Below are 121,896 nucleotides of genomic sequence, written 5' to 3'. Positions count from 1 at the left end.
AACATTTCAATGACTAATATTGAATTTAGTGTTATATGTGGGGTTAAAAACCCCAAAAATATAAATGCATTAGAAAATTTCATAGTGGAATTAAACATACCTAGTAATTATGACTTGGCTGATTTTTGTAGCTAAAATATGGTTCGTTGCGCAAGCCTGATTTTAAATGCTCATAGGCCATAGTTTGGAGACTTCTGCTATAAAGCACAGACATGACTCTCCATTAGAGTGTTCTGCCTCAACATCATATTATTTTAAATAAATTAATTTTAAACAAGTGACAAAAGTAACACTATGATGAGAATATTTTGAACATTAAATGTCTATTTTAAATGTCATTTTACAAACCATATCAAACATGTATTTTTATGAAAATGTCTGTAATCAGCAACAAAATCAATAATACAAAACTCTGTAGATTCAAATAAAAAATGCACATCATTCAGTTCAATATTGCTAAGACAACTGGCATGAGATTGCATCTCAAAACTAGGATAAATACAAAATTCTTATTAGTCAAAATTTCATTTTCAGTAAAGCAGACACTATTCTGTGTCATTTATCTAAAATATTTGACTAAAATATTTTATTTTTATGCTTACTAGAGCCTATTTTATAAAATAGTTAAAATGTGTTGAGATTACTTAAATACTATTTTACTTTATTCTTAGTACATCAGGGTTTTATTTACTTATTTACTTTTGTAGTGCACACCTGAAATGTTTCTGAGCATAGAATGTGTCAGTTCACTAGTTTAAAATTGAACAAGAAAATGATTTTCTGAACCAAATGAAATCTTTTCACAGTAATTTTCTTATGAATCATACAACAAATATGCAATGAACAATCTAAAAGCTTTGAACAACTCATGTTCTTTTTGAGAATACTTTTTTTTTTTGTAAATTCTAATCTGGGATGCATTGTACTGCATTATCTTTACTGTAGTTTTATTTAAAAAGCAGACCAGAGAGAAAATTTCACTTAAAAAAAAAAAAAAAACTAAACATGCAGCAAAAGTATTATGTGTTATATTATTTTGCAGAAAAAATAACAAATTTTTAGTTGCACAAGCTAAAGGGTTATTTTTAAGAAAGCAAAATTGAGTAGTTTGCCATATAATACAAATTATTCTTTAAAAAATAAATAACTAGCAATATACAGGAGGTTTCATATTGAATGGGACAGAAAGAATGGCATAGTACATGATCTGCAATCGATTTTTTTAGCCGAAACAAATTGATTCCGAAGCAATAATTACACAAGCTTTATATAGCAACAATGAAAAATACCCCGGTTATGAAACTTGCACCATGGAGCTTTTACTCAAAATGGCAGGAAGTAGAAAAGCAAGAGAGTAGACTGTGTTTTGGAATAAGCCAAAACATCAATGTTTATTGTCGTTCAAAGACATTTCAGCTCCAAAATTTGGTAAAAAATCACTGCATAGTCACAGTATAAAATGGTGGGTGGAGAAGTTTCAGGTGTATAGTTTATTTGATAGGTGCAAGCAAATTTTTATAACAAAGCATCATATTCATTTTGGTCTCTACGTTATACTGCAAGAAACTTCAATTTGAATACAAAATAAAAATCTATGTACACAGAATTGAGATTTTAGGCAGAGTTTGAGGTTTTTTTCTCTCTTTAGTGTAAAAAAAATATTAAATATGAAACCTAAGATGTAACAAGTTCAATATGCTAATTATGTTTCAGAAATTGAACTAATTGATTGATTTTGTTTTTATGGCACAAGAATTCCTTTGGAGTCTGGTACATTCAGTTTTTGGTTAATCTCATCAGGTTATTTAATTTCATGTAATTTTGAAATTTTTCAGGGTTGAAGGGGGCAAAGGGAAATTTTATCGAAATTTCCCTTTGCAAATTTTATCGAAAAACAACAAAAACTATGCTTATTTATGCGGAAAACATTAATTTTTCAAAGCGGGGGGGGGGGGGGGGGGGGGCGCTAAATGTCAAGTCTGACTCTAATTCTCGTAACATAATTTTGATGTTCTTTCAAACGTTAAAAATAATATAAAAAAAAGCTCAAGTTTTTTCTCTAAAATCTCTTATTTTAAAATTAAACAATGCATATTTGTTGTATGATTTATGAATTAAATACTTACAAAAAATAATAATAATACTAAAATAAATAAATAAAATAAACCTGTTGCATTTAAAACAAATTCCTAAAACCTACTAGTAGATTACTGTTTAATTTTATTATCTTTATGACTAATTTAATATTATTTCAATGTGATAACTTTAATTCCCAAAAAAATACACATAGTTAATTTCCAACAGGGAAAGAAGATTAATAATTTAATTCTGGAAAAATTCAAATGGTAAGCAACTGTAAAATGGTAAGCAAACTTAATAGGACAATTTGAAATTAACAGCAGTAAAAACATAGTTATGTGTAACTCAAAACATGAACTTAAAATTGATTACCATATTTTCTTAAATAATTTCTAAATCAGCTTTGCAAAGGTTTTTTAAATTTTTTTACAAATTTCTTGTTTTTTGGGAAGGAGGGAGAACAAGAAAAAATACGAAAATTGAAGCATACGATAACAATTTTAAAACAAAACAGCTCAAGGAATTATTTGATTATAAGCATATGGGGACAGTAAATTTAGGTGTGCATATGGGGAGAGTAAATTTGGATGTGAAAACAGAACTTGAAAAAAATACGAATGCTAAGGTGGAAAAAAGGTTAATATTTAATTCATGAAAGGTTAACTTATAAAAATTTTTTTGGTAAGAATTTTGAATCTCTCTGAGTGCATTAATCAAAATGAAGAATGTTTATTTAAAAGTGAGGAGTAGCAATAGTGTGGTACTGATCAATTTCAGAAATTGTAAAAAAAAAAAATGTTTAAGAAAATCATGTTAAGAAACATTTAACAATAAACATATTACAGAACATTAATCAAGAACTAAGATTGCAAACTTAAATCGACATAACTGTCAGTAGAAAGTGTTTTTCAATCGGTACTTTTGACTAATGACTTGTACCTACTGGCTTTTTTTATTTAGAGATTTTTACCTAACACATGTACACAACAAAAATGATTTGTAAAGGAAACTTAGAAAATTAAATTTGAATTGAAAAAAAAAAAAAAAGATTTTAAATTTCAAACTCAAAAATCCTAAATTTAAAAAACAATTAAATGAATAAAAATTTTAAGCTTCATAAATGCTAACTAAACACTGTTCAAGCAAACAGGAGAAGCATAGCATAGCACATTATCAGGATTTTATCTCAATTTAAAAAATTTAATTTGGATAATTGCAAGTTAAATTACAATTTTCACGTTTTTGTTAATTAAAAAAAAAGTACAGTTCTAAGAAAATTGATTGTAATTCACATAAAAGCAACCATGGAAATAAGAAAACTATTGGCAAGTCTTAAACTCTTAAAATTAAGTAAGGAAATATGGCAATCTTCACTAGCCCACTCACATCATTAAAAAGCAAACAGAATCATGCACAAAGATTCTGGTTGTCTTAGAAGCTCTCTGAGTTTACAAAACACATGACATATTAAAAGCTACACACAACAAGCAACACACACAGAGATGACACCTCACGTAGCAGCTGGTTTTTTCGTGCTTGGACCCGCGACGACTTCTTCGTGCTCGGGTTGGGAAGGTGGCGCTGTGGCCCAGGAGAGGCCTGCTTTTTGACCGGCGTCCATTATGCTCTCCAAAGTCTCGTCCCGGTTCAGTATTGCGCCGAAAATGTATGTCTGCAAGACATAATTACAGGATTAAAATATACTACTCATAGCATGGCACAGTGCATATTGCATATCTGCCAGTCTCACCAGGAAACCATAATAATGTAATAATGAAAAAAATCTAAATGTGTAACAATCAAAAGAGCACAGCAAAACAGCTTTTGGATGGATAAATTACTTGCCCTCGTCTCCCTGGTACTAAAATATAAAGTCTCCGAGTCAAAATTTTAATACACATCATTTAATTTAGAGACTTTCATTGAGAAATGGAAGACATATTTCATACGCTTTGCAGATGGATGTATGGCTACAAACAGACAGTGAAGTTGCATGGTACTCAATTACTCATTACGTCTATACAGTGAAACCTGTGTAAGTTGCCCACTTGCGGTGCAGTACTTTGGTGGTCAACTTAGACAGGTGGTCAACTTATAAAGGGTGGTACGGATTTTTTTTTTTTTTTTTTGTAATTTTTTGCATCATGTATTGATTTTTTGACTAATTCAAACTTATTCTTTCTATTCAACTTACGTTCATTTTTTAACATTACTTTGAAACAATAATTAAAAATTCAAATTTTTTTTTCTCCCTTGTTTTTTACAAGATTAGACACTGTAGTTTTAGAAATTCCATACGTGGTCAGCTAATTTTCTCTTGCTTCCCCCCTTTTCAATTAATTTTAATGTTTCATACTTTTTATCAATCTCAAGTTCAACTAACTTTCTTTTTGAAACCAGTTTATGTAAAACTCATTACACAAAGAGCACCAAGCTGAACTCTCTTAGTTCATCACGGCAGTTGAAAATGAAAATGTTCTATTTCTTAATCCCTTGCACCAGAAATAAATAACTTTACTCTTAAGTACAATTCCAGTGTTGCCACAAAATATTGCAACTGGAAGAAAAGCCTTTGTACTACTGACATCTGTCATCATTGAACAGAGTACAAAAGGCTATCTCAAATAGAACAACAAAAGAAAAACATCTTTACTATGTCATGCCTGAATACGCTTGACCTGGAAATGCGGAGCAAGATAAATTTTTGCAGAGCTGCAAAGTCTAGCTATTTTTGCGGAGCAACTCCGCAAGATGCGGAGCAGATGGCAACTGTGCATCAAAGCATTAAAATTTTTCATGGAAAGCTATAAAAAAAAAAAAAATAATAAAATAAAATAATTTTCTTAGTTAAGTTTTAACAAATAAACCAAGTGGTCAACTTACAAAGGGTTTTTTACAATACTCCAAACTAAATTTGGTGTACATTATTGGTCAGGATAGACAGGTGGTCAAGATAGAGAGGTGGTCAAGTTACAGAGGTTTTCCTTCATTATATGAGATAGGACTAATTTCGTTCCCGATAAAAGCGGTCAACATAGGCAGGTGGTCAACTTACAAGGGTGGTCAACTTTACAGGTTTTACTGTATAAGTTTGGTAACCTTTCTTAAAAGTTTGGCAGACTTTAAAGCCTTATATCTCAATAATGGGTAGACAAAGGCATTTATGCGCCAAAAAGCATTTCACTATGCTCTTGATCTATTTATTTATTTTTCACAATTCATGTAGTTCAGAATTGTTAAGATTTGAGTTCAAGAGTTGGAAATTTTCACAAAATTAAGATCAATGCCCTTCAGAAACAAAAAGCATTTAGCAATTTCTACTGCAGTTCATTGCTCTAAATAATAAAATTACATTGAAATACAGTCGAACTGGCTTATAACGAGAAAGAAGGGAACGCAATATTTGCCCGTAATACCCAAGTGCTCGTAAAAAACAGGTTTGTGAAAAAAATCGCAAATAAGGAATTTTTCTAAGAAAGGATAAGGTCAACCAGAAGAAAGTGGAAATTCTATGAATCAGAAAAATATTGCCCGTTTTAAGCGGGGCTTACTCATTAAAGGTGAGTTTTGCTCTTATAGGCTTTACATTGTACCAACTGAATATTTCCAATTTCCTCCTTAAATCCGGGTTCTTGCTAAATTAGGGCTTGTTATAAGTGAGTTCGACTGTAGTTAAAAAATGATTCCCATTAACTTTTTCCATTCCCCAGTTTTAATTTTAATGATCAATTGCAGTGAAAACATCATCATCAAAGAGCACTTTGGTAGCGATTGATGATCGGAATAAATAAAAGTATTGAAATAAAACAGTAACAAAAATTCACAAGATATAAATAGCAAAAAATAGACTAAATTTCATATTCTAATTTACTTTATATTTCTGTAGCAATCTTAATATCTTGTGCATTATTAGAAAGCGAATTAAGTATAGGTCCAGCTGCTCCTCAGATTTTCATGACATTTTGATAGTTGTTCTGATAGCCCCCTTTTCGAATGGTTCAAAAGATATTTGATGGACATTTTTTTTAAATCCTACTTTTTACCAGCAAAAACTATGTTTGATATGAGTAGTAAATAACATAATTATTTTGAAATACTTTCAATGAATAAATAATTGGTAAACGAGTAAAAAATGAAATGTACATAAATTACAATCCGCCAACAATTATGCATACAAGAAAAGATCTGCATTGCTATGTTTATTATATTTATGAAAGTAAAGACATTAAAAAATATATTCTCAAAAAGTTCATCCATGCATAATTGCAGTATTAAGGGTATATTCACCTTTTCAGGAGAAATCATAGTTACTTCAATAGCCATTCCACCACCAGGTATCCATGGATATGGTTTGGCCTAAATACAGCAACAAATAAATTAATTAAAGTTGATGTTTTCAAGTATGTTATTTATACTCAGAAATGACGAACAACAAAAAATACCTTTTCTACTCTATTTATGTTTCTCAATGCTAATACTAAGTTTTTAGGTGTGACCGATTTGGACCTTTCAAAGCACAAGAAACTGAAAGAAAAAAAGAAAACAGTAATTCTACAATAAGCAAATTTTTAAGATCATTGAAGTTAATGGAAGAGAAATTTTGAAAAAACATTTTTAAATATCTTCTTTATGTTATAACTTTAAATGCTTGCTATCAAATGCACTTGTTATAAGCTAAAATGTTAAAGTGTGAATTAAGATGAGTTGGAGACACGTAAAAATGTTTTTAAAAATTATTTGTATTTTTTCATGCAAAAAAAAAAAAAAATAAATAAATAAATAAAATAAAATAAAATAAAATAAAATAAAATAAAATAAAGGGTTGGAAATAACAAGTAAGTTAAAAATGCTCTGAACTATTTTACCGTAAAAATCTTTTTTTGGGGGGGATTTCTTTGGTTGAAAATAACTTAACATATTTTGTTGCATAAATTAGTATCCATTTCAAGTAAATTTTTTAATGGCATTCTTTACTCAAGAAAGGGATTAAAAAAAAAAATGTGCAAGACCTAAATTATTGAAACAAGACAGAAAAAAAATCAGGGCTTGATTCAATCAAACAAAACACTAATACCCTCTTATAGAAAATTATACCTGAGTAAAAGAGAACAAGAAGTTCCGTCTAGAACTATATGAGCCTACTTTCCCGTATACTCATACTAATTTCTAGTACCTTATCAATATTCTCAAAAATAGCTAAAATCGCAAATTGTTTCAAACAAAGCAGCTAATACACTTTTTTCCATTAAAAAAAATTCTATAACAGCTTCCAGAACAAAAAATGATTATTAAAATTAATAAGCTCATTAAAATAAATACATCATATCAAAAAAAAAGTTGATTTTTCCAGTTTCCAAAAATAATTTTTTAATTAAATCAATGCACTTACCAAAATAAATAAAAACAATAAAATGTCAACTTAAAGAAATACTTTTCATTGTCAAAAAAAAATCGTCTGCGCAAATCTTTACGTAGAAACATAAATGACTTCGAGTTTATCCGCCGAAAACTGAATACCTAAATTAAAACTTGAGCGTGAAAATAAAAACAAGTCATGTCAACAATAATTATTTCACAGTTAAAATCATAGCTGCAAAGTCGGAGTCAATCTCATTTTGGGATAAAGAGTCAGAGACAAATGCCCAAGAATCGAAGTCAGTCATTTGTCCTCCGTGTATAAGTTTTTGCCAAAGCTACGAAGTCAGAGTCGAAGTCGGGGAGTCGGAGTCCGATTAATTGTCGGGCACAGGAGTCGGATTCGGAGTCAGGTGCCCCTAAATTCTCGGAGTCAGAGTCTGGAGTTTGGCGTCAAGAGCTATTTCCAACAAAATTTGTTTGAAAAAAATCTGCCTTCAAGTACGGAATCCATATTGACTTTCAGTTTCCCCATTGGCGCTAATGTTAAGGGATTTGAACTGTTCAAAATTGAACGGAAAATTGTTCAGATCAAAAAGATATTTTATATACAAGTTTTTTTCATCAAAAGCTTTTTCCTACAAAGTTTGTTTGAAGCAAATTCGCCTCACAGTTCGGAATTGCCTTGAATTTCCCCGTAGGCGCTAATGTTAAGTTTTTTTGAACTGTTCAAAATTGAACAAAAAATAGTTCAAATCAAAAAGTGAAATATGGGAATGAGGTGTCCTTGCCAAGATCTTTCGAACAAAAAAAAGTTTGTTCGAATCGGACTATTCATTCAAAAGTTATTGGGGGGGGGGGGCAGACAGACAGACCGACCGACAGACATTTTCCCCCATTTCAATACCCTACTTTCCAATTTTTAATTTTTCGATATTTATTAAATTATTTTATTTATTTTTGACTTTTTTTTTGTTTTTCGCGATATTTTTAAGATGCATCAAGCCTTCTTTCATGCTTTTTTCTTCTTGTTCTGACTTTTACTGGAAATGTAGGCTAAGAAGTGTAGCTGATACATGTAAATGAAGAAAATGCAGTATACAAAATTATTATTGCACTCAATGGCCAATGAATTAGAAACCTTTGAGAGAAACTTCTTGCGTTACTCGCACTTTGCAAGGGTCTGGAGGCAGTATCATGATATGGAGCATGTTTTGCTGGCATGGAAGGGGTGCCCTGGTGCTCCTAGAGGGTAAACAAACAGCCATGTGATACTTATATATACTTTACTCTGCACACACCCCACCACTTAGCTGTAAGCCTTAGGTTCCACCGTCCGGGGGATCCATGTAGCGGGCACGGCTGGGTGCGACGGTCGATAGTCGTCTGGGCCACGGACGGTCTTGGTGCTTATTGCGCCGGGGAAGGTCCCCGTGCTGGTCGTCAGCCCAGCTGGGAGTTTACCCCTTAATGTGTGAACCTTGCTCGCCGTGAGATACGGGATATCTCCCCGTACCTTTTTGGCGTGCCATGGCTCCCTATACTTATATATACTGGCAGATCAAGTGCATCATGCAGTGTTGCATTTATATCCTGATGGCGACGGATATCTCATGAACGATAATGTAACCATACACCGTGCCAGTTCAGTAGTGTTGAAAATCGGTTCGTTGAGCATAAGTCAGGTTTCTAACACCTTCTATAGCCACTGCATAGCCCAGATCTTAACCCCATAGAAAATGCGTGGGATATGGTACAAAGGCAAATCTGGATGTAAATGCACTCCAGAAGCTTGTAGACTCGATGGCCAATGAATCAGAGCAGTTATCTGTGCAAAAAGGTGGTTCAGTAAAATATTGTTCAAGGGGTTTCTAATTCATTGGCCAGTGAGTGTATTATTTACTGTAATTTTTACCATAGTGTGGAGAGAAGAGTGGAGTGACATGAGAACCTACATTCAGTGGTCCTATCTTTTAACGCTTGAAGGCCACACCTCATATTAAAATCATTCTCGCGGACCAGAACACACATAGAAAATTGAAGGACAAAAACTTAAATATATTTCCATCAAAATATTACTTTACTATTTTGTCTTAGTTATTTTAACTCTTTTCATTTGCCCCCCTTTTTTAAATTAATTTGTACGATTTTCTTATACTCCACTGTATTTTGCATTGCACATTGCTTGTTGATTCCTAACTTCTGCAACAGAGAACGAAGGGGGAAGTTGGGACAATTTCTCACCACTTAATGCCCTGAATAATTGGGCTAATGTAATCTTGTCTTCAATACTCAATGCTAATTTTTTATGCTTTTTTTAGAGCAAATAAACTAGTTTAATAAATGAACCTTGTTATTCTTTCCCTTTTCATGATATTCCACTTAGTGTGGACCTCTACATTTGGTTATAAACATTTCAAAGGAAAAATTCTGAAATGGTATTACATTTCAAAATTCTTTCATGACCAAGTGCAAGTAATGAATGATTTTTATATTATTATTTTTTTATTCCTTACACTTTAAAGTATACTCGAAAAAGTTTCATGAATGCCAATTTGTAAACAATGAAAACTATTTATTTGCTGCATAAGAGCAGCTTTTAGAATTAAAACAAGCAGCGATAAAATTAAAATTTTTTAAAAACCCCGACTGGATTGCAAATGTAGAATCAGGAGGGAAGATTGAAAATTATTTTAAAAGCCTTATATTGTAAAAAATCAATGTGAAGTATTTTATTTGCTATTAAATAGAAACTGGCAACAGATAAAAATTTTAAATCATTGCGTTTTATTTCCTTGTCGGCCAACAATGAATTCGGTTATCAATCGCGTGAATAAAGGCTTAGTCGTTATTAAAATCTGCTTTAAAAAATGTTATAATTCGAATTCTATGAAACATGGAAAATCCAACATATTCTATCAGACGTGCAAAAAAATTCTCTTTATTTTGGTACTAGATTTTAAAAATTTTAAACATTTTTCACTGCAAAAATCACAAAAAACCTTTTAGAGGTTTTTAATTAATATCTTTGTTAATTAACGTCATCAAAAGACACAACCTAGCTAAGAACACTCGTTATAAAATTTTTTTTTTTAAAATCAGTCCATCTGTTTAGGTGCTAGAGTGCCACAGACAGCTACACACACACACAGACATGTCAAACTTATAATTCCCTTCCTCTGTATTGGGGGTTAATAAACGCAATTTAAAAAAAAACAAACAAACCTGTTTGTTAAGTAGAGACGTCCATTCTTGAACGCAGCAGTAAGAGACTTGTCCTTATTAATCAATGTACATCTACGACCTCCATGCCATGCTAAATATAAGAATAAAACAAAATAAATAACATTGAATGAATAAATGATACAATTTATATAACTTAAGTATGGCTTTTTTTTCTATTCAAAAATTTCAAATTTCTAGACACATAAGTTTTAGGTGTCTTGCTCAATATAGTTTTTTTTTAAACCTTAGTATGATCTTTTAAAATTTTAAAATTACTTTCTATTAAATTATTTAAAAAAAATTTAAAATAATTTTAATTTAATTATTTAAATTTCTTAAATTATTTTAATTTTTTAATTATTCTATTTTTAAAGTGTTTAAATTATTTCAAATTTTAATTTAAAAATTTTAAATCATTTTTCTTAATTATCAGTTTTATGCATGAAAATAAAAAAAATAATAGATAAAAAAAAAGTGTCTTTTTTTTTCTCAGTTTCAAATTAGATTCAGGCAAATTTCATGATGTTCCATTTTGAGAGGAAGAGACTTCAGGAGCTTTAAATGCCCTTTTATTTATTTATTTATTTATTTTTTTTGCTGGTTCAAATAAAGTAACTCAAGAAACATTTACCAGGCAGAGGCGTCTCCATTGGTGGCAAATTGAAAAGTTCACAGAAATTCTGATTTTCGGATGACAGGGAAGTGCAAACGCTGCTGCTTTGATTCACGACAAGCTGAAAAATATCAATGCATTAAAAATTTCAAAACTATATAGGATGTAGTTTTTATTGTTTACATTGATTAAAGTTAACTGTAACACTCATAATTTCAAGCAGTTTGAAGCAGAAATTATTTAAATCAATGCCATATTCATACAAATATTTCAAAAATTTAATTCAAAAAGCATTACATTACTAAAGTAATGTCATTACTAAATGTTTTCAAATTATGAAATGTTACTGGAAAGTGAATAAAAGTAGAATTACTTTGTCCAGCTCAGCTCTGTTGTGTTTCCTTTCGAGTTGAGCATCAGTTGGTAGATTCTTCCATAAACGAGCAGTAGTATCGTGCTTTTGCTGAACTCTTGGAAAGCGATAAAATAAGTAGTCAATGATAAAAAGTTTGACGCCCAGATAAAAACCTAAATAGAAAGCATCATATGGATGAAAACCAGATAACAGACACAAATTTATTTGAATTTCAAATTACATTTAAAAAAAAAACTTTGATGTCACATTGAAGAGATTGGCTACTCTGTAACTACGTTTTTAAAACAGAACAACTTCAGAAGAAAAGAAAATTCTGAAGATACTAATTACAAGTTCTACAAAAAATTTAAACAGAAACATAAAGTCTACAGTTAATTGTAATTTTAATGAAATAAAACTGAATCACTTTACACCATTTTACATGAAATAAAAGCTTAAAAGTTAAACACTTTATTTATTCATTTTTTAAAGTTCTGAATAATTCGCAAAAGAAAGAACATTAATCATTAAAAATGAGACAGAAGAATAAACATAATTTTAGTAAAAGTTGTGGCATGAAAGTAGATTAACTAAATGCTAAAACATTTATAAACTTTAAATTAGTTTATTGTTGTAGTTAGCAACTTTGTAAAAAATTAGAAATACAAAAAGGAGAATAATAAAATAATAATAATATCAAAATCATTTTCCAAAAGAATTGTTGCATAAACACTTATGGATGGGAAACAAGTAAAAATTAATAAAAACGGCAAAAACTGAGAACAGTTTCAAAAAACTAAAAACGCACATTATGTGCTAATTTGCCATAATACAGTATTACAAAAAGGGATTACACAGCAGAAGCTACATTTTTAAAGACAATATATTTTTTAAAAGATTTAAGAATAAAGGCATACTAACCAGCAACAGTAAAAAGCTGATGAGCAGGAAAAATACAGGAAGTAATAAAACCAACAATTAAAAGGAAGTATAAATGACCTGTCACTTCTGGCTGTTGCCACAACATTAAACTAAAATAAATAAATAAATAAGTAAGTAAGTAAATATATGCAAAAACAAAAATCTCGAATTTTATACCAATTAACCTCTCTCAATATAAAGAAGAAATGAGGCAATGAGAAGCAAAGGGATGCAAGTGGATATTTTCAAGTTTCAATTCAGTCCTAGGTAGGCTTTCATTGAAAAATTTTCTAAATCAAGTTGCATAGCAGCGCAGCACCTACCAGGGCTACTAGTACTGTCTCTTGCCCCAAAACAGGAGTGGATCACCTATCATTTGCACTGCTTATCTACAAATTTTTAATTTTGGCACTTTCGTCATTTGCTTCTCACAGCCTCAAATGATATTTGCCCATTTCAAATGCAGGCAAATCTATCGCACCAACATACTTGAAATCTGAAAGAGTGTACCTCAAAGAAGCCATTTTGATGTTTAAATTTGCTTCTTTTTTACTTTCTTCTATATCTAATATATAGAAGAAAGTATTGGATTCGTGCAAATTTTCGAATTTCGAATTTTGACGGATTCGAACGTTTTGAGGTGTGCTGAGTCCACTTCGACCATTTTTGGAAAATGTCTGTCTGTCTGTGTGTGTGTATGTGTGTATGTATGTGTGTCACGTCTGTGTGTGACCAGTTTTTTGTGGCCGCTCTACAACAAAACTACCGCATGAAATCGAACGAAATTTAGTACACATATGTGCCCCTATGTGAACTTGTGCCCATTAGTTTTTGGCGCGAATTCCTCCAAGGGGGGTGGAGCAATGGGACGTTTTTCGAGTTACGCGTGCTTGCTATTCCTCAGGAAGTAACTGGCGGAATCAAACGAAATTTGGTCCATATGTTGGTATTAACAGGAACAGGTGCTGATTCAATTTTGGTGTCAATAACTCAAACGGGGGTTGAGCTATAGAACGTTTTTTGTCGTCAATTGTGACTGCTGTATCTCAAGAAATAATGAACGGAATGAAAGAAAAATTTATCGGCAAGTAGCCCTTAGTGGGTATAAGAACTGATTTTATTTTTGTGTCAACAGCTAAAAAGGGGGTAGCGCAATCACCCGTTCTTTTTTTCCATTTTGAGTGCCCTATCTCAAGAAGTAATGCTACGTTCTGGTTGAAATTTGGAATATATGTGAATCCATATGTAAACAGGCTTTGGTTCAATTTTGACGCCGATCGCTCCAAGAGGTGTTGATTTTTTTTTTTTTTGAATAAAAATAGCTTTATTAATGCAACAATAAGAAAGATAAATCGTAATAGATTGTCGTCTGCGTATTTCTCGTGATTTTAATTGTATGGAAATGATAGGAAATATTATCTCAATGATTTAAAATTTTTAACTGTTGCCATCTTATGTTTGTTAACAAATAAAATATTTGTAATTAATTCAAGCAAGGCTTTTAAAATAACTTTCAATTTTCGCTCTTTGCTTTGCTTTTGCAATAATTCAGACATTGGGATAGTCGTCAAGTTTTTGCATGTGTAATTTTGTTTTTGTTGGGAATATTGCTTCCTCGTCAAGCATGGGGAGGGATCAGAAAAAAAAAAAAAAAGAAAAATATAGAAGAAAGTTTCGTAATGGCCACAACATACTAGTTCAAATTTAATTTTAAGCAAAATTTTCAATTTATTTTTTTTTTAACATACAGTAGAAAAGAAACACTGCAAGTATTCAACACAATTTGAAAATTGTTTGAAGCATCTAATTTGGCTAGTATAATAATAATAATTGTTGACTACAAGAATGTCTAAATAGTTAAACATTTATTTTTATACAACAAAACATCCAAAAAATCTAGTCAAATATATTTTTACAGAAAAATGAAAACAATAAATTTCATGAATAATGTATCTATAACTCACTTTTTAACTTTTTCCAAGCAATTAGCCATGTGACCCAACTGATTCTGAAGAAAATAAAAGTGTTAGAAAGAAATATTAAATAAGTCGTAATAGTTCACAAAATCATTGCTATTAAAGAACAAATGAGTATAAAGATTGCATGAAAGTGTTTCACTGTTATGAAAAAATGAAAACACAGAAATAAATTTCATCTTCTGCAGCTAAGTAACAGTCAAAATGAAGCTGAACCTGTTGAGGTGATATATAAGAACAGGATAGCTACATTTCAAAAAGACCAAACTTGGTGAATACACATGATTGAAATGATGTATCTTTAAAATTCTCATGACCCAAACACTAAACCAGTGTTGATAAGGAGGAAATGGAGCCATATGTTTCGCCAAAAGATGATCAGACACATTCTGTTGTGGGCAGATAAATGACAGTATCTGCAGAAATGACTTTGAGATATTTGAAGAAACATGTTTGGATTATTAAAAAATCTCAACTAAAAAGGTAATAAAAGATACATTTTTTGTAAATAAAAATAGATGTGCTCTCATTTGTTCTTTAACAAATCTATCTACATGTATAAATCACAACATACTTGGACTTTTCTAGCAACATGAAGAACCAATTGGAATTTATCAGAAACACCCATATCTCCTTCCTAGAAGAAAAACATTTAAAATTCTCAAAATGCTTATAAAGATATTTCTCACTTTAAAATGAGTCCCTTACATAAAAAAGGGGTCATGTCACATATTTTTTCAATTTTTAACCCCCGACACACAAAGGAAGGGGTTTATAAGTTTGACGCGTCTGTGTTTCTGTGTGTCTGTCTGTGGCATTCTAGTGCCTAAATGGATGGACCGATTTTGAAAAAAAAAATTTTGTTCGAAAGGAGAGTTGATCGAGAATGTTCTTAGCTAGGTTGCGTCTTCAGATGACATTAATTAACGAAGATATTAAAAACCTGTAGAAAGTTTTTCGCAATTTTTGCAATTAAAACATAGTTAAAATTTTTAAAATTTAATACCAAAATAAAGATAATTTTTTTCCGCATCTGATAGAATGTGTTTGAAACTTCCATGTTTCATAAAATTCAAATTATAACTTTTTTTAAAGAAGATTTTAATAACGGTTAAGCCTTTATTCATGTGATTGATAACTAAATTCATTGTTGTCCGACAAGGAAATAAAGAGCAATGATTTAAAATTTTTATCTACTGCCAGTTTCTATTTAATAGCAAATAAAATACTTGCAATTAATTTTTCATAGTAGAAGGCTTTTAAAAGGATTTTTACTTTTCTCTCTTGATTCTACAGTTGCGACTCAGTCAGAGGTTTTTTAAAATTTTTATCATTGCTTGTTTATGTACTAATGCACTGATACAATAGGCTATGTGTCTTTATGGTAAAATGAAGCAAGACATCTCTCAATTTTTAGAAATCCAATGTTGAAAAGAGTATAGTTCATGAATAATCAAACCACTTTATCCCTCAAAGGGCATTCTTTCTGACCTTGTAATAGTTATAGTGCATCTGTGAGGGCTGAAAATAATTGCTCTCCACTCGCCACTTGGAAACTAAATGCCTTACTCTCGTGACTAAATAAAATACTCAATCAGCCCATTTTTTAAAACCCCAGCAGGCCACAGTTGATCATTACTCTTTTATTTATTTTATCACACTTAGTAATGTAAAATTGTTCCTACTCCAATCTCCTACATTACCCCTAAAGAACTGAAAAGCATGAATTCACATGTGTGTAGGAGTTTGCACTTGGAGATGGGGGGGGGGGGATGCAAAGCTGTCGAAAAAGTACTGTATATGTAAAAAATGCTGCTTAGAAGATACACACTTCATTACAAAAATTGGAATTATGCTGTTTAAAAATCTTTTTTTTTTAAATTTTTTTTTTAATAAGAGATGACCTCTTTTGTATTTAACAATTCAAAGAAAATATGGACCAAAGTTTAAATTCAATAAATGAAACACAGTAAAAGGAAATAAAAAATGCATAACAAAAACATATAAGGCATAACATAAATGACAATATGGATTGTAAACATTAGCACTTACTAAGGAATATGCTTTAGATTTAAATTGATTTATTATGGTTTTACACATACTTTTAAGTGATGTATAACATTGTCTAAATCAATATTTTTGTATATCACAACCCCATAACAAGGGGTTATAAAGCAAGAACCCGTGAGCGCCAGACCTATGTCATAGTACAAAGGCCCAAAATTTTTCTGCATAAGCACATCACAGCAGGGAAGAAAGGTTTGCTATTATTTAGCTTAAATAATAGCAAACCTTTCTTGCCTGCTGCAATGTCCTTAGGCAAAAAAATTTTGGGCCCTTATACTAGGACGTAGGTCTGGCACAAAACATAAGTAATCATTTAGTTAATGTTATTAATTAAAAGTAATTTAATTATTTTATCAACCACACAAAAGGTAAAAGGGCATATTCTTGCATCAGAAAGACTTGTACCAAAATTGGTATTTAGTACATATTTTGCAAAACTTATATGTTTAACCTATGTAACGTACCACACTGAAAAATAGTTTTATAAATATTAAAACAGTTGAGATGATGAATGGGATCTTAAAGAGAAAGTATGATTTGTCAATAACAACATGTGTATGATATGTAAGTGAGACACAGTCAACTAAGAAAAAAAAGGATAATGAAAAGCAACAGATTTCTATTTAGAACATGAATATATTTACAGTTCAGCACAAAGGTTCATTACTTGAATGCACAGTTTTTTTTTTTTTTTTTTTTGTCTTATTTGTCTATTTTTTGTTTTTATATTCAAATAAGATTTAAAAAAGTTTGTTATGTAAAGGAAACAAAAAGTTTTCCAAAAAAAAAAAGAAAGAAAGAAAAGCGTGTGTTCAGAAATATAAATCATGAAACAAGAGAGAAAAAGGCTTGTTTTGTAAAAGAATATACAGCAAAAACCCATTACAATGAACTTCAAGAGATCGCAATTATCGCTCATTGTAGCAAGAGCTTCATTGCAATGGAATTTAAACTATGTACTATGTACTGGCAATTAAAATAGTGCTGAAAATTAATTTCATTGCATTGAAATTTGCTGAAATGAGATTTTGCTGCATTCACAAAAAAGTATGCATTTTAAAATTGAGATCAAGAACTGAGGAAAGTTGAAAATGAGTGGTTTTTTTTCCTTACTTCATGCTCTTGCTTTCTGGATACATGAGGTGAAGAGAACCAGCCTCTAAAAATGTGAAAAAAGCAACATCTTTCATATATAAATCTAGCAGCATTCTCGCAATATTTATTCCTCATACAACAGTATCTTAGTATAAAGTTGACTAGAGGTGGGCAATGTCGTTCTTTTTAATGATCAGTTCATCAGAGGATTGTTCATTCTTTTGATTTCTTCATTTAACTCGTTCATTTGAACAATTTCGTTCATTTTAAAAAGTTGCAGGTGATCTCTCTGCACGACTTACTCATGTACATTCGAAATGCTTTATTATATCAGTAATACTCTTTGAAGAAAAAAAAATATCATCTAAAAGTACGAAGATATGCCTATATGAAAAATGAATCCAAAAAAAATTATCAAGGTTTAGATGACGATTATAGTTTATTTTGTAAGACATTTCTCAGCTGCCGAATCGTAAGATGTGTATAACATTCCAAAAATCGCGGGTTTCTTTTCAGCATGTCGAAAAATCAAGTTATTAAATTTTTCCTGCTACAGCACTGTATATATAATTATATAGTATAACCAAAAGAACATGTATAACGAAAAAAGTAACAACAAATATATCGGTAGCTCAACCAGAGCACCAGATAATTAAAAAAAAAACACTCACCTAAAAATACTAGGGAGCTTCAAAATTATTCCACAGTACCCATGAGAACAGAAAAAAAAAAGAAAAAAAAACAGCAACACTTTTTTAAATGAGGGAAAAATAGACAGTAATAATCAGTAAAAAAATAAAGCCAAGTCAATATAGATGGTAATTGATAGAGATGTTATTGAAGGCAAAAGGTTTGGCAGAAAAGTGATAAAAGGTATTTTTAGAAATAATTTTGGCGACAGAAAACATGAGAAGAATTTTAGCTGGTGCGTGGGACAGGAACTGGAATGTCCAAAATATTTTGTTAGTAGCCCGAACAAGCTACACAAAACAATACTAATGGATACGCTGAAAAATTGCAAATGAACTGCCACAATTAATAGTCCAGTCAATAGATACATTTTACGTTGCAAAAAATGGGGTCAAAGATTTTATTTTTTAAATTTGTACATATTGGTGCCGACATGGAAAAACCAAGTTATCCAACACGAAAGACCCCGGGAGAACTTTTTGGGGGCCGAAAAACCATAAAAATTTATGACTTTTTTTGTTTTTTCCAAAATATATCCGAAATGGTTCAACTTAGAAAAAAGTTTTAAATGTAAAGTTTAAAGAACATAAAATTTCCTACAACTTTTGTATTTACAACTTTTTTGTAGCACAAATAACAAGCTTGCTATAGCTCTTTGAAAATAGGCAGTTTTCCTCCACTCCGAAAAAAAAAAAGCTTTCACACTGAAAGCAAGGCGTCATAATTATTAGAACTTCAATAGAAAATTTAGTTTCAGAGAGTTTATCGACAGTTAGAGTAGTTTAAGTTTCTTGCTCACCTCCCCCCCCCCCCCCGCTGGACACAGTAGCAATTCTGGCTGACAGATTAGTTCCCACTAGACTCCAAAAACAAACGATGTATTATGAAACTGAAATACATACATACGCATTCATTTAAAGCACACACGACGATGCAATAATAATTTTTAAAAAAACCTTCCCCAATGCTCACGAACTAACCTTTCTGATCTGACAGAGGTAGTCTTCATCAGACTCCAATAATAGATGATATATTGTTGTTTGTAACTGAATTATACAATATATACATTCATTTGAGGGATATAATTCGTACATTCTAGTCTAATTATTGCAAACAAAGATGCGATTTTTAAATATTAATGTGAAGGAATGAATATTAGGCAGCTAATAAGCAAACAATCAACAACGTCATGCATCCTATGCTCTGATACAATAATAATAATAAACCCTCCCCCACCGCTCACGAACTAATATTTCTAGTCTGACAGAGGTAGTCTTCAGTCAGACTCCAATAACATATGATTTATATTGCAGTTTGTAATTGAATTACAAAATATTCTCATTCATTTAAAGCACATAATTCGTACCATCTATTCTATTACAAGCGAAAATGCAATATTCGAATATAAATGTGAATGAATAAATATTAGGGTGATAATAAGCAAACAATAGACATAAAAATGAATAAATAAAGGTACAATAGTAATACGAAATGAACACTTTGAAAAAATTCTGCAGAAACTGACTTTTTGAGGCATGAAAAACCCAAAAGAATTACCTTACAAAATGAAAATCCAACTGTAGAAGATTAATACATACATCTAAATTACAGAGAGATTCATTCGACCTTAAAGCAAATAGAGAAATAACAACAAAAAACGCTGTTTATCTTCTTCGAAGCCGTTTTGAAGGTCCAGGTTCTCCCAGTTCAGAATCTGTAGGGGGTAGAAAGAAGCTGTGGTCCATTAATTGTTCATCTCCTTGTTGCGGTAATTGCAAAAGCTCCTGGAACAAATTATCTTCTTCAGCAGTCTCATCCAAAGATGAAATTTCTGCAACATTTTCACAATTTGTGCCACTGCAGTGTTTGAACGTGCTGAAGCATTTTAAACCTGCCTTGTGACAAGAACAGGCTCCAGTAAAATTTTTCTTGCAGGTACAAGGTACAATCTTCAAAAGATTCTGAGTAACTGAATCTCTTTTCGTGTCAACATGCATTAGACCTTGCGTCCTGCGTTCCCAACCCCATTTCTCTGGATCAATTATGTTGGCCAACCAACTTTGAATTTGGTGGTAGAACCGATATGAGTGATAACGTCCAGCATGCCCCCCCCCCTCCCCGCACGTTGGTGGTAGCCCTGCAAGCTTTATCTTAGCCTTGTATACTAGTTTTATAAAAAGATTAAATTGCAAAGTATCCAAAGATAGGTTCAAATACTTTACGTCACCTGTGTATAATATTTGCAAATTGTTTTCTCCAGCTGCAGCTAAGGAAGGCATCATGGATGACAGATTGGGTCCATAAATACTTCAATAGCTTCCTTAATTTCAGGAGGTATTTTTTTTTTTTTTTTGACTATTTTGTACAACTTAATTTTGCCTTGGCCAAAGATTGCCGAAGTCTTATCACACCCACTAGACGCATGGATAAAAAGAATATTGCTGGGGTCAAACTTAAAAGATTTAGTGGGGAAAAAAACAAATCACAAGCATTCCCTCTTCCAGGTTTTAAAAAGAACAAGTTGCTGAAAGGCTGTCCTAAAGCTGTCATCAGTCCTCTCGCTCACTATAACAACCTTTTCAATTTCTTTTGCCTTTGAAAGAGCAGTGAGTGAGTGAGCCGCCATCATCTTGAGTCTGCCCGACTTCAATGCCACACTCTTCGAAATATGTCTTAAGAAGAAGAATAAGACAATCCTTTTTGTTATAATTTGCCAGAAATCTTTCTGAAGGAATTTAGTTAACATGTTAGGTTTAACCATTACTTCAAGGGAAGAGATTGATTACTCATTGATATAGCATTTATGACAGGCAGTGTGAATTGTCACTTCTTTTAAGAACTTCAAAAAACGCTGATGTTCTTCATTTTGCCGTTTTGCGCTGCATCTTTGAAGATTTTCTGCTTCCTTCTCCTTTACAATCTTTATTTCGCATTCATGCAAACTGATTTCGCAAATAATAATGATAATAATAATAAAAAAAAAAAACACCTTGGTCAGGCGTAATCATTTGTAGGAAAAAAATTGTAATTCAGAACACACAAATTGATAAAACATACTCTCGCTCAAACCCTGAAGTGAACAACATGAGTAGCTATTGAGTCGATTCATCTCATTTGGAGAAAAAAAAGGGGGGGGATGGAATGGGGGTGTTTTGTTTAAATTAAAGGGAACAGAGGCATTTACCCTCAACTGTGAAAGACAAATGATTTCCAAGGTCAGACTGCCGGCGTTTCTCCTTTTTCCTCCGTTATCCGATGCGCTTTCACGCACTTCGCTGAAGGGGTTCAGAAAAAGTGTGACTTTCAAGAAGCTGTAACTCGCTTGCTTTTCATGCTACAAAAATGTTGTAATGACAAAAGTTGAAGGAAATTTAATCCTCTTTAACATTTGCATTGGAAGTTTTTTTGTAATTTTAACCATTTTTGAGATATTTTGAAAATACTACAAAAAGTCACAAATTTTTGGGGGTTTTCAGCCCCCAAAAGTTCTCCCGAGGTCTTTCATGTTGGATAACTTGGTTTTTTCATATTGGCACTAGTATACACAAATTTAAAAAATAAAATCTTTGACCCCATTTTTTGTAAGGCAAGCCCGCTTTTTTCTACCTATTAACTGGACTATAAAGAAAAATAATGGATTAAACAGAATGTAAAAAGGTTTGAATGAATATAGGGTAAAATCAAGTATCCCGACTGGGGGGTACTTGATTCCCACTTTAGTTTTAATTTTTTTTCTCTGCTGCAAATTATCAGTTTCTTTAAAAAAAGTGCATGAACAAAGGTAATATTTTGCTCTATCTGACAGTATTTTTTCAGTTGAAATTAACCAGATAATTTTGGTAAAATAATTTTTTGCAATAATTTTACTAAGGGTTCATGTATCCCCACATCAAGGGATACATTATCCCTTCATGGGGGGTACTTGAACCCACTGAAAAATACATAGACTTTTCATTTGATCAGCAATTTGTTTATGGGCTTGACTTTTCTGCATAACGTTTCTAAAAAATAACACTATTTCTAAATTTCTTTATTAGATTATAATAATGGGAACACAAAATAACATTGTTTTCAATTCCACTAGGACATTTGAAAAAAAAAATGTACACAACTTTAATAAACCTGTGATGATTATGATCAGTTACTTATTCTTGAATACAGTTGTGAACAATGTATTTTGTAAATAAAACTAACATTTTTTAAAAGTAACCTAATGAAGCTAAAATTACAACAAATAATAATAATAATAATAATAATAATAAAAGATGACAAGCACAAAAATCAATTTATTTGCTTCTTGTCTTGCAATAATAAAATTAAGGGTTTTATCAATTGAATTAACTTTTTTTTAAAAAAAAGGAAGAAAAATGTAAGTATCAGTATATTTATGAAAAAGAAAAGAAAGCCTAGTATATGTTTTCAAGACCTGAAAAGTTGTTTGTTGTAGATCTTAAAGTTCCGCTCAACCTAACTGGATGTGTGCAACTTAAGACATTCATTCTCATTTACTACACTTTTGTCAATTCTTCAGGAAAAATAGATTGATTAAGCATAAACCTTTTTGCTTTATAAAACCTATTTCAAACTCTAGAACTTCGACTTTGCGTTCTACTTAAAATACACCGCCAGCTCAGTTATTCCATCCGAGGACAACAGTTTGCATTCTATTCCTTAATGGGCCTACATAATGGGTAACTCACTTTTTTGTTGTAAATCTAACTATAGCAAAATCATCTTTTTCTTTCAAACAAGGATTTGACATCTCTGTACCTCAGAGCCAGAGGAACGTAAGTCACATTATGATAATCTTACAGTAGAGAGGAAACACTTTTTCTGAGGCATGCAAAGGATGGGATGCACGCTCTTTTAACCGTGGTAAAAAATTGAAAAGGATTGTTTTTTAAAGAATTGCGTTCACATGGCTTGATGTGGAATAGGCTTCTGCATACATTGCACAAATAAACTGAAAATCACAATCTTTGGGCTAAAGATTTTTCATATTTCTTAGGAATATGAAAAATCCTCCTATAATTGAAGATGAAACCTAATGAATTAGAAACTTTTTTAATGAAAATTGACAAAAAAACAATAGTATTAGCTTCAAGCTTCAAGTTAAAAATGCTCCTCCATTGCTGAAATGGCATCAGTAACTAGAGAACTGAGACACTTGAGAGGCTTTTCAACAACCTACAATTTGAATGAAACTTTCCATTGAAGTAAAAAAAAAAAAAGATTAGAAATGCATTGAATGTTGCGAATTATTTGAGACTAAAACTATCTAGTTTCAACCCAAACATCAACTCCCTCGTAGATGAAAAACAATGCCAAAAATCCCATTCAGCTTTAACTTTAATGACTTGTTATGAGTTTCCTTAGAGCTATGCCAGCTAAGGTAATGCAATGTAGTTATTTTCTTCCTTAAAAATTACTATGAAAATTGTTCTAGTGCATTATATTTATATTTGTGGTGCAACATAAGAGGAAAAGTGGATTAACTTCTCCAGAACTCTTGTTTTTAACTCACCTACAGTCCTAATATGGGGTATATTATTTACACTTCAGGACAGTTATGAACAGGTGCCCTCCTCCCTTCCCCCCAAAAGTTAATTTTGGCTGTATAGTAGCTAGTGGGCCTCAATTGTGTTTTCTACAAAAATGGTGGTAGTAATAAAAAAGGTTGGGAACTGCTGCTCTAAACAAAGGGATCAAGTATCCCTATTATACGATTTTTACAAACATACTTGTTCTATTATTAACAATAAGTGGCAATTTACTAAAAATATGTCTCAATTATTAAAGACTGTCTATACTTTAACATTACACTTCAGTATTTTTTTAAAGTTCTATATAACGGATGATGTAAACTTGAGAATGCTTTTCTTTAAAAAAAAAAAAAAAGCTTTCCTTGACACATTCAGACAATCATTTCTTGAGCTAAAACAAAATGGCTGAAAAAAACAAAGTGTTGCCAGTTTTTATGTACAAGTATAACTTAAGATAATTGTCAGGTTTCAAATCTCTACTTAAAGATTTTGGCACATTTTCGGATGTGGGATCATGTATTAACTGGGATCAAGTATCCCCAGTCTCCCCTATTGTACTGCGCTGAGAAAAAAAAATTGAGATTCATTGAGAGTTTAAAATTTGAATATGAATGTAATTTCTTTTTAAATGCGATTTTACCACAAGTGCATCAATACAATGTTTCAAACTGCTCACAATTCAAAAGAACGGTCGCTCATTTTTTAAGAGAACGAACGGATCTGTTCATATTAAGGATTCGTTCTTTTTGACCGTTCGTTCATGAATGACGCATCCCTAAAGTTTACCAACTTTTATAAGTAGAAACAATTGGTTAAATAATTATAGCTGAATATAAAACAGTTCTTATAACAAATATGTTTGAAATAAAAGTAAAAAAACTTAATTATTTCTTTACTTACCTTACATAATTTAGAGTTAACTGACAGACAGCAAGAAAAAGAGTCAAAGGGAGAAGCCAGCCATGATATACTGTGTACATATAAACCTAAAAAAATAACAAACATTAATTCATAAAATTGTAACTTTCTAAAAAGAAGTCAAAACAAGTATATTAGAATCCAAAGAAGGAAGGAAAAAGAAGAGACTGTTGCTTTCAGAAAATATAGAATTTTAACCAAGCACACAAACTGAAAAAGTGTGGCCAAAATAAACTACTGAAAATAAATATATTCAAAACGGGATAAGTTTTTTAAAAATAAATTATGTGTGATGCATAACACAGTTAATTTTTGTTTAGCTTTAAGCAAATCATTTATCAAACATAAGTTATTATTCTTTTAATACTATTGCTACCTATGGCAAAAATCTTGCAGAAACAAGTGACAAATACCCTTTATAAGTCTCAAACTGTACATGCTAAGCCAAAACGCATTTTAGAAGAAAACACTATGCATTAGTAAAACTATTGCATTTTAGTCCTTCTTTTAGCCCACAATATATTGCCATCAAAATGTATATGCTTAAAATAACAAACATTAATTCATAAAATTGTAATTTCCTAAAAAGAAGTCAAAACAAATATATTAGAATCCAAAGAAGGAAGGAAAAAGAAGAGGCTGTTGCTTTCAGAAAATATAGAATTTTAGATGTGAAACGGATTAAAATGAAAGGATAAGAAATTAAGCATAGCATATGCTTAAATTCCCCCCCCCCCCCCCAAAAAAAAAATCAATACACATTAGACAAAAAACAAAGCATTTTCAGTGTATTTTTTTTTTCCGGAATGCTCTAAACAGTTTTTAGGGTATGTGTTTAGGAATAGTACTACATTTTAATTGAAAAAATGCTTGCAAGTAACTTTGTAAGCAATTGCTGAGGTGAAAGTCAAATAAAAATTTTGGTTTTCAGAAATTGCAACATTTTTTTTTTTACTACCAAAATAATATTCAAATATTTCTTACACAAAAAGCCAGCATGGTTGTTCCAGGTGAATTCCATCTAAGTAATGATATAATGCCATCCACAAGATTAGAAACAGGTTTTGTAGCATTACCTGAAAGTTAAAAATCAGCAAATAAATTCTAATCCATAAATAATTGAGGTATACTGACACAGAAAAACTAACGCAGAAAATTAATACTTACTAAACCTAACCAAATTGTCTTTAAGCCTAAAATAAAAATAAAACATTTTAAAATTCTTAATTCATAATGTATACAATTCATTGTGTAAGCAACCAGATTAAAAAGCTCAACTTTATAAAAATATTTTTAAAAAGAACATCATAGTTAAGTTTTAATCCTAAACTAACTGATGTTAATCTGACAAATAAAATCTTGGGTAAATCACGGGAAATAATAGAAATCCAAAAAAAAAAAAAAAAAAAAGAAAGAAAAGAAAAGAAGAAAAAATGTGTTGATAAGGCAGTGGTAAACAAAATTTTAATGCTTCTATATCTTCGCCTCAGAGCAACAGTAAGGTATCTTAATGTAATTTCTGGGATTAGATATCTTACTGTTGCTCTGAGGCGACCATATATGCAATTTATTTCTTTGTTGGTAGTGAAATTTCTGAGCCTCTAGCGCTTCCATAGTAATCTTATTTCATACAACTACAAAATACTCTTAATTTTGAAGAGAAGATTTTAAAGTATGCAATTCAATTTGCTTTTTGATTTATACTCTGTGCAAGATTATAATACATAGCAAACTTAATTTGATACTGCAGTTCTGAATCTCTACCCACAAAGTAAAAACAAAATATAAAAACTATAGTCAATTGAAATAATCTCTATTGAATCAATAAGAACTATGAGAAAGATGTTACCAAGCTTAATATTTGATATCAGGTTCAATGATTGTAAGACTAAGGGAAAGCCTCCACTTTTAGAAATATCCAGAGCTCAGTTGACGAGAGTTTTTTCTAACTATCAGTAAATGCAACTGAGACATAAACCAGGATGTCTCACAGCAAAATATAGGCTTTTCACTCTTCACCCAAAAGCTATCTATCTAAAAATCTCTGGCTGTCTTTTTCTTGGGTTAGTGGATCAGGATTGTGAGATTTTGTCTTTGCTGTCCTTCTCTTATGGCAGCATTGAAGCTTAATTTTTAAAAATACAAAGTAGGGGAAAGGTGTTAATAAATTGAATATAATTTTCATACATTTGGCAACTTTTAAATTCATTTAAATTTTTCCATTGATTTACTTTGCTATCATGTAACTTCTTCTTGTATCACTTTCTCAAGATTTGCAGTTAAATAATTTCTCTTTCAGGCACACAATTGTAATCAGGTACCTTCAAATAATTTTTATTAAATCCAATTAAAATTCTGTAAGGCAGCTCAGTGTTTCAATGTTCTATCAAGTTAAATAATCTTTTATGGATGATAAACTAAGAAATCGATGAAGTTTACTCTCTACTAATGCATAATAATGGATGCAGTAAGCTGCCAATTATCTGTGAAATTGACTTGTGTGGCTATTGTTGATAACCAATTTGGTAATCCACAAGGCCATGAAAATAGGAAACAAACCAACACAAATATCCACAAGGCCATGAAAAAAGGAAACAAACCAACACAAATATGTATTTGAACAACTTATGCACACAATAGATAACAAACATACTAATTGAACAATTTAAAAATTGTACATTGTTTACAAGTTTTTGGATTTCTTAAGAAAATCAGTCAATAGTGTCTACGTTTTTGCATGAAAACATTTTTATTTGGGATTTAAGGGTTCTTAAAAACTATTTTATTATAAAGTGATGTATGCTCTTCTTCCTCAAAATGCAGAATATGGCTTTTAAAGTGATCTTGGTAGTGGTTTATCTCTGTACTTTACTATCTTTGCTTGCATATGTCTTTAAATTCTTACTTAATACTTTGCTGCTCATATGCTCATATGAAGGGTTCACATTAGAGGAAAAAATGTGGGTGAGAAAATCTCATGCTCTGTTGAAATTAGAGTGAAATTTTTAAAAACTGAGAGAGATATTTTTAAAGGTTTAGTATTATCAGTTTAACCAGGCGACAAAATCGTGAGAAAGTCCTGCATCAGAATATGTTTTGAGTGAGATTTCTTTTAAAAGTCCACAATTCTCGTTGTTCCACGCTCTATAGGGAACAATGGTCCTTTCTTACACTCGTAGCCTGGATCATTAAAGTCAGAATTAATTTACTCACTGATATTATAGTTTGTAACATTTTCTTCACCAGTAACATGTTTTTGAATTTGACAAATCATGAATGGAATCTTTCTCTCCCCCCCCCCTTTTTTTTCTCAGAATCATCACAGAAATGAGTTCTATCTGAAGGATGGAAGTTGGGAAAAAGGGAGATATTTAGATTCATAAATAATCAGCAAAGCAGATAACCCGCTCATGGAGAATCAGGAGCTTACTGTATAGACCAGAGGTCGGCAACTGGCAGACAGCGGTTCAGATTCGGACCGTGGAAAGTCAAAAACTGGATGGTTAAAAATGTTTTGAAAGTATAAATTACACAACTAAAGTAGTAAAAAATATTTTTATGTATCTTTAGGTACCATTTACATCCTTTTTTCTTGTATTTTGGAAGCAATTGCGTGACTGATTTAAGTTTTAATGCTTAGTGTAGAATCTGAGGATTTTTTCTGAACCTCAATAAAATTAGTTACCAACCCCTGGTATAGACCAAGGGTTCCCAAACTTTTCTGACTTGCGGCACCCTTTGACAAATTGGGACTTTCTCACTGCACCTAAGTATTTTTATATTACATGTATACAAATTGATACTGTTTAATAACTATACTTTAACAATTGATTTGAATTTCATTAGCTACTTCAAGTGGTATATTTATTTCATTGAATATTTCGGAAGTAAGAGCAAAATCAAAGAGTGTCAGACTGCTCAGTCACATAGTCAGTACAGTGAAAGGCTCCTAAGGGCTAGGTTGTTTCTTGGTAAGGCAGACTTGTTTAATCTGTATGGCACATTTATAATTATGTCCCAGCAATGTGGATCCTACTCTAAGCTATTGGTCCCACTGTGATTAAAAAAAACACTATATGTTTAGCCTGCTTAGGCAAACAAAAGGGCAAAGGAGGGCTAAGATCTTTCAATTTCTACAGTATTCAGTATTAATATTAGTTTTCACGGTTGAGCTTTTTGAAGATAGAGAGTTTAAATGCAGTAAAAACATTTTCGAACATGGACTCATTTAATACTACAAGAAAACTACTTTTGCAGCAAGATATATTGCATGACAAAGAAGAATAAGCATTGTTTAAAAAGCATAACTTATATGAAAATTATGTACACAAAACTATTTTTATAGCATAAAACAGCAAAAAAAATGGAGAGAGAGCGAGAGAGAAAGATAGGGTACAAAAAAAAAAAAAAAAAAGAAGCAATATCATTTGATCAATCAAGGGAAACTGATCTGGAGAGTCATCACCAAATTAATTCCGAGTGATTCTTAGTAGAAACTTACTTTCGAACAGTCAGAGCGTCACCTTCAGGATCATCCTCTCCACTGTCATCATCATCGACCACCGTTTCCGTAAAATCGTCAGCAAGCTCGGAAAAGTAGGAGTTGATCCATGCTCGTATTCTGCCATACCAGGTGGAAGGTTTTTCAACCGCAGGGAACGGCACTGATTCCATGAGCACTGGTGTTGTTTCTATATGTACTAGAATTCATAAATAGCACATTAATTGAAAACAATAATTAAAAGAAAAGTGAAAATGAATGACATTAATAAAAAAGGACATCATAATACTATGAGGGGAAAAGTAAAGAAGATTTACTCGCTTAGGGGAAAAACTAGTTTTCCAGCAGTGGACTGTATTTAACGATTTTTGACTGCCTTGATGAGTAGTTAGTAAAACAAACAAAAAAATTTATTTACAAGTTAGGCATTATATGATACAAGAATGGGATATGCATGTATCCTTACTGCAAATTAAGACTGAGAGCGAGAGCCCTATGGCTGCATTTGTTAACATTCAAAGAGCATCTGCCGAGGGGTGATTTTCCATGCTCCTCTCTGAAAATGGGGGCTTTAGGGTTGCTTGGCGAAGCTATAGTGCCTAGAAAGAGTAGTGTGCCGATCGACGGGGAAAAAGTGAGGTAAGATCTGAGGAAAATACAGATGGCGCTGCGCTCGAGGAGTACGTTATGCTCCTCAATCAGACTCATTTTAAATCAGCGATTGCATGCTGATTTCGCAGTTTAAAAGCCCCGTTTTTTGGATTGAACTTATTTCTGCGCAAAAGACAAATTCTGTAATAAGTGCTATTTGTTACATGGGTGTTCATTTATTTTTTGAAGAATATAAAATTACCTTATACTAATTTATCTTCAATGAAAGTAGTAGAATATAAGGGGCCATTCATTAAATACGTACGGGTCCCGAGGGGGAAGGAGGTTGGAAAAGCCTCTACGTACCTGGGGGGGGGGGGGTCAAACTCATTCTTACGTAATATTTTCCAAGTCGGTATTTCACATTAGAAATTGCGCGGTCAATTTGGCGTTGACCGCGCCATTTGCGTTTAGAAGGTAAGAAACGTGTTAGGATAAGATGTTTTTTTCTTATTTGTTTTACAAAGAATGAATAGTGTAAAATATAATAAAAGAGTCGCATTGTGTACGGCATGTTATATTTCTAATTAATATTACATGAAAACAAAAAAAAAAAAAATGTCGAAAAAACATTTAGTTTAGATTCTACCTTTTCAGTAACTATTTCTTTACGCAAAAGGTTTAATTTAATAATGTGAATTTAATAACGATTACAGTGATGTAACGACTCCAAGATTTGTTATTTTATCATTTTGAAAAACGAAATGGAATCTTACGTAAAGGGGGGGGGGGTAAAAAAACTTACGTACCCTTACATGGAGGGGGGGATCAAAAATTGCCAAAATCACTCCCACGTAATTAATGAATGGCCCCTAAGTATTCAATAACTGCGCGTCTCTTATTTCTCTACTAATAATAAAGCTGAAATCTCTCTGTCTGGATTTCATTTAATCAGGAAACAACATAACAGTGTGTTACAATTAAAAAATCTAAATAAGTAGCAATCAAAAGAACATTGTGATACATGTTTTAGGACGCAAAAAATATTTTCCCGCTGTCGATATATGAGATTTTAAAGCCTATGGGAATTTTAAGAAAAGCGAGTCTCGTTGTTCCAAATTTAGCGAGTTTTGATGGGGACAGACATCTTTCTCACGCTCTGTAGATATGGATGTCCTGCCACATGCAGACGAGGAAATCGTCTGTGAGAAATTGGTACCTTCAATCCCTCGCCAAGTGTTTAAATTTGCCACTTTTCTTAAAATTTCGGGAGACTTAAATACCTTTTATCTCGATAACAAGGGACGCGATAACAATAATAATTATCAATTTCGTACAGGATTTTAAAAGGCTGAAATTCAAAAAAAAAAATTTTTTTTTTTTAATATAAATTACGTGCTTGTTGATTCCGTTTGTCCGAAAGTCTCATGGTCGGTCGCTAACAGTTACCAGGCGTAGCGTTGCTGGAGATTTCCAACCTATTCTCCAGACCTATAAACTGTAGATGTGGTGCTACCATATACCGTGCCCAAGTCAGGCTCTTTCTCATTTAGGGGCCTCATTGACTCGGGAGGACTTTCTGCTTTAAACTCATGCTGGCTACATAAATGGGGCTTGAGTCTCCCAAGTGGCATTAAAAACAACAACAAACTACGCCCTTAGTCATCTCGACTGATAATACATTTGCCTTAAAATATAAGTATCAAATTTTCAGTCAATTGTGTAAAATTTTGTTTTGAAAACATCCTAGTCTTTGTGTCTACTTCAATAATGATCTTTTTGTCGTCAATATTATTTTCCACATAATTTTCATTACATACAAAAACTACAATATTTGGAGATTTTTTTAATTTTATACAAACCCAATATTCTTAGGCAAATTAATATGAACAATTTCATTTATAATAGATTAATACGTGGTTATTTCAGTTTAATCTGCGGAAAGATCAAGTTTAATTTTTTTCGAACAGGGAACATTTTTCTTAACCCCAGTGGCACAAAGTTTTGTAGCTGTCTGCGACAAGCTTTTAGAACTTCATAATCTGTCTGCAAAATTTCGGGAGTGGTTTCAATAAAAAAAAACCAGTCTTTTTAAATAATTATTTTTGAAATAAGGCAGGACCCCCCCCCCCCCCCCCAAAGACGATGGTTCACTTCCCCAAATTCTTTGAAGCACTCCCCTCCCAAGAAAGAGACCCCCCCCCCAAACTGAGACTAAAATCTTTCTCAAATTACCTCCTGAAAGTTTCAATGGTGCAATCTAATGACCCCTCACCCCTCTGTCCTTGGTGGGCACCTGACATTTGCAAACATGTGTTGGCTATTGAACAGGGCTTTGTCCAGGATTTTTCACAGGGTCCATTTTATTTGTGAAAAATCAATTCATTTTTTGAAAGTATAAAAATGGCTCATAAAAGAATTTTTTAAAAATTGTTTTAGAATTGCATTTTAGAAGCCTATGATAAACAGTTCATTAATATCTATAGACACAGTTGCAGGAAAACTAAAATTAAACCATCTATTCAGCAGTTAAGTTTTTGACTCAAACAAAAACAGAATTTCGTTTTAAAATGGTGTTTTAATGGATTTTTCATTTATTTGCCTCCATATGAAGCAAAGTTAGGTTGAAAAAAAAGAGTAAAATTTCAATTCTCATATCGGATGCAATCAGATTGCATTTATCAAAATGGAAGCAATAAAAGTATAAAAAAGGTAAATAAAAAAGTTTATTAAAATAAAATAATTTTAGAATTACCATTTAACAGGGGTGCATATTGAATTTCATTAATATCACTGACATATTCACCGAAAATTCGGAGTCTTGAAAAAAAAAAAAAAAGGATGCGTAAAGGTTTAACACCAGACACTAAATGGCGATAATTTTAAAGCTGGTAACCGTATTTGAAGTGATCGCATTTTCAATGCGATGATAATTTTCTTTCTTTTTTTTAAAGTCATTAGCGGGAAGAAAAAGTTCTTACACTGCGTTTTTAGAGAACTTTATAACTGCTAACGATATGATAAAAACAAACAAGCAAAATTATTCACTACGTTAGTTAAGTATCGCTTGCATCATAGAAATATGCCGACTTGATTTTTTTGTACACAGAAATATGCGTTATTTTGATTTTAGATTTACTTTTTCAGTAAACAATTTGAAAAAGATCGTTTTGTTTTGGTTTATAAGTGCCGCAGGCAGGCAAACAAGAATAATCAGGTGCGGACAGCTTTATTTTTATTTTATTTATTTATTTATTTATTTATTTTTTTTTTGCGGACAATTTTTTTTTTTTTATTTTAGCGCGGACAGAACTGTCCGCGATAGGGTTCCATTGTCCGCGACATCGTCGCCGTGTCGCGGCGTTTCTGCCACTGGGTTCTTAACTGCATGATTCCTGGTGGACCTTTTCTTTGGTAATTTTTTAGTAAAGTATGTTGGCAGATTTGGGAAAATTGTCGGCCTCATCTTTCAAAAAAGTTTTCCCCCAAGGAATCAAAACTTCCTCACCATTTATAATATGCTTAAAATGCGTTTCAATAAAATGTTTTTCGAAATGCAAAGCACAAATTGAGATATAATTGTCAAAAATTTTATCTAACCTGGGAATTAACGAATTCCACTTTAGTTTTTCTTCATCTGTTGGAGCTTTAAAAAGCGTAACTTTTTCCTTTCATGTTTTGTACCCACTTTTGCATCCTAGTATGAAACAAGATGAAGCTTTATTTCTTCCAATGTTCAACTTTGATGCCTCCATTAAAAGCCTTAAACGCTGTTTCATGAAATATTCACGAAAAAAAGGTAAAAAAGAGAAACGCGGAACTAAATTGTAACAAAATCCCGCGTCTACTAATGTAAACACCGCGAAATTGAACATGCACCTCGACTGCACTGCCATCTAGCGGTTTTCATACAATTTGTCTTCAAGAATCGCAGGGGAAAAAGCGCCGGTCGGCACACTACTCTTTCTAGGCACTATAGCGAAGCCAAGACCCCATGTACTGCTCTAAATTGCTCGGGGGCGCGCTCAGAGGCATTAACATTTACTTTTAAAGAAATAAGTTCTTTCATTTTGAAAAACAAATTTTTTAAATGTAACGTCCATTTGAAGAATTCTTGGGTAAACAATCTAGAATTAAAATACAAAATGATCTCTTACTTTCTTTCTCTTCTTCTAACTCTTTGCCAACATCCAGACCATCCTCCTTTTCACTAATCGATGACATACCAGAAGTTTCACCTATATCGGTGAGTTTCACTTTTTCTGCGTTGTGCTTGTCTTTACGAACAAATCGACGCAACCTATGACAAATTAAAAAGTCTTACAAATGTCCAAAATTATTTCATTACTCCTAAAATGAACATATGGATCAAAAAATTATTTACAAACCTTGGAGATTTACTACTGAGCGAACTGCTTTCTTTTTCATGAAGCTTGTCGGCAAGCATACGGGCGCGCTCCTTCTCCTTATCGAGCTGCTTCAACAGTTGATCAATCATGGTTTGACTTTTTAGTTCTTTGATTTCGTTCACTGAAAGTTGGTGCAAAGAAAATGTATTTTCTCTCATCTAACACTTTTTAATGAGAAAGGAAAGCAACATCCACATTTATTACCATGTCACACCTTAAAACTGAAATTTAAAAGGTACATATATGTCTAACACTATGGATGCAACAAATAATCGGCCAATGCTGAATACTGTAGAAAAAATAAACTTGTTTTTACCCATGAAAAATATCACATCTTAAAATGTACACTTTTACTTTTCACTCCAGAGTCCCCTATTTGTGGTTTAACCAGTTGGATGGGACCCTGAAGACAGCTCTGATTTTTTGATCCAGACCAGAAACTGAGCAATCCCTGGTTCAGCACTCTCAGAGATATCGTTTCACATGAAAGACTTTGACCACAAGCATATTTAGCATCCTACAGCCACCATTAATGAAGACAGCAGATCTTTGACTGGCTAGGATCGAACCCGGGACCCTCTGGTCACAAGTCCGATGACTTACCAGTCAGGCCACCACGGCTCTCTCTTAAAAGGGGGCTACGGTCCCCTGCTTGCATGACCCAGGCTGTCTGAAGGAGGGAGAGGGAGCGGGATGATCGCCCCAGGGGTCAACTTATGAGAGGGCCGCCATAAAGGGAGGAGCTTTTGCTGCCAAAAATTTAGCTTTTTATATTATTCCTTCTTTGAATTGGTTTTAAAACACTACCACAAAATAAACATTAATTCTTGATTTATTTCTTGTCTTTTATTACATGATGCCTATAGATTTCAGATTACATGTTCAACTTTATAATAATTAATCTAGAAAATTTTTGATAATTTTCTATTATACCCCCACCACATTTGTTAGCATCATTTCAGCAGCTTTGAAAGAACACTTACGAATTGAAATCTACTGTGGCGGGAAACTTTTGCTCCCATGCCATTGTCTCTCAAGATGGCCCTGTGCAGGGTTTCCAACAGTTTAGCTTGTGCCTAAGGAAAAAAAAGATTTAAATTCTGAAACAGAGACCTTACTTTTAACTTTTAGAGGGCAAAATTAGGGACGCAGTTTCATTGCCACTTTGTTAATTATCTAACACTTGGTCAATTCCAACCCATTAATCGGCCAATTTTTATTTATTTATTTATTTTTTTTTAATCTTAAAATTACTTTGCTTGGAACAAGTAACAATGCTGAATAAATTTTAGCCAATTAATCAGCAGAAAAATTATTTTTTTAAATTAAATCCATTATTGCTTAGAGCAAGAAAACTATGCAGAATGAACTCATTGCGCCTATCCAATAGCTTTGAACTCTAGCTGTTATGTCCCCATTTGATTCAAAATTTACAAATTATCATGGTAGAGGTGTGAACAACACATTTAAAAAAAAAAAAAAAAAAAAATATATATATATATATATATATATATATATATATATATATATATATATATATATATATATATATATATATATATATATATATATATATATATATATATATATATATTCTAGATTGTGATACAGAAAAGAATCACTCACTACATTTGATTCTTTCAGATGCTGAAAGGTACTTTCTGGCTAGTTTGAGATGGGTTAGAATTTAGAAAACATTTTGATATTTTATCCCACCACTTTAAAACTATATGGGAATGCAATAGTTTTAAATTTAATTATGCTTTATATGATCTTTTTAAAATTGAAAAATATTTGAATTTACAAACCTAGTTGTTGGTTTTCTAACATTATAGCAACTAGTTGCTCTTGTAGTTGTGCCACTTGAGATTCATAACATACACTGCAAGAGTCTTCAGTCTCTTTATCATGATGGGGACACTAAATCAAATGAAACAGAACCTTTAGAGATAGTCATTAAATTATTTAATATAAATCTTAGTTGAGATTTTTAATTTTTTTTTTTTTAATTTAACACAACTAACAATATCATGAATTGGTCTTTAAAAAGGAGATTGTAAAGTAAGAATACAACTTGAGTTCAGTCCACAAAATTTTAAATTTTTTTTTCTTTTTAATTTTAAATGCAAAACAGAAATCAGTTTTAGCAAAATGTTAATAATATTTAGAAATTGAACTTTTTTGTAAAAATTGATAAGTAAACAATTAACAAAAAGAAAAATCAGCAATAAAGAAATTATCAGTCCAGTCGGCATCAAGGCATGCAAAAATCTCATAAGCAAATAATTTAAACCAAACATTTAAGGAGATAATTAGTTCTCTAAATTTTTTGAATGGTAACGGCTGTATGAAAAAAGTTTTTACTGAACATTAAAAACAATCGGACTGGCAAAAGAACTTGAACTTAGTGATCAGTGAAGCATTAAATATGCACTTGGGGTGAATATATTCTATGCAAAAATACAAGGAAAAAATAGGGTAAGTTATCTTTCAATACAATAACATTGTAACCATTTACATGCTTGAAGCTAATTGTGTTATGAAATAAGAGAAAGCAATTTTAAAAAAATGAACTCTTTAGTAATAAACTGCATAAAAAATCTACATGCATTATTGAACAAAAATTTAATATTAGTCCTTAAAAATTCTAAGCATTTCATTACTTCATCTGGAAGTTCTTCCAGGAGACGTTCTTCAGAGGGGAATGTTTGCAGAATTGTGGGTGTTGGCATTATGTCTATCTCAGGTTTTTCAGAACGAAATTTTGATTTAATGGCCTGTCGCAGAGACATCTCCCTGAACACCAAACTCTTTGATTATCCTTGAAGAAAGAACAAAACATGCTGTTGGTAAGAAAGCTTTGAAGCATTTTTTAGTTTTTTGAGTAATAAACTAATTATGTTAGATAAATTCTGCAAAAAGATAAAAAGAAAAAATATTGAAAATTTAAAAAAAAGGTGCTAAATGTTATGCAATTATGTAGTTTTTTATGAGAACAGCCAATGCTGTAGTTAGAGAGAATACCTTTCCCTGCAAGATTTGTTTTTAGCCTACTTTCCCAGTAAAAATCAGAGAAAGATAAAAAAAGCATGAAAGAAGGCTTAATACATCTTAAAAATATCCCAAAAAACAAAAAAAAAAGTCAAAAATAAATAAAATAGTTAGATAAATATTGAAAAATTAAAAATTGGAAAGTAGGGTATTGAGATGGGGAAAAATGTCTGTCGGTCGGTCTGTCCCCCCCTAATAACTTTCGAATGAATAGTCCGATTCGAACAAACTTTTTTTTGTTCGAAAGATCTCGGCGAGGACACCTCATTCCCATATTTCACTTTTTGACTTGAACTATTTTTTGTTCAATTTTGAACAGTTCAAAAAAACTAAACATTAGCGTCTACAGGGGAAATAAAAAAATAAATCTTGAACTTAGAAGCAAAGTGGCTCCAAACAAACTTTGTAGGGAAAAGCTTTTGATGAAAAACATGTATCGAAAATATCTTTTTGATTTGAACAAGACTTCCTTCAATTTTGAACAGTTCAAATCTCTTAACATTAGCGCCTAAGGGGAAACTGAAAGTCAATATAGATTCCGAACTTAAAGGCGGATTTACTTCAAACAAACTTTGTTGGAAATAGCTCTTAACGACCTACACCCGGCTCCGACTCCGAGAATTTAGGGGCACCTGACTCTGACTCTGACTCCTGTGCCAGACAATTAATCGGACTCCGACTCCCCGACTTCGACTTCGTAGCTTTGGCAAACATTTATACACGGAGGACAAATGACAGACTCCGATTCTTGGATATTCGACTACGACTCTTTTATACCAAAATGAGATTGACTCCGAGTCCGACTCCGCTGCTGTGGTTTTAACTGTGAAATAATTGTTGTTGATATGACTTGTTTTTATTTTCACGCTAAAGTTTTAATTTAGGTATTCATTTTGCGGCGAATAAACTCGAAGTCATTTATGTTAAAGATATGTGCAGACGATTTTTTTTTTGACAATGAAAATTATTTCTTTAAGTTGACATTTTATTGTTTTTATTTATTTTGGTAAGTGCATTAATTCGTTTAAAAAATATTTTTGGCAACAGGGGGAAAAGAAACGATTTTTTTAATATGATGTATTTATTTTAATGAACTTTTATTATTTTTTCGTTTTGAAAGCTGTTAAAGATTATTTTTTTTTAATGGAAAGAAGTGTATTAGCTGCTTTGTTTAAAAGGTGCTGCTATTTTATTTGTTCGTTTTTTTAAAAAAAAGTAAGGAATATTTTATTCCTAGAAATCAGCTTAAAATATTTAAAAAAAATATGTATGAAAAAATTTGCGATTTTGGCTATTTTTGAGAATATTGATCAGGTACTAGAAAGCAGTATGGGTATATGGGAAAGTAGGCTCGTCTAGTTCTAGACAGAACTTCTTGTTTAAAAACAAAATAACTCAAATGTGATGTATTTATCCTTTGATATGGAGTGGGCATGTGTGTATTTACACATAGCAGAGGCGAGGCATAATTTAATACGGCACAATACTTTTATTACACATTACTCACATCACGAACACACAATTATATACATCTTGAACAGAACCAGAACTGAAACTCCACGCACAAAGATAACAGTTACGGTTACCGCTAACCGGTTACATATCGATATATGACATCCCTTCCCCTTTACAAATCCAGTCTCTGTGGAGCTTTCCTAGATCTTGTGGATCTGCGCAGAAGAGGCGGATCTGCAGTTGACGACACCGGACTGGCTGCGGTGGTGTTGCCATCCGTCGCTGGTTCAGCCTGGTTGGTATTGGCCGATAAGACGACTGGTTCAGCTGGTGGCTCTGCTGAACTGCCATTTGTTGTAGCATCTGTTGCTGTTGTCGCAGTAGAACAGTGGGCCCTGGAAGCAAGATTTGGAGCCTTGCCGATTCGTTCCCATTCCTGGTTCTCCAGATTCCCACCGTCCCTCATTTGGTCAATGTGGCGCCGCCACAGTTGCCCATTGACGTTGATGGTATAGTGGAGTTGTCCGTCTTTACTGACAACTTTCCCGAACTTCCACCTTTTATCACCGTGACGGTAGTTGCGCACTGCCACGTTGTCCCCTATGCGAAAGACACGATCAGAGAACTGAAAGTTATCCTTCCTAATCCTGTCTTGGTCCCTGGCTTGCAGATCCGGTTTCACCAGGTCGATTTGTGTCCAGATCTCACACTTCGTCAGCAGCATTGCAGGGCTGTGGAGGGTTGTCATGTTCGGAGCCTTCCTATACTGCATCAGGAAGGTGCTGAGCTTCTGCTGGATGGTGCCGGGGTACTCCTTCATGGCGCGAAGAGATTACTTGACGGTAAACACATACCTTTCAGCTTGACCATTGCTGGAAGGCTTGAATGGAGCTGAAGGTCTATGCTTATTCCCGTTTCGGCTCAGGAAGATCTTAAATTCATCGGACTTGAACTGTGGCCCGTTGTCACTAACCATCATCAGTGGAAGTCCAAACCTCGCGAAGCAGTCCCTAAGACACTCGATCATCTTAAATGCTGTTGTATTCTTCATTGGATATGCTTCCAGCCATTTAGAATGTGCATCCACGATGATCAGGTACATATATCCGAACAATGGCCCAGCAAAATCAACATGAAGCCTCTCCCAAGGTTTGCTTGGGTACTCCCAATGGTACCCCCCTTTGGCTTTTTGGGGATCTGTTTTAATTTGCGAGCAGTGGACACAATTCTTTACTGCTTCTTCTATATCCTTGTCTATGTTCTTCCAAAACATGAACGATCTTGCTATCGCTTTCATCTTTACAATCCCTAAGTGCCCTTCGTGTAACTCCTGTAGCACCCGGCTCTGGAATTGTTTTGGAACCATGACTCTAGATCCGTACATGATGCAGCCATCTTGGAGACTGTATTCCGCTTCCTTCCCCTTTAGACCCTCTCCACTTCGAAGTGCCTGCAACAGTGGTCTGCTTTCTTCATCTTCCTCTGTTCCTTTGGCTAATTCCCTGGCAGTGACTGGGAGTGTCTCAATCTGTTGCAGTTGGAAGAGCGTAACATCATCTCGGACTTCCAGTTCTTCTGACTGAGTCGGTAACCTTAAGAGAAAATCGGCATTCCCATGGTCTTTGGTGTTACGGTAGATGATGTCGAATTGGAAGGATTGAAGAGTCAAAACATAGTGAAGAAGTGGTGTTGCTGTCAAAATTGGTAGACCTTTCTTCGATCCAAAAATTGCAACTAATGGCTTGTGATCTGTTATAAGGATGAATCTTCGTCCCTTTAGGTATAGGTAGAATCTCTTAACTGCCCACACTGCAAGGGTTTCCTTATCAATTTGTGAATATTTTTTCTCTGCGTTGTTAAGAGTTCTTGATGCAAAAGCTATAGGTCTTTCTGTTCCATCGGACATTTTGTGGGATAGCACCGCGCCTAATCCTACTGGACTCGCGTCGGTTGCCAATGTTACTGGGAGTGCAGGGTCATAATGCACCAGAATTTGTGGGGAACAAATCACTTTTTTAATGTTATGGAATTGACTGTTCACAGTCCTTCGACCAGATGAACTTTGTTTCTTTTTTCATTAAATTATTCAACGGATTAGCAATTGTGGCCAAATTTGGACAAAATTTCCCATAAAATTGTACTAACCCCAGAAAACTTTGAACTTCTTGCACATTTTTTGGTTTAGGGGCACTCACTATTGCACAGACTTTTTCATCTGTTTTATGCAAACCCTTGGAGTCAATCTTGTGACCCAAAAAATTAATCTCTTCCTCAAAAAATTTACTTTTCCTCAAATTTAGTTTTAATCCATGCTCTTTGCATTTTTGAAAAAAAGTTTGCAGTGCCTCAAAATGTGCATCTTGAGTAGGTCCTATTATACAAACATCGTCCATAAACACTTTAACCCCTGCCATTCCCTGGAACAGATCGTCAACATAGCGCTGCCAAATAGCTGGAGCCGCGTTTATCCCATACATAAGCCTTTTGCATTTGTACAACCCTTTAGTTGTGTTAATTGTTAGGAGCTTTTGACTATTTTCGTGAACCTTTATTTGTAAATAAGAGTGTTTAAAATCTAATTTCGAGAATTCTTTCCCTCCATTTAGACAAGAAAATATCTCCTCCAACCTTGGTAAAGGGTGTTGTTGTACCATTATACTAGGATTAAGGGTTACCGAGTAGTCTGCACACAGACGTATTGATCCATCTGATTTTACGACTGGTACTACTGGCATTGCCCATTCAGATGTTTCCACCTTTTCTATAATTCCCTCCCTTTCTAATCTGTCGATTTCTTGTTCAACACGATCTTTTAAAGCGAACAGAACAGGCCTTGATCGGCAAAATTTCGGTGTAACGTCTGATTTAAGTTCCAATTTTACCTCATAATTGTTTATTTCCCCTAATTTATCATCAAACAATTCTTTAAACTCATTAAGTAGTTTACTCAGATCATATTTCCCATGTGCACGAATTGATTTAATTGAATTCCAATTTATTTTGATTTTGAAAATCCATTCCCTACCTAAAATGGTGTCTAAGTCTTCCCTAACAATGTATAAATTCAATTTCAATTTTTGATTGTTATATTCAACATTTACATTTACTACTCCCATTGGTACAACTTTCCCCCCATTATACATAGTGAAAACCAAGTTAGTCCTTTGCAAAGGTTTCTTAGAAATTTCTCTGAACTTTTTTATATTCATCACAGAAACCGCTCCACCAGTATCTAACTCCATCACTATAGGGCTGCCCTCAACTGTAACCGTCAGCATTATTGGAGGTCTTTTCCCCTCCTCCGAAATAATGCTATGTAATGGAACCGAGTTTTGGTTTCCATTATCGGAATCAAGTTCGACACTAACTTGTCTTTGTTTATTCTCTAGACTTTTGTTTTGCATAGCAAGCTCTCTCTATGTGCCCAACCTTCTGACAGAAATGACACTGACTAGTTATAAATTTACAATTGTTACGATCATGATTCGTTCCGGAGCAACGCGAACACGATTTATTCTTAGCCTTGAATGCATCTTTCTGTTTACTTTTTTGTTTATATTTATTTTTCCCACCTGGCCTCTCAATTTTCCTTTCTCCCATCTGATGGACATTTACTGTTTTATCTAAAAGCTCAGATGCACCTTTGAGAGCTTTTTCCATAGCCAAAGCAATTTTTAGCATTCCTTCTAAATTCGTATCATCTTCCTCGAAAATTCTATTAAGAATAGCTTTATCCCGCAACACACTAACAAACACATTAACATTACATTGAGCATGGCTTCCCCACAGCAACACGGAACTGAAAGGGATCTTAACTCAGCCAGATAGTCACTGACCGTTTCCTCTTCCCGCTGCTTGCGATTTAAGAACACATGTCTACTGGGTATAATTAGTGGTTTCGGATTTAAATGCTCTTTTAAAGTAATTTTCAAGCAATCAAAATCTTTATCAGGAGCTAGCAGGTTCTTGAGCAAATTATACATTTTAGGGGATAAATTTGAAATAAAAGCTAACCCACGTTTGTCTTCAGGAACATTTTGAACCTTTAAATATGCATCAAAGCGTTCAAGAAATGAATCGAAGTTTTCCTGACCTTCTTCAAACTTTTCAAAATGAACAGAAACTTTTGAACCTTCATTTGGTTTTGTTTCAGACGTAACTGCCAATCTGTCCATTAAAAGTTTGTTTTGCTCAATTAAAGCTTAAACCAGAGCCTCCATGATAAAATATTACTAGAAAATTTGATTACAAAACTTTTACCTTGACCTTGGCTGCATCGAGCTTTATCCTAATTCATTAGATTCTGTCGAAACACTTCACGAGAGTTCCGCTGAAGAATCTCATTACTTCACGGGTTCGCAAATCATTTCGTCGCCAGCTGTGATGTATTTATCCTTTGATATGGAGTGGGCATGTGTGTATTTACACATAGCAGAGGCGAGGCATAATTTAATACGGCAAAATACTTTTATTACACATTATTCACATCACGAACACACAATTATATACATCTCGAACAGAACCAGAACTGAAACTCCACACACAAAGATAACAGTTACGGTTACCGCTAACCGGTTACATATCGATATATGACATCAAATGTAATGTAAAATGGTTTTAAACCATCAATTCTTTTTGTGAGTTCACCAAACATTTTTTTTCCAACTATAGCACTGAAGAAAACTACTGGAAAACAAAATTGAACTATATGTCAAAAATTTCACTGCCATAGCAAACTTGCGAAGAAACAAATAAGAAATTTAATTAATTTAAGAGTAAAAATAAAACACCTAAGAACATCATAGCATGTACAATATTTCAATCACCAAAATATAGTAGGTAATAAAAAAAACATCAATAGCCATCTTGTTAAAGCATGAATACATTGAAAGCAACCTTCGATAAGTTTTTACTACTACTTAAAAATAATAACTTAGAGCCATTCTATACAGGCATGTATGTCATGTTTTTGCGTAAACATGCTTCTTCTCCCCTTTCTCACTCTTTTGTTTTTTAAACTTCATCCAAGATTTAACAAAACAATAAAAAAATAGGTATGATATACATACACCAAAGATTAAATATTTTTATTTTAAGATAATTAAGAAATATGTAATTGGGCCATTTCACTGTCACGTGCAAGACAAAAACACGCTTACATAAGTTTCATTAACATTTCGTCATATCTCTTAATATTTTAATGAAACAGGGGTAAGCAATTTTTTCAATCTTTACATTTGATACAAAGATACTCCTGACACAATTTTATTTTTATTAAACAATTTTGTTACTTGAAATAAAATTTATTTACATGCGTCACGTGCGGGACATCTTAAATCAACCTCTGGTAACTTGCTTATGCATAAGCTAATATTTTTGCTCTACTAATATAGCAACGATGAAACAAATTGCAGATTTTGAAAAAATGTATATGCCCATTCTATTGAAAATAGTCATTTTGTCCTGCATGTGACGGTTCCTATATTTCATAAAAAGAAATCATTTTTGAAGAAAGTTTTTGCTTAAGAAGTCACACACATGAGATAGTGATTTCTTAAAAAACAAAATTTATTCATCATCCTTTTAAAATATTATTTTTTATGAAATGTATGAAGCATCAAGTGCGGGACAAAATTACCATTTTCTGAATTAGTACTACCAATTAACTCTTAGTTAGTTTATCTTTTAATACATAAAATCAGCCTTGTTTCAATTTCTTTTAGCTTAATTTTTTTCAGAACTAAGTAATATTGGTTTACTAGTTCATTGCTTCAAAAATACAAATATGATTTTTCTGAAAAGCAATTACAAGAGGTTGAATTTAACATTTCAAGCTGCAAAAGAAAGTTTTACCAAAAAGTACCAGACCTTGAACCTATATTTATAATTTATGTTTTAAAATCTTGAAGTTTAAGAAAGAAGCTTTACAAAATAATGAATTTTGAGGCTTGAAAGAAATAAGCCAGGAAGCTAACTTACAACATTATTTAACCTGCTGTATCATTAAAGATAGAGACGTACCGAGTAGCACTTTGGCCGAGTACTCGGCCTTTTATTACTCGGCCGAGTACCGAGTTACCGAGTACTCGGCCTTTCACTACTCGGCCGAGTTCCAAGTACCAATTATGTTTTAAGAAGAACCACAGACACACATGTGATGAATTTTGAACCTATTGGAATAGTAGTATAAACCTCCTTGTCCATTTAATAGTTTTTAAAACTAAACTCCTGCTGAAATTTAATTACACATTATATATATACAATTTTGTTTGTGTCAAAAATTTTACAAAAAAATAATTTTTTAAATTAAAAATAAATAAATAAAAGGTATAATGAATCAAGTTGGAATTAAAACAAATTACAGTAAAATCCCTCTAATGCAGACACTAACAGGACAAATTTTTTTTCTGCAATACAGAGGTGTCCGCAGGACAGGGGTTTAATAATGTTATTTGCATTGGAACTGGGGAATTGTCCGCATAAGAGGGGTGTCCGTTAGGAGGGGTTTCAGTGTATACCAATCAATTATAGTTCTAATCTGCCAAACATAAATAATTTTTAAAAGCAGATAAAACAAATGTGCAGGAACACTCCAGACACGTGTTTCTGCCCCCCCCCCCCTGTTACAAGGAACGTCTTTTTCAGTGATAACATGTGAACTAAAGAATGTAAAGACATTCAACAAAAAAATACAACTTTTGTCGGATGCCTTTAAATCTACGAGCCCCCATTTTGTGCATTGAAAAAGGAATACCTTGTAATGCCAAAACACGTGTCTTCAGAGTTCCTGCACTGTACTTTTAAGGTTGTTTTATTTTTTAAGCAAAGGTATTTTTACATTTTTTATAACTAATTTTTGTTTGTAGCAAAAATCCATTTTTAATATAAAAATTCCATATTTTCTATACTTACATTTTTTGCGTAATTTTTAATAAATAAGTTTTATTAAGTTTGGGGACATTAAAATAAAGATTTATTTCATTGAAGCATTACAAACTTCATTATTCTCAAAATTTAAATTTGACTTATAAATTTTAATTGTAAATGATTGCAGAATATAATGCTTGCTCTTTTTTTATAAATTTTAGTATCTGTCTTGGACAATATTCAATTTTTTGCAACTACTCGGTATTGGCCGAGTATCTGATCAGAATTTGGCCGAGTACCGAGTACTCGGCAAATTGGCCGAGTAGGCCGAGTACCGAGTAGTTACCGAGTACTCGGTACGTCTCTAATTAAAGACTAAACCAAAGGAAATTAAACATCACTCTTGGTTTAAAAAATTTTTTTTTATACTTTTTCTTCATTTAAATTGCTAACTTCAGTTTTTGTAACACTGCGTAGATTTCATCATACTTTCCTTTAGTAAAAGAATTGAATATTTTTGCAATTTTAACTATTTGAAGTTTCTAAATATGTGACAGTGAGAAAAACAGATAAATCATTTTTACAGGCACAAGCCTAAATGCTGGTCTTTTTTATAACTGGATGGTTCTACTGCATACGAAACATTTGATGATCTGGAAAATGTTGTATGAAAAGTGTTATAATAATGCATGGTTGTATATTCTCAATAACAATGTTGAAAAAATTCCAGTTTTCAGGTGCATTGCCTAAAAATAAATCAGTACATAAATCAAATTATTTTGAATCAAACACTACACACTTAATGTTTAATGTTTTAATTAAATTAATCTATTTCATACAAAAATATCATTAAGGTTTTTTAAAAAAAATAATAAGCTAATGAAAACCTACAACGCATTATAAAGCTGTATAGAAAACAACCCATTTAAAACATGATACATATGCTTTGAATCTTCATAACATAAACATTTAATAACTTACCGTAAACAAAACACGGCACCTTTTTCATGAAAATGATATATTTACGAGATATTTTTTAATCAGTGCAAACTAGCGATAGATAAAAAGTGAAATGAACAATTCATGAACGTTAGTGATGGTTGAAACGAAAGAATGATATTAGAATGAAGCTGAAATTTTCATCTGTCAATGCAAAATTTATAGAACGTAAGCACTAAATTTAAGATAACCTTAACACAATAATTGATTTAATTCTTAGTGAGTAATTGTTTTTTAGAGAAAATTTAGGAGTTTTGAACTCATAGAGCGAATAAGATAGATGTTATATGATGCAACAACATGATCGTAAATTTTCAATGATTAGACACTTTAAAAGGTATGTTAGAAAAGAAAAACTTACCTCAAATCATTAGTAAAAAATTAAACAATGCATATGGGAATTTTTCATGTTGACCGTTCACAACATCTTGACAAAACAGACAGTGTCACTAAAAATTTCATTCATTTTCATCCGGATCGTAAATGTCCAACTTCATTACAAACAAACCAAATATGCTGCCACTTTGAAACAAAAAATATATTCTTCCTATCTTCAGAGGCTCTGCTGATACTTCTAGATTTCCTGCAAAATTTGACTCTTTAAAATTTAAAATAATTGGATTGTAATGAAATGATTGATACGAATGCTCAAAGGATGAAGTACAATCTCATCAAAATCAAGTTTGTTGTAAAAATTTCCCCCCGTCAAGAAAACTTTTAACTCTTCCCTACAAAAAAGAAGGGAGTGTGTGAACGGGGGGGGGGGGGGGGGGAAGGACCAGTGAAGATAGATCCTTTAAATTGTTTTCAATCCTGTTTAACGGGTAGCTTTTTGCTCACCAAGAAACTACCTCACTTTACAAAACTTCCCGCCACGTTCGAAAGAAAAACAACAAAGTAACTCCGGTTTGAGGACGCAAAAAAAAAAAAAAGGTTGCACAGGTTCGAGGAGCGAGGACGCGGAAAAAAAGAAAGAAAGAAAAGGAAAGAAAAATGGAGGCGTAAACGTTCGAGGAGGCAAATAAAGTAACATAAAATAAAATTTCAAAAAAAAAAAAAAAAAAGGATCGAGAGCGAGGAAAAAACCCTAGCCGCAACGAAATGGGATTGAGCGCCACCCTTATGAAAATGGTCTATAGAATTCTATAAAAAAATTCTTTAGAAATACCTATATAGAGTCTTATAGAATTATGGCCCAATTTTCTATAGGCCGTTTTCTATAGAATTCTATAGAGAAAAATTCTATAGGTTTCTATAAAATTAGTTCTATAGAATTCTGTATACTTCTTATAGAATTCTGTAGAGTTATTTTTATTGAATTCTATAGAACTGCCCTATAGAAAATTGGGCCATAATTCTATAAAACTCTATACAGGTATTTCTTATAGAGCCTCTATAGATCTTCTTATAGAGTATACAGATCTTCCTATACAGCCTCTAGATCCTATTAAGAGTCTCATAAAACACAATGACAATGCTTTACATAAACTGCACCTAAAAATATTAGGTGCAGCAATTTATTACAACGATTACACATTATTGTTAGATAAAGACACTTCATAACACTGAACAGTGGTACCATTTGGGAGTGCTAATTAAATATTAAAACCCCTATCACTATAAAAAACAATGTTAACTCGTCCAAACTTTCGGTTATTGTTACTTACATATAAATTTATAACGCAAAAATCACTAGTAAATTAATGTCATTACTCAGTCATGAGCTTTATTTAGTAAAATCAAATGCTACTTCCGATGCATAATGCAGTTCATTCTGGATTTAAAATTCAAGTTTTGTTTTATAACTAATATTTATAAGTTTTTTCATTCCCAATTTGTTTAATATAACAATAAAAATATAAATATAACAAAACAACACAAAAATAATACATACTTTTAACGAATTCGGCAAGGTTCAGCCATTTTCATCGCAAAACGCTTAGAGGATCGCACGTGCAAGATGGACGCTATCGCCGGCGCCGTTCGGGGCAGAAAAGGGAAAACAGACTGGCGCATGCGCAAAGAGATTAAGAGAAATACTGCTGGCAAACTCTCCCGACAAAATACGGAGTTGCATCTTGGAATTTTGATTATTTTATTTACTAAACCTTGACAAGAATTTTTACGAAGTCTCACATTTTTAGAATTAATTTCAATGTTTAGAAGTTTTATTATTACTATTAAATTACTTAAACATTGTAAATAATAAATAATTTTTAATCTTTTATGAGTATATTTTTTTTATTTAATTAAGTTTGATCTTTTTCGTCGAACTATGACAAAATGCAACAGTATTATTATTAAAGACCATACTACAATCCGCCCTTGTAATAAAAAATATGACCTTAGCAAATAATTAATTGTTAAAACAATTATTCTTAAAATTAAATAGATTAATTAGGAATTAAACCATTTCATTTTAGGGATTAAACTTCCTAATTAATTAGGGCTTTTTAGGCTTTCCAAACTAGAAGTATTATATAAACACTAATAAAAACTATAGTTGTAAACAAAATGAACGAATTCTCAACTTTTTACAAAATTCTACAGTATAAGGGAAGTTTTCTGAACAAATTCTATAGAATTTTATAGAATTTAGTATGTATAGAAACCTTATGCTCAAATTCTATAGCAGTTTCTATAGAACTTTATAGAAGAAATTCTCTATTGAAACTTCATTCTCAAGTTCTATATGGATATCTATGGAATTATATAGAAAATAATTTCTATAGGAACTTTCTTTTAGACTTCTATATAATTTTCTATAGAATTCTATTAAGCTCTATCAACCATTTTCGTAAGGGCAGGAACGACGCGAACATTAGGCGCCGAGCAGATTGGGCCCAATGTTCCCGGCACCTAAAGTGTTGGCTCCCCAATGGTTCCCCGGCGTCCAATATGCCCGGCGCCCAATGTTCCTAGACCGAGCCGCAAGGACTCGAGGGTGCAGAAGAAAAACCGGAGTAGCTCAAGGCAACACAGGGCAAGCAAAGGCACACAGGCTCGAGAACGCAAAAAAAAAGTGCAAATATTCGAGGACGAAAATAAAGTAAAAAAGAAAAAATGGGAATTTTTAAAAAAGGTTCGAGGGGGGCGGGGGGGGGGGGGGGACCACGATCGAGGGCGCAGAAGAAAAGCCCGAAGGAGCTCAGGTTTGAGGGCTCAAAATAAATAAATAAATAAATAATAAACAAATAAAACGACAGCGCACAGGTTTAACGGCACAATAAATAAATAAATAAACAATTAAAACAAAGGTGCACAAATTTGACTGCGGGGGGAAAAAAAAACGAAGGTGCACAGAGGGCGTTGAAGACGCACATACGGGAGGACCGGCGCTGCGGGTCAGTCCACCCCTGTGGATATGTCCCCTACTAGCAAAATTTCTTGCATCAACCTTGACAGATCTTGATATTATACTGACGGCGTCAATATTGACGTGTTTCATACTGCATAAAGCTTGCATAAAGATTAAAAAGCAATATTACTATAACAACACGTATGCAACATTGCATTCATCTTAAAATATCAATATTGATATTACCTTAAAATAACAACATTGCATACATGTTGATGCCGTCAAGATGATATTGATTTCATGCTGTCGCCGTCAAGGTAATTAGTACACAATAGAGCAGGTGGACCTTCGTTGATACTTGCGCATGCGCACAGTTCTTTCTACCCAGCGTCCCTCGCATTGCTAGCACATTAATTCAGTCGGTTCAGAGGAGTTGCACGTGGCTTTGCATTTTTTAGGCTTCGTTAAGTTGGTTGCTTAGTTATTAGTGTGGAATAGTATTGTTTTAGGAATAACTTATGAATTACTGATATTTGCATTTGTTTATTAATATAGTACTAAACAAGTCATATCGCAGACGATGTGCGGTCAATGTTAGAAATGGCCGAAAATAACAAAGGACATTGAAGTCCAGAATTTCGTATTATCACTTCAATCTCACAAGTAAGATTAATTTTATTCAATGGTTATTTATGTTATTCTTTGAGATAAATTCATATGTTTTGTCCATGGGATATTTTCAATGCTGACATCCATTTGAAAATGTACTTTATTGTATTTATTATTTTGCTACCTTTACTCTTAAATGTGCTATAAAAACTTCCGCAATTATTTCTAAATAGGCATTTTATGTCTTTATAATACAATTAGAAGCAAGAATTTAAAAAATAAGTCAAGTATTACGCAAAACGAAGAAACTTTCATTTTTTTAAATTAAATTGCGAGTACTACCCCAGCAGCACAGCAGTATCGGCCAATGTCATAACCACGGTGGTTGGTAGATTGGCCAATCTCGGGTAAAGTTGGGTCGGCCAGCGTAAAACGGCTAACTTTTTTACAATATTGGGCAATACTCGTTGCCAGTATTGGCCAATACTGGCAAATCAAAATTGGCTAATGTTGGCCTGTAATTTTCCCCCAGTATTGGCAGATACTCGGAGCGAGTTTTGGCCAATATCGGTTAATGTTGGGTTGGCCAGCGTCGAACGGCTGACTTTTTAACAATATTGGGCAATACTCGATGCCAGCATTGGCCAGTACCGGCAGAAACTAAATTGGCCAATACCGGGTAGCAATCTCTTTTGCAGCATTGGCCGATACTCGAGCCAGTACTGGCCAATGGGGGCCAGGTGACACTGGCCGATTATATGTGTAGCTATTAGCCAGTGTTGGGCAATACTGCTAAAACAGAATTCAGTCTTTAAAAAAAAAAAATCGGCATTCAGACTTCCATCCTTCAGTTTTAGGGTTTTGTTTTACCTCTTTTAATTGAAGGATGGAAATCTGTGTGACGATTTTTTTTTTTTTTTTTTCAAAAAACGGAATTCGTCTTTACTGAGAAGTGGCACCCATAGCTATGAAGCTTTGACACTGCACTGGAGGTATAAAACCCAGAACTGTGCGTTTGTGTTTTATTCCTATTAGCGCACTGGTCAAAAGTCCCTCGACCTTTCTGTCTTAAAACGATATAATTTACGGCTACAATTACTAGAGGAAAATTGACGGTTTTATCATTTATTTTATAATTAGATTACTGACAGTAATATCTTTCATTTTTTATGATTTTTAATGAGCAGCAAATTACTTTTTTTACGCCAAATGGTGATTGTGGGAAATAAAGATTCATTATCCTTAAGAGTAAGGATCAGATTTAAGCATGATAGTTCTTCCCACTGACATCATAAATGTTTTTGTTCGTTCATATAAATGATATAATCAAAATCCTTATTTTTTTCTTAAATTCATATTTTGGAACAATTTATATATTTACAAGTTCACTGGGAAAAAAAATTTTATTCATTTTTTTACATATTATCAGCTAGGTAATATGTAAAAAACATACATATTATTTACAACATAAATATGTTTCATTAAAACATACATATATATATATATATTGTGCTTATATATTATCAGCTTTTTTGTCTTCATTTCGACCATTCAGTGTCCTTTATTTGATACTGTGAGACCGATGATCCCAATCTACAGCTCCAGCAAGTATCTGCCGATTCTGCGGCTGATAGCATTTGTATTCGCAGCATCCCACTTAATTTTTACACTTGCTAAAGAGAGAGAGAAAAAAAAGCAGTCACTTAAAATATAATTACACTTTTTTTTAAACTCTGCAATGTGCAAAGCAAACACATAGTAAGGATTACTACTTATAACCAACATGTAAATTGTAAACTACATACAATGGACTCTCGTTTTTTGCAGGGGTTACGTTCCACAGAAACGCCGTGTAAATGAAGACTTAACAGTAATGTTAAAATAGGTAAGGTTATGTTCCATTGATAAAAAATATGTACTTTTTCCAATACAAATACACAATGGAATGAAAAAAATATGAATTAACTTAGGGAATATGAATAAGAGCTGTTTATGATATTCCTTTGGCAGTCATTTTTCTATGCAGGGCTTTTCCTTTGTGGGGCATGAGCACATCCATGGTCACTTGCATCATTTCCATGATGGGATCTTCCTTTATAAACAAATCAGAAAAATCCACTGTCAAAATATGGCTCAAAATTTAAATGTGGAAGCTTTTGGTCGAGTATCATCAATGTTGGTATTGTTGTTGGTTTTGTTCTTATTTGTCACTTCTAAAAGCTTTTATTCAAGTGAGTTATGAATTGTGTGAGTTTAATAACATTACTTCTGAAAAGAGCTCTAAAAATGTCTCCAATGGCTCAAGCTCCCTTATAAGCATGCCAAAATGCAGTTTTCATTTGTTATCAATTACAGCAATCTTAGAAGTTTGAAATATGAAAATTTTAAAAAACTTTATGCATTTTAATGCTGCATCTGCATAAATCAAAACTCATCCATTTATAATGAAATAACGGTGTCAAATCTTAAACTGTGTGTAATGAAATCCGTGTAAAATGACGATATTGCTAATAAATTGGTAGTTAATCTGACATAAGTAGTGGTGCAACAAGAATGGTTTGAAGGTCAAACTCTCCCCAGAGTTCTTAGCTTCAACATATACTGCTAATTCTATTACTGTAGAAACGGTAGAGTTAGCAATTTGCTACCAATTAGATAAAATTAAACACATCAAGACTATAGACCTCCCCTCCCATTCAGGTAAAAATTCTTGCTGCTCCAGTGGAGATGATTAAAGACTATAAAATTATTTCACTGCTGATTATAACAGTAAATGTATGATTATAACATTTTCCAAATCATGTCTTACTCTTTGATAAGACTCTTTACTTTGGCAAATTTATATTTTCAAAAAATTTCTCCCAGTTTCCTACATTTTTTTTTTCTTTCTTTTCGGCTTGGGGGGGGGGGGGTTCTCAACTTGTACCTTTTCCCCAAACCAATAAATGACACCACAAACAATGGGGATATTTTTTTTACAACAATTATGTGTGATGAAATCATATGATTCCAAAAGTTTTCTTTGATAAATTTAATTTCAGCTACAAAAATGATGCTGTTCACCATCAACTAAAATGTTTGCAGTTCACATGAAGATTGCTCGTGGACCACTGTGGGCTTTTAGTGGTAGCCCCCATTTACCCTTGCAATTATTAGACACTGTAAAATAACTTATATACAAATACATTATCCCTCATATTATTTTAGCAAGTATTTTTAAATTACAAAATGAAAAAATTATGCATAACTTGATTTGCGGATATAAATGATTTTCTTCGAATGGTTGTGTACTTCTGTTGTTGTAAACAGAAAAAGAGAAGACTTATAGGTTCAATATCAAACAAATTTATGTAGTACAATCCTAAGCTAGGTAATTACAGCAGAAAATTTACAAGTGATAGAAATTCAATACAGATTAAATGTATAAGAAAATCACTTTGAAGAAATTTTTATTTTAGATTTAGCTTACCACCATTAAATTTAGATTGAATTAAATAGAAAAAATCTATTTTATCATTAAGTAGTTTATTCTGCATAAATTGTTAATTTTATTACTTTCAAAAATGATCTATCAAACTGCTGTTCAGAGTATGGATTTTTGAGGATCAATAAATACATTTCATAAATTAAGATCAGATTCCATAAAACTTCTCATTTTTGCTCACAATTCTAATTGTTGTATTTTGCAAGCAAAAAGGAAAATAAATTCAAGAGGCTTTAGATGCTAATTCTTCTAATTTTTAAAAATAATTGTATTATTATTTTATAGAAATATTTTTTTATATTCTAAATAATATTTAGAATATAAAGACATACTTCTAGGCTTGAATAAGTTCAAAATACAATGAGTATTAAAGTAAGTCATCTATTTTCTTTGTCATTCAAATAAAGATACTTCACAATCAAAAGTTCTTAATCGTGCTTTTTTGTTGAATTTACTAAGACAATCTGGTACTAGTTTTACTATAAACACTATTTTTCATGAAAACAAAATCTCCTCAAGGCTACTACTGACTTCAGCTATTAAAATAATTGCTTCTAGTAGTCTATGATATAAAAGCCTTCAAAATAGTTGCCAGATGCAGAAATAAATAGATGTGGAAAATAATTTCTGAAAAAGTCATCAGATGTAGAAAATAATTTCGAAATAGAAAACAAATTTAAATGTTCAATAATCGATAAAGAAACATTCTTTTTTAAATATATTGAAAGTTATAATTTGTACACAGTACAAAATTAATTCAGACTGTCAAAGTAATTTTAATGTAAAGTAATTTTAATGTAAAAATATTCAGATGTTAAATTTAAAACTTGTTGTTTTTAATTCATAATTCTTGTGACCATATGCATCAGCCTTACAATTACAAACTCGTTTAAAATTGACAATAACCAGGTACAACAGAAATCTAAATAGAATTTAAGAGAAGAAAAATGTGCCTTTTAATCCTCCTTAGTTTTGTTTTGTTTATCTATCTGTAATAAAATTTGGTTGTAACCAAAGAAACATTTGCAATTTCTTAACTTAATTATATTAAACAGACATATTTTTCATATAATTTAAAATACTGCATATTCTTTCAACCTAAATATGTTTTTCTTTTAAAATTTAACTACATAGCAAACTTAGAAACAATTAAGTCCCCTATCTTACTTTGTTGTCTCCTGTGTTACCAAGATCAAGGTAACACAGGGGACAAAATGGTATTAAAAATTCCCCTTGTATTAATGGAAACAATGCAAAAAGTATGTTTTTTTTTCCTTTAAACTCAACCTGAAAGTTTTAACATGTGTTAAACAATAAAATAATTAAACCTTTCTATAATTTAATAATAACACAGGGGACAAATAAAAAAGACACCTATGTCTAAAGTTCTTTTTTCCTCACCTGGAACTCTTAAAAATAGCACATGCGAAAAAAATGGCTACTTTACATTAATAACTTGTAGAAGTACAGAGCTATTGTTGACAATATTTAAGTAACACATTCTTAATATAATAATTAAAGAAGTAAGGAGGCAGTATCACAGGAGACAAATATCAGGAGACAAAAGATTTTCTTCCATAAAATAAAAATAAACTTGAAATTTTATTTTAAAAACATGTTAGTATAATATGTTAATAATGAGTTGAAAAGAAAAAGAAACATATTTTAAAAAATTAATAACATGAAGAAAAAAAAAAGGTTTAAAAATAAAGTGCTGTTGGGACATGGTTGTTTTATAGGACACAATTTCAATAATCCCATTCAAAAAGTAAAAAATGTACTTAATTTTATTAATGTATCAATGAAAAATATGTCAGACCTATCATTTTTAATGTTTACATTTAACTTTGGAGTAAAATTTGGGAAAAGGTTACAGGGCAGTCCTCAAAAGGTGGGAGCAAGCACAGACCTCGACTTTGAAGCTTCAACACAAAATAACTTTCATTTTAATTGACTCAAAAATGTTTTGAGTTAAATAATAATACTGTTTAGAGGCAAGAATTATGGAAAAATAAAATTATGGAATATTAATGATAAATGGAAATAATTGTTAAATACATTAAAAATTATGGAAAAAATGCTCCTCAAATACCCTTAAAAATATATTTTCTTTGCTAAAAGGCACAATTTTAGACTTTCAAAAGGTTAACTGGGCAAATGTACCATCAAAAAAATTTTTTTTTAATTATTTCCAACCGTTTCAAAACAAAATTAAGGGTATGAATCTCAAACTGAATATTTTTTTGATAATATTTCCTACAAATTAAAAAAAGAAGGAAGTTGGAAGTTTCATGTATGTCTAAAAGTTACAATCTTGACAATGCTATTATTTGAGTACTAAATATATGATTTATATGTTTTAAAGGTATTTTTCGATCCTCAAAATCAATTGTTAATCATTTTAAAGTTTTTTCATATGTTTTTATGCAGTATCTTTGAAGCAAAATCACTTTTCGTGAGATGTCCAAATTGCGTTACGATCTAGACGCCGATAATTCTGTCCATTTATTCAATATTATAATATGCTCTTCTATCTTGTAACCTTACTAACTAAAGGCTATTATAATGTTAATTTCTTTAATCCATTGCTATTTTGCACAATTAATACGTTATGCATTAAACATTACATAAATAACAGAAACTCAAGTTATGATGTAACGAATAGTCAACAAAGGCGGCAAAAATCGCCAAGCAAACCCCGATTGGCGACAACTCACAGAGTACTATATGCAAAGGGCTACCAGAGAGGAATTCAGGTTTTCGCCAACGGCGTCGGTTTTGGCGACTTGATCACCTGCGCTGGCAAAATGGATGTTTTTTTTTCTTTTCGGATTCTACAAAACCATAACAAAATTTTATTATTTTAAGACCAGTATATAAGGTCACTCATGTACTTCATAAATCCTCTATTTTTCATTGCAGAATTTAAAAATAGATAAAATTTTCACTGGAAAAGTTCAAAAACTGAAACTTTCATTATGATGATGTCCAAAATCTGTTACCTACCGGACAACTGTTTGTCCAAAATCTGTTACCTACAGACCTATCATTAAATTTGCTATTTATTAAATTGCATAAATACCTGCTGTCTTTTTATGTTTGTGTATGATGTTCTAGGTATACATGCTATGCAATAAAAGCAAAATTGATTTCAAATTCCAAAATTTTAAAAATGGCTCAAAAGCAACGTTTTTGTTCCCACCTTTTAAGAACTACCCTACAACTTAAAGTCTTGGACATTAAATGTTGCATTAACTTTAGAATGACCCAAATCATGTATCAGGAAAGAAATTATCAATTTAGATGTGTTGTTTCAGCTTAATAATTTTTCTAAACATAGATAAATTTACTATGTTACATGGAAATGCTTTAACATTTCCAAAAACAGATAAATGTTTTCTATTTTAAAAAATTAGAAAGCTGTTTTAATTTATTATTGCCAACCAAGAAGTAAATTTGCAAAAAAATGTCAGCACAGATTCTGCTATAAGTGAAATTGTATCCTAAAACCAAAAAAAAAAAAAAAAAAGGAAAGACTACACATTTTTCTCAATATTGGACAAGAGTATTTTTTAACAATATGTGTACATTTTAGCCATTGCTCTAATTTTATGTTTTCCCAATTGGAAGGTTTTTATCACTGGTCTGAAAGAAAATTTAAAAAATCACGGTACAAAAACCTTTTAGGTATAATTGCCTTCATTATTGAGCAAACTTACCAAATCATAGATCAGTGAAGTGGACTAAAGGGTTGCGGGTTCAAAGCCAGACGGTCGAAGATGCTCTGTTGTGTGGACAAACAGGTATCATTCATCTCTAGAGCCTGAGAGAGGATTCCCTGCTGAAAAGATCAAGAGGTCATACAAGCGGCACAACTTGAACCTAAGGCAGGGAAAATTACATAGATATTAAAAAAGGCAGTAATTAAATAAACCTAAATAATAAACATTACTATTATGTTTCAAGTATGCATTTTATTTTTTACCAAATTACAGTGCATTCTATCCTAGTTCCAAAAATAAATTTGAAAAATATCATATATAGATATACCTATATCAGCGAACCACGGCAACATACAACTGAAACTCTTGTACAACTATTTAAACTTTTATTAAAGTTAAGTTCCTAACCTTGAACTATAATTCTTGAGACAAAATCAAAAATTATGTAATCGAAAAAGTCAATTTTTTTAACAGATGCAAACACATCAAATTACTGAAAGATATTAATGAGAAGTTTACATTAAACTCATATTTGCCATAATATCAAAATACTCTTTATAATTATAAATTATCTTTTTCACATTTAGATATAAAATAGCAAATATTAAAATATTTCAAATTTTGTTTTTGAAAATAAGAAAATATAATAACATACACTATAATACGCTATTATAGGGATTTCGTTAGTTGAAGAGATTTCTTTTTTTCCTCAAATCTATGTAGTTAGTTGAGTATTTTTCTATGCATCAAAATCTTGAAGGCATATATACTTTTTATTTAAAATACTAACAAGCAATTACTACTCCAGCAAGTAGGATGATATAATAAGTAACCTTTTAGATTATGTAATCTTTTGTGGTTATGATAATTTTTACAGATACAATTTTAAGCAATTATTATAGAATTAAGTATCTTTTAACTTCCAGCCATTATATTGCAATTATCTCAAATAACTTGGATAAGCACAAATCACAAATATATCTAATTGCAAATAAATATTTAATATTACATGCAACTTTGAACAATTTCGTATACAACCGCTGGAATCGCAATACAGAGAAAATACACAGCACAACAGAGATAAAGATACTATTTATGCTTACTTTAATAACTCAGTACCTTTACTTTCTTAAACTGATGTCAAGTGCCAACTACTGTTACGTGCACCAGAAAAAAAAAAAAAAAAAAAACAGCGTCAGAGAGCATAAACTTACTACAACCCTCTTTTGCTACGGTACCTATCCATTTCCTGAGTTTGGATTTTCCTGAAAAGTAATATGTTATATGCACTTGAAATATTGAAAATATTTGTGAATTCATGAAATTATTTTCATCAAAACATCACTGTTTAAAAAAAAAAAAAAATGTAAAGAATCAAAGTTTCCATCTTTTTTCCTCGAAGCCTCAAAATGTTCAGAAATTGTACATATCTGATTCAAAACTGAATTGTTAAATATATTAACTGGTTGTTGACATAAATTAAATATTTATATTCCCGCCTCACAAATAAGCGTTATATTTGACAGTAAATGACAATTATTCTAACTATATTCTAACTTATTTTTTCAAGAGCACGGGAAGAATTTTCAAGGGAAAAAAAAAGAATATTTTATATGTTTTTATCTTGCTCGATGCCTGAAAACAGCTAAAATGCTATTTCCCTGTACTATATGAAATCTCTGCAAAATAAGAAAATATAAAACAAAGCAAAATAGCTGTAACATATAGAACTAAACAGTTCGGCGTCTTTTTTTTTTTTTTTGTAAGTGTTAGCGATAACGTTAATATAGCTCGATTCTCAAAACGTGAAAAGGAACGATTTATAATAAAGGATAGCACATGCTTAAAAGTTTTAATTGAAATGCCTCCCCCCCCCACGCTATTGACATCATAAAACAATCACAAACACAGCACAAGCAAATTTGGAAGGTTTTTCGGGTATTCAGAACACTATGTGTATTGAACAAAGAGTGAATGCAAAAAGTATAACACATTTCAAATTCTAATTAAAAAAAATTTGCAATTCTATTCAATATACAAAACGATTTCAAACTTACCCACAGAACAAGTTAATGAAGCTAATAACAACAGCAATGGCGTCCTTCGACGGAGCGGAGCGAGAGAACTCCCGGCTCTGCGCATGCGTCATCAGAGAGCTCTGGATGTACAGCACAATATCGCATGGAATTGGCTAATGTCGGCAAAAGCGAAACTCCATACATTTCTTTATCGGAGGACAATAGATTCCTAAATTATTTCAGAATAATTTTTCTCAATTTTATCCACTCATTAGAAGCAGCAAACATCCAATAGGAAAACTATTTTGTAGGTAATTCTCTAATTCAGAATATCAATACAGCACAGTATCGGATGCGATCGGCTAATGTCGGCAGAAGATAAAAACGCCGTACATTTCAGTATCGTGTAAAATTATTGTAAAATGACTTTTTTTTATCGCACCTACGTATTAAAATTCAAAATGTCTTGCAAAAAGTCTGTTTTAAAAGTAATTTTCTAATTCAGAATGTCAATACAGCATAGTATTGGATGCGATCGGCCAATGTCGACAGAAGTGGAACGCCGTACATTGTATCATGGATTATATAAGTCGATAAATTATTGTAAAATGACTTTTTTTGATTGAACCTACACATTAAAATTCAAAATGCTTTTCAACAAATATGTTTTAAAAGTAATTTTCTAATTCAGACTGTCAATACAGCACAATATCGGATGCGATCGGCTAATGTCGGCAGAAGATAAACGCTGTACATTTCGGTATCGTGTATTATAGATCGATAAATTATTGTAAAATGACTTTTTTTCCATTGTACCTACGTATAAAAATTTATAATGTCTTGCAAAAAATCTGTTTTAAAAGTAATTTTCTAATTCAGAATGCCAATACAGCGCAGCATCGGATGCGATCGGCCAATGTCGGCAGAACCGAACCTCCATACGTTTCGTTTTTGTGGATAATAGATTCCTAAATTATTTCAGTCTAATTTTTCCCAGTATTATCAACACATTACAGAACAAAATATTCACTAAAAAAACTATTTTAAAAGTAATATTTTAAATTCAGAATGCCAATACTGCATAGAATCGGATAAGATCGGCAAATGTTGGATGAAGCGAAAACCGTAGATTACTTTATCGTGGATGATAGGTTCCGAAGTTATTGGAAAATAACTTCTCCCAATTGTACCCACGCATTAAATTTCAAAATGCTTTGCAAGAAAACTGTTTTGAATGCACTTTAATAATTGAGATGGCCAATGTTGCTGAGTATCGGACAGCATTGGACATTAGACAGGAAGCGTAAATTTCCAAATATATTTTTGCAGTGCTAAATTTCGTCAAAATGTCTGTTATTCATGTTATTCTTTTGGGTGGAAATTGCGAAATGTTCTGAAAAGTAACCGTTGATTAAGTTTTTCTGATTTGACCAGTATCAGTTGGCCAAGCCTATACAGTATTGGACTAGATCGGCCAATAGCGAGGTCTGTCAGTTTCTTTAATCAGGAGTTTCAAATACCAAATCTACTGGAAAAAGTCTTAGAACAGTTCTACCTTTATGTTAAACACAAAGTTTCTTTTTAAAAAACGTTTTATAAAGCCTTTTCACTTTTTCAGTATCGGGATGCCAATACTGCCCAGTATTGGCCAAAATCGGGTAAAATCGTCCGACATACGACGACGCACGCCAGGTTTGGCCAATACTCGACCGATATTGGCCAAAATTGTTGTGCTACTGGGGTATTAATATCTTTATATGAATTTCCGATCAGATGTCAGCTTTAAGAAAATATTCTCAGACTGGAAAACTATCTTGAAGAATAACAGAAATAATTAAAGAATAAAATTTAATTCTCGAGTTTGAAGTGAAAATAATACAAATAAATAAATGGATAAAACACCTTGCAAACGTGCTGATTTCATACTGCCATGTCAATGTATCCTGATATTTTCCTGTCATACCAATACGTATGCAATATTACAAAAGCAAGATCATCTTGCCTAGACCTTGATTTCATGCTGTCATGACAACATCTTGATATTATCCTGTCATATCAATACGTATGCAATGTTACAAAAGCAGCCTACCTTGATATTTTCCTGATATTATGCTGCATACATATTGTCAGTCAATATTGTGGCAGCCTGCTGACAGCATAAAGGGAGTAACATAACAACATTGAGGCAGTATTAATGCAAGATGATTTTTCTTGCATTCAGGCACACGGATACAAGATTTGAAAGGAGCAATTACAGTGCTGAGTATTCAATTTTTCCATGTGGGGGCAGCCGAGAGAAAAGGCTCGTCCCCTGTCAGTTTGATCACCCTGCACCCCTAAAACTTGCCAAATTTATACTATCCCCGATTCCGAGCCCCACAATAGACGGGCCACTAGTTTCCGACTAGTCTGAAATATGTCTCTCATCGACCCTGACTGCCGCCCTGATCTATTTTCCCTTCCTTCAAGTTTCTATGTCAAGATTGAATTAAAGGAAAAAAAAAAAAACACACACACACACACACACACACACACACACATAATAGGGTAAATATTCTTTGGGCAATTTATTGCTATGAAGAAGATACCAGAATTACAAATCCTAAAAATGCAGTTTTCGGCTGCCTTTGGCGACTTCAGAGGAAAGACAGAGGGAGGAGAGCTCATGGATCTTGGGTAGGGGGGTCTCTTGGGTAGTGTTCTCAGTAATGTTTTTTTTAGACTTTTTGCTCCAAAAAGTAATGTGGGTGGGAGGGGGGGGGGGTGACGTTAAAGGAAGGGATATGGTTCCTGAATTTTTCTTTTTCTTAAATTGAAGTCCTAAATACTCAATGGGGTCGTTTCCGAAACTTTAAAAGTATTTTTTTTCTAAAAGAGCATGATTAAAAACATTGGGTTTGACCATTTTTTAAATAATTTGACAAAGTTTACTATTTTTGAAAATTATTTAAATTATTGCGCAGGCGCAATTTTATTTTTTACGCTTCTGCGCATGACAGCAGAACAAAAATGATGAACTGCCATTCACTGTTGCCATTAGCGCAGAGCGCAATATTTAATTCATTTCTTTACTCTCATGTACTGGCAATGATACGGTTAATAGCAAGCGTAGAGCGCAATATTTAATTCGTTTCTGAATTATCATAACGTGCGAACGCGGTTAGACAGCAAGCGTAAGCATTCAGCGCGCCAGTGGAATACGCGCCTCAGTTCATCATTTGTGATGTCATAAAGACCACTCATTGTATGAAAAATCGGAAATCTAAAAAAATCAATTTAAAAATAACTGTTGGAAAAACAAAAGTATTTTCTGAGTCCATGTTTTTTTTTTTTTTTTTTTTTTTTGGCTCAGTTTATCAACTTTTTGACTAAAAGTAGTACTTTTGACTGAAAGAAACAATCCCATTGTAAGATATCTAGGATGGTGTTAAAGGATAGGATGGTTCACAAGTCATTTCTAAGAATTAATAGAAAAAAAAAAGCAATCAAGACGTATATACGTAGGTCCCTCAAGGACAGATACAAGGGATGGGCGATGAGGGAGATCGCCCATCCCTTGAGGAACCCTGCACTATCTTTGATGGAGAGGAAGAGTTGAGGAGCTTTCTCTTCGGCATTTTGAAAAATTCGAGTCTTAAAGAAAATGATGTAGATATCTCAGGTTGTGTTATTAGGGGAAGGAATGGGATCAGTGGCTTTCCTCCGATACGTTTTCGAAACTTAAGTTCCAAAAAAGCGCAATTTCTGACGACTTTCGATCATGTTAAGGGAAAGGGGTTTTAAAACCTTCTACGGAATTTTACCCCTTCCCACAGAAAATGAAGGAGTACGTTCGGCGACCTGCTCGGATAAATCTCTATATTTTAGTTGTGAAAGATAAAAATGTTGAGGCAGCCTCACCCGCCACCCTTCTAAAGTACATGCAAATCAGATTCGTATTAACAGGCAAGTTAAAAAATCAACCGTCCCATCCTTGAACAATTTCTGGAACCTTCCTTGGATCACCTACGATAATGTCAGGAAAATTCATGGGACTCGGTATTCTCATCATGAAAGATCATCTAAAATTTCGTTCGTGGGCATCAATTTTCAACAATTTCCAGGGGAGAGTTCAGTCTCCCCCCCCCCTCCTTTAACATTATTAAAAATCATTTGCAATTGCGTTTCTAGAAGCAGAGGCGTAACTTGGCCACGTGAAGTAGGGGGGCAAAAAAATTTTTCAAGGGAAATTTATTTGATTCATATTCTGCCATCCAACAAAAATAATGAAAAAATTTACTTTTCATAAATAAGTGAATAAATTTAAGCAATCATAATAACTTTTAACGCAATGTATGTTATTCAGTTTAAACAGAACAGAGAACTACAGAGAGTAATGCGCACATACATTCGGAGAAGTTCACTCTTTCCCAAAAAATATGCTGACCCTCTTTTGTCTTTATGTTCATAATTTACTCGATCGATGGTGCCAAGCAGTTGTGCTTACGTTTTGTAATCATAAAGTACATATTTCTTTTTCTAAGTTGCGTTGATTTCAATTCGTTAATAATTCCATGGACTAAGTAGAAAGTTCAAGGAATTCAATAAGTACTTTGGAAAAAACTTTTCTTTCTTCCAAAGTTGCTTTCCAGGATCCCAGGAATGAAGAAGTACAGAGTACACACCCTGTTATTAGTGACCTATGCCCTGAATCAAAGTGATATTCTATTTCAATGACGCAAAGAGAAAAAAGTTTTTTTTTTTTTTGGGGGGGGGGGGCCCATCGGAAAAGAAAAGAAAAATTTATATCTGGTAGAAAAGGGGGGTCCGGGGGCACTCCTCCGGAATAACTTCAAAACTAGTAGCTTTAAAACGCAATTTTAGACTTTCTTCTCTGATGTTTGGGAGACAAAAGGTCTCAGTGGAATTTCTAGAAATTGAAGCTTTAAAAACTCGATTACAGGCCATATTTATCGACGTAAGGGTAACGGAGGGAGCTTAAGGACTGTCCCCGATGGATTTTTTTCTTATAGGTCGAAATCAATACCTTCGCCCCCCAGTTTTCGACATTGAAGTTTCGAAAACTCAACTTTAGACAAATGTTGAAGATTTTGCAGGAAGGAGGTTCTTAACTTCTGAAGCTCTTCCTAGTAAAATTTTCAAAATTAAGATGCTCAAAACTAAAGCAATGTTTTATATTCAGGGGCAAGTCCACTTAAATTTCTTGTAAGTGTAGTTTAAAAACCTAATTGCTTATGATATTAGAGAAAGGTGGTATAGGGACCCCTTGCTAGAATTTATTATTCAAGTCCTGAAAACGCGATTGTAAAGCCATAATTTGGTAGTTTTTGGGTCAGTAATTTTTCGAAATTAAAGCTCCAAAAATGCAATTTTAAGTGATTTTTGATGTAGTTCGGTATTTGGGGGCTTTACCCTCGCGAAATTGAAGACTTGAAATCAATAATAAAGAATAGTTTTGAAAAACATTCTACTCAGCATTCTGGAAGGGGCAGGGCTGGACTAATACTCCGTCAGTCCGTGCCCCGGCACGGAGTAAAGGTTTTTGAGGGGCGCAAAATTGCCAAATCAAAATATGAAAAATATTTGCAACTGAGCTGCTGAAAAAAAAAAAACTAATTTCTCCGGAAAAAATACTGGCACCATCTACAAATGAAGAGGGCGCATCGCGATATCCCTTTATCTACTCTATAACCGTAGTCTGCACAAGTTTGAAGTAAAAGGTGTTAGTTCTTTTATACTAATTACAGAGATTTTAAAATTATTTTGTCATAAGTAGGATCAACACCAGCAGGGGCGCCTCGAACTTAAATTTTTAAGAGGAGAGAACTTTTCTGCCGAACGGAGCTCTAAACTTTGCAGAATGATAAATTATGGATATTCACACATGTGCTTACATCTTTAGTAAATAATTACATTTAGGCATTTTATTATTTCAACTAGTGGTACCCGCACGGCTTTGCCTGTAATAGAAAAATTAAAAGGTCTTTTGGTTCGCCAGTATATTTACAAATAATGTATGGTGAATTTTCGCACCCATGTTATGGTTCCACGTTATAATTTAGTATCTCGCCAATTGGCTTGTGTCCATGTTACGGTTCCACGTTATGATAATTTCAAAATTTACTCGTCTATCTTATGATATTTTTGTTCTTAAAATTGGAATAGAAAAAGACCACATCGAATTTTCGAAAAATCGCTTTGAGGTGCACACCTCCATGCTACAAACTAACTTTGTGCCAAATTTCATGAAAATCGGCCGAATGGTCTAGGCGCTTTGCGCGTCACAGAGATCCAGACATCCAGACATCCTCCGGATATCCAGACAGAGAGACTTTCAGCTTTATTATTAGTAAAGATTATGTCTCCAAATTTTCAGAATCATCAGGCAAAATGTCCCGAATTATGAAATTTTTGGAAGATTACAGTGACTTCCCATCGGAAAACAAAATTTCGCGGTTTTTTTTTTTTTGCAAACAGAAGCGAAAATTGAAAAATCCGACGTAAAAAGATTTTTTACAAGGTTTAAAATTTTTTATTATGACGGGGTTGCGAAAATTAAAGCCTCGCGAAAAAAATGCTCTTACAGTATTCAGTGCAATTTGGAAACTCATGGCACGCTTTAGACTAAAAAATGTATAAATTTATAAATAAACAAGATAGCGTCTGGGGTGCTGATGTTTTTCTGTTTCTGTTTTTCTTACTTTCATTTTTTTCTTACCATGAAAATCTCAAAGCTGAATGCTGAAAAATATATATGCCGTTAAAATATGGTTCAAACAGATAAATCAAAGTAGACAGAGATAGAGAGAAGTGAGATTTAAACGATTGATAAGAAAAGTCGCACTAGAAGTTGTTAAATGGTTGAAGGGAAAAAACGAAGGTAAAACAAGAACTCTGCAGGAGATTAATGAGACACGATATTTAAAATGAAACATAGTAGAAAAATGACCATAGTTATCACACAAAAGTCAAAAATAAAATAAAATAATAAATAAATAAAAACACCTCCGTCCAAATCAATAAAATATACTTCTGGGGCTGTAAGCGTTTGAATTCAAACATGTTAAAATGTAAGGTAAGGGTAAAAATTAAAAGTTTTAATATTTCCGGTTTTAGGACTGTATTCTGAAAGAGTTCCCAGGGTTAGGGGAAACCCTAGAACCCTAAAACCTGATCCCTATAACATCATCAAAGATTGTCTAAAGTTGTTTTCGAAACTTTAATTTTGAAAAATTTCCGAGGAAGTCTCCGCAAATCTTACCCCTTACCCTAACGTCATCAAAGATTGCTTACAATTTGCGTAATTATAATTTCAATTTTGAAAAGTTTTCGCGGAAGTTTTTACAACCTTCCCTTTCCACCTTTAAAGGTCGACTTTTGTTTAAACGATTTCAATTTCGAAAAATTCCGAGGGGAGAGGCACTAAATTCTCCTCATCCTAACATCCCGAAGATCGTCTAAAACTGCGATTTTGGAAATTAAAACTTCTGACAATTTACTAATGAAGATTTCTCCAATCCCGTTCCTTCTGTTACAATTACTTACAATTACGTATTTTGGACGAAAAATGTATGGGGGATGATCCCAGATCCCATTCCGTTCCCTTACTTTAACAAGTGTTGCCTGCAGACCGAGTGGTGTAATGGTTAGGCGTTGGCATCTTACGCCTGAAGACAAAGGTTCAAACCTGGCTTTAATCGATGGATTTTCAAGATGAATAAAATAGACAGCTCCCGGGTCGTATGATTTTGCGGCATGTGAAAGATCCTTCGATTACTCGTTTGGCTTGAAGTACTCTCGGGAAAATTAAATTCCCAGCTCAGTTTCGCATTGTAAGAGCCCAGGTACCTCCATCTGATACGGATGCTACATCGGGAGATCGCACTAAGTCTACAAAAGTCAAAGCCTCTAACACAGTCTCATTAGAAATAAATAAAAAAAGACAAAGATTGCTAACAACTGCATTTTTTTTTTTGGAAAATTTTCCTCTCTAGACGCTTTGACAACCTCTTCTTCCCTTCTCTTTTTCAAATTTTTTGTACAGAATTAAAATTTTGAATCGTTTAAAATTTTGTTTTGAGCCTCAAGTTCGAAAAATTCCAAACTAAGGTCCCCTTAACATTTCTTCTCTTCCATCATCAAATCATCAAAGATTGTCTAAAATAGCGTTTTCAGAGCTACTATTCAGAAAACTTTCCAGGGTGTAACCCCTAGACCCCCTATTTAGGCGCAAAATTTACCCATGACGCAATGTTCACATTGCTTTTTTTTTCCTTTTGAGCAATCACGAATTGCTTATTGTTTTCACTTGACCGTTGAACGACGTCCCGTCCCTTGATTTTATTTTTCTATTATAATGCAGGCGTCCACGTGCCTCGGAATCGAATTATTTAGAAACGACCGTCGATTGTACACAATCTTTTTTTCGCGAAAAAAGTATTCAGCACACAACATTCAGCACATAACAACCAGCCCCTGGCATTCATTTGAATTTTAAAGTCTTAAATTCTAATTTTTGTTGCGATAAGAGCCATTAGTAGAATCCAAGGAGTAGAGTCCTATCGCAATTCGTGATTGCAGAAAAACATAATCTGATTTCAAAATCTCAAAATTCAAACTGTTTTATTTATTTATTTGCACATAGAAAAATGATTAGTAATATGCATGTAACACATAAGCATAATTCTACTAATTCTAGATTCCACATAGATAACACAAATCCCCTGATTTGTGAGCTCTTAGCGCTTCGCGCCCCCACGCCACAGTCCCGGATTTCTATTCCCGGGTGGAGCATGGTTGAACTCAGCCGTTCATCCCTTCAGTGGGTCGATAAAATGAGTACCAAGTGCACTCGGGAACCAAACACTGGGGGTTCCGCGTTAGGGCTGACCACCTAACCGGGTCGTATGCCTTGCAACCCAGAGCCCCTGGTCAGGAAAACTGAGTTGGGCACAGTAGGCCTCGGCCCTCATGGACTGTCGTGCCGCAGGGTTTGGCTTTTTTACTCCCACTTAAGCCACAGACGTTAGATCTACTCTCTCTCTCTCTCTCTCTCAGATCGCTGTCTTATGAATGGAGAATTTGAAATCAACAGAATCAAATCTGTCAACCGATTTGAAAATTGTTATTTACAATTTACATTAATTGCCAAGTTACTTTGACACATTTTATGTGTTTGCCAAAAAATGTAAAAAAGATCATGTGTTTTTTTTCATTTGTTGGGGGGGGGGGAGGGGGGGGGCTCTTTATACATGCAGTTCAAAAGGGGCGCAATTTTTCCCTTTTGCACGGAGTGGTTCAAAAGCTAAATCCGGCCCTGGAAGGGGGAAAGGCTGTGAGCCCCCTCTCCCTCCCCCACTGTCCTATTTTGACCCGTCAATTACATGGTTGGCTGTTCATTGACGTGAGCGCCAGTTAAAGGATTGAAAGTAAATTTCGCTTTCAAAAAAACTTTGGAAATGCAGCAACATTTCCGCTCTTTCTCGAAAACACTCATTTTTTGGACATCTAATCCTAGTTTACTACCTAAATTTAGTAAACTAGGATTACATGCCTATATATATTGGCCGGGGGGGGGGGGGGTTAGAGGTTCAACATCACTTTGGGATCAGGTACGCGCACAGGAGCCTCTTCTGAGTTTCAGATTGCGCCGCTATGGTGCAGTTTAAAAACAGATAAACTATAGGTTGAAATTACTAATTGTTGGCTGAAGTCAATGGTACAACTTTTGCATATAAATTATAACAATTGCATTGGTAATACGCGAATTACATTTTATTATTGTTTGAAAATAAGGTATAGATCATTTGAAAAACAATTTAAAAAAATCCTTTGCTTAAAAACTAGGGGGGGGGGGGCAAAATAATAACTCTGCCCATTGCTCAAAAAAGTAAGGGGGCACTTGCCCCCCTATGCTCTCCCTAGTTTACGCCAATGTCTAGAAGTTCAATTTTGAAAATCTAACGGTCACCCCCGTTACGGACACTAACAGTGGCGGATTGGTTCAAGAAATCGGCCCTGGTATAAAGAGATGTTGCGGCCCCATAGCTTCTATAGATACTAATTTTTACAAAAGTGATTGGGAAACGATATCACTTAATAATGAGGAAATTATTCAAAAAATTAAATATTTTCTTTTAAACAAAATTTATTAGATGGGATTTTTTTCTGTGTTTTAATGGTGAACAATTGATACAAGATATGCTAAACCTTTGTTTGTAAAAAAAAAAAGGGTGATTGTGATAACCTGTTTAAGTATTTTTGAGTGCCTGGTACTGTATTGATTATTTCCGTAATGATATCTTCTAACATTACTTCAGTTAGAATAGGGAGCGAGGGGTGTGTGGCGACCCCTTAATTTTTTTAAACACATGTATCAATACAGAGAGAGATAGGGAGTAGTTGATAGTAGTAGTTAGATTGATTTTCTTGCATATGGGAGTTATTAAATATTAGCATTAGAAACTTAATTGTAAGTTTAACATTGAGTCAGATATATAGGGTCCTGGTGTCTTCTCCCCCGGAAATTTTTTCAAATTGTTGTCCTAAAAACGCAATTTTAGATGACTTCTGGTGATATTAGGGAGAGCGAAGGTTCGAGGGTCCTCTTCCGGCAACTTTTTTGGAAGTGAAACTCCGAACTTGCATTTATACATTATCTTCAATTATGTTAGGAAGATGGGGTCCGGGAAAATTTCAAAATATTAGTTCTGAAAACGCAGTTTTAAAAGATTTTGGGTGATGATAGGGAAAGGAGAGATTCGAGCAACATCCACCAAGAATTGTTTTGAAATTGAAATCTTAAAAAGGTAATTGTAAGCTTTTTTTGATAAAAACTAGCACATCGGCAGTTATTCGGAAGTTAAGTTCCAAAAACGAAATTTTTACCGACCTTCGATGATTTTGGGAGAAGGAGTTATGGCGAGGCTCTTCTTCGAATTCTTTCGAAATTTAAGCATTAAAAACGAGATTTCTGACGTGCTTTACTGATGGTGACGAAGGGGAAGGGAGGGGGCGACTTTCTTTGAAATTTTTTCGATGCTGTAGATTCGAAAACCGGGTATGAACGATCTTTTATAGTGTTACTAAGAAGAAAGGATCGCGAGCTTTCACCCGGTAAACAATCGAAACTTCGGAAAGAGAAATTAGAGGGGTAATATTTAATACGGAAATATGAGGTTAGTGGACAGTGGAAGATATAAAGGTCTGGTGTACCAGTGAGTCCATGACACCATGACATGGACTTTTACATGATACAGAATCTGAAAGTGAGAGACGAAGAAGATCGGTAGGGAAAGGACTATGGCCAGTTACAAAAATTGCTTGGTGTGTGGTGTTTAGATTTAAATTTGAGATTTTAATTAAATTTTTGGGAATAGGTCAAAGAAATCTTCTGTTATGATGTTATGGGAAAAGTGGGAATTTGGGGGGGGGGGGGGTTCTCTTTTTTTTTTTTTTTTGAGATTGAAGCCCAAAAAAGGTAATTTTAGACGATCTTCGATGATATTATGGGAAGGAGATGCTTAAGGGGACATCCGAAATTTTTTCGACACTGATTTCTGACGCTCTTTAATGATGGGGTGGGGACGTTTCTAGGTCAATTGTGGCGGAAATACTCTCCTCGAAGTTTTTCGAAGCTGAAATCTCAAATACGCTGTTGTAGGCGATCTTTAATGACGTTAAACTAAGAAATGGGGTTCGGGAGTTTTCCCCAGGAATTCCTTAAAAAGTTAAGTTTCAAAAATGCACTTTAAGCAAGCTTTGGTGACTAAAAAGGAAGATATAAACTTTTGCATCCCTCTCTCCCAACTCCCCTTTTGGCTACGTCCCAATCTTCATTTATTTATTTAATTGATTTTAAAAAAAAAGGAAAACCCTGTAACAGGGTTCTCCTTCAGAACCATTTACATTTAGATTTTCCATAATAAAATTTTCAATTTACAGCCTAGTATTTTTATTTGCTTGAAATGCAAGTTATCTGCGGTCCCAGGTAAAAAAAAGAACTTTTCTTGAACTGATCTGGTGCTTTGGTGACCTTAAATAACCTTAATGATTTTTAGTCTTTTTTTCACTTCCTTTATTTTAAATATCATTCCTTCTTCACCTCTTGATAAAGTTTTGTTTAAATTTTCGATTCATACATGATTTTTACATTCGAACACTTAGAACTACTGGTGTGACTATTAATTTCAATATATTTTCAATCTCTCTCGCTATACTTTAATTTTTCTCCTAGTTAAACGATATTTCTGGGGCCTGTGTATTTTTCTATATACATAATGATATTTTTCATTTTAAAAAAATAGGAAAGGTAAATGGTACAAAAGGTCGGTGTGGCCCCTGAGAATCATATTTTCTTATATAATCATTTTCAACCTGAAGGGTCTTCAACCGTTTGTTTGAACCCTTTGAGGGATATTGAGTGAGAGAAACTGAATATTTTATTTTTCGCAAAAAAAGGTTAGAAACGCACATTTAGGAGGTCTTTACTTAAATAATCTTCATAATACAGAATTTCGGATGCTCCAAATTGTGTTTTAAGATTGCATTGTCTGTTAAAGCTTTATCGAAAAAATTCTTTTTGTCATTTTTATTGCAATTGTTATGAGCTATAATTCATAACAATTGTGAATTGGCATTCATAAGTAAAGTAAATGTGAATTGCAATCCGTCGATGAAATTGAAAAATGGACAAAAGTATTTTAACTTTTAAATACAGCCCTTGTTTTTGTTTTTTATTGCACTACTAAAATTAAATTGGTGGCCCCATTTCTGAAAAACTGGGCTGGTGTAGCACCCCCACGGCCAACTTAGCGACGGTGTTGCATCCTCCATCCGCGGGCTTGAGCCCATGCGTAAAGAGGGATTGAAACTAGAGAATTTACGTAGCGGTATTTACATTTTACTGTTTGTAGACAGAGCAACTGATCGGCCCGAAACATGACCGGTCCACATAGGCGGATTTAGGACTGAGTTCCTGGGGGGGGGGCAGGTTTTTTTTAATTTTTTTAGCAACATTTTTATTGCCCCCCACTCCAATGTTTTTGTCTGTTTCCTGTGATGCATAAGTTCATGCTTTACTTTTTTGTGTGTCGTTTTCACTAATGTGTGTTTTCATGCTGTCCTTTTTGAATTGACCTTAAGAGAGGGAGCTGGTATCAAGAGAGTGACGCAGGGCTCCCTTTTAAGTGGGAAATAGAATATCTGCAATTTTAGGGGGCCGGGGGTTTCTCTCCCGGAGGAAATTTTGTAAAATGGATATAAAATTCTGCATTTTGAAGCCTTATAAAGGTTAATTGGATAGACATAGAAATTGATAATTAGATTATACAGTTGTACAGTATTGTTCAAACTTTGTAAAAAAGAGCCATTTTAAGTTTGAAAGAAAAAATAAACTAGATTTCTCATTACAACAACCTTTTTTTTAATTATAAGTAGTGCAGAAAATGAAAAGGAATAGAGGTAGTGTATCATTTTTTTCCTGCCTAAACAGATTAACAATATGCAGTAGAAGTAATTGGAGCCTACTTTGCTTAGAATTTTCAAAGACTTATCTAATTGCTTTCAAGGACTCTGGAATAAATAAAATTATTTAACGCCCTTCATTTGTACTTTCCAGTCTCTGGTATTTTAGTACTTGATTGTAAATTTTTGCAGTACTGTTCTTACTTTGGGAGAAAAACCTATTTTAACTTTAAAAGAAAAAAGAAACCATAGATTTCTCATGACAACAACTTTTCTTCAGTTGCAAGTGGGGCAGAAAACGAAAAGAAATATAAGTAGTGTGTATTTTTTTTCTGTGCTAAACAAAAATAGACAATATGCTAAGATAAAAGAAGTAAGATAAAAGCAATCAATACAAAAGAATTTCCAAAATACTGCATTCAGGATTGAATGAATAGCAAGATATGAAATATGTGAGTCACAAAACTTTACTTCAAATAATATATTACAAACGTGAGAACCACGATTTTTACATTTTTAATACAGGAAGTGACAAGGAGCTGAATTAGACATATGTTGGCATTCCTCCCCCTCTACCATTTGTTAGAAATTTTAAAATTTAAGGTTTATAGCCACACGTTTCCAAGTATTCAAGCCCTTAAAAAAGAAATTAGTTTTTTCAAGCAATTTCCATTTTTTAAGGAACGAATCATGAATTTTTTTTGGGGGGAGTTAGGGACCCACTTCAAAGCAGGGGCCTTAAGCAACAGCTTGTTTATCTTATAGGCAAATTCGACCCTGTTTGTAATTCACTCTTACCTGTAAATTTTTGCTTGATTTTTTGTAATTTTTACGAAAATTCGTCCGTTTTTACGGTTAAAGGATTTTTACGATTTTACCAATCTTTGTTAGGTTTTTATAGACTTTTATAAAATTTCAGCAAATTTTTCCAAAACTTTTGATGACTCAATTATTTAGATTTCAATAATGACAAGGACTGACTCACTTAGACTTAGATGATTATGACTTGCCTTACTTTTTAAACAGTATTTATAAAGTAAGTAAAATTGTACTCTCCCTCTAAATTAAAAGATTCATTTAATCAGAATACTGAGATAACTGAAATTTATTCAGTTTGCGATAGTATTTATTCTCTCTCTCTCTCTTAAAAAAGAGAGCGAAGGAAAAAAACTTATGTTTTTTAGAATTTCTCAAAAGGACAATTAATATACTAAGAACATAAATATTATGCATATATAAATACTTGAAATGTGGACACAAATCATAACAAGTAGACCGTTCTGTTAGCACGAATGGGGAGGGGGAGTTTTTCCCTTTTGCTTTAGGTTCTAATTTGTTAAAATAATTGTCAATTATTATAAGTGTTGCAGCTTAATGTATAGCTCGTTTAGCCTATATTTTCATTCATATGCTTGGCCAAATGGTTTTCAGTTCAAAATAGTGAATTTTGACACATTTTCAGCACCCTAGTGACAGCTGTACTATTTGTATTTAATGTTCGTTTTTTTTTTTTTTTTTCCTTTTCTTTTTTCCCATCAGAAAAGGACATTTGCTTTTCTCTTCATTTTCATTGAACTATTCAAAAAAGAAAAAGTCATGATTTTTTTTTGTTTTAAGATTTTGGAAGATGTGTTGTTACTACATAAAGTCCTCCCAAAACTGGGGGGAATTGCCCCCTATGCCCCCCTATAAATCCACCCATGCCTTCTGAACTATTCAAAAAAGAAAAGAAAAAAATTTTTATTTTTTGGAAGATGTGTTGTTACTACATAAAGTCCTCCCAAAACTAGGGGGGCATTGCCCCCCTCAGCCCCCCCCCCATAAATCCGCCCATGCCGGTCCACCGGGCAAATACCCGGTTGCCCGCCGGGTGTATCCGCCACTGGACACTAACATTACGAAATATCGTTTAAACTGGCGCTTTAAAAACTACCATCTTGGAAAATTTTCAGGGAAGAGCCCTGAACTCACCTCTTTCCCTATCACAGTCAAAGATAATATGTACTTGTTGTTTTAGAGTTTCGATTTCGAAAAAATGCTGGAGGAGGACCCTCGAACCACTCCTCCACCTAACATTGGTAAAGATCGTCTAATACGGTGCTTCAAAAACTACAATTTCGAAAAAGTCCAAATGAGAGACCTTCTAGCGCCCTATTTCTGAGAGAATATTGCACTTCGATTAGGCTTATATAGCTAATACTTCGATTAAGTATTAAACCAGAAGCTAAAATCTTTCTGTGTTAATGCGTAAAAAAATAAAGGGACGCCAAACTCATTCACCCCCAGAAGGCGTTGAACTTTCTCGGCGATGCATTTTTGGTTAAATTGTCTGTGCCGTTTTGACGGTCCTGTTAAGCCCTGTAAAAGTGCTCCAAGTAAGGCCAAAGGTTTAGGGCCTAATATCTCGCTTATTTATGATTCAATTTTGGCTTCAATATTCGTGTATTCTTCAAATATGATTAATTAAAAATAAGAAAAAAAAATCATTTCATGTGAAAATTTAAGCTTAAATTATGTTTGTCAGTAGTTAAAAAAAACATGCGAATTTATCTACTTAGAAACTAGGATTCCCAATAATGCCATCTCTGAAAAAATGCCAAAATTTACTATCAAAAAATAAAAAACTAAAAAACTTTATATTGTCAACATTAAAAACATATTTAACAACATTTGAGAAACCGACAAAAATACCATATTTACTTTGATTGAAAGAAGAAAGATCTTTCATCACATTTGGAGCCCTGACAAGAAATTATTTTCTGTGTTTTGATCACTTCTGCACACAGTTCGCGCGTACTCAGCATAGGCAGCACAGGATCATATTCTCCATGACCCTATCGGTGTCTTAATAAAGATACTGGAGTCCTAATAATGTCAATAGCGGCCTTATTGGGCTACAGTACCCTATTCTGGAGTTATCAAATTGCACGACAAAGAATGACAGTGCACAGTGACAATTTTCTTTTTTAACTCGTCAACCACATAAATTAGGTTTTTTAGAACAATTAATAACTTTTTTTATATTAATAAAATATAGTGAATTACGAAGAAATAAGACCTGTTATAAAATAAGATAAGCAATTTTGACTCCATTCTTTGGAAAAGACTGTTGCTACACTTTTGACTGCTGATAACGAACTGATTGTTGAAAACGCTTTATCATTAGTTAGGCTTTCTGATGGCGATAAAATCACGATCAAGCAAATTTTTCCAATCCTAAGCAGAAGAATGGGGGGTGGGGAGGGCACACCTAATTGATCCACATAGCACCGACCTTCATAAAAAAAAAAAGTTGCTTCGAATAAAAACTTCAGTTTTTGTGTTGATTTTAATTTGAATATGGTCTCTTATCAAAATCACAACTGAAAATCTTTAAAATCTGTCCGGGAAACTTTAATATCTGTCGATTGATTCCTTTCCTTCTTTCTTTCATTTCTTTTTGAGCAATCTCGAATTGTTTATTATCCTCATTTGACCAAAGTGGATGCTGCTCTAATTTTTCAGATTGCCATGACAACGAGAATCGGGAATAACTCTTAACTCGTTGTTTTAATATTTATTAAGACCACAAATTTTCGTCTCCATGGTCACAAATCGCTTGAGTTCAAAATTATGTTTTTTTCAGGAAAAACATCAACTTAGATGAACTTGAAAAGCAAAACTTAATTTAAATAGAAAGTTTCCAGATTACTAATTATCCATCATTTAAGATCGATAATAAAAATACATATAACATTATACACTGTAAATAATCTTCATTAAAAGTGAGTGGTTATTGACCACAAAATCTTTATCTTTATTACCGCATCCTAATCACCATTTCTTTTTTTTATGGATGTTCCTCATCTTACCTATTCTAGGAAATCACCAGTCATAATACGACAGGTGCCAATTTCTTAGCCGTTTTCAATCCATTCCATTTGTAGAAATAAGAAACTCAACGAGTTGGGTTAAGGCCCCTATATATACGAGCCGACGCATCAGCTTAAAATCAGTCATTTTGGATCGGAGCGCGTGTTTGAGTGGTTGCCCTTTCTGGCAAAGTTATCGCGTTTGGTGATTTGCTCACTGCGATCGATTATTAACGGCACGAGAATTGTTTATTAAATAAAATACTATTTTCGGCAAATTTGGCGAAACCCGAAACTTTGCTGCGGTAACCCTAACAGCGCAGTAATGAAAAATTCGATCCAAAATGGCTAAACTTAAGCTGATGCGTCGACCTGTATAAATAGCGGCTCTAAGTTGGGTCCCGTCGCAACTGGTGGTTGCAAAAAACATAATTCAATGAATTCAAGAAGTCAAAACTCAAATGAATGCTGAACGCTGGATCTTTCTCTCGTTTGTTTTTGTAGTATGCATAATAAGCAGGTTATTTTTTCCGCATGACTGCATTTTTTCCGCATGATTGCAAGCAAAAATTCTGGGCACTTTTGTAGTTACATTTTAAAAGTTAATAATGGTTCATTTCAATGCTATGTTTCATGTTTTACCTATGTTTGTGTCATTATTGCGATAATTACAGTCAACTCTCGATCACTCGAAGTCTCAGGAGACCGGCTAAAACGTTCGAGTTATTGGTAGTTTGCGTTATGGGAAGTTCCCACAACAGTCTCAAGAGTTTGGGACCCGATGAAAACTTCAAGATAAAGGAATATTCGAAATATCGAGATTCGACGGTATTGACTTTTTTCAAATGCAATCAAATTTGGTACTCAAGCCGCTTTTAGCCCACAAAAATTTTAGTATCATAAAAAATATCGTTAAAGTATTTGCAAACACTGCTTCGAGATAAATTTCTCTCGTTTTCTGAGTGAATCACAAATTTTTTTCACAAAATAATTCTCTACTTTCGTAAGAATTTTTTTTTTTTTCCAGAAATTTTTTTTTCAAATGCGGTGATTTCACGTTTAAGCAATCTTCAGACAGTGATAAATCGCTCTTATCTGATACGATAGACTTTCGATAAACTCCCTCGAAAGCAAATCAGGAACGGAGGGACACGGGCCCGGTTGCACAAACAAATCAGACTCTCAGAAGACCCGGAAGAAGTCTCGTTTTTCTCACAGAAAGCTCTTTCTTGCAGAAAGATGTCATTTCTCGAACTTTTGAGCAAAGGAATTCCCCTTAGCCCCCTGCCACCTCCGAAACCCAGGGATGAGTCCGTGCCTCATGCTCCTGTTCGAAATACGCACTTGACATTCGAAGAAGAACAGGTAAGTCAGTTTTACAAGTTCATTAGCTTTGAAGCCATTTCCGGTTTTTGTAATGTAAGGAAGTTCTCTTCGACTTATTTGAGGCTAAACATTTTACTGAATAAGAGAAATGAAAGATATCGCGAATAAGAAAATAAGTTTGAAAATAAATGAATGCATATGTTACTGTTAAAGTTCTACATTTAGCCGGTGAATATCAACATTCACATAGCGAAGACCTAAATATGAAAGACCTAATATAATGTGAAAAAAACTATAATAAATGTGAAAGACCTAATATTTCCGGTGAATAACAAGTGAAAGGATATACCGTCTGTATTTTTGGTTTTTCACGGTAACATATAACTGTACTGTAGTTGGGGGGAAAATATTTGGGGGAACTAACATTTTCATAAAGTAGATCTCATGGTTTGAATAGTTTTCGTTTGGCTAAAAAAGCTCAGTTTAGATTATATATATATATATATATATATATATATATATATATATATATATATATATATATATATATAACCCAAACCCTGTGGCACGACAGCCCGTGGGAGCCAAGGCCTACAGAGCCCAACTCAGTTTTCCTGAGTTGTTCCGGTTAGGTGGTCAGCCTAACGCGGAACTCCCAGTGTCCCAAGTTCGTTTGATAGGGTCTGGTGGGGGAAAGTGGTCAATGGGGTAAAGTGGTCATACGTCAAATACATGGCTATAGCTTTGGAAATAAGAGTTCGAATGAATGTGAAAATTTTATTTTAGAGTAGGGCAGCTAGAAACTACATTTTGAATACAAAATTTTATAACTGGCAAAATTGGTTAAAAAAAAATAAAAAATGTGTGAATATGAAAAATTTTAAAATCTAAACGCCTTTTTACTTTCTTCTATATCTAATATATAGAAGAAAGTATTGGATTCGTGCAAATTTTCAAATTTCGAATTTTGACGGATTCGAACGTTTTGAGGTGTGCTGAGTCCATTTCGACTATTTTTGGAAAATGTCTGTCTGTCTGTGTGTGTGTATGTGTGTCACGTCTGTATGTGACCAGTTTTTTGTGGCCGCTCTACAGCAAAAACTACGGCATTAAATCGAACGAAATTCAGTACACATATGTGCCCCTATGTGAACTTGGGCCCATTGGTTTTGGCGCGAATTCCTCCAAGGGGGGTGGAGCAATGGGACGTTTTTTGAGTTACGCGTGATTGCTATTCCTCAGGAAGTAACTGGCGGAATCAAACAAAATTTGGTCCATATGTTGCCAGTAACAGGAACAGGTGCTGATTCAATTTTGGTGTCAATAACTCAAACGGGGGTTGAGCTATAGAACGTTTTTCGTCGTCAATTGTGACTGCTGTATCTCAAGAAATAATGAACGGAATGAAAGAAAAATTTATCGGCAAGTAGTCCTCAGTGGGTATAAGAGCTGATTTTATTTTGGTGTCAATAGCTAAAAAGGGGGTAGCGCAATCGCCCGTTCTTTTTTTCCATTATGAGTGCCCTATCTCAAGAAGTAATGCTACGTTCTGGTTGAAATTTGGAATATATGTGAATCCATATGTAAACAGGCTTTGGGTCAATTTTGACGCCAATCGCTCCAAGAGGTGTTGATTTTTTTTGAATAAAAATAGCTTTATTAATGCAACAATAAGAAAGATAAATCGTAATAGATTGTCGTCTGCGTATTTCTCGTGATTTTAATTGTATGGAAATGATCGGAAATATTATCTCAATGATTTAAAATTTTTCACTGTTGCCATCTTATGTTTGTTAACAGATAAAATATTTGTAATTAATTCAAGCAAGGCTTTTAAAATAACTTTGAATTTTCGCTCTTTGCTTTGCTTTTGCAATAATTCGGAACTCCAGCGCTCGAATACGCTACCTTGCGGTGATTTATAAAACTGCGTCTGCACCTAAAACATTGCCACGTTGCGCATCACGTGTGTCTGTTGACGTAAACGCGGTCAGTTTGTTCTGAGTAACGCATTCAACATGTCTAAGAACGCCTTCAACAACAGAAATTAATTCGTCCCTTAATAGTATTCTCGAGCTTCTCAAAATAATTTCGAAAGCTTCTAAGCTTCTCAAAAGTATTAAATGGTGGAAGCGTAAACAAGAAAACTCTGGATTAACAAAATTGGATAACGTTATACCAGGTAAAATTTTTTATTGTTTTGTATGAATTTGTAAGAATATGGGGGTTTTTTTAATCTTAAATTAATTAAACTTACCATATTTTACAGCAGCATTTAGTTGGAATGGACAGTATGCAAAATATTTTCTTGAATATATTATCGTAGAACAAAATGAATAACCGAGAAAGAATTTACTTTATTCCTTTTATTCTCAGCTGAAAGGTTTCGCCAAATTTGTTTAGGGTTATTAATTTTTAGTATTGTGCGAGCAAAGTAGCCTTGGCGAGATTTCGCGTTTTTAGTTAAACCATTTTTAATTTTTATCATGAGTGGAATAAAATGGTAGTATGATTACAGAATTCGATAAGTGAAAGGAAATAATGGTCAATCAACTGAAAAGAAAACTACCACCATATATCCGTGAGAATTTTGTTGATGATTTGCATAACATGACACAATTAAATCGTAACTCAGAAATTAGAAAAATCGAAACAGAAAATTTTTAAATGAACCGATTCGGGAATTCGAGAGAAATAACTCAACTACAAATGGAAAAAAAAATAAGCGCTAGCCAAGCAAGGCAAAAAAGTATCATCTTCTTTCGATAACAATTTGTAATGTCACATTGAATTTTCTAGCATTAATTGTTATTCTTGTCAGGCCACAATTATTATTTAGTTTTATCAAGAATTGATAAATATTGAATTCAACATCGTGGAAATAGCTGCTTAGAACTACGAACTACGTAGTTTGCATGAATCTTTGACGTTTAGTAATGCTTCTTGAATTCTCATTTCTTTCTACGTGGGCCAGAATATCCACAAGACTTTGAAAATTAATTTTAAAAGAATAAAGCGAAAAAATCATACGTACGAACAAAAATCACAACACTTTTAGCATTTTCTTCGTTACCATGTGCGTTTGTTGTAGTTTTCAATTCCGCCATTAGACAGTGACTTCAGTGCCCCCTATAGTTCGTTGGAGTTGCGAATTCAGACATTGGGATGGTCGTCAAGTTTTTGCATGTGTAATTTTGTTTTCATTGGGAATATTGCTTCCTCGTCAAGCATGGGGAGGGATCAGAAAAAAAAAAGAAAAATATAGAAGAAAGTTTCGTGATGGCCACAACATACTAGTTTTAACTTCCTCGGGAATTTTTGTTTGCTAGAATTATGAACAGATTGACTGCACGGGAAGCTTTGTACATGTCTCAAGAACTCTTACTCGTTAGCAGTTAGCTGAATCTGCTTCAGATAATTTTTTAGAACAATTTAAGTAAGATGGGCTAAAGTGGTTATAATATTAGGTTTAAACGAATATTGTTCTTCTAATGTCACTTAATCTTTAAGTAAAAGGAAGATATAAATTAAATATTAATTTCGCTTAATATATATTGTTTTTACAGTAAACGGGGTGAAATATACATATACGTATACACACGCATATACTCGTGAAGGCACGTATGTAGACGTATTCAGATAAATCCACCAATAAATACGTATATGGATATTTGTAGGTATTTCTTATCAATACAAATGTACATTCGACAAAACACGCATATATTCACTTATGCTCGTATACATATACGAACACTTTTATACTCAGGTAGACACATATATACGTGCATGTACTCGAGTATACACTTACATACAAGCATATGATATACAAGTACACAGGGAGAGTTTAAACTCTTAGGCAAATTATTAAAAGGTGTTAGAGGGGAGAATAAGAAGTAAGAATCACATAACCTATCGTCACAAACACAATGCTGATGCACTACATGCACGCAAAGCCAGAAACTAATGGCTGCAAAACAGGTCACATCACAAATTTATTACACAAAGACAATTTTATACAACAATTTAGGTCTTAGGAAAGTTTAAGAGCGATTGATGAAATTTGTGGCCTCCAGCTGTTTTTTACATCCGTCGCAATCACAAATCACTTTCTGTTGCTATAACAAGACTTATGGAAAATTTTCATCAGTCGCTGCGTCTTTGTTGCGATGCTTGTATTAGAGCTACTACAGACCGTAACTGTTAAGAACTGCAGTAAATATAGAATGAGCAAAAAAAAAAAAAAAGAAAAAAAAGAAAAAAATAATAATAATAATAACATGGACCCAGAAAACCATAGACTAATAATAAGAGTAGACCGAGCTTTCTCATTCTTGCTGATGAAGAAAATTGGTTCATAGATGTATCATGTGACTAGTGGAAGGGCTTGGCGAAGACTTTGGCAGCATGGTTGCTAGATGGCAGCATTATCTACAGTTTGGCACTCGACATGTATTTTACGACAATGTGTTTTCATTAAAAAAAACTTCCAGGTGCAGAGATTGAACTGTTTTTCTTTTAGTTATGCATTATTTTGACATTAGTAATAGTTTTTGATCAGTTTTCGGTAACTTTTATTTCATTTGGAGCTGTCAGCGTTGGCGTGAACGAAATGGCGTAAACGTTTTGCGTTAACGCAAAAATATACTAATCGGTATCTTAAATTGAAACTGTAGGTAAAAATCTTACCGTTTGCTGATTCTTCTTGGTCGCTTGCATTTTTATTGCTTAGAGAGTTATTGAAATTGACTAAAGAAAATGCACAATACTATCTAAACGAAAAACTCACTATATTAACAAAATATTTACAACTTAGAATAACAAATTTACAAATCGGACTCCATAAAACATCATTCTTCCGTGTTCCATAAATTCTATTTATTTTATTTCGCGCTGGCGTTGATCGTCTGCTACGATTAACGCACGCTGTTGCTAGGATATCCACCAGTCACATGGTTTGGTTTATGAGCAGCAAAAGGGTTGCCATAGCTCGGTCTACTCTTATTATTAGTCTATGCAGAAAACTCTTTCATTTTCCAAACAGTTATTTCTTAATTATTTTTTAAAATGTTCGATTTTGCAAACAAGGCGTGGTCTTGATGATGTGCCAAATGATGCTCTTTGGCGCATTTTGTACCGTTATGATAATCAAGAAGCGAATTAAAATTGCGCTCTACGCTTGCCATCAACCATATCGTTGCCAATACATGTGAATAAAGATGCGAATTAAATATTTTCCTCTGTGAATTGCAACACAGAATGGCATTTCATCATTTGTGATGTCATCGGCAAGAAATGTAAACAATGAAAGAACACCGATTTAAGTATTTTTTTAAAAATATTAAACTTAAAACAAATTATTTAAAAAATGGTGAGATCCTATGTTTTTAAGCATGTTCGTTCAGAAAAAAATGCTTTTAAAATTTTGGAAACGACTCCATTGAAGAAGAATCAAGATAATTTAAATTCAATTAAAGTGTAATTGATATGTTGCTTCAAAAATAAATAAATAGATGAATAAAAACCAAAAATAAAATACAAACTAACATAAAAAATTAACAAGTAAAAAATAAATAAATAAATTTATTTAAAAGAACTTGGAAGTTGCGTCGTTTTACATAAAATTTTCGAACTTTGTTCAGTAAACCTAGCCGAGTCGACTTTCGGAGCTTTTTAGAAAAATATATGGTAAATTAACAGGTTTCTATAAATATTCACTGCCGAAGATTCGTTTTGAAACGCAGTTGTTGTGTCAACAGCGTAACGAAACTTTGGAACGCGGAAAGCGGATTAAAGTAAACATTCGTGTTTCGACAGAGTGGTGATTTTGTGATTAAAAGCGATATGGACTCATGCACTTTCTTGGTTTTCGATTAAAAACGACTTTGACTTTTTAGTGCGATTCACATGACCTATAGTTACTACATTATAAATTTTTTTCTACTTAAAAACTTTTTTGTTAACCTATTCAAACCCGATACATAAAATAATTCATATCACATCTTACTGAAAGGTTATCATCGGAATGCCCCCCCCTCTCTTTAGGAGGTGTTTATTATTGACTTTCCCTAAACTTGGCTTTTAATGTAATCAATGAGACGATTAACTGAATTGATATGTAATCCTCATACAAATAATAGCCGATGATCGAATAACCCGCGTGCTTCAACAATGAAACTCGTGCCATGGTATGATGATTTGATAATGTGTTTTGATATAGGTTTAACATGCAGGGAAAGGCTTTATTGTGACAAGGCTGAACTGGATCCGCTAATATCAGTGTTTCACTGGTAAGACTGTCATTTCAGGGGAATGAAGAAACGAAAAAATGGTCAACAATGAACGCTACCTACTGGAGTTTAGGGTTAATCCACTGGAATTGGGGTTACAGTTTCAACTATCAAAATATCACCAAACAGGCAATGGCTTCGTTCAAATGTAGAAGAGTAGAAGCAATTTTCACCCGTCATACCTTAACGGGCGACTTTCTAGTGTTATAATAAATGTAGATAAAACATTTCAACATGACGCTACTTTTTTCAACTTACATTTGCTTCAGTAAAAATATTTGTAGAAAAAATCGTAAAACTTTTCAAAAGTAAAAAATAATTACTTGTTGTTAAAAAAAAAGTGTTAAAGATTATGAGTGGTGATTTTAACCACCATTGAATCAATGATGCCAAGTTTTCCCATCACGTCTGTATGCTCATATGTGGGTCATTCCATACAAAATGGGCGAAATTCACAAAAAAGTGGTGGCCGCATGGTAACAGATTTTTATGAAATTTAGTATACAGGTTTCTTTTATGCCTACATAAAAATATCTAAAATATTTTGGCTTAAATATTTTTTATTTTAATAGGTACATACGATTGAAAATTGATCTAATTGAACAGCATTCTCATAAATGCTAAATGTTGCATTTTCGAAGGCTTGTATTTTATTAACTACTAGTGGTACCCGCACGGCTTTGCCCGTAGTTGAAAATTAAAAGGTCATTCGGTTCGCCTGTATATTTACAAATAATGAATGACGATTTTCTCGCCAATTGGCTATGTTCATTCGCTCTCCCATTCCACGTCATGATAATTTCGTAATTTCCTCGCCCATCTTATGATAATTTTGCTCCGGAAAATGTTCTTAAAATTGAAATAGAAAAAGAACAAAATTGAATTTTTGAAAAATCGCTTCGAGGTGCACACTCCCATGCTACAAACTAACTTTGTGCCAAATTTCATGAAAATCGGCCGAACGGTCTAGGCGCTATGCGCGTCAAAGAGATCCAGACATCCACACATCCTCCAGACAGAGATACTTTGAGCTTTATTATTAGTAAAGATTTAATCAAAACATAAAAGTTATATATAGTTGTAATCTATGGAGTACGGCAATTCATCTGATATGAGTAAAATTTTCAAGAATATTATAGTTAACTTTTAACCGTGTTTTAAAAACTGAAAATATTTCAGTATTCTCATAATTAAGCATTATGTTTTTTAATCTCTAGCTTTAAAGGATGTATTAGCTTTGCTGAAATTGAGAACCAATAACATGCTAAGTGTCATAAAAGAAATACCTTTCTTTTGAATTTGTATTTTAACTCCTTTTGTCTTCAAAATCAGTTTTGAACTTAGTGACATTTTGTAAAATGGCGATTTTCCCCTTCAGTTAGGCCCAAAAATTTAAATGAGGGAAACTTTCGACAACTTTCAAATTTTGCAGGAATACAGAACAGTATTTGTACTATTTGCTCGAAGAAATTCGAAATTGGGTTTTGATTTCCAAGCTTAAAAAAAAAAAAAAAAATAATCAGAACATTAGCATTTTCTTTGTGTTTTATGTGAATATACGAAAATTCAAAGAACTAGATAAATAACTAAATGATGCAAAAGCAAGTATATCTAACATTCATTTCAATTTTTTGAAAAAATATACTGGCATAATGCGAAATTTATAAAACAACTAGCTGTACCCGACGCGCGTTGCTACGCCAACAAAAAAATATATCATTATACTGATTTTCATGACAATCGGTTGAACGGGGCGGAAGTTGCTACTCTGCAGTGCCACCTGGTGGCGAGTGGCTTCAATGAGTATATTATGCACCTTCTCCGTGGAAAAATACATATATATATATAGCAATTTTCATAATAATCGGTCCAGGTATCAAGTGAAGCCGTGACTATACTCAAATTTTGTACTCACGCAGTTTGCAAGATCAATCAATCGCTAAAAATATCAAATAGAAAAAGTTTTAAATCCCCCCCCCGTAGCATGAAAAGCCATAAAACAATAAAGAAAGAATTTATTTGTTCAAACTCAAGAAAAATGGCAACAGCTAACTTCTTATCAATGAGATCTTTCACGCGAATTAATTTCTGCAGCTGATAATTTTATTCGTATTTATCCAATGGATTGTGACTTAAATTGGAACAAAAAAGGAACTATCGATCGGATTTTTTTCGAACTGATCTATAAACATTCCCAGTACCAAAAATAACAAACGGTGAAAGTTTCAGCCAAATCTGCCGGGTAGTTTTTGAGTTCATGGATGACATACAGACAAACATTCATTTATATATATAGATTAGTGGATAAATTTATATCTTAAGCAATAATAATAACTTCAACAAATGCATCAAAAGATTTTTTTTTTTTTTTTTTTTTTGCCCTTCAAAAGTTTTTTTCGATCTGGCTAAAAATTTGTGGCTCAATTTTTGTAGGAAAATCCAATTGAAAACATTAATAGTACTCTTTCATTAATATATTTCAAGAAGTAACAGGCATCATCTTTAATAGATCGTGTGTACTATAGTAACGGTCCATGTGGGTTCACTAACTTGATAAGAAAATCACTTATCTGAAAAGATACCGATGCATAAAATCAATGTGTAGAAAAACATTACCCAGCCACAAATAGTTGCTATATATACGTACTAGCTGCGTTACCCGGCTTTGCCCGGTCTACTTTGAAAATAAAAATAGTGTCAAGTGACGTATATTCAACAATCAGGCGTAAAAAATAACAAAAAAAAAACATCATGATTTCTCTTCCAAACAATGACGACAGATATTAAAATACTTTTAAGAAATTAAATCCAGAAAGATGATCTAAAATGCGTAACCATGGAAACACAAAATAAAATAAGATTAAGGAATTAAAATGCGAAAGAAAATGGTTTACAATTTGAATGGAATCGCGATTTCTTAAAAAGGCTTGTAACTTTTTTTCCTTTTGAGATAAAAGCTTATTTTTAGTTAGATCTGGAGTAAAAAAGGTAGATTTGTCCAATGGCGTCAAAAAGAAAGCTGTGGGACAGTTCCTTCACTTTTTATCGATTTATTTAATGAAGAAAGTCGTGCCTAAATTTCAGCTAAGCCTAAAAAAATTCGAGCTAAAAACGCAAGTTACTCCCGTCGTAATAAAGTTAGAGCATTGAAACAAACTGCGTAGAACGCGGAAAATTTTACCCTTTCTAACGATATGTAATATTAATATGTGCAAGTAATTTTTTACCCCCATATTTGACAATTTATGTAAAAATTAGAAGTAAATTGGAGTAAAAAAAGAACTATTCATCGAATTTTATTCGAACTGGTCTGCAAACCTTTTCAGGACTTAAAGGAACAAACTGTGAAAATTTCAGCACAATCGGTCGGGTAGTTCTCGAGTTTTGCGAGTTCAAACACACAGACGCTTTTTGGGGACTTCATTTTATACTATGTAGAGAAGAAAAGATGTAACAAACAAATGGAACTATTGATGTTGGATTTAGCCTGATCTCTAAACTCTTTCTCTTCAAACATATGCTCCTTTCACTGATGATTGAGATAAATCTGAGACTAGGAATTTGGGTGTTCAATTGTTAATTGAGCTGAAACGATGATAATCTCATATGTCCAAGACAGCTATGGGTACTTCAATAAATTGTTATTGAGCCTAACTTACAAGATTGATAAATTTTATTCATGAGTTCAAAAAAAAAAAAAAAAAAAAAGTGATTGTAGCAGTCAGAAGGAGAAAATATCTTGCAGTTATAAGTGGATTATTATATGTCGTATGCTTACTTGTTTTGACGGATAATAGTTTGATAGTTTTATATCAATATGCCATAATATGCATTTTTGCCATTGATAGTAGAAAAAAAAGTGATCTGCTTTTCATTGAAAATTAGATTCATTTGTGTGGCAAATGTTGTTTAAATGGCAATTTTTATTCTGGACAGAAAAGCTATAACTAAAATAGACGCGTTTCGCTACCAAAGGAATTCTTTTGTTTCAAAGAACGTCGCAGCAGGACGGCTGAAATAAATATGTGTATTTCGTCAAATATACTTATTCATGGATAAAACAAATTTCCTCAAACTCATAGCAAAATCTCAAATGCTATTGAGAATTTGACGAGATGGTCCTCTTTCGTTATCTTTTAACTCAGTATGTTCTTTTAGTCATGCTGACATAAGTTTTCTAGAAACTTTAGTTATTTTTTCCTATACCACGGAAAGAGAGGAAAATTCAAATTACAGTAGCACAATTATATTTAATTATGCATACTGGACTAGTTTGTACTTCACAATAATTAGGGAAACATTTTAGCAAGTACTTCATAAACATACTTTGAGAAAATGAACTATAAAAGATATGGTTAAGTCTTGCTAAACTTACGATAAATAGCCGTAACTAATGGAATTTTACCTTAGTTCAAGTTATTCCGTATCAAAAATGCGCTGATTCCAATGATTAAAATTTAGCAATATCTAAAAGACACTTTAATATGTTACGTAAAAAAATGAGTAATTTAAGGACATTTCCTCATGTTCAAACAAGCATCTAAAATAGAGAAAAAAATGAAAATTTCGGAAATTTTTGATTTTTTAAAGTACGATTTCATCATCAAGGAATTCAAAAATAATTACTAAATTAGAGCAGACAGTTAGTTATAGATAGTTTTTCAATCTGAATCCTTTTTGCTGTTATTTTTTCATTAAAAGAGCTAGAAGAGTGATTTGAAATGTGAAGTAAATTGGCAAGTTTTCAATCTTTGTTAAAATCTTAGATTAAAAAAAAGCTTCGAATAAATTATACTTTCCTCTTTCCTAAAAGAGATTTGTTTATAGAATGTGGAAATATTTATTTTTTAAGTGTACGTTTATAACTTACGGAGTTATTGAGTCACAAACTGCCATGAGCTCTGAAAATTTAGGCTTAGCGTAAGCATCAACTTCTAATCTCAATAACAAAGCAACAAACAATTTTTAAACTTTCATATTTTGTATTCCCTCATATATATGCATGATTTCCCTATATAAAAATTTTCATTGAAATCTGTGACATGTCAGACACAGCCGATTTGCTCATTTCGCATGGAATGACCCATGTCCGTTCACCCGTATGGTCATTCGATATTTGATTTTAGCATCTAGACCATCATCGAGTCCATTTTGAGGATTTTTAATGTAAGTTTGCGTGTACCTCACACATCGTATAGCTCAAGACTATTTCGAGCAACTTGTTGCGTGTTGGCGGCGCAGATTTTCCAACCCTTTCCAGGTAGCTTTCACTTTGTTTCAAACACGTTTTAAAATCGCTGTTAACGTCGTAAATACCATTTTAAAACGCTTATAAACGATATGGATGCTACATTAGTTATAATTTATTACTTTAACTAGCGGTACCCGCACGGTTTTGCCCGTAGTAGAAAATTTAACGGTCATTTGGTTCGCCTGTATATTTACAAATTATGGATGATGAATTTCTCACCAATTTGCTATGTTCATTTGCTCACCCACGTTTTGGTAATTTGCTCGTCCACGGTATGATAATTTTATCTTCCATGTTGTGATAATTTGCTCTGTAAAATGTTCTTAACATTGGAATAGAAAAAGAACAAAATCGAATTTTTGAAAAATCGCTTCGAAGTGCTCACTCCTATGCTACGAACTAATTTTGTGCAAAATTTCATGAAAATCGGCCGAACGGTGTTGCACGTAACAGACATCCAAACAGAGATCCAGAGAGACAGAGATCCAGAAAGACAGAGATCCAGAAAGACAGAGATCCAGAAAGACAGAGATCCAGAAAGACGGAGATCCAGAGGGACAGAGCTCCAGAAAGACGGAGATCCAGAGGGACGGAGATCCAGAAAGACAGAGGCCCAGACTTTCAACTTTATTATTAGTAATAGCAAAGATTTCATGAAAATCGGCCAAACAGTGTAGGCGCTATGCGCGTAACAGACATCCAGACAAAGATCCAGAAAGACAGAGATCCAGACTTTCAGACATTTAAAGAGTTTTTATAATCGTAAGATTTCGGTCCTGAGATTTCAACGGAACTAATTTCTTAGTTACTCATTACTCTGGACTAATAGGGGATCCAGGTTTTCCGAATAAATGAAAGCACGGATTAAGCAAAATAACCTATAAATTGAGCCAAGGTATATGAACAAATTACTGTGCACAGCAAAAATCGTACTTCAAGAGAGAGTGAAATGTAAAACTGCATAAGAAAAATTAACAAAAACACAAGATACAGCCAACAAAAATACATTATTTCGCTAACTCGACTTTTATTTATACAGTAAGTATATCTAAATTGCTGCCCGGATTAAGCGAAGTCCGGTTTAAATGGGTCCGGATTAATGATAGTTTACTGTATACAGAAGTAACTGAGGAGGAAATTATATATGTGGTACTACTGGGTCCACTTGATGTTCTTTCCTTAAAGCTTTCAAATTTAGATAATTTGTTTAAAATCGTATTTTTACAATTTGTATTCTCATCCAGCAGTTGTTGGGCATATTTTGATCTAGTTAGTAGTTCTGATTGCTTGGCAATTCGAATACGCGTACTTTTACTATTTAGTTTAAACAAAAATTATGAACACGTTTAAAATCTTTTAATATGAAAAATTGACACTATTTTTCCATTTGTTAAAGCTGGCAGTCAAAAATAGCCTCCGCTATTTCCCCAGTCACCTTCACCATGAGTTAGCCTCGGAGTTTGCAAAAGAGTTAAGACATTATGGTCACATCTACATGTACCGCTTTCGACCCGAGTTTGAAATGAGGTAAGTGAAATTTCATTTTGCAAAAATTCCTTTCATGAAACTACTACTCCACACAAACATTGTCACAGCAGTGAGAAACTTTAAAACTAGAATGAAGGAGTTACTCGCTGGTTCTATTCCATCTGAAATATCGTAACTTAATTCATTGATAGAAGGGTTCCTTGTAATAGTGAAACACGTGAAAGCAAGATTTCTTTTTGAAATTTGTTATTTGTTTGTTTTGCAATTTGTTTGTTCGCTCATTGATTGTTGAGGCTTGACCACGAAAAGAGAAGGTTAATAACCTCGAAGCGAAATTTCATTTTGTATCATTTGTAATTGGTAGAATCAGCCAGAAAGCGCCTAGTAGTGAGAGTCGTTCTCGCTGATCATATCTATTTCAAAATAATAACAAACAACCTATTACATAAAAAATTATTAAATATAAACAAAAAACTCGACTGCGTAAAAACCAAAAAAAAAACTAAAAAGGAAAATGTATAACACCAGTAGTTTAGAATGTATTAAGTACTACTGAATAACTACACCGTTGAAATAGTTTTATAACCGTACACAGATAAGTCAATTCATAAATTCAAAAGCAGAATAGAAGGATCAACAGTCGGGGCCCATTCCTTTCTGATTCAAGGAACCCCGTAAAATTTGAATGGGCCCCGACTGTTGATCCTTCTATTCTGCTTTTGAATTTATGAATTGTCTTATCTGTGTACGGTTATAAAACTATTTCAACGGTATAGTTATTCAGTAGTACTTAATACATTCTAAACTACTGGGCTTATACATTTTCCTTTCTAGTTTTTTTGGTTTTTATGCAGTCGGGTTTTTTGTTTATATTTAATAATTTTTTATTTTACACTTTTCAGTTAACTTTCACTGACATAGTTATTATGATTATAAGACGGTACATTTCGCAACCTTGTCATTTCATTGAGAGAGTTTGCTTGTATCGTGAGGTTTATTAAGTAACTTGCAGTGGTCTAAACTACTGATAATTAGTCCCTCTAGGGATAACTCGGCTTAAAGCTACATGTGCTTGACCATCGGCAAAAATGCGCGAACTTAAGTCAACCACAGCACAGCTATATAAATATATAAACAGCCTGTATAACTCATGATGACGTGAAATCAAAAACGTCCCCCCCCCCCGTCAGTCAAATCTTTCTCGCAAAACTAAAAAAGCCTGTCAAGAAAGTACACGTCGTGAAACTCAGTCCCTTGAATCAAAGCAAAAACAATTGCAACATGTTAGAGATGAAAATCGAATTAGTAGACTTTCTTTCTTTTGGTGCTTACTGCACGGGTTTATTTTGATGAGGACTACAATCTGAGTGTCTTGCCTTCGTTACGCATGATATATTTTTTATTACAATACAGAATACATATAAAGAACACATGAAAGAATTTAAATCAGAAAGAGGGGAAAGTACATCCAGAGCGAGGGTGTCTTGACCCATCGCCTCAAGTGGGAGAAGCAATCGCTTAGACCACTCGGCCACTGAGACCCCAATTAGTAGACTTAGTAAACAGAAAAATTCAGGCAGCGAAAACTACCTGCATTTGTCACACGCAGGTAGCGTGCGACGCAGTGTGCAACGCCCAATGTGCGCCGATCCAGAACTGACAAAATGGCAACCGGTTTTTGAAATGGTAGTTTTGATTACTGTCATGTGTTTAGTGACACTCCCGAGGTTAAGACAAATCGATTGATGTAAGAATTACCAAAATTAGCCAAGGCGTTTAGCCTGTAGAACGCCACATAGAAACGGACATACATACATACATAGACTGATAAACACATTACCCTCCTTTGCGTCGCGCAGTCGGGTAAAAAGATGATGTTTTCGCTTCAAGGTCATTCGCCATATCTCCGTGGTCTAGCTTTACCATTCAGAGGTAAACGTTTAAAATCACATTGAAATATATTTTCAAGAACGTGAAAATCCGTACGTAGTGGTTTAAGCACAGATATGAGTGTCGTTCAGAGTTTTAACAATATGTTTGCCAACATGAAAACGTAGTTAAACAGAAACTGAACGAAATGAACAGCTATCTAATTAAAAATGATCTCTACTAAAAAAACTACCACAATAGGTCAAAAAAAAAAAAAAAAAAAAAAAAAAACCCACTAATTTGAATTCCGAAATTTTGAATTCAAATTATGTTTTTCGCAATCACGAGTTGCGACAGGACACTCCTCATTGGAGTTATTGTTTCTAGAAACGGCGCATGTCCCCCCAAGCCTGCCCTTCCTCCTGGGCGTTACGTGTGTACAGTTGTGTGTGCGCAAGCGTGTGTATGTGCAGCCGAGTGTGTGTGCGTGTGTGCAGGCGTGTGTGTATGTGTGCAGGCGTATGTGCGTGTTAAGTAGGCTTGTATGGTGTGCGAAGACCTGTATGTATGCACGTAAGCATGTGTGTATGTGTGTAAAGGCGTGTTTGTGTGAGTGTGTATGAACGTGCGTATGTGTAGGCATGGATGCCTCCTACCAGGAGAAACGGGGACAGCTGCTCAAGACCAGAGGAGCCACGCCTGCACTGGGCGGTGGTGCTGGTGTCCCTGGTCCAAGCTGGGAAAGGAACCACAACGCCAAGGATAGTGAAGTGAGAACAATAAGCAATCGTCATTGCTCAAAAAAAAAAAAAAGTTTGACACATGAATAAAATGCAGAAAATAAAAGAATTGTAGTAAGTTTTTATTCATTAAAGTAAATTCCAAGATTAATGTTTGTCCATCTATTTCCTATGCATTGCGAAAGTTTCATCCCACGTTGGTCCAACATGAACTTCCAACCTAAACTAACTCAAAACTTCAAATTTACTAACTAGTTCGACCCAAACTTCCACTACAATTTCAAAATGCTTTCCGGTGATTTTTCTTTTTTTTTTCGGTCGGAAGATCGAAGTTTTGTCTAAAGAAACAACTAAAGTAAAACAACGAAAGAAAAGTTTTAATTCGATGTATTTTTATTCCTCCATAGGGCTTATCCTTTGGATGAATATCCAACGCAGTGTAGAGAAGCTGCTGCAATAATGCTCATGATTATGAATAACCTCGATCCCAAAGTGGCTCAATTTCCTCAAGAATTAGTTACTTATGGTGGTAACGGACAAGTGTTTTCCAACTGGGCTCAGGTAAGATCTTTGAAAAAATCAATACTAGTGCTCATTGATATGAGTCAGTAATTTAGTCCTCTTATGAAACGTGTCTTCATAAATAAATATCCTATATAAATTCCCCTAATGGTTTTTTCAAAATGTATAAACGTTTTCCCAACTTTTAATCAGTACTTCACGTTCATTTTTAAATCTTCACTTTCAGATTCATGCTGGTCGATAATTTATGAATCATGTGTCATGTATTTTGATATTTTAAAAATATTCCTTTTTATGCCAAGGAATTTTTGCCTTCGCAGTTTGTTCAAACCATATTATGTTCAGTCATGTGGAGGTGATTTTCTTTTCTGGTTTTCATTTTTTTTTACAGAGAAAATGAAAGTTTTAGGAGTTTATATATTTATTGGAACTAATTTTGTTATTTTTTAGAGAAAATGTGCTTTTATGTACGGACAAAACTCAACTGTCATATAGGTTATTTCTCAAGAGTTTCTTTTTTTTTCTAGAACGACATAATTTCCTTAATACTTTATCAAATTTCACAAGTAAGGCGTCATTTTGAAGGGTATTTTTTAACACGTTTTTATTAGCTTGCACCTGTATATATGTATGTATGTATCTTGTAAAGGCATCTTGCAACTCAAATTTTGCCTACTTCTTGCGATCGGATTCTTTTGAAATTTGGCACACGACCTCAGACCCGATGACAATGCCATATTCTATAATAAAATTAGTTAATTAACTATTAATTGTTAGTTGATTACAATTTTAATAAATATGTTGGCATAAATCCAACAATGTGAAGAAGAAAGATTTAAAAAATATGCATTAAAAATGCTCGCAAAAAATATTTTAAAATATCTATAAAAACCTTAGATTTTTCTGCATCAGACAAAATTTGTCCCAATGTTCCAAGGTAATTAGAAAGTGAGTTCTAACTGTTTTTATCTAATTTCCTGCCAAAATTTAGGTGAGCCTTCAATTGGTAATTCATTGTTGATCAGGCTGTTGTTGCCGTTGTTACGCTTTAAGGAGTACAATTATTTTTGGAGTTCTAGAGACCCCGCGTTACGAATGCTGCCCGAGACCTTTAGTAGCTTTTTTTGGGCTAAGTTCATGAATGTAAAAGATTTTGAATTATGTTGAAATGAATATTTTTTAGTAAAACAAATTAAACTAAACAAAAAAAAATAATAATAGTTTAAAAAACTATGAAATAAAAAAAAACCACGCTTTTGAAGCAAAATGAACTAAAAAGTAAAAAATAATCTTCGGATGATAAGTAATTGACCAAACATTTAAGTTTAATGTAATAAAAAAACTGGGGGGGGGGGGGGCTTTTTATTAGTTGTCTTGAATTTCGTCCATTTGTTGTCTACGCAAAAATGTAAATAGACAGCACCTCCCGTTTTTTTTTGTTGCATTAAAATTAAATGTTTGGTCAATTACTTTACATACTTATCATCCAAATATAATTGTTTACTTTTTAGTTCATTTTGCTGCAAAAGCGTGTTTTTTTTTTTTTTTTTTAAGTTTTTAAACTATTATTTTTTACCATTTCCGGTGACAAATAAATAAACTGCAACTCACATTTTGGATGCTTTGTCACCCTCCCCCCCCCAATTTATTTTGTTTTTTTACTAGGCATGTATAGCCTCCCGAAATGGAGGCTCGTTGGCGGCGTGCTAATAATGCTAGAATCGCGAGTTCAAGTCCCCATTGGCCAAAAAAAAAATAAATAAATTAAAAAGAAGTAAAGAAATAAAGAAAACGTCGTTTTGGATACTTATTTTCTTCAGCAGAATTCTGAACGATGGTTATATTGTTTTATTAAAATCAGAAAAGAAAAGGTTTGTTTTATATTGGTAAATCGCAGTTTTATAAAGACTATTTCTTAAAGTTTTCTTTTTTAGTTGTCTAGGTGCTTCCTTAATATTTCACAAAACTACAGAAAGCACACCAACACTTTCATGTTTTTTTCACCACTATCGGTAAAAAATAAACAAACAGCACACATTTTGGCTGTTTTTAGAAAGTTGCCCTTAAAAAAAAATCGGATCTTTGAAATACTGCCGTCGAGCATGAATATTTCGTGAGGGGTCAGCTAGTTGATTCTAATTTCATTGTAGATATACTATTCTTAATTTTAAATCATTAGAACGAAAAGACATTATATAAATGAACAGTGGAAGGCATCCCAGAAACTAATTTAGAGTTTTATGTGGAATGAATCAGTTTCAATGAATTACTTCAAATAAGCTTTTATGGTTTGATCAGATATACTCGAGGTGAAATTCCGCACATTTAATCTTCTCAAGTTTTTTCACTTTCTTTTAGTTTTGGTTGGTGATGAAATACTTGAGCAAGCTGACGACCTCGCAAACCCTAGTGATGATGTCTGGGCATCCCCTCGGTCTCTTCCCATCTCCATCGTCTGGTCCGAGGATGGTCATTACGAACGGAATGATGATCCCTAACTACTCCACCAGAAGGAACTACGATCGCATGTTTGCACTTGGCGTCACCATGTGAGAGCATTTTTTTTTGTTTTGGATTGAAACTATATTAGGGATAGTTTACTTTGGCGACAAATAAAGTTGATGTCAAATCAAAAAAATAAAATACAGTAAAATAAAACAAAATAAAATTAACTAAAATAAATAAATAAATAAATATTCTCAACTTGATCATCTCAGATTTTCATTAAATTTTCAGAAATCTTACTCGTAGAAATCTAAAAATTTGTATAGATTTTTTTTTTTTAAATATATCACTCATAATTGATGAATAATTACTCTTTGAAACTCCTTAAAAAACACTTTATTTTACTTGCAGATAGTGCTTTAAAATCTTATAATTCAAGTTAGAGAAAATGGGGGGAAGTTTTGTATGCAATACTGCTTTTAACTGATTTATCCTTAAAGCACTTCAATACGCACAAAACATTCATGATGTTATGTTTGCTGGTTGACTTTGGAGTTTAAACTAACTGTGTGTAGTTAAACTTTGAGAATTTTCTTCTTTAATTCTTAGTCATGTGATTGGTTGGGCCAATTGCAAAGACAATAGTATACTCTTCACGCCGTCTGAGGTAAAAGGGAGATGAATATAATAAATCTTCTTGGTTGCTCAAAAAATAATAATTTGAATAAAAACTAACGAATTTTCACAAAGAACTCTGCAACTAAGCCTATTTAAAAAAATAAAAATAAATAAACAGTAGTAAAACGTCCGAAAGGATCCATTTTGCAATAGCTATACCAAAGTTCTCTAGAAGAAGTACCGCGGTTACATAGCCAGCAAAATAACCTGAAGTAAATGTGTATTAGCTGCTTGCTTTTCCAACAGGAAAAAAAAAATCTACGATCTGTGACCATCGAGTGACAATTTTAAACTTCAAGCTTCCCTATAGGGTTCGCAGTCTAACTTTTCCGCAGATAAAATATGAAATAGATAAAAATAAATGTAAAACATAACTATGAAACTAACATTTGAAGAATACTTAAGAAACTTGTTTGAAAATAAATACTACCAGCAACATTTTAGTTTGATTGTGAATTTGCAGTATAAGTAAAAGGCCTCTTTTGAAAATAAAATTTGTACAAAATAATTTCAACGACAGGCATTAGAAAATTTTAACTAGTTTGTATGCTCTCAGATGCATGAAAATCTTTTGATTTACATCGACCCGTTACCAAACAAAGCTGTAAACGTCTACTCTAATGCATAGGAGCAAAATATTAAGCCAGTTCAACTTCGTTTTAATTTAAAACATGCAGACAAAGCCAACTGTTAAGAGTAGCAGAAGTAAAAAGAATATATATAATCAATTTGCAGAGTATTGAATTGACATTGGAATGAATTGTTACATCCTAAGTTGTAGTCGTGCGATGAATTGATCCTAGAGAAAAGTTTGATGCGTAATCACATTAAAACGAAAGCCTTCAATTCACTTTGAAATACACAAATAAAAATCACTGAATTTAAAAAGAAGCGCAGCAATAGAAAAAGGATTAAAACTGAAACATTTTCATTAGGTATGGACAAATGACTGCAGGCAGTTATTGTTACATAGGACCGCAGGGAATTGTGCACGGAACTACGGTAAATATTTTTTTTTTACTAGTATATTTCTCTCTTCAGCATGAAATGTATTATGCAGTGATTATTCTGCATTTTTTTTTTTTTTTTACAGCTTACCCTAATGAACGCAGGGAGAAAATACCTGAATCTTAACGATATGTCGGGAAAAGTGAGTATATATACAACACATTAAAAATGTGATAAGGAAGTTAGTTTTTTCGTTACTGCTTGCTTTTTATTTGCACTTTTCAATTATAGTTGGGCTCATGTAGCTTAATGCTTGACCTAGAATGGGCTCATTTACGTTTCGGTTGAAAGAGGAGCATCATTGCATTTCCTTTGTAAACGAGCTAAAAGAGATAGTTCACATTGACCAAAAGACCAGCTTATTGGAGGTGTTTTGAAATTCCAGATTAAGAAAATTTTCTCAGGCAGAGAAGAGAAAAAAGGATTATAATGGAAAGACTTTTAGACTTACTCCTAACTTGGTAGAAAGCGGGTTAGTTAAATACAGAATAGAGTAGGCATTGGTCAACTGCAGGCCAACGAGTTTTAACTATAAATGAGGTTCTATATCATGATTGCACTATAAATGAGGTTCATTGAACTATTTTATTATGTACTTAAATTTTTGACTTCCAATAGGATAAAAAGCATGTCTCAATATTAAAACCCATTTATTCTGGTTTATTTTCGTTAAAAATATGAGAGTAAAAAACTTAAAAAGTTTTCTAAGATGCTATATGCGTGAATTGAATGTTAAGTTTAAGGTGTAGCCAAACATTAACTACTACTGGTATATGTCTTCCAGTACGTGAATTGAAAACCGTGCGGCAAAATAAATTCCAAGCATTACATTTTCATCATATTTGCGTTTTAATGTTTATCCACGTAACAACGTGAGAACCTCTTTTTAAATTTTTTTTATTCGTTAACAGGGGGTCCAATATTCCCCGTAAGGGGCCATTCATTAAGTACGCAAGGATGATTTTGGCAATTATTGACCCCCCACTTCCCTCCATATAAAGGTGAGTTGATTTTTCAAAGACCTCCCCCCCCCCTCCTATCTTACGTAAGATTCCATTTCGATTTTCAAAATAATGAAATAACGAATCTTACATCACTGGAATCTTTATTAAATTCACTATTTAAAAAAAAAAACCTTTTTGTGCAAAGAAATATTTACTAAAAGCAATCTAGACTGAACGTTTTTTCCACAAATATTTTTTGTATATGATGCGATACTTATTTAAAATAATACATGACATACACAGTGCGATTCTTTTATTATATTTTACGCTGTTCTTACGTCTCTTACGTAAGATTCCATTTCGATTTTCAAAATAATGAAATAACGAATCTTACATCACTGGAATCTTTATTAAATTCACTATTTAAAAAAAAAAAACCTTTTTGTGCAAAGAAATATTTACTAAAAGCAATCTAGACTGAACGTTTTTTCCACAAATATTTTTTGTATATGATGCGATACTTATTTAAAATAATACATGACATACACAGTGCGATTCTTTTATTATATTTTACGCTGTTCATTTTTTGAAAAACAAGTAAAAAACAGCTCATTCCAATACGTATTTTACCTTCTAGAAGCAAATGAAATATGGTAACTGCCAAACCACTTGACTGCGCAATTTCTAATATAAAATATGGACTTGAAAAATATTGCGTAAGAATGGGTGTGACTCCCCCCCCCCCCCCCAAGTAAGGGTATGTAGAGATTTTTCCAACTCCCCTCCTCCTCGGAATCCTTACGTAATTAATGAATGGCCCCTGAGGCAATCCTAAGACTTTTTTATGGAGCGTTTTGAGAGCCTTTTTTTTCTTCGTTATTATAAATCTACAGCTTTTTCAGACACCCTATTTTGTAGCAAAACTGTTTTCAAGTAAAACGATATGACTGCAAAGCTTAAAAAAATTATTTGTTTTTATATTAAATTTTCTAATACATCTACATTAACTATTTTTGTTTAAAATTTTAATCAGATTTACATCAGCTCTGGATTGGGCGGCATGAGTGGAGCCCAAGCAAAAGCAGCAGTTATAGCTGGGTGTGTTGGAGTCATTGCTGAGGTAACTATCCGTTGTTCAGTCGCTAAAGATATAAAAAATAATACACTCTATAGCTGAGGAAAACCTAACCTAGTAGCGTTATAATGCTGCGATTAGAATCTGCGTAGCCTTTACAATATTGCCAGGTTAGATTTGCACCAACTATAGATGCTTTGTCCGCCGCTGCACGGTCTAATGCGCTAATAAAAGTTGTGTCAAGTGACCATGTTCAACAATCAGGCTTAAATAAAAGAAAAAAATATAGTGTAAGTTTTTCCACCGACACGGTAGAAAAGAGCATTTTTATAACTCAAAATTCAAATTTAGAATTGTGTGTTTTTTTTTTTTTAATTCCAAAAATATTGCGCCGAATAATAATAATAATAAAATGTGGTTGCTGTTTGAAATGAAGTCTGTAATCAATACTTGCTCATATCAGGTATATTATTATGAATATTATGACTAGGATTACTACTGTAATAAAAGTATGAAATATTTTAACCAATCATTTAAGTTCTCAATCACAAACCAATACAAATTTTCTGTACAGTGAAACTTCTCTGAGCGACCACCTCTCCGTTCCGCAAAATTTCAGCCGTTGAGAGGGGGTGGCCGCTTTAAAGGGTTTTCGTTTCAGTTGCAATATAATTCTATAATACACAACATAAGCAAGTCTAATGCACAGAATGAAATTTGAGACAGTTCTAAAAGGGAAATGGTATATTATTTAATTATTGTTTACAGTTTTCGAAGAAAGGATACAATTTGTAACTTAAGTTTTTAATCTTCTCCAACAATTTTTTTAAAATCGAATTCAAAATGTTGCTTGTTGCCATTCAAAATGTTTTTCAATTCAAAATGATAAATAAATCCCTCTAACCAATTTTTTTGTCATTGCACATGAATTTGCGATGACTTTATTTACCATTACCAAAATCACTTCAGTTGAAAGTTTAGTTTTCTCATGATTACAAAACGTAAATTGATTGTCTAGAGGCCGAATCAGTGCCCGAAAGGTATAAAAATGTACTTGCTCAAAAGACGTTAATTACACAAAGCGAAATGATTAGTTAATTTAAACCAATCCCAAACTAATATTAAATTTGATTGAAAAACGCTTATTTTCGCAAACTCGTTAACCGGAAGACGTTTCTCTCAGTCTGCAGTGTAATTATCAAAGCTCTCCACGGCTGTTTCGTGCCGGAAAGAATCCGAAATCGTACTCTAAGTCGATTTTCCGCGTTCATATTGCTCAGAATTTCAACACGTAGTTCGAGATTCATAAAATGATCTCCGACAGTGTTGTTTGCTACACAGATTACACGTACACACTGACCAAGTAATAAAATAAACATGAGTGACATTTTTACTCCAAAATTATCGGAATTCGTTAAAGGCCAATAAGAATTCTCCTCTTTGAACTGAAAAGATGCAGATTAGAAGCAGAAAGCGAATAGATTTTCCTGAAAAATGGAATGGACTCATTCATTCGGCGGCCGTTCAGAAGGGTTGGGTGGCCGTTGCTAGGGGTGTTTTTAACATTAAGTCTATGGGGTAAAAAATCTGTGCCGCGAAAAAGCGGCCGTTAAGAGGGATGGCCGCTTAAGACAGGTGGCCGCTTAGAGAGGTTTCACTGTATATGCAATTCAATTATAACGCCAAGAGCATCATGTTTGTCAAATTTTATTTCATTAATTTTTTTAAAAAAAGTTAAGTAATTTGCATTTACAGCATCAAAAAGCATTAAAAATTAAAATCGTGATGGAAAAAGTTAAAATCAAAAATAAAGTTTACCACGAAGCGTTTTGTGACTAACACCACAAACACTCGCATTCAATAATCCCTTTGTGCACACAGCGTTTTTTTCAAGTTGTGCGAGCTTTTGTAGTGTGTTTTACGTAGCACAACATCTTCTGCACGGTCCTTTAAAATTTTGAACTTTGATATTTCCTTGAATTTTGATTGCAAATGTTTCAAATTTTTTGCGTTGGTCCGTATAAGAGATTTCGTATTTTTTCACTAACTTTATTTTTCTTCAAAATTTCAATATCTTTACTTTGCACCTTATTGTGACCACTGTTGGACTAACTGTTGCGAAAAAAAAAAGGCCTTGCAGGTTATATGAAAAAAAAAAAAAACAAAAAACAAAATTGTTCGGATTTGGACGAAGCGTCAAAGAAAACGTTAGAAATGTGAAACAATAAGGAAAAAGTTGCAGGAACAAAAATTGTAGCAACATTTTTTCCTGCAATAGTGAACAGAATCTTAAAATGAGAAACACATGCTGCTTATGTAACTCATCCGAATATGAGAAGTTTTTTTTTTTTTTACTCCTAATTTTTATATTGAAAAATACGAAAATATTTAACTGTAATTTAACATGAATGAGTAAATTTGTATCTTTTTGAAAAAACTGAACATACGTTTTACGAAACATCACCACTTAGTAAAATATTTCAAAGTGTTTGTTTCACAGGTCGATTCAACTGTTCTTCAGAAGAGATATGACCAAGGATGGGTCATGGAAGTCATTGATAACTTAGATCAGCTGATTAAACGAATCAGGTAGTTGAACTCATTTGAAAAAATAAATAAATAATTTTTTTTATGTATTGTGCTGTTTTCCAATTCATAATGAGAAATGACTTTTCCCTGAAAATATTTGATCCATGGTATTTATGTTTTCAATGAGTTTATTCATGCCACATTTAACTAAAATCATCTGTTACTAAAATTTAGACGTCAAACACATTCATTTCTTTCTTCTTTAGAGAAACCAAACAGAAAAAAATTTCCACCAGCATTGGCTACCTTGGTAACATTGTAGATGTTTGGTGAGAATACGTTATTTACTTTAGAAATTACAATTTCTTATAGTATGATCTATTTTCACTTGTGGTTCAAACTGTTCTTTTCTTCTTTCAGGGAAAGAATTAAAACGGAGTACGAAAAAACAGGTGAACTCTTGGCGGATCTGGGATCCGATCAAACATCCTGTCACAATCCATTTGACGGTGGCTACTATCCAGTTCAGGTAACGGAATTTTTGCGATCCAAAGCAGCTCAAAAATGAGTATTCTACTTACGTATTTAATAAAATTATAGTTCAGTGTTATTCTGCAATGAAAGAACCCTTCAACAAATAAAGCTTTTGAGAGTTTAAAAAATAACAATAATGATAAATCTTTATCTTCTTTACTAATAATAAAGCAGAAAGTCTCTCTGTCTGTCAGGATCTCGGCATAGCGCCTAGACCGTTCGGCCGATTTTCGAGAAATTTGGCACAAAGTTAGTTTGTAGCATGGGAGTGTGCACCTAGAAGTGATTTTTCGAAAATTCGATGTGGTTCTTTTTTTATTCCAATTTTAAGAACAAAACTATCATAAGCTGGACGAGTAAATTACAAAATTACCATAACATGGAACCGTAACATGGGCACAAGCCAATTGGCGAGATACGAAATTATCATAACGTGGAACCGTAACATGGGTACAAGCCAATTGGTGAGAAAATTCACTATACATTATTTGTAAATATACAGGCGAACCAAAAGACCTTTTAATTTTTCTATTACGGGCAAAGCCGTACGGGTACCACTAGTTAACAATAAAGCGGAAAGTCTGTCTGGATGTCTGTAGGATCTCTGTGACGCGCATAGCGCCTACACTGTTAAAAAAATTTCCTGAAAATAACGGAGAAAGTACCGGCAGCAAAGTTGCCGTAAATATTACGTTTCCATTCAATGACTTTCCGTGATTTAACAGAAGTTCCATTTCTTATTTCTCCGTAGTTGTAGTTTTCCGTTTATAAATTTCTCGTGACTGAACGAAAATTCCATTTCTTATTTTTCCGTTCATTTACGATCTTTCTGTGTTTTAACAGAATTTACGCTCCTTATTTTTTCATTGCGATATTTTTTCCATTTCTCACTTTCCCGTATTTATGTAAAAAGATTTTATTTTAAAAAAATATTTAAAAAGATATGTCAAGTATTGACTTTTCGTTTCATTAAAAATTTAGTTCTTTAAAATGATATATAATACAGATATAGTTAACTGTTCTAAAAATATTACTTTTTTTTTATTTGCATTTGTTACTCAAAGATTTTTTAAATTAACATCTGGAGAGAGAACTTACCTAACATACCAAGCATCCATTTGCTGACCAAAACTTTTTATATCAACTTCAGATGAGTCAAATTAATCAAATAGTACTAGCAGAAAAATTGATGGATTTGAATAGGACACCAATTATCCCTGCTGATACTGTTCGATATTCCCTTCGTCGTACATTGTCTGGGGTGGCATGGAAAAACATACATGAAAAATATGATATTTTTATTTGCAGAATATGTCAAATAAAATGCTATTAAAAGCAGGTTGACGTTATCATATAATAATATACCTGATAGAGAGTACCGCATATCTATTGTGTTTAAAAACAGAATCATTGACATGCACGTGAAGAATTTTTGGTTCAGATGCTACATTCCCCCCCCCCCCCAATGATATCCAAATTTTTCACTCATTGGAATCGCAACGTAGATTTTTAGTACATAATCATTATTACTTAAGCATATATCAATCAGTTCGTTTTACCCGAACTGTTTTTCGAAGAAACTTGCAATAATCTCAAATAAGTTGTTGGATAAGATCTTAATAAATTAAATTAAGTACTTATTGTAGCCAAAACTTTCATTGTATATATTAAAGATCAACAATACACCTTTATTTAGAGATTTAAAATAGTTACTTTCAGTATTCCAAACTGTGAAGCGAATCCCCCCCCCCAAAAAAAGAGTGATTTTTCCTATGTTGCTCGCACACCACGATAATCTCCGGTATAGATACGAAATGGCATTTAGTGTATTAACTTTCAAGAATGCGTAAGAGCAATAAAAAATAACTCTATAATAGTTGTATAAATTCTAAATAAACTATCATCGGAATTCTATCAAATGCATATTAACAAGGAAAATACATTTGTATTAACATGTACAAAGATATTCAACAACACTTACATATGACCAGCGGTGCTAAATGCATCTGGATACAGCTAATCCAATAGGCTTTATTTTAAATTGATAACACGAGATCCTTAAACTATTCTCACTGCTAGAGCACACAATATAACTAACGAATAGAATTGTTCAAAGTATTGAGCAAAATATTAAAACCACAAAAATATTCTAATACTGACTCGGTAAAACCCACATCAAATCACCAGGGCGATCAAAACACATCTGCCAGTCTAAAAATGGCGCGAACATTTTTCCAAACCTACAAAGTTCAAATGCTTATAAACAATTTCGACATACGAGTATATTACTCTCCAGACATGAAATAGCAAGCTATCTATTTTGTCTACAGCATCTGAGTTGTTATTCTAAATATGCTTTTAATTAGCAGAATGTAACAGTGCGATTAATAAGCACTATCAATAAGTGATGTTTATCATGACTTGAAGACTAATCGGAGCAAAGTACAGCACAGCGGCAACCCTAGAAATGAAAAATTCCGTTTTCGTCGGGATGTTTACGTTTTTGTAAGGAAAAAATACATTTTGAAGCATTACGGAACTATTCTGTTAAAATCAGTCAGAAAACTACCTGAATTTTCAGGTTTTTTTTAACAGTGTAGTCCGATCGGCTGATTTTCATGAAATTTGGCACAAAGTTAGTTTGTAGCATGGGGGTGTACACCTCGAAGCGATTTTTCGAAAATTCGATTTTAATCTTTTTCTATTTCAATTTTAAGAGCATTTTCCGGAGCAAAATTATCATAAGATGGACGAGTAAATTACGAAATTATCATGACGTGGAATGGGAGAGCGATTGAACATAGCCAATTGGCGAGAAATTCGTCATCCATTATTTGTAAATATACAGGCGAACCGAATGACTTTTTAATTTTCAACTACGGGCAAAGCCGTGTGGGTACCACTAGTAAATAAATAAAATTAAAAACAACTTTTCATCGGGCCATTTAGAGTAATTGAAGGGCTCGGGGAAAGAATGTGATATGCCACGTGATGTGAATTTTTTACTAGGCCAACTTCCAACTTGTAAAATATATTTATAGAACTTTTCAAAGGTATTATACATTCTGTATTCTGCAATACTAAAACCAGACATGTTTTTTTCTATTGACATAATCCATTGTCCTGTTCATTTCAAATTTAATTATGAGAAACAAAACTTTTGATTGAAAAGTCCCTCCTTGTAGCTTGTCACATTTCTGCCCCGAGCCCTTCAATTAAAAAAATTTACTCTGTCATTCAGTTCGCAAGTCATGCTCTTCTGAGACGAGTCTAGTTCAAACAGATAACAAGCTTTCTTAGATCTAGAGTGACCGCTGACTCCACTAGGTACTGAATTTGAGCAAAGTAGTGTCAGATTTAATGGAAGCGGAGTTTCATACAAAGAGTTATGGCTTGACCACGGTGAAATGCGGATGAACTAAAAGCGAAAATAGAACACTTCATCTTGTAATAGGTACGATCATTGAGAAACGGCAAGCAGTAAAGTTTTTACAGCCCTCGCGATCCTACCTATTACAAAACGAGGTGGTCCGTTTCCGCTTCTAGTTCATCCACAAGCTCTCCGTCGTCAAGCTATGCCCCGTCGTACCAACTTCCACAACATTAGAAATTGATCTCGTACTGCTCATCGGAGATTGAGATTCAAGCAATTTTTCTCGGCTCTTACGCTAGAATGACTGGAATAAACTCATTTTAATGCATGGTAGTTACAGTCACTCCCAGCTTAAGCTACTTGAACAGGAGGTAGAACCTAAGTGCTCCGTCAGTTCATCGCAAATAATTATATCATTTAATGAGATGCTAATGGGGTTGTTTCCTTCTGTCAGAAGTAGTACTTTTAGTCACTGAAATTGACAGAATAAGCAAAAAATAAATAAATAAATAAATAAATAAATAAATAAATAAAATAAAATAACATGGACCCAGAAAATTCTTCCATTTTCCCAACAGTTATTTTTTAATTAATTAATTTTTTCAAATGTCCGATTTTTCAAACAAGATGTGATCTTGATGACGTTACAAATGATGCTCTTTGGCGCATCTTTGTACCGCGTTTCCATGTTATGATAATCCAGAAGCGAATTAAAATTGCGTTCTACGCTTGCTATTAACCATATCGTTGCCAATACATGTGAGTAAAGATGCGAATGAAATATTTTGCTCTGTGAATGGCAGTACAGAATGGCATTTCATCATTTGTGATGTCATCGGCAAGAAATGTAAACAATGAAAGATCACCGATTTAAGTTTTTATTTTTTAAATATTAAACAAATTATTTAAAAAATGGTTTGATCCTACGTTTTTAAGCATGTTCTTTCAGAAAAAAATACTTTTAAAATATTGGAAACGGCCCCGTTCACAGCGAATCAATTTTTTGCGACTTGTATCCTTTAAGACACAAACTGATTGTAATCTTTATAATTAATGATGACTTTAAAAAAAATTCACCGTATACAACTAAAATCCTTTTTGTCATAAATGTTTTAGTTCACTTTACTTATATATAGGAAGCTTTTCCAAATTGGAAAATAAAAATCACAATCACAACACAACACAATATGATGAAAATCACTCATGACTAGGCTTGGCAGGTTTCTAAAATGTTCAACCGGGACACCGGAATACTCCCCACCCCCGGCTAGCGAACGAGAATTTAAAAAGGTACACCCTGGTTGGTTTTTAGTGTGTTTTAGAGGGTAGTTAATTCTCAACGCAATGAATAAATAGTTACTAATTATGAGAGTAACTCAGGATAATAAATGATACATGACGCAAGCACACACACGCACACACAGATACAATCAAAAACTTTATTTCCTACACGTTCATATTTCTAAGTTACTTTAGTAAGAAGAAAAACTTTGAATGAGGAATAAAAATTTTAACAATGTTCTAATGCTCTTTGGATTGGCCAGGACTTTTTTGGAAAGTCTTTTTTGCTTTTAATCTTGTTGTAAAATTACTCTCAAGTTAATCCGATATTAATTTTACAAGTCAATGTTACAAATCTGTGCCTCAGAGCCAGACTAATGTAAGTCACATAATCGCTACTATACATGAGATAGGAGAAACACTTGTCTGGCGCGCAAAGGGTAGGAGGCTCGCTCTTTTAGTACAGGTAAATAATTACAGGATTTTTTTTTTAATTCGCAACTCCAGCGCTCGAATACGCTACCTTGCGGTGATTTACAAAACTGCCGGAAAAACTAAAACATTGCCACATTGCGTTTCACGTAAGTCTGTTGACTTAAACATAGGCAGTTTGTTCTGAGTATTTATTAACGCAATCGATGTGTCTTGGATTGCTTTCAGCAACAGAAAGTGTTCGAGCTCCTAAAATAATGTTAGTTTTCATTATTTCCCTCTAAAAAGTGATTTGATTGAGAAATGGTGAAAGCGCTTTAACACCAGAAAACTCTGGATTAACAAACTTGGATAACGTTATACCAGGTAAAATTTTTATTGTTTTGTGTGAATTTGTAAGAATTTGGGTTTTTTTAAAATCTTACATTAATTTAACAAACCATATTTTACAGCAGCATTTAGTTGGAATAGACAGTATGCAAAATTTTTTCGTGAATATATTATCGTAGAACGAAATGAAAAATGTTTAACCGAGAAAGAATTTGTTTTGTTGCTTTTATTCTCAGCTGAAAGGTTTCGCCAAATTTGTTTAGGGTTATAGTTTTAGTATTGTGCGAGCTAAGTATCCTTGGCGAGATTTCACGTTTTTAGTTAAACCATTTTTAATTTTTATCATGAGTGGAATAAAATGGTAGTAAGATTACAGAATTCGATAAGTAAAAAGAAATTCGCAACTCCAACGAACTATAGGGGGCACTGCAGTCACTGTTTAATGGCGGAATTGAAAACTAAAACAAACGCATGTGGTAGCGAAGAAAATGCTAAAAGTGTTGCGATTTTTGTTCGTATGTATGATTTTTTCGCTTTATTCGTTTGAAACGATTTTTCAAAGTCTTGTGGATATTCTGACCCATATAGAAAGAGATTAGAAACCAAAAAGTATTACGAAAGTAAACAATTAATGTAGAACACACAGTAAGTTGTTCTGAAGCAGCCATTTTCACGATGTTGAATTCGGAATTCATAAATTTTTGGTTCGCTTCGAACGGCATTTTCATTTTGTACCGTTTTTTCTATACATTAGTACATATTAAGTTCAGTTTCGTGACATTTCCAGCATTTGTTGACATTTTTGTCACATAGTGCACATACGTGGCAGACTGTCAAGAGTAACGTTTAACACTAGATAATTTATTTCTATGACTATATGATTGGATATCCAAAGAAATCATGCATTTAATTCATTCGTCATGGAAATAATTTACCTGATATGCGAAATCTTGTCAAGATACATTATTCTTTCACATAATTTTAAAACCATAACACTATAAACAGATTTTTGGCGAACTTTTATTTTTTATTGTTCAAATTCTTAACGTTCTTTCTGGATTTTTCAATCTGTTCTGCGATGAATATTTTCAAGAAAATTTATTTGCATACTTTCTATTTCAGTAGGATACTGTAGTAACAAAGGTTATTTAAATCATTTATGTGGAATTAGGTTAAGGAAAAGTGTCCAGTCAATGTTGATAAGTTCGTTTTTTTTTCTTCATCGAATTGAAAAACTGATATTTATTCAAATTCACTCAGAACAAAATAAATAAAATGTGTACTCACAGTTTATATATGGTGGTAGTTTTCTTTTCAGTTGATTGACCATTATTTCTTTTTACTTATCGAATTCTGTAATCTTACTATCATTTTATTCCACTCATGATAAAAATTAAAAATGGTTTAACTAAAAACGCGAAAACTCGCCAAGGCTACTTTGCTTGCACAATACTAAAACTACTATAACCCTAAACAAATTTGGCGAAACCTTTCAGCTGAGAATAAAAGGAATAAAGTAAATTCTTTCTCGGTTATTCATTTTGTTCTACGATAATATATTCAAGAAAATATTTTGCATACTGTCCATTCCAACTAAATGCTGCTGTAAAATATGATTAGTTAAATTAATTTAAGATTAAAAAAAACTCATATTCTTACAAATTCATACAAAACAATAAAAAATTTTACCTGGTATAACGTTATCCAATTTTGTTAATCCAGAGTTTTCTTGTTTACGCTTCCACCATTTAATACTTTTTTGAAAGAAATAAGAAAAGCTAACATTATTTTGAGAAGCTCGAGAATACTACTAAGGGACGAATTAATTTCTGTAGCTGAAAGCAAACTAAGACACATCGATTGCGTTAATAAATACTCAGAACAAACTGCCTGTGTTTACATCAACAGACACACGTGATGCGCAACGTGGCAATGTTTTAGGTGCAGACGCAGTTTTATAAATCACCGCAAGGTAGCGTATTCGAGCGCTGGAGTTCCGAATAATGGTCAATCAAACTGAAAAGAAAACTACCACCATATATCCGTAAGAATTTTGTTGATGATTCGCATAACATGACACAATTAAATCGTAGCTCAGAAATTAGAAAAATCGAAACAGAAAAATTTTAAATTAACCGATCCGGGAATTCGAGAGAAATAACTCAGCTACAAATGCAAAACAATAAGCGCTAGCCAAGCAAGGCAAAAAAGTATCATCTTCTTTCGATAATAATTTGTAATGTCATATTGAATTTTCTAGCATTAATTGTTATTCTTGTCAGGCCAAAATTATTATTTAGTTTTATCAAGAATTGATAAATATCGAATTCAACATCGTGGAAATAGCTGCTTAGAACTACGAACTACGTAGTTTGCATTAATCTTTGACGTTTAGTAATGCTTCTTGAATTCTCATTTCTTTCTACGTGGGCCAGAATATCCACAAGACTTTGAAAATTAATTTAAAAAGAATAAAGCGAAAAAATCATGCATACGAATAAAATTTACTAGACTTATTACCATTTTCTTCGTTACCACATGCGTTTGTTTTAGTTTTTTCGTTCGCCATTAGTCAGTGACTGCAGTGCCCCCTATAGTTCGTTGGAGTTGCGAATTGAGCTAAATACACCAGTGCTTCAGGGGCCAGTGCTAAAAACGGCCAGAACTTCAGTAGTGGCCACATCAAAGTTTATATTTGAAAAAATAGGATTCCAGGACTCCCAATGGATTCAAAAGTGCATCAAACATGCAGAAGGTATTACCAACAATACTCTATTTTTTTGCTATTACCTCCTTCATGTTTGAATCCATTGGGAAACCAGAAATCCTATTTTTTTTAAAGTATAAAACTTGAAGTGGCCACTACTGAAGCACTATTAAGCACTGGCCACTACTGATGTGATTACCTTACGTTTGCAGGGTTCGATGTGCATTAGAATTCTGCATAGAATGCAGTAATAAGCAGAAAATTGCAATTTTTGGACTTGCGTGCTTGCGTCTGTCTGGCTCTGAGGTACAGAAATTACTAAGTTATTTTTAAAAATCCTTTATAATTAATTATTTTAAAACTTTTTTTGGTCATCTGTAATCAAATTTATCTTTTACCGGGACGTGAAGTAAACCGGCCAGGACACCGAGATTTTGTCTGAAAACCGGGACGTCTGGCAAGCTTACTCACATGACCCTATAGAATAAAAAACCCGAAATGAGCACAATTAATTGATTTATCACGACTTTATATTGCGTTGACAATTTATAATTGATTCGATCATGTTTTGGTCTCTGATGAAGAATTTACTCTTTTAATTGCAATTACAAAAACATGATCACGAGAGTAAACAAAAGCCCAAAATCTCTCATCTATTTCGATTTTTTTAAAAACAGCTCAACATTGCCCGTAAAAATGTGAGAAAAGATGTGAAGACACGACAAAAAGGTCCCAGTCAGGGGAAAAAGAAAGAATAGTTAATTCTTCATCAGAAAATGCTTTTACAAGCTTAGATTCGGCGCCTCACCCACCGTCGTTAAATCACCAATTAACATTCTTTTTGTAAATTTAGAGTTTTAAGTTGCTGTTACTATTCCGACAGATGGCAGAATCACAAGTCCTAGGTTCAAAATTTTTGATGCTGCCATCTACCCGATGTCCCACCAATTTAAACAACTTTTTGCGAAAGAATATTCATCTGCGTTTTAATAAACAATATCTGACAGTTAAAGTTCAGCAAAGATGAGAACAGGCGAAATTGATTCTTCATGAAATTTCAAATCTTTCGATACTTGGTTTGAAACTCATCTCCCGGCCGTTTCCTGAGAGGCTGACTGGACAGGCAGATAGACAGGTTTCACATATTTTATTAGGCTTGGATATTCATCCCCCCTTTTTTAAATTGATTGTTAGTTTTCTCATTTCTTTTTCTCATTATTTCAGTTGACATTTGAAGAATCAAAAGCTTTAATATCATCTGACCCACAAAGTTTCAAAAATTTTGTCCAAGAAAGGTAAGTAGGAAACAATTTTGCAGCACACTAAGGAACTTTCAAAATAATAATTGAATCAAATAAAACATCACAAATGACTTGAACATTCCGTTGTAAATTTCTGTCTTATAAATTGTTGTGTTTTACTTAGGGTAATATAATTTCAAAATCAAAAAATTTTGATCACGGGTGGTTTAAACTTAACCGTCTGGATCATTATTATGTTTCCCAAATTTTGTTAGTAAAGATTTCTCAAGAAAAGGTTGCACTAACACAAATCAACAGTACCTGAGCAAGTAAAAAACAATTGAACCGTAAAGAGGGAATATGCAAGTTGACAATATTGAGAAAACAATGAGATGGAAGAAATTAGTAACATAGTATTCCTACAAAGTACTTATTGCATCCTGTTATCAATTAAAGTACATAAAATCACCAAAGAAATTTTGAATTCTGTAAAATTGCTCTGTATGCAATTTAATGTGATGAAAGATTTCCCATTCGCATCACAAAAGAAATAATTTCATGAAATCTTGCAAATGTTCAAAAATTAGTAAGTAAATAAAATACATAAATAAACAAGAAGATCCGTCCAAAACTGTACGAGCCTGCTTTCTCGTATACCAACATCAACTTACTAGTATCTAATTAATATTCTATCAATTAGCCACCAAGATTGAAAATTATGTCAATATGTTTTTAACAATTTAAGCTGATTTCTAGAAACAAAATATGCTTCGCTTATCTGATGAAATAGACACTTAAAAAATAAATAAACGAACGAATACAGTAGCACCTTTTAAACAATGCAGCTAATATATTTTTTTCATAAAAACATTCTGTGATCACTTTTAACAATAAAAATGTATATAAAAAAATTAATTTGAATTCCGAAATTTTGAATTTAAATTATGTTTTTCGCAATCACGAACTGCGGCAGAACCCTGCTCAGTGCAGTTATTGTTTCTAGAAACAGTTCCTGTCCCCCCTCCTGGGCGGTTACGTGTGAATAGTTGTGTGTGTGTGTGTGTGCATAGACCTGTGTGTATGCACATAGGCGTATGAGTGTATGTGTGTGAAGGCGTGTGTGTGTATGCGAGTGAAGGCATGAATGTGAATTTGTGAGCGTGCGTGTGTATGTGTGTGAGCGTGCGTGTGTGTAGGACATGAACACCACCACCCAGCAGAAGTGGATTCTGGGGACAGTGCTCAGGAGCAGAGGAGCCTGGTCCAAGCTGAAAAAGGAACCACAACATCAAGGACGGTCAAATGAGAACAATAAGCAATCGTGATTGCTCGAAAAAAAATAAATAAATAAAAAAAATAAAAAGCTTATCAGAATAAATTCATTTTTTATCAAAAAAAAAAAAAAAAAAATCGTTTGTCAAGCTCTTTTTTCCGGGTGAAAATAAAGCACCTCGGGTTAAGGTGAAAAAACAACGTAAATAAAGCACAAATATTCGAGAAAATGCAGCATATAGCTATTTCAAGGCTACAATGGAGCCTCTTCATCAGTGCAAAAAGCTCACCAACACAACCAGAAGTTGCGAGAGAACTGACAAAAAACCAGGTGGACACCGGTATTTATACCAAAGAGAGCCAACCAATAAGAATACAGGAACATGACAACAAACAACCAATCAGCGAACAGCATGTACGCTCCGGGCTCAAGGCAAGGCAAGAGACAACCAATCAGAAGCCAGGAGACAAAAAGAGTGCGAGACACCAAAGAAACAGGAAAAGCAATTATAGAAATTGCTTCCAAATATCATGAAAAAATGGAGTGCTGGAAAAATCATTGACAAGAGAATGAGAATTTTTCCAAATATGGTAAGCTTCCCAGAAATCGAGGTCATAAACCGAAGAACATTTACTAATAATCATTGCAGATGAAAAATCAAAACAGTGACCAGAAGTCCAGCAATGCTGAGCGATGGAAGAACGAGCAAGTTCTTTATGCTTAACATAGTTTTCGTGCTCTTTCAGACGGTGCTTGAGAGCACGTTTAGTCTGTCCAACGTAGCCAAGTCCACACTTGCAGGAGATGCTATAAATGCCCCAGTTGCTATGGCATTCAATGGGGTCCTTTAAGTTTGTAAATTTTATCTTATTAACTGGAGAAAAAGCTGTATCGAAACCAAATTTCTTCAAAATCTTTGCAACTTGATGACTAACTTTTGGATAATAAGGCAAAACAATAGTATACGACGCACTAGAAGCAGAAACCTTTTCAGAATGAGAGGGCTTAATTAACTTATTATAAATTGAATCAATGATGTTAGGAGAATAACCACGATCGGAAGCCACTGCTTTAAGATAAGAAAGCTCAGCATTTAAAGAATTGGAGGAAGAACAGATGTTCAAAGCACGGAACACAAAAGCCTTCAATGAGGCCAACTTTTGGTTTGGAGGATGAGAAGAACATTTGTGAGGAGTTAGTGTAACAGCAAAAGGCTTACGAAACACCGAAGTCATAAATTCATCATTACTTTTAGTAATAAAGACGTCCAAAAATGAAAGAGAACTATCAATTTCCATTTCAATAGTGAATTGGATGCAAGGATCGATAGAATTTAAAGTAGAAAGTAAAAATTCATTATCAACATGGTTTTGGTCAAGCAAAACAAAGCAATCGTCAACGTACCGAACATAGAACGGAAACGTTATGGTTTCAAAAAGTTTAGTCTCAAAATAGTGCATATAAATGTCACTTAAAATAGGACTCAAAGGATTACCCATTGCTAAACCTTCAGACATTCGAAAGTAAGTACCATTGAACACAAAAGTATTCTGTTCAAGACAAACACGAGTAAGTGAAACGAGTTCCTCAATCTCAAAACTAGAAAAATGATGCTCTTGGAGTCTCAATTTAAGACAATCCAATGCCCCAATAACCGGTACATTAGTGAAAAGTGATTTCACGTCAAAAGAAGCCATCGTTAAACCATGAGGCTTAAAATAACGTAACTTCTGAACAAAATGAACAGAATTTCTAACAGTAAAAGAGTTGCTAACCAAAAGAGAAGAGAAGATAGAAACTAAATACTTAGCAAGTTTATATGAAGCAGTACCAATGTTTGAAACAATAGGCCTAAGCGGAATGTCGGGTTTATGGACCTTTGGTAGAGCATAAAATCTGGCACAATGTGCAACAGAAGGAGTTAAAGACCTTTTTGAAGACTCATTGATGATAGGAGAAGATTTCACAACATTTTTAATAAGATTAACCTTATTATAAGGGGCTTCCGATCGTGGATATTCTCCAAACATCATTGATTCAATTTATAATAAGTTAATTAAGCCCTCTCATTCTGAAAAGGTTTCTGCTTCTAGTGCGTCGTATACTATTGTTTTGCCTTATTATCCAAAAGTTAGTCATCAAGTTGCAAAGATTTTGAAGAAATTTGGTTTCGATACAGCTTTTTCTCCAGTTAATAAGATAAAATTTACAAACTTAAAGGACCCCATTGATTGCCATAGCAACTGGGGCATTTATAGCATCTCCTGCAAGTGTGGACTTGGCTACGTTGGACAGACTAAACGTGCTCTCAAGCACCGTCTGAAAGAGCACGAAAACTATGTTAAGCATAAAGAACTTGCTCGTTCTTCCATCGCTCAGCATTGCTGGACTTCTGGTCACTGTTTTGATTTTTCATCTGCAAAGATTATTAGTAAATGTTCTTCGGTTTATGACCTCGATTTCTGGGAAGCTTACCATATTTGGAAAAATTCTCATTCTCTTGTCAATGATTTTTCCAGCACTCCATTTTTTCATGATATTTGGAAGCAATTTCTATAATTGCCTTTCCTGTTTCTTTGGTGTCTCGCACTCTTTTTGTCTCCTGGCTTCTGATTGGTTGTCTCTTGCCTTGCTTTGAGCCCGGAGCGTACATGCTGTTCGCTGATTGGTTGTTTGTTGTCATGTTCCTGTATTCTTATTGGTTGGCTCTCTTTGGTATAAATACCGGTGTCCACCTGGTTTTTTGTCAGTTCTCTCGCAACTTCCGGTTGTGTTGGTGAGCTTTTTGCACTGATGAAGAGGCTCCATTGTAGCCTTGAAATAGCTATATGCTGCATTTTCTCGAATATTTGTGCTTTATTTACGTTGTTTTTTCACCTTAATCAAAGCACCTCGGGTTTTATTTTTCCACTGTTGCCAAAAATATAAATAAATATACTTAAGAAAATAAATTAAAAAATAAAATGTCGAGTTAAATAAATAATTTTCATCATCAAAAAAAAGGGGGGGGGGCAGAGGGAATCATCTGCATAGCTCTATCTGTTGACAGATATAAAATATATGCGTCAACAGATAGGAAACATAAAGGACTTGGAATTTAATTTTATTTCTCGTTGACAAAATAAGATAAATTAATTAAAACTTTAGAAGGAAAATAAAATCAAATATCATCGAGCATTATTTCACCATAAAAATCGGGGCTGCGGAGTCGGAGTTAGGAGTCGAAGGTTTAAAATTCCAAGAGTCAAATTCCAGACAGACCGATACACGTTTTCCCTATCTCAAAACCAACTTTCCTATTTTTAAATTTGCCACATTTTATTAAAATTATTTATTTACTTTTGACTGATTTTTGTTTTTAACAAATTTTTTAAGATGCTTAAAGCCTTCTTTCTTTCTTTTATTTTTACAGGAAAGTAGGCTAAAAATCACGAGACTTTATTTGTAAAGAAAGGAATAATGTTTCTTTTGGGGTACAAGTTACTATTAGTCTATAAAATTCTTTCTATTATTTTGATATTTTCGCTGTTTACTTATATGTATACATTGTTTATTCATTTATTTAGTTTTTGTTAATTTTTAAAGATTTGAGCTGCGATTGAATTAACAAGTATTACAACAGAATTCATCTATATACAGTGGCTCCCAAAAGTGTTCGTACACCTACGACTTTCAATGATATAGAGCCCTATCCATTGGTTCGAATTAATATTTCGGAATACGTATTTAATTATAGGATTTATGATCAATTTTCAACAAAAGGACATAAAATTTTAAAAAAAAATATTGAAACTTAATTTTTTAAAAATCAAAAGCTAAAAAGTGCCGGAAATTTTATCTCAGAAAAGTTTTTGTACACGTTAAAAAATGTCTATATATTATATTGAACAATCTAATTTTTTATTAAGTTATTACAGAGTAGAATATCATGCAGTATCAATAACACCTTTTAAACGTCTGGGAATAGATTTCATTCTTTTTTCTTTCTTTCTTTGCGTAATTTCTGAGTAAGTGTTCAACCACACTTCGAGTCTTATTGTTACTAGCTCTATTTTCGTTTCAAAGCCGTATTTTCGTAATCTAGCCTCCAAATATCTCTAAATATGTTACATTAAGTTCAAATCTGGAGATTGAAGGGGTATTTTCTAAACTTTAGGACAATTTTTGAGGCACTAGACGCAAACGTTGAAAACCGTGTGCTTCTTATCGTTGTCTTGATAAAAATCAAAGTTGTTTCCGATAACCAAATGTTTGGCTAATAGCTTAAAATTGGTTTTAAAAATATTTAAATGAACAGTATGATTCATTATTTCAGCAAAAAATTCCAAACTACCAAGTCCTGGTGCTGATATGCACCCTCACACAAGAACGCCTTCATCGTCCTGATTAACTGGTTCAACTAAGTTCTAAAGATTAAGTTCTTAATTTTTTTCTTCTATTTACAATTATACCAAAATTTAACCAAAAATTTTGAATTCAGTTTTATCTGTAAGTAAGACGTAATTTCAAAAAGTTTTTAGCTTATTTATCATTGATTTTGCGACGAAAAGCGTAAGCTTTCTGTTTTTCGCACGGCCAAGAAAATTTCTGCGGGAAGAAGTCCCATTTAATCCAGCTAATCAGAGAACTTGGTGAACAATTTTATGTGAAAATTAAATGTAAAAATTTTCATTTAACTCTGCAGAAACTTTTACAGCACTCTAATGTGTCTTTTTCGTAATTTTTTTAACTGTAAATCTCCAATCACGTTTTGTCAATTTTGCCGGTTGACCTTTTCTTACCTTGTTTTCGGTCCGATTCTTTTCTTTAAAGCATTTTATCAAGCACTTTACTATAGAATGGAATAAATTAACTAATTTAGAGACATTTTAAACCAATTTACCGCTACTGTGAGGAAAAAATTCTATTTCGAATGGTGTTTGTGTTTTTTTTACGAATACCAGCCATTTTAAAAGTAATAAACACAGAATTAAGGAATAAATAAACAAAAAATTAAAGCCAAATGACTTTTAAGGGTCAACACAATGCAAAAATAATAAAAAAACGACATATTATAATTTTAATCATGAATTTATTCGAAAATATTTGAGTGTACGATGACTTTTGTGGCATATGATTTCTCTGTCTCTTCGTTTTTTGATCCATTTCAAAAAGAAGATCCGTCAATATTTTTAAAAGAATACAGGGTTTTATTTAGAATGACATAGCAATGATGTGAACAAAAATTGGACTTCATATTCGAATTCAGTTTCACGTTATTTTGGTTTTATTAAAAAATTTCAAAGTGTACGAACACTTTTGGGAGCCACTGTATATAAAAATGAATGTTTGTCTGTATGTCATCCATGAACTCAAAAACTACCCGGCAGATTTGGCTGAAACTTTCACCGTTTGTTATTTTTGGTACTGGGAATGTTTATAGACCAGTTCGAAAAAAATCCGATCAATAGTTCCTTTTTTATTCCAATTTAAGTCACAATCCATTGGATAAATACGAATAAAATTATCGGCAGCAGAAATTAATTCGCGTGAAAGATCTCATTGATAAGAAGTTAGCTGTTGCCATTTTTCTTGAGTTTGAACAAATAAATTCTTTCTTTATTGTTTTATGGCTTTTCGTGCAACCGGGGGGATTTAAAACTTTTTCTATTTGATATTTTTAGCGATGATTGATCTTGCAAACTGCGTGAGTACAAAATTTGGGTATAGTCACGGCTTCACTTGATACCTGAACCGATTATTATGAAAATTGCTATATATATGTATGTTTTCACGGAGAAAGTGCATAATATGCTCATTGAAGCCACTCGCCACCAGGTGGCACTGCAGAGTAGCAACTTCTGCCCCGTTCAACCGATTGTCATGAAAATCAGCATAATGATGTATTTTTTTTGTTGGCGTAGCAACGCGCGTCAGGTACAGCTAGTACTAAATACAAGAGATCATTCAAATAAATTTAAAATATTTTCACCTATTTTATACCCGTTTTGAGAGACTAAAATAACTTCTGGCAAACAACATCGCGTTCAAAATTAATTTGAAAAAAGAAAGCTGTAAAAATATCAAACCTGGCAAGAATATTGTAAAATATCCAGCAAATTTTGTAAAAGGAGAAAACAGCATCATTTTCAAACCTCTATTTTCGCAACCGTTAGTCCTAGATGCATACTTCCAGTGGCAAAAACGTTCGAAATTGGATGCAGAGTTAAGATATTGAAAGTTAAAAGCAAAAATAAAAATGAGGCAAAAAATAAGAAAAGGAACTTTTTATACGGGTTGTAGGTCCCCTAACTTATATTTAGGGAAATAATCTCCATTAAAAGATATTACTAACACAAAAAACTTGACATTTGTGCGACCAAAACTCAAGGAGATAATTCGAGTTCAAAGTTTTAAGGAACCATGTTGAAGAGGAGATTGGAATTGATCGAACTTTCAGACGAATGACTGGTTGTCGAAGTCTAAAAACAAAGTAATTTATAATTTTCATTGCTATTCAAAAATAAATGCAAATGTTATGCCATGATACGCAAAAACACACTAAAAAACCTCAACCAATTTGAAAAGCCCCACTTTATGCACACATACAATTTTAAACCTTTGTTATCTGCTATATTTCCCCCAAAAAGTTGTTATTGACGGCGAGTGCAAAGTGGTGTAAGTCAAAAAACGCTGCGTTTCGTATCTCGGTGAATATTGGTCGTACTAATGTCAAACTTTTTGTGTTGGAATTATTTTTTTAATGGAGATTATTTTCCTGAACATAGTAAGGGGACCTAGGGCTCATATAAAAAGTTAAATTTTGTATATTTTTGACTCATTTTTATTTTTGCTTAAAACTTTCAATATCTTAACCCTGCATCTGATTTTGACCATTTTTGTGTCCATTAATGAAACGGTTATACATATACTACTTATGAATTTATTTTGATCCTTTTATGAGATTAACTGTAACTGATATTCACGTTAATGAGCTTGTTCATTCCAGTTAATATCGATCTTACACTGCGGCATTTTAGTCTTTTGCTTTAGAACAAAGGAAAGCAAGCAATCAAACAGAGATTTTTTAAACATTTCTTGTTAAGGTTTGTAGAAACGGAGTTTTATACGTTACATTACATTTCATTCCAGGATCCTCCTTGTGGTTTAATCGGTTACATGAGGCCCTGAAGATAGCCCCCCCCCCCACCTTTTTTTTATCTATACCAGGAGTAGAGCAACCCCTGATTCAGCGCCACCAGAAGCACTGATTTGGAAAGGGATTGCAGAATACTTTGTTTCCACAACACATTTAACGTGCCCTGGTGCCCATTAACGAGCTCGGAGGATCTTCGAACTCTGGCATCTAACCCGGGGTCATTCAGGCATGAGTCCAACGCTTTACCGATTAGAACAACATTGCCCGAA

The 121,896-nt window shown here is 33.1% G+C and overlaps 3 protein-coding genes and 1 long non-coding RNA gene across 4 annotated transcripts in view; 1 reads left to right on the top strand and 3 right to left on the bottom strand.

Annotated features, from left to right (window-relative positions):
• Nucleotides 1-3,589: 3,589 nt before the first annotated feature.
• On the bottom strand, nt 3,590-37,130 carry LOC129220809 (GRAM domain-containing protein 4-like). The gene is made up of 18 exons (XM_054855240.1): nt 37,002-37,130; nt 36,147-36,258; nt 34,318-34,459; nt 34,087-34,229; nt 29,339-29,537; nt 26,005-26,030; nt 25,822-25,913; nt 24,820-24,905; nt 17,705-17,750; nt 15,099-15,161; nt 14,513-14,556; nt 12,549-12,658; nt 11,646-11,800; nt 11,291-11,393; nt 10,660-10,750; nt 6,522-6,603; nt 6,367-6,435; nt 3,590-3,751 (listed from the first exon to the last, which is right to left on the bottom strand). Exons 1-18 carry the CDS (start codon nt 37,128-37,130, stop codon nt 3,590-3,592), a joined length of 1,854 nt encoding a protein of 617 aa, XP_054711215.1.
• A 1,886-nt stretch (nt 37,131-39,016) lies between these two features.
• On the bottom strand, nt 39,017-39,664 carry LOC129220808 (uncharacterized). Its single transcript, XM_054855239.1, has one exon. It carries the CDS (start codon nt 39,662-39,664, stop codon nt 39,017-39,019), a length of 648 nt encoding a protein of 215 aa, XP_054711214.1.
• Nucleotides 39,665-52,135: 12,471 nt separating this feature from the next.
• Nucleotides 52,136-59,931, bottom strand: LOC129219669 (uncharacterized). Its single transcript, XR_008580430.1, has 3 exons — nt 59,881-59,931; nt 57,821-57,983; nt 52,136-52,290 (listed from the first exon to the last, which is right to left on the bottom strand). It is a non-coding gene; the product is annotated as an uncharacterized LOC129219669 (long non-coding RNA).
• An 18,381-nt stretch (nt 59,932-78,312) lies between these two features.
• Nucleotides 78,313-121,896, top strand: part of LOC129219667 (urocanate hydratase-like) — a 66,708-nt gene continuing 23,124 nt past the window's right edge. Inside the window, exons 1-11 of the mRNA XM_054853943.1 lie at nt 78,313-78,521; nt 91,417-91,547; nt 94,525-94,678; nt 96,998-97,188; nt 98,698-98,764; nt 98,856-98,912; nt 100,748-100,834; nt 103,290-103,378; nt 103,585-103,647; nt 103,739-103,847; nt 113,200-113,270. Coding sequence (XP_054709918.1) covers nt 78,396-78,521; nt 91,417-91,547; nt 94,525-94,678; nt 96,998-97,188; nt 98,698-98,764; nt 98,856-98,912; nt 100,748-100,834; nt 103,290-103,378; nt 103,585-103,647; nt 103,739-103,847; nt 113,200-113,270 — 1,145 coding nt within the window. The 5' untranslated portion in view covers nt 78,313-78,395. The remainder of the gene's footprint in view (nt 78,522-91,416; nt 91,548-94,524; nt 94,679-96,997; nt 97,189-98,697; nt 98,765-98,855; nt 98,913-100,747; nt 100,835-103,289; nt 103,379-103,584; nt 103,648-103,738; nt 103,848-113,199; nt 113,271-121,896) is intronic.

This window comes from Uloborus diversus, chromosome 4, assembly GCF_026930045.1.
Source record: "Uloborus diversus isolate 005 chromosome 4, Udiv.v.3.1, whole genome shotgun sequence".
Classification (NCBI taxonomy): domain Eukaryota; kingdom Metazoa; phylum Arthropoda; class Arachnida; order Araneae; family Uloboridae; genus Uloborus; species Uloborus diversus.
Note: the sequence above shows the minus strand (reverse complement) of the source record. Positions and strands in the feature narration are given on the sequence as shown.

Bases quoted from the DNA above. Each gene is read 5' to 3' on its own strand.
- LOC129220808 (XM_054855239.1), bottom strand. From the start codon at position 39,664: ATGAAGGAGTACCCCGGCACCATCCAGCAGAAGCTCAGCACCTTCCTG.
- LOC129220809 (XM_054855240.1), bottom strand. From the start codon at position 37,130: ATGTCTCTGCGACAGGCCATTAAATCAAAATTTCGTTCTGAAAAACCT. The intron at 10,751-11,290 runs GTAAATGTTTCT...TCTTATATTTAG, and splicing joins AATGGAGACGCCTCTGCCTG to CATGGCATGGAGGTCGTAGA. The intron at 6,436-6,521 runs GTATTTTTTGTT...TGCTGTATTTAG, and splicing joins ACATAAATAGAGTAGAAAAG to GCCAAACCATATCCATGGAT.